This window comes from Pholcus phalangioides, unplaced genomic scaffold, assembly GCF_987345545.1.
Source record: "Pholcus phalangioides strain wild (caught in Gottingen) unplaced genomic scaffold, Ppha-v1.0 ptg000042l_1, whole genome shotgun sequence".
In the NCBI taxonomy this organism is placed as follows: Eukaryota; Metazoa; Arthropoda; class Arachnida; order Araneae; family Pholcidae; genus Pholcus; species Pholcus phalangioides.
In genome coordinates, this window is record NW_028301628.1 from 30418210 (window position 1) to 30562388 (window position 144179).

General features: G+C 35.3%; 2 protein-coding genes across 3 annotated transcripts; one reads left to right on the forward strand and one right to left on the reverse strand.

The window, feature by feature from the left end:
* The first annotated feature begins 8862 nt into the window (after positions 1-8862).
* LOC149064790 (uncharacterized) lies at positions 8863-9363 on the forward strand. The gene has a single exon (XM_089254627.1). It carries the CDS (start codon positions 8863-8865, stop codon positions 9361-9363), a length of 501 nt encoding a protein of 166 aa, XP_089110753.1.
* Positions 9364-20627: 11264 nt separating this feature from the next.
* LOC149064791 (alpha-1,3-mannosyl-glycoprotein 4-beta-N-acetylglucosaminyltransferase B-like) lies at positions 20628-97865 on the reverse strand. Of its 2 annotated transcripts, none has more exons than XM_089254756.1 (14): positions 97268-97865; positions 53968-54351; positions 52129-52262; positions 49093-49139; positions 44953-45066; positions 44481-44556; positions 42999-43119; positions 40048-40178; positions 39843-39950; positions 31688-31881; positions 27227-27476; positions 23519-23766; positions 20859-20996; positions 20628-20732 (listed from the first exon to the last, which is right to left on the reverse strand). In XM_089254756.1, exons 1-12 carry the CDS (start codon positions 97413-97415, stop codon positions 23653-23655), a joined length of 1821 nt encoding a protein of 606 aa, XP_089110882.1. In that variant the 5' UTR covers positions 97416-97865; the 3' UTR covers positions 20628-20732; positions 20859-20996; positions 23519-23652. The 2 variants fall into 2 exon arrangements, with proteins under 2 accessions (XP_089110882.1, XP_089110881.1); XM_089254755.1 differs by having other exon boundaries at positions 27218-27476.
* Positions 97866-144179: the final 46314 nt, after the last annotated feature.

Consider the following 144179-nt stretch of genomic DNA (forward strand, 5'->3'; position numbering starts at 1 on the left):
ATTTCCGGGGGCCAAATGTACTGGGGACGAAACGTGCCAAGGGCGAGATGTCGGAGGCGAAATATCGGGGGCAAAGGTTCCGTGAACCTTTTGATCTGGGTCCCTCACGCTCCAGATCACTCTTAAATACGTCAGTTTTTAGTCATTCACATGCTTGCATACTTTCTAGGTCACTCTTTTGAGCGATCAATTGCCTAGTCCATCGATCTTTACGCAGAGGCGAGAATTTATGGTTTCTGACACACTTCTCTTACTCTACTATAATTTTCTTGACTATTCATTCCTAGCATTTGCCGCCCCTCCTAACTTGATGCCCTCTTTTAGCCAAGTCCTGTAAATATGCCTCTGGCAGAAGTTAGCTGAGCGGCATTATTTGCTTTAGCAGTCAGAGGTCCACGAATTATATATTTATCCTTTTCTCCACTGATCCATGTGAGAGAGAGAAATCGGTCAACTGTTTTCACAAAAATTATTTAGTTTATCAAAATCCGTGAATGCTATAATATTATTGCTATATAATTGGCAATTTATTTTTCAATTTTATAGAGAATTTTTTTTTTTCTTCAAATAGAAGAGAGTTTAAAAAGGGAGTTTATTTTTTAGAATTTCTGATTCTGAAATGCTTTGCAAGTTATGGATATCCTATCAAAAATATATTTTTTCTGTAGAAGAAAATTACCATTCTCTTAACTAATATGCACAAAAACGGGTGCTATTTCTGTTTTTCACATAAAAATTTACTAAACTAAATTCTGCATTATTCTCATATACTTTACTCTGTTTTTAGTCAGGCCTGTATTTCGAGTTTCTTATGCTCCAGCAAACAATTTGCAAAAACTACATTGTTTGCATTCATATATTTTTGCAACACCCCACCCGCAAATTTTGCCGGGTTCTGGAGCTCTGTAAATGTTGCACATGCTAAAACACGACCACGCCCATTGTTCGTATTCCTGAATGTACAAAAGTAATCCAAACAATGTTCCGAGTACAAAAACAATCCTGAATTCATAATTTATGATAATAACCATATCCTGTAATTGCTTTTCGGAAATCGTTAAGAATTTCTCGTACATATAGAGTGTCCAGTACATTCGTAAATAGTTAAAAAATTAATAAAAATGGACGCGAAATTGCTATATTATAATGTGATTTGTGAAAAAGTTACTCTCACGAAGGGGGATTTTTTTTTTTCTGATACGAAAAAAATTGAATGAAAATTTTTATCGATAGAGGGCAATTATATCATTTTTGGTGTAATTTTGAAAACGTCGAAGAAAAATTAATAAACTTTTTGTTTCATGATCATGATTATTATAAAGAACTTTTGTAGAAGAAACCAGTCCGGGCAGAGCGATACTGGGCATGGACTTTTCTTCAATCCCTTCAGTGCCCGAAACGTTCCTAAAGTTTCAGCCGGTGATTCGGGACTGAAATAAAAAAAAAAAAACTTCACCAACACTTGTTTATCAACCAAATACGAACATCACAATGGATAGCTTCTGTATGTGACAGTAACAGGAAAATTCAGAAATACTCGTACACTGAGTTCTATAGGACTCAGCTTTTCATACTTCCAGTGAAATTCTTTCATGCACGACACCTATTGACGAAAATTTGAACCAATGTTTTTTCTGTACGAAAAAAAAAGTCCTCCTTCGCGAGAAAATTTTTTCCCCAAATCATATTCCAATATAACGAGCCCTTCAATTTTTTATGAATTTTTAAACTATTTACGAATTTATGAGACACCCAGTATATTATACGGTGCATATTGCTTATCTGAAATTTGTACATGAAGTTACGGAATGAACTAAACATGGCTTATTTCGGTCCAATATAACTGTCAGATGTTCAACCTTATTCAAACCTGTAGTGAAGGATCTCGTATAATTATATTCTCTAAAAATTATATATTATATAATAAAAACAAATCGCCGATGGTTGTTTTTAATCAACCATCTCGCCATTGACTGATCAATATGTTTACCTAAGTACAGAAACCAAGACGAAGACGACGAGAGCTCAAAGCTGGGTACTTCACACCAACCTGCAACGGAATGAAAATTAGGTTTCCAATATTATTAATTTTTCAAGGTTTTATGATGCCAAGATTATGATCGTGGAAATATTGCTATTAACTTAGACATTTTACGCATGAAATCTTTGACAAAAGTTCTTCTTTATAATGATCATGATCACGGAAGAAAAAAGTTTATTAATTTTTCTTCGACGTTTTCAAAATTACACCAAAAATGTCCTGACAAGATGACAGGAAAGAAAATGGTTTCAACCTTGGAAAAACTCAATAAATTTTCTGAAAAAAAATTGGAAAGAAAAAAATAAATAAAAGAGGACAGCTCTCAATATTAAATTTTTAGTATCCTCTGGAGAGGATAAGTCAGACGTAAATTCTTATCGTTTTAAAATTCCGTTGATAAATCTTTCGAATTCTCCAACTAATTTACTTTATCATAGCAGTCTTGGATATAAATTTTGTTACTGTTATTTCCTTACTTAATAGTTTTCTTTTATTTTCAATTATTTTAGGTGCTAATGGAATTTATAGTTTTTTTTTCCAATTTACAAGATTTTATTTTGAAATGATATAAATTTCAGTTCTTTAAAGAGTTAAGATGCTATATTTTAATATCAAATTTTATACATAAATTCTTTCCATTTCCCAAAACGAATTTACTGCATAATGATCAAGTTCTGGATATAAATTTTACTCCGGTTATTTCCTTACCTCTTAATATTTTTCCCTGAAATTTTCACTTGATTTAGACACATAAAATTTAATTTTTATAATTTTAATTTTGAACAATCTGTTTTGAATTTATGATTTCGAATTTTTAAAATATTTAAGATGCTACATTAATATTTAATTTTATACGTAATTTGTTATGAATTTTTCCAACATAATAATGTTATTGCTATTCGGAAATTTATTTTTCAATTTTATGGAGAGAAATATTTTTTTTTCGAACAAATTCGTTTTTATTTTTAGAATTTCTAATTAGAAATTTAATTTTTTATGGTTTTTCATTCAGCCAAGTTTTTTCCTTTAACGAAATCGACTTTATTCGCATTTTTTCATAAAGTGTTCAATTTTTCATCTCAATTTTGGTTTTTTTTCCATTCAAATGCACACTTTTTCATATATTTTTCGATAAAAATTAACTAGTTTTTCCTTTAATTTGTGACAGTGAATTAAAAACCCTTCTTCTATGGTCTTTTAACATTCTTTTAGCCAAAATTCTTTCAGAAAATGTTTTTTTATTGTTTTATTCGCATGATATTTAAATATTTCAATGCATATTAATCATGGAACTGGTTTCATTTTTTTATCTCCAAGTATATTATTTGAAATTGCCAATCAGTATTTGAAGAGCAATTAAACAAGAAAAAGAATAATTCTGATAGTAAATAATAAATAATAATACAATAATATATTCTGTGGAAATTTTTTTTTAAAGTTTTTACTTAAAAGTGTCGAGATTCGCGTATTGCGCAGAGTCTGCATTTTCTACCTTCCTTCCCCCCCCCCCCCAATATATTGTACACTATGTTATCGTCAACATATGTCACGATGAATCATATCATTTTACAAAGATCCTTGATTTTAGGTATATTTTCTGTGTATATTTATGCTATTTGTAATTTGAGAGAATGAATAAATTTTTTCCAACACAAAAAAAGCCACGCCCTCTGGGACAATGCACTTAAATTGCGCAAGCGACATATACTGGCCGTGTTCAGGAACTAAGTAATTAAATGTCTGCATATTCTGGTCAATGTGCGAAAATTCCTGCCAGTTCGCGGAGTAGGCAGAACTGTTTACAAAAACTTAGCCCCTTGACATTTCGTCCCTAAGACGTTTCATCCCTGACACTTCGAAAAGCACGGGGCCAAGTGAGTGGGTGAGTGAACGAGTGACAGAGCGAGTCACTGGTCGTATGAGTACCAAAGTGAGAGGGTGAGTGAGAGTATGGGCGACCGAGTGAGTTTGCGATTGAATGACAGAGTGGGTAGTCGTGATCAAGCACATTCACTTGGATTTAGCGACCAATCAACCATTTAGTGAGTGGATTAGTTATGGGGTGAGTGAGAGATTGCTTCACATCCGCTCTCGCCATAGGTGGAGATAGACTTGAAAGTCTTGGGGGGGGGGGCATGATGATGTCAATTCATATATACGCAAATACATTAGATCAGTCGGCTTTACCTCTGACTTGGTCACTCATACGGCCACTCAACCACTCACTTGGTTACTCACACGTTACTAATTTGGTCATTCATGCAGTCACTCAAGCGATCACTGATACGGTTAGTCATACGTCTATTTACCCACTCGGTCACTCACCCGATCACTTATGCTGCCACTAACGAATTCACCCAGTCACCTTGATCCCGTCCTGGGGCCAAATGTCGGGGGCTAAATGTGCTAGGGGTGAAACGTCTTGCGGACGTAATGTCAGAGGCGAAACTACTTTTATTTATTATTTTTTGAATTTCTTAACAACTTTTCAATGTCTTTAAATTTTTTTTCATTTTTATAATTCAAAATCAAATCTTATGTATATGAAATATCTTAATGAAATGTATTATGAATCTCCAAATCAAATCATTTTCAATTTTATTCTCGAAATTTAATTCGACGATTTCGAATTCGCAAAATTTTTAATTACTTTTTTGCATTCACAAAATGTTTTTATTCATTTTTTCTGGTTTTTTGAAACAATACGAATGAATACACTTCATAAATGTTATTTCCAGATGTTTCTGTTGAAAAATATCGATAAATGCATTCACAGAATATTTTTGTACGTACACACATTTGTATTTATTAATAAATATATAAGTTGACAGAATATTAAGAATATCTGTGTTTATTCAATTCTTTCACTATTCCGATAGGGTGAAAAAAAACAAATATTCTAACACTCAATTTTTTATTGTAATATTACTTCTGGGTAAATATTATGCTTGAAATATTTTTCATTTCTACTTTAAGCATTACGAGAAATAATTTTTTTATCCAGTTATGTGAATATTTTAGAATTCTCTGAGGAGAATTATTTGATTAAAATGACATCGATCAGAAGAACTGAGTTTGTAGGTTAATTTACGTTTTATGGTTTTCAGTGAAAATCATGTATAGCATTATTTATTGCATTTTGTACTTTTATATTTCAATACAAATCTTGATTTTTTTTACATATTACATTGCTAAACACTAATTTTGTTTTTTCCAGTGATTACAGGATGAATTTGGGGTGCCGAGTCCGAATCTGGAATTAGTTTTGTGAGATTGGCTTTAGTTTTTGAGATAAGTGCCCAAGGGGCGTGGTGGTAAGATGCTCGTCTACTACCGTGAAGGGTGCCGTCAGAACGCATGTTCTATACCGGGGGAAGAATATAGAGACAAAAAGATATTCTTCCCTAACGAGCTTGAGGTGACCACCGATAGATGACGCCTTCATTTCCAACCCGACTCGTTAATGGCAGAAAATTGCTCGCAGCGATATGGCCGGAGTCGGTGTGTGAAGTAGTATTGGCGCTAGTTTTTGAAGTAAAGATAAAGTAGTATTTCAATAGTAATACATAAGCAGCATACAAATCATATTGAAACTGTACGAAATGTAAATCAATGGTAAGCATAATATCAATAAATAAAGACACCTGGGAGATGTCTGATCATGATAATATATTGAACAAAATAGGAAAATAACAAAAAATTGAAAGCAAAAATTTGGCGCAAAAAAATTAGTGGCTGCAGACTATATTCAAATACAAATATGAGGCCACAACTGGCAAAATGCCAACGAGGTGGCTGAAAATGTTGGGAGATGCATTATATCTCAAAAACTATTGTACCAATTCGGTAAAACCTATACCGGTTTCAAAACCAGCAGCCTCAATACACCTTAAACCCTTTAAAATTTCCTTGGGAACAAGAATTATTATAAACATATATAATAATGAAAAGAATTAAATTTCATACTTTTTGAAATTAAAAATGTAAAATTTTTCAATAATTTAAAAAAAAAGATGAGTATGTGTTTAATTATAAAATTGAAAACTTGGAATAGCAAAAAATAAAAGTAGGAATTTTGAGAATTCAAATTTTAAAATGAAACAAAATTCAAAATATTGAAAATGTAAAGAATTCCAAAATATTGAAAATGACAAGTTAAAGTAGTTGTAATAAAGATTTTGAAATTGCAAAACTGGAATTGAAAGAGGAAATATTAAAATTAAAAAAATGGAATTGAATAAATATTGAAATTTAAAAAAAAGTAAGTCAAAGTAAAAAAAGTAATTCAAATTAAAATAAATTTGATTGAAATTAAAATAAAGTTGATTAAAAAAAACTGAATTGAAATTGAAATAAATTTAATTAAAAAAACTGAATTGAAATTGAAATAAATTTAATTAAAAAAACTGAATTGAAATTAAAAATTTTAATCGAAAATGAAAAAATAATTGGAATTAGAAATAAAAAGAATTGGAATCGAAAGTAAAAAAATTGTAACTATAAAATATGAAAAAATTGAAAATAAGAAAATTAGAAAGTAGAGGTGTTCAAAATGAAAAAAAAAAATGTATATATTGAATTTTTTAATAAGGTACAAATATTTCCTTTTTCCTCCTTTTATTTGATCACTATAATGAACTTTGACTTTCGTTCTGTTCAAAAGTTAAAAATTTACCTGTGCTGACATTTCAGTAAAAATGATAAGATATGCAAAACCTAAAAACTTGCTGCAATTTTACGTCACTATTGAAAATTGTCGAATACTAAAAAGAAAAAAAAAACGATTCGGAATTCAAACGCTTTGGCTCTCTCTAATTTGTTTTACCATAAAAAATATACACATAAAAATTGAAGTTGATATAATACTGTTTTATGTATAAGCATACAACCGACTTATTCCATAAGTCTTAGAATTTAAAAATAATTATATTTCTAAAAAAATTGATTTTTTTCCTGTAAAAAAATTTTGATTTAATTTTCTTCATCTTTAAATCTTTGTTTTTATTTTTGAATTTTTTAAATTCAATCTCTGGAATTTTCATTAGATTTTTCTAGTTTTAAACCTTTCAGTGCCACATTATGAAAAAATGAAATAGTTATCATGAAAATTTTTAGTTGGTGATTTTAGTTAAAACTAAGGTTTAAAAAAATCGAAATGCTATTTGTTACACTATGGATTAATTAACCTGGTATTTCTAAGTTTCATGATCACTATAATAATTTATAATTTATAACTATAATGAAGAAACTTCACGTGTGAACTTCAGGCGAAATATTTCTGTTGAAAGTTTGTTAATTTACAAAAATTATAGTTCCTAAATCTTCAAATTAAAAAAAAAAAACTTCAAAAAAATAATTTTTTATAACTTCATCCTTTGCTTAGTGTTTTTTCAAACTGATTTTTTTTAAGTCGTGAAAAATTTGTCAAATTTGTTCTCAAAAATGTGTGAAATATGCGTTCGTTAGATGTTCTTCGTACATATGGGGTTCAGCAATTTCCCCATAATAACTGAGAGTTACTCGTACCATTAGTTCTCCGGCTTTTATTTCACGCACATGAGTTATAATGGCCTCTTCATTTCCTCGAAAATTGAAGAAGCGCTATTTACTATAGAAGACATAATTACGGGAACTTTTCGTTTCATATTTGGAGTGCTTAATGAGGAAACTTCACGTGCAAACTTCATGCGAAATATTTGTGTGGAAAGTTAGCTAATTTACAAAAATTACGGTTTCCAAGAAATTTCTTGTTATGAGAACATGTCGGGAAATCAAATCTGTGGGATCTGAGAGAGAATTTATTTGACCTATCTCTTTCTATGAACCTCCCACAGCGAGTAGAGTATCCGGGAGTAGCTTAATTAACCGGCTAATTAAACAGCGCTTATGCTCGCGAAATTCAAACAACGATTAGTTCTATGAGGTAATGATTAGAGAGTTTTCCGCCTAATTCCGCCTTTTACAATGAAAAATCCCAGTCACCAGATTCTCATGGTAAATTTACGCCAGCCGTTATAATAATGTTCCGCTTCATTCGATTTACTTACCAAGTCCCGGATCACAACATGGTATCTAATCTTATATAATGGCTACAGTGCCCTTTATTTCTTCGGAAATTATTCGTAGAACATCGAAAAGGCCATAATTATTGTACTTATCGCTGATTATATAGATTAAAACTAAATTCCAATAAAAATATAAATATTATTTTTTAGGAAAATCTGGACGCCCTCAATGATTAAAGGTAATCACTTGAAAATTGTAAGATTATGGAATGCAAATTGTTTCAACAATTGATTAGTTATGCCAGCTAGAAGTGATTGATTGATTGTGCAGTAGAACCGCATGAACCCATAGCGTTAACGAATCTTCGTTCGTTAGTAAAAGGGTGGATCAAATGAAAACGGAACAGTTGTTATAATTAGGTTTATATTTGTATGAGGATGGCGAAACTTTGTGTGGAGGTAGAACGGATATAAGGAAGGCAATCACCTACTGCGGAATGGATTTGCTCTTGGTGGAAAAATCATGCGAAATTATGTTGGGGCGGTCGGCTGATAGTATCGTCCAACAGGCAATCGGTAGTTTTTCATCTACGTCTGCGGAAAGTTTGCGAATAAAGAAGGGTGCAGCGACCTCTACTTGAACTTTTACCGATGACGGAAAAATGAAGACGTCGCGCTTCGCAATTTTCTAGTGCGAATGATTGTTACCTCGCAAGTTGCGATAAAAATCGAATGCCGGACGTGATTTCGAACAGCACCATGATTTCGAACAGCAAGCTTCTCAAGGTAAGCGAGTAATCGTTTCATCCGTTCCAAATGGACAATCCGCCGAATGTCGATCGCGTCGCTATGAAGCCGCCTCCATTTTGGAGAAACAATCCAAACTTGTGGTTTATCCAACTACTAGAAGCACAATTCTCGATCGCAGCGATAACTGCCGATGAAACGAAGTTCAACCATACCATCGCTGGTACCGATGCCGATATTTTATCGACAGTCCAACATTTAGTTCTAGAACCTCCCCAACAGCATAAATACGACGCGCTGAAGACACGTTTGATTCAGGTTTACGCGGAGAGCGAATCATCGAAAATTCGTACGCTACTGCAAGGTTTAGAACTAGGAGATCAAAAACCATCGCATATGCTTGCCCGAATGCGTGAGCTTGCCGGACGTAACTTCAGTGATGACTTACTGAGATCGTTGTGGTTAGCACGACTCCCCGCTAACGTCCAAGCTATACTAGCTGCTTCGAGCGAAGGTTTTCAACAACTCGCTTCGATGGGAGATAAGATAAACATTTCAAATGCCAACTAGAAGGACGTCATTTTACCATTTATAGTGACCATCGTCCATTGATGTATGCCTTCAAACAAGACCCGAACAAAGCTTCGCCTCGACAACTACGGCAATTGAATTATATCGCAGAATTTACTACTGATATCAGGTATATTCCTGGACCAAACAATGTAGCTGCTGAAACTTTGTCACGCATCGCAACTATTGCTTCTCCATCACCAATCGACTACGATGCGATTGCCGACTCACAATGTGACGACGAATTACGTGAACTCCAACAAAGCTCATCATCGAGGATCGCCAAACTTCGTTTGCCGGACAGTACTATAACAAAGCACTTGTTTTGTGACATTTCCACTGGTCACATCGACTTCAACGGATCATCCAGGAGAATCTCCATCGATCGGTTGATCCCGGCTTTTTTAAGTGACCAGCAGACCCAAGTGCCTTCGACGTCACCCGTCCGTCCAAGTACAGTACCAGCAACTGTGACTCGTTCCGGTCGTCATGTCCACTTCCCCGATAGATACATGACCACGACATTTCGTTGACACTAGGGGGGTGGGGAGTGTGTAGCGACCTCTACTTGACCTTTTACCGATGACGGAAAAATGAAGACGTCGCGTTTCGCAATTTTCTAGTGCGAATGATTGTTACCTCGCAACGCAAGTTGCGATAAAAATCGAATGTTTTTCTTCGCAGTCGGCAAGCAACCATTGCTATGTGATGTCCTTCATTTTTATGCGTCCGTACCAAATTAAACATGTATTTATTTAAAAACCTTCTGATTGTTATTATCATTAATAATGGAGCTGAACAACCGGTCCTACAGATAGGCGCCTACACACCGGTGCCCTGCATCGGTTCCTACACGGGTGCCTAAAAGGGTAACGTGGTGTTATTCGTTTTTTAGTGGTAGAAAGAGTTCGAGTTCACGATATGCATCGGCGAACGATGGCAGTGTACGGAAAACATGCATTGTCATTGACTCTTAAGCAAGACTGGAAGAAGCGTTTCCTCGAGTGGGCGGGAATCTGTGAATGATGATACGTGACATGTTAAAAGTACCTCGTTACGGACACTTTGGTGAAAGAAGTCGATCAGATAATCAACCCAAACAGAAGACGTACAATAAGAGACATCAGGAAGAAGTTGGTAGTGCGTTTCAGTTCCGTTAGTGCCATCATTACAGAGGAACCCCACTACAGGATCAAAAATTATGAAAATGATCATTTTTGTCGAACCACGATCATTTTATGCGCACAAGGGCTAATTAGACCTTGACATATAGTTTATTGCCGATTCCGAACGGCAGGCTTGTTTTTTAATACTCATCGAGAGGTTCGTATAATCCTTCTTGGTGTACATGACTTGGTGTACTTACCCCACGATGGGGGACTCCCTGCGGTAGCAATTTTTCTTCGGTCATGTCGCCGTTTCTGTTGTACCCCTTTGTCAGGAAAGTATTCTGACAAGGACGAACCGGGTATCGAACCCGCGACAACTACAGGAATGTGAGTGCAGAGTGGAAAATGCTTGTGCCAGTCCTGCACACGTGTCAATGACAGCGCACGTTCTCTGGCTTCTTTTACCGATGCATTTCGAAAACTCGAAATCTTTCACACTCCGCCACTGAATTACATCACGCGTTGCTCTTCTTTACCCATAAAAATTTCGCAGATGCAGATGAAAAAAAAAAAACCAACAAAACAGGTCCATTTCCAAGTATATAAAGGCTTGCCTTTCTTATATCCTATTCCAACATCATCAACTCACGAAACTCCTATTAGAGGGAAAATGGCAAAACGTTCCATATCATAGAATTATTTTCCAACTTTGTTTATTATTTTCCAACTTAAAGTTTGACATGAAATGACTTTTTCATAGACAATGATACAGACAGAGAGGGTCCAAAATTTTTATTATTATTTTCACTATTTTGGGACACTTTATATCAAAAAATATTATTAATATTATAATTACCAGTTACATTTTAAACCATTTTTCCTATGCACCTCCGTTTGCATATAGTATATATACCTTATATATGAAATACTGTGTATATCTCAGCGTGTTACTGCTCATAATTTCGAATAAATTTAGCGACGTATTATCTTCTATATATATAAAATTGATTTTCTGTGTGTGTGTGTATGTTCTCTATACAAATCTACAATTTTAGATTGATCGTCGCCAAATTTTGCATATATACCAAATGGGACCCGACTTGAACGATAGGCAACTTTAAAATGCAGGGCAAATGCCCCAAACGGGCAAAAAACTGTCGGGCAACAATGGTTTTTGGGCCTCAACAATCACTTTCCGAACGTTTACTTTGGTTACCGTGGTTCCCTAGCAATGCGTTTCAGACGTGTGTTTTCAGTGTTTATGCATTTACAATGATTTGTCACTTCTTTAACGTTGCAAATGTATGTACTTTATAATAGTTTATGTGTTTATAATGGTTTGTCACATTTTCAATACTCTCAGTAATGAGGCTTTTTGAATAGACGTCATAATCATCAACAGCATCGCTTTGAGGGTCAGGAAAAGGGTGATCCTTATAGAAATCAGTGTTATAATTGCCGATTCTACTGTATAAATGCGGAAATTTGGTGGGGTTTTCTGTCACATCAATAATTTTAAAAATTGTATTGAATTCTCGATTTTTGAAATATTGAGTTCGCTTAGAGATATACGAAGCCCAGAAAATTAAATATGAAGTAATTAGCCGGAACTACTTTTGAGTTGGACATTCATGCAATAACATTGATTTCAACTTTTTATTTACATCTTTTCAAGCATGAAAATTAATGCCTCCGTATTGTCTTTTGATATTCAACTGCATAAATTCATGTGGGTTAGGATATTTTAAAATTAATTATATGGGCCTGTAAAAAGTACATAGAAAAAATTCCACAGCTTTAATTAAGCATTTTCGGAAGCTGAAACAGGCAGATGGATAATTTGAAGTTCAGGGAGGGGAGGGGGGGGGGATCGAAATACCTATCGCCCATCAAAAAAAAAATTGGGGGGGGGGCTATTCATTTCCACGTTTCTTTAAATTTAGATTTGTTTATTTCATGAGTCGCGCAGGAAGTCGCCATATTGGTTAACTTTAGAAACAGTTTGCATGCCCCTCAAAGAAAGAGGGAGATATCACGTGATCCATAAAGCCTCATTGAAGAAAACCCGGGCAACGCCGGGTATTATAGCTAGTATAAGTATAAAACCAAAATAAACAAAGCGAAATAATGGCAACAATGCAATTTTTTATTCCCCATTAGTTCGATAATCACCAATTTTCCGTTTTTCAGATATTGAAAGAACAACTCCTTTCGACATGATTGAATAGAGCAAATCAAGGGAGATGATACCACTAGTAGTCAATAAGTTTGCGTACCTAACAGTCTGAGTGATTATCTAGTATTGTGTCTGATTTTTCAGTGCTGTCATCTATGTTCCAGAAGTGTAATGATTGAATATTTGTACCATTTGAAGTCCCGTTGCTGCCTGTAACGAGACTTTTTTACGGGGAGATCGGCTAGTGTTCGATTCTCAAATAGTTGGGAAGTACAAAAAAACTAACTTTAGCCGACCACTACTGTTGCGGCGATGGGGGACCTCGCGATGCGAGTCCGTCACTATGACCACTCGACAACAACAGCGACAGATTCGTTCACTGAAAATTTGTGGCGCTAAGCGGCGTTGGCGCTATAACGTGTTTCGACTATACCTGGACCGAGTAAAAAACGGAAGAAGTTCATTTACTGTTCATCAATTAAGACTTGGAGGAAGAGGAAGGGGAAGAAAAATCGATTAACAATCTTGTCCTACACCTGAGCGTAAGATTACCCAATGTTTGCGACGGTCATTAAGTGCAAAAGGAATTAACCTGATTTTCCGAGAAACTTTAAAAGCAAATCTAATTTATCAACAGCTTTAAAACCTCTTAATGAGAGCTGAGCGGCCGAAGATTTTGCGCAACCCGCTGACCTCACGGAAATGACGGAGAATTCTTGACGATAATGTAAAGTGTGCTCTTTAGTGTCATGGATTAATCGATTGCTGGCAAAAAAAAGTTAACAAAGTATGTTTTTTGAGGTGTCGCTGATCGCATTGCCCTTATGAAGTTTTCCTTGTGCTATACTACTACTGCCAAACTACTCATGCATTTCGTAAATATTCCTCTGTGGAATTGCTAACGAATTGTTACATGGTGGAATGTGTAATGTATGTGTTACTGCCAAAGCCCGGAATTGGCCAGTTCGTGAATTATCCAATTTCGTTATAAATCGATCCGACCAATGTCCGAATTTTTGTCTTTGGGCAGTCAGTTCGTGAAGTGGACGGAGATCTTTGGCCAATGTCCATTAACAAAAGAGATGAATTGGTTCATCGTCAAGTTGGCTTACTTTTTCGCGGTAATTATTAAACTCATCAAATCACAGTTACGATGCAATAATCATTTCTTTTTCAAAATTTGACAGGAAAAACTACATGCCTCTCTATATTTTTTTCTCTCTCGTCACATGGAGCTAATCATCAGAGCCTTCATAAGTCTCCAAAAACTTTTTTTCTTCGTCGAAACCTTAAAATTCCACTCGTCACCTTAGACATCTCTGCTTGTAAACCTATATCACTCTTCCGGTACTCTCATATGGCTGTGAAAAACCTGGGTTCTCCCATACGCTCTACAATATACAAAAATTAGGATATATTCAAAATAAATCCGCCCGCTTCATTTTAAACTGCTGGTCATCCTCCGCCTTCCGTTTCTGAACTCAAGCACCAACTCAATATCTAACCGTTTTCCACCCGTAGACATATCTCTCGATTACCATTCGTTTTCAAAATCCTCCATGGCCTTTTTTCATATCGACACCTTCAATATTCTAACACCCCCAACCTTTCACACTTGTCTAATAGAATTAACCATTCCAAAAAATTGAAACGCATCTTTGCATCCATAGACTGTTTCAAATTTAGTTTCTTATCTCGAACAATAACCAATTGGAACAACCTCCCATCAATCGTTATTGATTTCAGAACAGTCCTATCTCCTATTTCATAGGCCAGGCAATATTGAATAAATAAAAAATAAAAATAATCCGATACAGCCACTATAAACACGGAAGAGCCAAAAAAAAAAAAAAAAACTGGTACAAGCATGCGTATGCAAATAAAGAGATATGGAACCAATCAGAGTACGGCACTGCGGTCGGCAACGCCTATATAACACAACAAGTGTCTGGCATCATTGCTAGATCGGTTACTGCTGCTACAATGGCAGGTTATCGAGATTTAAGTGAGTTTGAACGTGGTGTTATAGTCGGCGCACGAGAGATGGGACATACCATCTCCGAGGTAGCGATGAAATTTGGATTTTCACGTACGACCATTTCACGAGTGTACCGTGAATATAAGGAATCCGGTAAAAAATTAAATCTACGACATCGCTGTGGCCGGAAAAAGATCATGCAAGAACGGGACTGATGAGAATCATTAAACGTGACAGACGTGCAACCCTTCCGCAAATTGCTGCAGATTTCAATGCTGGGCCATCAACAAGTGTCAGCGTGCGAACCATTCAACGAAACATCATCGATATGGGCTTTCGGAGCCGAAGGCCCACTCGTGTACCCTTGATGACTATAACACCAAACATGGCCCCCGCTCTGTACCTTGCGGGATATAAGCGGATTACCTTGCGGCTGGGACATGCTGGAAGAACTCTCCTGACACACATCCAGGCCCGGCGAACATCCCCCGACTCGCAAGCCATCGGGTCCGTCCCGCCGGGACTCCACTCCATCCCAAGCAGCCACACTCCGAGAAGCTTCCGGAAACCTCCGATGGTCAAGAAGGAGCACAGGTGGACCACCCGCCAGTTCTCCGACCCAGCAAAAACATTCCGCCGGCTCTCGACTCCACTAGTCCACGAAAGAACACCCCCGCCCGCCACTCATCGCCCAAAGGAGCAACAGAACAGAACCAAACGTCCGTCCCCCTCCTGCAGCCCGCACCCTTGATGACTGCACGACACAAAGCTTTACGCCTCTCCTGGGCCCGACAACACCGACATTGGACTGTTGAGGACTGGAAACACGTTGCCTGGTCTGACGAGTCTCGGTTCCAATTGCTTCGAACTGATGGACGGGTATGGAGACAACCTCATGAATCCATGGACCCTACATGTCAACAGGGGACTGTTCAAGCTGGTGGAAGCTCTGTGATGGTATGGGGCGTGTGCAGTTGGCGTGATATGGGACCCCTGATACGTCTAGATACGACTTTGACAGGTGACAGGTACGTAAGCATCCTGTCTGATCACCTGCACCCATTCATGTCCATTGTGCATTCCGACGGACTTGGACAATTTCAGCAGGACAATGCGACACCCCACACGTCCAGAATTGCTACAAAGTGGCTCCAGGAACACTCTTCTGACTTTAGACACTTCCGCTGGCCACCTAAATTCCCAGACATGAACATTATTGAACATATCTGGGATGCCTTGCAACGTGCTGTTCAGAAAAGATCTCCACCCCCTCTTACTCCTACGGATTTATGGACAGCCCTGCAGGATTCATGGTGTCAATTATTGCCGCTGTTGTGGTCGAGTGGTTATAGTGACGGACTCGCGATGCGAGGATCCGGGTTCGAACCCCACAGTGGTGGTCGGCTGAAGTTGGTTTTCTGTGGTTCCCAACTTGAAGGCGCAAATGCGAGCTGATCTCCCCGTGAAAAAAGTCTCGCCACAGAGAGCAACAGTCCTACAACGATAAATCATTCAATCATAACACTTCACTCATAGTTTGAAAAACTGGTGGCAGATGGCAGCACTATACATAACAAGCATTACAGAGAAACAAAAAACTTCACGTCAGGTTTCACTACACGTACACGCACATTCCCTCATGTACGGATTCGTTGGGGGTTCCGCATGTGTGGTGTCGGCTCGGGGATCCATGATGTTCTTAAGTCAGCCACCTCGTTGGGCAATTTGCCTGTTGTGGCGTTGCATTTGTATATACAGGAAGATTCAGAAATTACCTCCAGCACTACTTCAGACATTAATCGAGTCCATGCCACGTCGTGTTACGGCACTTCTGCGGGCTCGCGGGGGCCCTACACGATATTAGGCAGGTGTACCAGTTTTTTTGTTTCTTCAGTGGCGACATTCACCGACATGGTTTAAACTATAGTCACAAATTTTTGATGAGAGATCGACACGAATGTTGGTTAAATTCAGGTTTTTAATCAATGTTGATCTGTTATCCAAAAATTGTGACTCCAGTTTAAACCATGTCGGTGAATACCGCCCATAGCCGTGAATCTCCCATTGGTGATTTAAAAAACGGATTTGGCGCCTACCGGGCCGTCTAACATCAGCACAACGAACTTTGGCCGGGCATTTCCGGCCACTTCAAGAATTGGAGGGCGAGAAACCGGAATCATTTCTGAAATTCCGGCTGTGTCCGCATTTCGGGCATTGGCAGCAACATATGCATTGTGTATGTGACGTGGAGATCGTTTCTGAGAAATGCTTTTTTTGTGTTCAAATAGTGCTGCCACATAATTTTGAATTCAGAAGTAATAACGCGGTTGGCTATTTTTCCTGTCTCATATTAAGGTAGGAATATATAGTGTAAATGCTGGTTTCCGATTCTACAAGTCGGTCGCGTTACGGATTGGTTAAAGAGAAATTCAGGGTTTTAACTAATCTATAACGGAGCCACCTCGCAGAAATGGAAACCAGCGTGCACTATGTTCGCACCCTTAAGCCTCAATTTTAAATGTTTAGAACCTGATTGCTATCTGAGGAGAGACTTTTTCAAATGGGAGAGGGATGGGCCTTAAAGTTGGAAAGCCACAAAAAACAAACTTAAACTGACTACACTCTCTCATTTAATCCGTTTATCTAAAGCTTTGGGAAGAGGCAAAAACGTCGACGTTGTCTATCGGGATTTCCAAAAAGCATTCGATTGGGTCTACAGTGGTAAACTCCTGAAGCATGAAATTAGACGCAACTTGTTGTGTGAATTAGATGGAATCATGGTTGCGAGATAGATCGAAGCGGATTATGATGAACGGAGAATTTTCGGGGCTTCACAAGTGGAGTCGCTCAAGGAAGTGTCCTTGGGCCCATACTTTTTCACTTTTTATCGATTAACTTGATCAGGGTGTCGATGGAATTGCTAGCAAATTCGCCGATTCGCCGATGACGAATGGGGGTAGGCGGGAATCGAAGCGGTAGGAGAGATGCTCCAGTTGAACTTGAATATGACCTCAGCATAGCCTAATGAATGAAGCATGACGTTTACTGTTGATAAGTGCATGGTCGCTCATTTTTGTTCGAACAGCCTTTGCTTAACTTACGAATTCAATGGTGTTACTATTCCGGATGTAACTTGGGTCACCGATTTGGAATTTCTCACTCATTGTTCAGCGGTGGTAAAAAAATCGAATAGAATGCGCAGTTTCATTTCCAAAAAGGTCTCTTTGAAGTTCTACCGAAGTCATTGTTCCACTTTCCAAGGCTTAGTTCGTCCTGGACTGGAGTATGCAGTAAAGTTTTGGAGATCATACCTACATAAAGGGACATATACACTGAAAAGCCAAAAAAACTGGTGCACCTGTCTAATATCGTGTAGGGCCCCCGCGAGCACGCAGAAGTGCCGCAACACGACGTGGCACGGACTCGACTAATGTCTGAAGTAGTGCTGGAGGTAATTGACACCTGAATCCTGCAGGGCTGTCCATGAATCTGTAGGAGTAAGAGGGGGTGGAGTTCTCTTCTGAACAACACGTTGCAAGGCATCCCAGATATGTTCAATAATGTTCATGTCTGGGGATTTTGGTGGCCAGCGGAAGTGTTTAAAGTCAGAAGAGTGTTCCTGGAGCCACTTTGTAGCAATTCTGGACGTGTGGGGTGTCGCATTGTCCTGCTGAAATTGTCCAAGTCCGTCGGAATGTACAATGGACATGAATGGGTGCAGGTGATCAGACAGGATGCTTACGTACCTGTCAGAGTCGTATCTAGACGTATCAGGGGTCCTGTATCACGCCAACTGCACACGCCCCATACCATCACAGAGCCTCCACCAGCTTGAACAGTCCCCTGTTGACATATAGGGTCCATGGATTCATGAGGTTGTCTCCATACCCGTATACGTCCATCAGCTCGAAGCAATTGGAACCGAGACTCGTCAGACCAGCCAACGTGTTTCCAGTCCCCAACAGTCCAATGTCGGTGTTGTCGGGCCCAGGCGAGGCGTAAAGCTTTGTGTCGTGCAGTCATCAAGGGTACACGAGTGGGCCTTCGGCTCCGAAAGCCCATATCGATGATGTTTCGTTGAATGGTTCGCACGCTGACACTTGTTGATGGCCCAGCATTGAAATCTGCAGCAATTTGCGGAAGGGTTGCACGTCTGTCACGTTTAATGATTCTCGTCATGATCTTTTTCCGGCCGCAGCGATGTTGTAGATTTAATTTTTTACCGGGTTCCCGATATTCACGGTACACTCGTGAAATGGTCGTACGTGAAAATTCAAATTTCATCGCTACTTCGGAGATGCTATGTCCCATCTCTCGTGCGCCGACTACGTTCAAACTCACTTAAATCTCGATAACCTGCCATTGTAGCAGCAGTAACCGATCTGACAACTATGCCAGACACTTGTTGTGTTATATAGGCGTTGCCGACCACAGCGCCGTACTCTGATTGTTTCCATATCTCTTTATTTGCATACGCAAGCCTTTACCAGTTTTTTTGGCTCTTCAGTTTACTTGGTTGAGGGGATACAGAGAAGAGCTACGCACGTGATCTTGTTGTTATGAAGAGAAACTTGATTTCGTGAATATGATTTGACCATTTTTGTCGCACCACGGTCACTTTGTGCACACAAGGGCTAATTAGATCGGGACCTACAATTTATTGACGATTCCGAACGGCAGGCTTGTTTTTTCATACTCATCGAGAGGTTGAAGCGCTAACCACTCGATGGGGGACTCCCTGCCGTAGCAATGTTTTGCTGCGGTCAAGTCGTCGGGTATCTTATCGACCGGGCTATCACTCCCCGATTTCTTGAGTATGCTTATATTTTAAGAGACATAGGTGTCCGGGGATATGATCGACGTTTTTGAAATTTTCAACGTGATGGATAGAACGGATCAGGGTGAGTAGCAAACAGGGCGTATGACATTGCATTGGCAAACCATTCATCCTATATGCATACTTCCAATTATAAAAAGTTTTTAAATAACGTGTAGTACTCAGATATGTCATTCATGTTTCAAGGGGCTGTTATTTATCAAAATAAAAAAAAAAAAATTAACTTTTTATACAGTCCCCGTGTGGCCCGAAACGCAATTAGAAAGTTGGTGCTCTGTCTCGTCTGATGCCAACTAAAGAAATTCCGCATTTCCAAGTGAAATATTCGAATTCGAAAACAAACGGAGGAAAGTTGGGAGCAAACATAGAAAAAAAACCGTTTTACACGCATTTAACGCTTTTTTCCCGAATTCGAATATCTCAGTGAATATTGTACTTAGAAATGTGGAATGTTTTTGTTTTCATCAGGAGAGACAGGGCAACAACTTTCTAATTGGGTTTTAGGGGCACACGGGAGAACTGTATAAAAAGTTAATTTTTTTAATAACTATACAACCCCTTCAAACATAAATGGCGTAAGTACTACGCGTTATTTGAAAACTTTTTCTAACTGGAAGTACCCCACTAGGATCAACGGTTCGCCAGGCAATGCCATACACCCGTTTGCTGAGCAAACTGTACAATTCAAGGTATAAAATAAACATACTTTACAAGGGCTCGTTACAAATGCGAGTTTTTAACGATTTAACAAAATTGCAGACACCCCCCCCCCCCGATCTTGCTTTCGTAAACAACATTCAAATGTACCAATTCCTTCAAATTTTATGAAATTTCAAACTGTTCAAGGATTTATGTGACATAATAATATAATTCTTAGTTTGTTTGTTAAATTTACATTTTTTTCGTTTTCGAATTTTAATTTGACATGCATATTTTTATGCATATTTTTCTTCACCTCATTGGGTAATTTGCCTGTTGTGGCCTTTGCTTTTGTATTTATACCAAGTCGCAATTCATGTTGGAAACTAATCGTTTTAATCTTTAAAATTTTTCGATCATTGTACATTTTCATAAAACATTAAATAATCATAAGATAGTAATAACTAATCTACAAATATACATAGAAAACATGTATAAAAAAATACTTTATTGAATGAAGCATAGACATGGTTATATTGGAACATCACTGGTATATATAATAAGAGTGATATCAAAAAATAACTCTTCGACAATGTTCGGAATGATTTGCTTTTTTGCACCGCACAATACCTATCAAAATAAGGGGGGGGGGGAAGAAAATTTATACAATATATAAAAATATTTAAGAAATATAATAAATATAAATTTAAAATAATTGAAAAAATGTTTTGAATAAAATTTTATATATTTTTTCACCTTCAAAAAATTTTCTTGTTTTGTTTCCTTGACAAGACAAAAAAATTTTTGGATTTTGAAGAGAAAAAAAAACAATTTCCATTTGGTTTTTTTCGTAGAGTATTTTCCTCATCGTGGTAGAAAATATTGTCTGGTCACCTGCAACGAAGTAACAATACAATAACATTGCATAATGAACATGTTTTAAAAAAATAAATAAATAAAATGCGATAATCTTTTGGGCTATATGAATATTAACAAAGATATAATATATATAAGAATATGAATATCAATAATACTCAGAGATCACTAACGAGAAAAAGTCAAATGCACGTAAAAATATAAAATTCCTAATGTATTTGGACGCACAATGGGTGTCGTCTTCAAAGGAAAAATACAAATATTTAACCACTAATCACGCTGACCGAGTATCCCACTGGGGTTGAATACCAAATGTGAACTCTTGGTTGCTCCTCGAAAAAAAAAAAATGTGTGCCTGTTCACTTTCAAATGCATTAGGAGTTTTTATTTTTCGTGTATTTGCCTTATTCGTTTGTAACTTCATGTTAAAGATGCTATACCACAGAATAAAGAATGGGTCGTTTATTGCATTAAATGTGGTGACTGTCCTCTTGATTTCATAATGTGGCGACAGCGTCCACCTCTGGATGGCATAAAGAATGAAATTTTTCAAACACTTGTTTGCGAAATGCTAGGGGAACAAATATTCGCGGGACTTTTTGCGAATGATCAGCATAGAGGTTCAGTCTGTATTCGGGGAGAAAGGTTCGCTGAATTTTTAGTGAATTTTGATTGCTTGGGCGAACTAGAGTCGAGAAGTTTGGAAAGTTCTGGATCGGTCTGTTTTGGCGTCGGCCAGAAGAGTGTAGTCGATTTCGTCGAGATGGAGTGCGTCAGCTTCTAACCAAGACAGAGCGTCTGCTGGAGTGTTGAGAATGCCAGGCAGATATCGGATGTCGGTGGTGTACTCGCTGATGTAACACAACTGTCGTTGGACAATCGGAGACGCTGACTCTAGCTTCGGGACATTGGTTTATGATCAGTCACGATGGTAAGGTGACGACCTTGCAACTGATAAACTGATGGCGAAAATATTTTACTGCTAGGAAAATAGACAGTATAGTTAGCGTTTGTAAGTACTCTTAGATTTCTGAGTACAATTGAACGAGGTACTGAAGTAAGCTAAGGGTTTCAAGCGATCGAGCAAGTCGCCGGGATCCTTATTTGGGGTAGTGTAGTTGTGGTAACGAGCTGACGAGATGAGTCTTGCCGATTGGCCACGAGCGTGGACAGCGGTCGGTCATGTGTAGAGCAGTCTGTCGAGGGCCCGAAGGATGCGTTGGCGTGGTTGTCATGAGCCGGAGGAACATCTGAGAAAAGTTCACAGAGGACTGCCCCAGCATGCGTACCACTGGCATCAGCAAGCAGGAAAAGTCGAGAGTTCGGACGCAGATGTGCAAGTAGAGTTGCGTCGGCGAGCTCTTGCTTGATGTCGGTGAAAACTTTCAGCTGGTAATAAATTTAAAATGAGTTCTAGCCGTTTAAAATTAGTCCATGAGTTCGAGCGCGCTTGTTGGCTTGTATTTACCTTTAAGGCAACATTTGAGCGGATCGATGATTTGTGAACATAGAGGGATGAATGTTTTGTAGAATGCAATCATACTAAGGAAACGTTTCAGCTGTTTTAACGTTTTAGGCGGTGGATAGTCTTTGATAACCGTGACTTTGTCGGCGAGCAGTTTGAGACCGTGAGCGTTGATGGTATACCCCAAGAAAGTCAGTTCAGGGACAGTCAGGACTGATTTGTTGGCATTGAGCACGAGACCGTAGGCAGGCATCAAGACGTCGGAAAACCTCTTCCAGGTAACGTTTGTGGTCGTCGGGTGAGGTAGTGTACACCAAGATGTCGTCGAGATAGCAAAATGTGAAGGGTAGACCACCTAGCGCCGTGTCCATAAACATCTGGTACGATGCATCGGAAGTTCAAGCGGGCAAATGCGTATTTTCCTAAGGAGCACACAATTGCAGTCTTGTGTTGTTGCGGGCCGTATATTGGGATTCGAAAATACGCCCGACTCATATCCAGTTTCGAAAAAATTGTGCAGCCTGCTATCTGGTTGTTTACGTCCTGAATGTGCGTACTGGGCCACTATCACGTCCGGGTCACCAATTGTTGTAGAGGGAATGTGGCGGATGGAAACAAACACTTCCTTCGGCAATTCGAATCGCATATATTCCACAAATTCAACAGTTTGTTCGGGAATAAACCACATCCATACGATTGCTTACGAACCTACATCAAACCGGCCTATCTCCTCAACGACCAGTACCTGGACGGGTCAGACATCGAAGTTCCATCAATACCAGAACAGCAGATGGTGGAACTGAACTTGTGTTTTGCCGCTTAAACGATATAGTCACGCGGCCAGCTAGTTCTTGTAGGCTCTGTAAATTTAATTATGTAATAAATGTTTAATATCTTTGAATTGTAGATGGAAGTGTTTGTCTCCATCCGCCACATTCCCTCTACACAATACGCACCCAAAAAGAAAAAAAACTGGTTTTGAGCAGCTTAAAACTACATAGCGTGGCCGATGCAGACTAGGCTGTATAGGTATATTAGTATATGAAATCATTATGAATAATATTATTTTACTCACGATCCAATGCGAAATTCCCTTCCAACGATTATGAGCCGTCTCGGCCAAAATAGCTCTAAGCCTCTTGACGCTCTCTTCCTCCATCTTGAATCCTCCCGACGAATACGAATCTCTCAAAAAAAGCCATCATCAAATCAACGGATGGTCACCGTTGTTTGATTATCCTTCCTCGTTTTGAATAACGTGGTCGCAGTCATGTTGAATGCAGATTCAAATAATGATTCGGCCGGAGCAGTTTCGATGACTATCTATTTGAACATGTGAAAGAAAGAATAACGACATTAATTGTTAGAATAAATCAACAACTTTATTGCAATATAATGATGATAAATATATTTACTTCCAATAATAATAATAAAAAAACTGAAAATTATTTTAATTCATGTGATATTTTTGATGTTTTCTCCCGCAAGGCGATTTGTCATCCGTCCAATTCACCGTTGTTTGTTTTCGTTTCATACCACCTAGCGCGAGAAGAATCTTGGAAATATTCCAAATTAAACCCATCGAATGTTTAACTCATTCCTCCTCTATACTTTGTCTCTCTCCTACCACTTATATATACATTCTGTAAACCAGAGAAAGGAAATTTGTTTACGGCAAACTCATTTCTGTTGAATTTCCCAAGCTCCTTCAAGGAAACCGGGGGTTAAAAAACAAATAGCAACAAACTGTAACTAATTTCCTCTCTTTTAGGAAATCCAAAGGAGAGAGAGAGAGAAAGAGACAAATTACTTATTTAACTCCAGTTCCGTGAGAAAACTAGAACATGGATCTTGAAGAAATTGTTTATTTAGTCATTTTTTTGCTTTTTTTTCCCCCGCTGTGTCGGATCTCGTCGTCTCGTTCCTTAAATTTCTGGCAGCGGTTAGTTGGACAAGTCGCTGCGTCTTACAGGAGATTCAAGCGCGTTTATTCAATTATGTATATGCGAAATACGAGGAAAGTTTAAAGTAACGGATGGAGATAAGTCAATGAATTCGTTTCACATTCAAAATAAAAGGGGAAAAAGGGGCTTAAATTGCTAGGAGAAGAATTTGTTTCCAATTGAGATGCGTTGTGTGTCTCAGCCGGAATTTTCGTCGGGAAATTTAGCATATGTTCCACTAGGTGGGTACAGTTTTAAACACTCGTGTACACCAAGAAGGATATTGTTTCCCATTTCTGTCTTTAATATACAGTGGTTGTTTTTCCTTCCCACACTCCCTTGGATAATGCGTTTTTTATATGTTGGAAAAAATTCAGTTTTTTTTCTTCTGTAAGTGATTTCATTAATTATCCATTAATTAATTTCTAAGAATTATTTAACTTATTAACGCTCTTTTCGGATATGGCTAATATTTAATTTTAGTTAAGAAAAAGGTACTATTTTTTGAGATGTGGAAGAAAAGATTCATTGAATAATTCTTCACTTATTGATTCCAGTCGCAACATTTATGAATTAATGTTTCTTTGACACTTGAATAAATTTTTTGACGTCTTTCCTGAGTCATGTGCTAAGCACAACAAGCTATTAACACGAGGTACCAATGTAAGCAAACCACTAAATAGTTCAGGTAAAAAATGGTATTTTTTCCTCAATCGAAATGAAAAACGTACGATCGCTAACACATAGACATGATTTATACAAAAATTGTCACGTTTTCAAGACAAATAAATTCAATTGGTCGGCGCGTTTTGGCTCTTCAATGGAGAGCCGTCATCAGGACCTCGTGGTCAGAATTCACACGAATGAGTCGGTACCAATGTAAGCAAACCACTAAATTTGCTTACATTGGTACCGTACGCAAGTTTTGAATTCGTGTGAATTCTGACCACGAGGTCCTGATGACGGCTCTCCATTGAAGAGCCTAAACGCGCCGACCAATTGAATTTATTTGTCTTGAAAACGTGGCAATTTTTGTATAAATTAAAACCAGGCAAAGTTTCTCATTTTTGTGATAACATAGACATAAGATAACATTAACTAAGATAGACATAAGATTCGGTTATATTATATCTATGGATCTAGCAAAAGAAACTTTTTTACAACGCAAATCTCGCGTGACATATTTCTGCGAGCGAAAGCTAAAATGAGGTGTTGAAATATTGGTGTGATTCATATTTTTTTGACAATTGAAAAACTTAATTTTTGTCACTATTTCAATTTTCCCGAATAATCAGTCAGCATGTTGTAATTTTTTCCCCCATCTGACAACCCCCCCCTCCCCAAAAAAAATGCTCTGCCGTTCACCCAGGGGGTGCGCGCACCGCTGTTAAGAACCGCTGCTAATATCTTATTCCTTTCACTTTAATTTTTTCCCTTTTTCTTTATTTGATATTATTTTGATTATACAGTCGAATCCCGTTATAACGAACTCCAAGAGACCGTAAGAATCACTTCGTTCTAACGAAATTTCATTATAAAGTAATTCCAGGTTATTTAAAATTGTCCCTATGTAAACTTATCTGGGGGATCAAAAAAGTGTTCGTTAAAATGAGATTTTCGCTATAACGGTATTCGCGTTAAAACGGGATTCGACTGTATTTATACGTGTAGTATATATTTTTATTTAGCAATATTTTCAGTGTAATGATCTTGTTTGTATACACCAGGGTGTCCTGTAAGTTCTGATGCGGCATTTATTTCATCAACCCTCCGTAATAGAGGTATGTTTTCAATTTAGAAAATGCTCAAAAACCGTTCAAAAATTACCCTGCACCAGTTTTGAGAGTGCAAATACAATGTGTCACAAAATAAAATAAATCTGAATTACGTACTATACACCCCCCCCCCCCCGTTCTCTAACTTCCAATTAGAAAGTTGGTTGTCCTATATATCCTGAGGCCTACAAAAAAATATTTCAGGTTTCTAAGTGTGCAATAATCGGTAAGATATTCGAATTCAACAATCGGAGAAAAGTTGGGAAAGGACCGTTGTCCGTTACGTTAGTTTTGGCTTTTCTTTCCCCCAACTTTTCTCCCAATTTTTTTTTGAACTGAAATAACTCAGCGAGTATAGTATTGAAAGGCTGGTCTAAGAGAACGACTTGGACCTCATCCAGCCTTCACCCCAAATCAGAGAAGCCGCCTTCCTTCACGAACTGCCAATCCGTCTAGCAACAGACTGGTTAAGGAACGAAAGCGGTCACAACGTACAGAGCGTTCTGGAAGCAAACGGAAGAATGGGCTAAGCTGGGCCAATATGTAGACAGCCTATGCCGCTGCTGATTCTTTGTATCAGTGGAAGACAAATATTGGAAGAAAACATTTGCGAATGACTAACGGGCCAGTCTTGACACAAGTGTGGTCTCGGTTCTACAAAATTAATCGATTATGAACAGCACAAAAAAAAAAAACATTCTTGTTTTCAATGCATATTAAAATACTACACCATACTTTCCGTAAACGCGGTCTACATTGGCCCTATGGTCCTCTGTCTCAAAACGATAAAATAACAAAAGGTACTCTAATTGCTGTACAAAACAATTTTCGGAACTAATTTCTGTAGTACTTGGCAGAAACTACGGAAACTAGTTATGAAAATGGTTTTCTACAGTAATTATATTTATATTATAATACGTTTTATTATTTTATCGTTTCGGGACAAGACGAATCGCCCGTTGGACAAAGTAGCCTGCGTTTACGGGGGTTCATGTATTACGGTTACGTGTTTATGCATAACGGAATAATAAAAATATGAATTCAGTTTTGTGTTACTTCGCTGACCACGAGCCAGTGGTCGCTGTCCGCATCAACGCTGATTCTCAGTACGCTGATTGGTCCGACGGTCGGTACAACCGTACCTTCAGAAACACCGGGGTCCTCGTGGAAATTTCCGACTACCAGGTATTTGTCATCGGTACTTGGGTACGGAATCAAATCTGGAAATTTTGGTGGCAAAACTGGAAGCACTTGGGTCGTCGCATTGATTAGGATATCGTCGGGGTGCTCGGAGTTGCCGGTTCTTATGTGGTATCTGATCAAAAAGCAAAACAAGAAAAATTTAATAATAAGCAGTCAATAAAAACAAGTTATAGAACCATGCTGTGCTAGAATATTACCATGTAAATTCTGTAAATATTTGTTCGCATATCAATTTTCGCTTGTTAATGATGCAAATGCTATGCCAGTGGGCCTCAATGTGTGCGCTGCGGCTTCTTGGAGCACCGTCAACTATTGCCAGAGACGCCGCTGTGCGTTGTTATTGTTAGACTATTCTGGAGAGTCGCGGATACACGTCAACAAGGGCAAGGGAACCGCGGAGGACAAAAGTTTGAGAGCCACTGCCCCACGTGAAATCGAAAAATTGTAGCATCTTGTTTTTAAACCCAAGCAAGCCAGTTCGGTGAGTTTGGTGACAAAGTTAAATATTTTGACGACGTCATGACGTAAGGAAGACGCTTGTGGAAAGTATCAAGAGGAAACACGAAACATCTGTGTGTATGTTACGGTAAACGTGATAAATCGGTAATCATGTATGATGCCCTGTTAAATTATGCATAATCCCTAATCGTTTCGGTAAGTTTCACAAATTTATCACTTTTACTGGTGATTAACCTAAATTCCATCGGTTAAATTTGATAAATGCTAAGAAAAATCTCACTCTTACCGGTGATTATACATAATACCCACAAGGTTGGTTAATTTGATAAATACTTGAAATTTATCGCTTTTACTGATTATTATGGAAAAGGATGAATAACAAAACGTACTCTAATTAATGAAGAAAATAATTTTCGGAACAAATTACTGTAGTTACTTAGCAAGTACTCTAAAAATAGTTTGATTATATATATATGCATAGCAGTATACATTACATTAAGAAATACTGAAATTAAAAATTCAAAACAAAAAATTTGAAAAGTTAAAAAACTCAGAATAAAACTTTCGACGCTAGAGTATAACGCCCAAAACAGCTGAATAAACTTAGAAAAAAGCGTGAAGCTTCGGCCTTTCGGGGCCCTTTAGAAATCGGGGTCCCGGGCGCTGTCGGTGCGCTCGCCGTGAAATCTGCCTTTGCCCTGCAGTTTCTAATTCATTAGTTGAGGGCTTTACTTTAGACTAGTGAATAGACACATGAATAATAAGTTCCTCGGCTAAGAAATAAGGCGTGTATTAGGTGTGACACACATTTATTTACTTTGCTAAACAATAAAATAAATTTATTTTAAAAGGCGTTTAGATTTTCGATAATCTTTCGCAACCTCGTTTATTTACGCCGCCTCCCGGAGGGTCCCGACCCACAGTTTGGGAACCACTGCCCTACTGTAACCCGAAATTTTATCTTTGTGCCTTTACTCCTCTCGTGGACTCAAAGTAGCATAATCCGGAAAGATATGAATTTCATATTCGTATTCTCATGAATTCTATGCAGGGGGTTTTTATTAGGGCTGGTCCGATTAATCGATCGATTGCTAATCGTAGTTAAAAAATTTTAGTTGAATTAATCGACTCGATCAATCCGATCAAAATTCGTGTAAAATGTTTTCTTAAAAGTTTATAATTTAACTTGATTTGACTGAACCGATTAAATGTAATATATATACTGTATAAATCTATATACTGCATATATATGATGCATGTTCCTATACAAACCATTTCAGATAAGTGACCATATTTAAAAATATTTTAATCAATATTTTGATCAAATTTTTCAACATGAGGAAATAGAAGCCGATTCAACAAAAACAAGTGACGATTTCTAAAATTACTGATTAAAAAAAACCCGATAAGATGCAAGTTAAGGAATTCCAGGATATGACAAACATGCTCAGCTAATCGTTCCTTTTTATACAAGAGACACGAATGTGCACATTTTCACTTTTAGGTTTATCAGCTGGTTGGATCACTCATTTCCAGAAACGCAAATGTGTATCCCCTTTTGAAACACATTTCCATGGGAACTACTTGCATAGAGTAACATGGGTAAAGTAAACATTCAACATTCAAGTCGTTTTCGAATTCTTAAAAATTTGCACATAACGGGCGCAGCCTTTATTTCTATACTTATTTACATCCATTCAGTGGATAGATGTGTGAAAAGAATGGAATATATTTTTATATAGCATCAATTAATATTATATCATCATCATCATCATCAACAACAACCATTTTCAATCCACTGCTGGATGGTCTCCTCTAATTTTTTTAGAGGGTTTTTGGCCTTAATCCTCCACGCTGGCCAGTGCGGGTTGGAGGAAGCCCATCCGCGTTCGTTCACCACGAGTTAAACATGGCTACTTACAGGCTGCACCACGCGAAGGTACGGATTGGAGCTTAAGCCTGTACTCCTTGTGGTGAAATCTGTTAAATGGTGAGGTTAACTAAAAAGATGGATTTGTCACCAGAGTGTCACCATACCTGCAAAGGGGGAAGAGGGGAAAAATGGCAAGGAATGACAAAAGTACAAAAAAACAAGAATTTTTGGCAGGAAGCTTGGTGGGGTTAACAAGACTATAAAAGTCACATTTATTAATTCATTGCATAAGGGAGATTCTCACAAGGTAAAATGCTTGCAATTGAGAAAAATCAAATTATTTTGCTCACGTTAGGATATATCATTTACGGAATTAATAGTTTGATAAAAGGAGTTTGGCTCTGCAAAAGTTAAAAATGAAAAGGGGTTTGTGCACAAATAAGTAAAAAATATAATGAGGTACCTCATAAATTATTCATGAATGTCCTTGTCACTGTAGCATGGTGGAGGGGGGTGATCCTGGTTGTTGGTTCGTGCGTCGTGATGTGATGCTCTCAAATTTTATGCTCGGAGGAGTGTCCTATTCAGATGAGCGTCGATGCAGTTGTAGATAGATTGCAGGCAGTAATCCATCAATACCGATCGTCAGATTGTCATTGTATGATGCTTCCGATCATTCTATGTCCGATTCACGTTCGTATGGGTTTTTACAGTGGAATCACATTAACTATATTTTAAGTGGCATCAAGGCAAAGGCACGATCATCAGGAGGTCCCTCCAAGACAAAGCTGCACCTCTCTGAAACTACTACATGTTGACTCTCCTCACGCTAGGAACCCCGTTTTTCTCGACGTTTTCACACCTTGGCGATGACGAGCTCGCCGCTGGTGTACGTGACTGTCCTTTTGTACAGTAGCGGTCACTGTAACCGGTGCTTTCTGGTTCTTACCGTGCCTGTACAAAGGACCTGGCGTCGAATCAGCGACGATAGTGCGCCCTGAGTTGGTAGAAGGTTGGAAACCCCTACTTGCTGCGGTGACATGCCGTCTCATGGATTGTTGAACGTTTGAGAGCGATGTATACAGTTGAATGACGTTTTGTGCCGACAAAAGGTGCCGCTAGTTCTCTGTAGCGAACACACATATATTCTTGGGGGAGGTGCATGAGCCGATTTTGCGATCGGGGTCGAGTACGAAAATAAAAATAAAAATGCAAATTCATGCCTGTGATGGCATGACACTCCTAGTCGATTCCTTCAAGTCCTCATAAAGACTCGCATAAAGAAGCAATTAAAGGGTCTTCTCCTAGTTAACAAATAAAGACTATTCAACAGCCCTAATATTATATAATAATATATATATAACTATTAATATATTAATAGCTATACCAACATTACGTTTGGTATGAAAGAATAGCATTTGAAAATATTCGATTAAAATTCGATTAATCGATTAAAATGTTTTGATTGACCAGTTGAAAATTTAAATTGATTCCCAGTCCTAGTTTTCATTAGTTTTATTGTTGTATTTCCGGGAAGAGAGTACTGGTACAATATTCAAACAATGATGGTCCAGTTATAAACCTGCCAAAAGTGAGAGCAAACTGAATTCATAACAAAAACTGCGGGTTATTATATTATTCCAGGCTGGTCGGAGGAGAGAGACACTCCTTCCACCGTAATAGATGAAACTTTATTATCCTGTATATTTTTCTTCATTAGAGAATCTTAAAGAAAACACGAGCAGCGTCAAAAGAAGAAGCAGAAAAACAGTTTGGCAAGAAAAAGAAAAAGATTATGCACCGAAAAAGTTTTCCATTAATTAAAGAGACACGACACGCGAAATACATTCAAGTACGGGTTTTTTAATTAAAACTTTTCCGAGCGACATCATCATGAAAGCAGAAAAATATCCCCAAGAATAATACGTCTTGCCTTATTTTTTGTTAGCCATACCTTAAAAAAATATGTGTATACGTATGCATATATTTACCTTTCTAAAAGAACTGGCGTAGAAAAATGAACCGTGATGTTATCACCGGTGAGAGGTCTTTTAGCCCAGAAGAAAGATTCTCCTTTGTAAGCTTTCTGCAAATTGTAGTTTTTGTATATCCTCAAGCTCGTCCTGAGCATCGCAACTGGATTGCGGTGAGGGTAATACACAGACGTCTTCCCGAATTGTTTATCCTGTCAGAGATGGAGTAAAGGTTGAGTAAAAACTAGAGGAAAAAAAAAGCACCATAAGCTTTGAAGATAATATCAATGTAGGTTTTTCAACAGCTGGTTGATGCAGAGATGAATTTAGGAAAAATAGAGAAAATTCAACTTCTCTGGTGGAGAATCGAACCCATATCTTCTCACTTGCCGGGTGAGCGCACTAGGCTACAGAGGTAACAAATTTCGAGCTTGTGTGCACTGAACGGAACCGTACACGGACGGTCGGGCCTAACTCAGGCCAAAGTTCAGAACTACAGACACTAGCCTCCAGATAGCGACTTATCAAAGGTTGATGCTACTCTTCACCATCCATACGAAGGTTTTCAACAGCTGGCTGATGGGAAGATAAAATTTAGGAAGGAGAGAAAATTCATTGCCTTTGTTGCAGTCTAGTGCGCTCACCCGTCCCCGAAAGGGCAGTCGGATTTTCTCTTTCCTAAATTTATCTTGCACAGCAGCTCTGGGCATGAGCGGTCATCAATCAATCTTTTACCATCGTGGCCCACATCTCCTGAGACGAACCAGCTTATATCCCCTTGGGGGACAGAGCGGGACCACGGTTAGTCTGGTGGTGATCAATCAATCAATCATCTTCGCATCAGACAGCTATTGAGAACCTTCGTATAGATAGTAAAGAGTGACATCATCCTTTGATCATTTGATCCTTCGATCATCAATGTGTTTCTATACAGTAAGATAACAACATGACATGTTCACATTTTCATAGCTCTTTTACACAGGGCAGGGACGCCTTTAACAGACGCGGGGATAGCCCTGATATCAAATGTTTTGTTGGGAACAGAGGAGAATCACCTTCCGAAAATTCACACATTCATACAGAATGTAAAACTATGCTGAAAAAAACATTCATCTTATTTTCACGAAGTTTCGTGAACACATTTGCCACAAATTGTATGATCTGCTGAGCATGATTCTCCGTGCAATGCCTTAATCCAGGGTTTCTCAAAGTTTTCCACTCGCGGCTCTCCTGATAAAAACTGGTAGAATACAAAAGCACACAGTTTGGGAACTCCTGCCTTAACCCTTCAAGCTGCAATGACGAGATATCTTGCCTCGATAAAAGCCTCTTATTTTAGCATTCACAAGCCCAGATATTTTGTGAAGTTGGCTTTCTCAATGGGTAACTTTTCTCTATACCCCCTTAGTTAGCACCTGCGAAAAATCGGAAGCAAACCTACTTCATTTGAAAAAATATGGCATTTTGTGATTTCTGATCGCTTAAAGGATTAAAATCAGATTGTGCCTTTGCTTCGATCTGTTTGATGTCGAGTCCACACCTTCTTGCTTCGCGATTCTGAGCTGCGAAAAACCGGTTTTGTAGTAGGAAGGGGGCGAGGTTGGGATCCGAAACCACACAGCGATAAAAGTAGCCCACACTGAGATAGTCCACCTCAAAACCAGTTTTTCCGCGGGTTGAGGCTGCGTAGTGCTGCGCGGATGGAGAGAGAGGGATCCCACTTTAAAATCCTTTTCTTGAAACAGAAAACTTTCCCTTTTATCAAAATCTTTGACGATTTCCTTTGCTGTTTGTCTAATCACGGGTTCCATTGCTTAATGCACTTTTGGTTCTTACAGCATGAAACCATTGGAATACCTCTTGGTCAACACAATCGAAATTAGGTTTTCTCTACCATTTTTTTGATCAAGTTTCCAATCTTTCGCCAAAATCTTCAATTTCATCAGAATTTTTCTTTATGCTTGACACCTCTTCCTCAGATCATGACCAGCTGCCCTGTCTCAACCAATGAAAAGATTTTAGCAGGTGGGCAAAGAAGACGTGGGTCCTGATGAAAGCTGTGCATGTATGTGTTGTGTACCTTACATGAAGTATGTTTCTGTGTAACGCTTGTTATGTGAAGTGCCGCCATCTACCGTCAATTTTTGTAAGTATGAGAAAAGTATGAGAAAAGAGTTACAAATTCGTGTAATGACTGAATTATTGTACCGTTGGTACACCGGTTGCTCTCTGTGGCTAGCTTTTGAACGGGGAGATCGGCACGCATTTGCACACCGAAGTTGGGGACTACAGGATCTACTTCAGCTGACCACCACCGTGGTCGGAACCTTTGTCCTCGCGATGTGAGTTCGTTACTTGACAATTGTTGACACCTGAGCTTTAGAAATTCCATAATTTTTGGCAATATCCTTGTTTTTTTATATTATATTCAAATCTGTTGATTTGTCGCACAAACCGAAAACCTTTCTTTTCGCGTGCATTTTTATATGCAGACACATTACATAACGCCATGGAGATTATGCAAATACTTTTAAGATTTATACTTTCATTGAAAATAAAAGAATTAGCGTCATCTATGGGTGACACAGAAAATAGAAAATTGCTGGACATAACTTGGAAATTTTCGAATTTTTATTTTTCAATTAATGACATATTTTTATAATTTTTTTAATGTTTTATACAATGAAATTATTGAGTTTATAGTTGTTAATTTATATTTACAGTTATTATACTCATCAAAAAATAATTTTACATCATGTTAACATTTTGGGGCCGCATTTTTAGATAACTTTAAAGTCTGGAATTGAGTTTGTCAGATTTGTTCTAGGTTTTGAGATTACGCGTTTGAAGAAATGAATACAGGAAATGATCTTAAGAGACAGTTTGAGGTGTAATTGGCGAATCCTCTAGTTTTTGAGATAATGCATACTCTCAATTTTTGATTTGTACATTGCTTATGTGTTACAATTGAAATTTAATTTTCACTTTATCTCAAAAACTAGAGCCAATCTGACAAAAATAATGCCAGATTCGGAGTCAGCAGCCCAATATACCCTGAAACCATTAAAATTTCCTTAAGAGCATGCATTTTTTTTTGTTGAGCAGCGTTATCAATGTACCAAAATACTAGCTCTAATGAAAGTTCAGAATGGAGGAAAGAAATATCTTTAGAATTGCTGAAAGCATTAAATAATTTTGGGGCACCCCTTCCCCCATTTTTTTTATGCTTTTTGCCATGGCTTTGTAATTTCGGATGGAAAAAGGGTAACTTTGGGGATGCCTTATTATGCATATTTTTCACCGCTATTACCGTGAGTGTGGGGCCTCCCCTAAATTAGCGAAGCCCGGTGCGACCGCAATTGTCGCACACCTAATAGAGAGATTGGATTTGATTAACGCTTGAATAGCGAAACATCAATGTTTAAGAACCGTAATTTTGGTACTAATTTCTAGTTGGTAAATCACAAAATTAGTAATAACTATTTAACGTCGTTCTAATTTTTAATTAGCAAATGACACGAAACCAGCGCCCTCCATCCCATCAACCTATCAGAATTTCATTTTGGAAAAAAACAAGAACGGTACTCTATGGGGGCCAAGTTTGATCATATGACGTCACTAATAAAAGATAGTTACAAATCGGACGTCAAAAGTGACAACAAAATATTGAACTGTAGCAAACAAAACTAATCACTAGGGCTCGGATTTCTGTCTTTGCATATTTTTAAAATTTTTTTTGCATTTTTTGCTATTTCTACAATTGATAGAGCATATTTTCAGAATTTTAAGCCATATTCTTCGTATTTCATAATTTTCGATAAAAAGTAAGTTTTTCACTGCTACTTTGCAATTTCGCTGTAGACTTTTTTTTCCACTTTCCGCTTTTGACGAAAGCTCTTTCTTCTTCCCCGCTATTCACAAAAGCCTCCAAAACGTATCTATCTATAACCATTTATTAGAGGATCAAATTCCCGTCAAACACCAAAAATATGCGCGCCAACTGATAATTTTAGCACACTTTTTGAAAACCATGCGCAAGCACGCAGTGAATGTTTAGAGTGTATCATTTAGGGCTAGGATTTTTATGCACTAAAAATAAATGACGTTGCTGATTGGTAAAAAATCATAAAGTTCAGGTTTTTCAATCAATCAGCGACGACAATGAATTTTTAGAGCATAAAAATATTAGCCCCTTTCAACGACACTGTGATGTGTGGCCGTAAATAGATTAATCATCTGAATCGGTGATGGCTACTCGTGGATAAAATTGGCTAAAATTGGTCCATGGAGGAAATTTTTTAGTGCGTGCAGGAAAGTTTTATCAAATAAAAAGAATTAACTTATTTTTTTTATTGTGTATAAAATGTTTTTCTGAAGCTAAATACTAGACTGGATGATTTTATCTATAGATGACATCACATTAACGCTGAATTTGGGGAGAAAAGGAGGATTGGTTCAGATCTTTTATAACAAATAGGAAACAGACCGTTAAAGTAGGCAATGCGATAAGTCAGGTAAGGGCAATAGATACAGGCGTACCTCAGGGATCGGTCCTGGGCCCAATACTTTTTTCAATTTACATTAATGAAATTCATAATATCAATATTTCCGGTCAACTTGTTTCATTCGCAGATGATACAGTTCTGGTTTCCTCCGATGAAACAACTGAAGAACTGTTAAAAAATTTGGAAAAAGACATCCATGCAATAAATAAAAGAATTCGAAACCTTTGACTTAGGCTAAATGCTAGCAAAACTAAATGGGTTCTTTTTAATTTAACTAACTTAAGCACACAGACAGATTTAATGAAATTTGATGAATGTAACGATTTTCTTTCAAATACTATATGTAACTGTTCATACATTGAAAGAGTACAGCATTATAAATATCTTGGAATCATTATTTCATCTAACCTAAAATGGAAAGATCATACTGATCAAGTTGTTAATAAATTACGAGCAATTACAGCAATGACGTATAAATTAAAGGCTATCATCTCACACCAAAGTTTGATAGAAGTGTTTTTTGCATGGGTGTTCCCACATATTTTATATGGACTACAAGTTTGGGGGGGGGGGGACATATAAAAATTCAATCCATACTATAGATAATCTTTATGACTGTTTGCGACGTGACATTATACAAGCTAATAGTTCTTCACAAAATAAAGTATCATTAATCCAATTTAATATACGGCAACTTTATCTGTATAAAGTTTTAGTATTCATCTATAAGAATCCTAATCGGTATCCCAGAGTGAATATACAAAGAAGCACTATAAGATCACAATATTTATATCAAATACCATTATCTAAAAAAACAATTTTCAAAAAATCAACATGTTTTCTTGCTCCAAGAATATGTAGAGAATTTGATGACATTATTAGACAACAGCAATCATTTTGTATGTTTAAAAAGGCTATAAAAAATCGTATACTGGAAATAGCAGATATGGAGCGGTTCGTTTCGTTCGATAGTTAATGAAATTGCAAATGATATAAGGAGTAAAATTTGTTTATATCTTTGTTGTGTAAGAAAATATATCTGTATTTCGACATATCAGACTATAGTTTAACATTTTAAGGTAATATATTTGGTGTGACTTGCCTGCAGCAATTGTAGTAAAATATATCTATGTATGTTGCCAGAAATTCTTTATCTAATGTATCAATACGACCCATGGAAGGTTATTTATATCCCTTTGGGTCGAAAAGTGTTTGTTTAATTTTTTTTCGTCTGTTTTGTCCATTGTGCTGTTTGTTCAATAGAAAAAAAAAGAAAAAAAAACTTACTCAAAAAAGGGATATCTTGGCTCTATGAGATTACCTCACTGCATCTGATCAAATTCGAGATCGTGTAGAGCCTCAATATTTTCCAGTTCTTCTAAAGTTACCCTTATATATAGTTACTGTAAATAATTTTTATACCGATTGTGAATATAATTCGTGTATTATTGTGAGATCGAATGTTCTCTTTCTCCCTCTCTCAAGATGCCTAAACTGAAGCAAAACATTTCACAGAAGATGAAGAAATTCGTTTCTGAATATGGTCAGAAAGTGTTCTGTACAGGTGAAAAAAATATTGTTTTGCAAACTGTGAGATGTTAAAGTTGCTGCAGAAAGGAAATTCACTGTGCTGCCGCACATCAACACCGAAAAACATAAACGAAGTCGTCAATGAGCAAAGAAAAAAAAAATGTTTCTTTTTTTCCTATTTTCACATCAAAAACTTTTTGCGAGTGTGTTTGATATATTAACTGTAAAGAAAAGAAGAAAGTTATGTTATTGATTTCTCTCTCTCTCTCCTCTGATACCCCTAGTGGTTAGTATAACGAAAATTTTTTATTCATACAATAAGTAATGGTTCAAAATAGTAGTTTCGACTAAATCAAAACTTCTCATTATCATATTATTCCACAAAAACTAATGTTATCTGAGATGAGAATGCAAAAAGATTCAGGACATATATATTCACTTTGTATGTCATAGGGTATATTTACAGTATTTTAAGGACATAAATGCATTTTTTACAGATAATTTTTTAGAAATTTTTAAAGCATAAAAATCTTGGCCCTACTAATCACACTGACATTCACGTTTCTATTCTGACCACGTTTTCCGTTCGCTGCAGAATGATTTTGCTTCTATTTGACTTTGAAAAGGAATGGAATTAACTGCACTTTAGTTTGGGTGATCTACTGCATAAAACCGATATACAGGGTGTCCTGTAAGTGCTAATGCAGTCTTTATCTCATCAACCGTTTGTCGTAGAGGTATGATTTCAACGTAAAAAATGCTCCAAATGAGTTGAAAAATCACCCTGTACCAGTTTTGAGTGAAAACACAGTACGTCACGAAATTAAAAAATCTACATTTTTATACGGCCTCCCTTATCTACTTACTTCTGATTTGGAAGCTGTTGCCTTGTCTTTTCTGAGTCAAACAAAAGCTATCCCACGTTTATAACTGCAATATTCACTGAGATATTCGAAAACAAAAATCGAAGAAAAGTTGGGAAAGGACAGCATAATTGAGGGAAAGGAACGTTGTGTCCGTTAGTTTTTGCTCTTCCTTCCCAATTTTTCTCCGATTTTTGAATTCAAATATCTTGGCGAATATTCCAGTTGGAAACATGGAATTTTTTCCGTTGGCCTCAGTAGGTACAGGAAAACTTACTAATTGGAAGTTAAAGGACGGGGGACCGTTCAAAAATTTAGATTTTTTTTGTGACACACTGTATTCCGACTCTTAAAACTGATACAGGGTGATTTTTGAACACCTTTTAAGCATTTTTTAAATTGGATTAATACCTCTACGACAGGCAGGTGATGAGACAAAGACCGTATTAGCACACAGAGGACACCCTGTATATATAGTTTGCACTTCAAAGCGGATACTTTCCACCAAGTATTCCTTTTATAGTGCAATAGTAAATCCAACGGAAATTTGTAACGATTAAATTATCGTTATTACTAATCCGTGATTAATTATCACATAACAAAGCGAAGTTGCTAATTAATCATCAATTATCCAATGATAATTATCGTTAATTAATTAACGCCTATCAGTGTAATCGTTATACATCAGTAACGTTAATTATAATTAACAACCTTACTGAATCCAACGGAATTTTTGCGACAATTAATTATGTCTATTATAGTACTACTCGTAAATCAGTTATGAAATAACACAAAAAGCTAAATCATTAATCGATCATTTGTTAATTAATTAACGATGGTTAACAATAAAACTAAATCCAACCGAATTTTGCAGCGATTAATTATTGTTCTTCTGTATGATAACATAATAAAAGCGAAAAGGCTAATTAGTAATTAGTTGACTAACGATGCCACGCGGGGGTGGTTGGATATTTTGTATCAGAAGAATAATATCAGAATCTGTGTAAATGAGAAAAAGATAATCCAGGACGGAGGGGCTGAGGCTATTTGATCCCCCCCCCTTCCAATAAATTTTGTGAGGGACTCAATAATTAATGAATATAGGATGAAACGCCCCCTTTCTATCTCCTTCATACTCGCTATAGTCCCGTATATATATGGGACGACTACTACTGCTAATATACGGGACAACTTGGAACTTTTGTCTCCCTCCCCCAAAATTTTCTTCATGTCGGCGCAAAGTAACTCATGCGATTTATGAAAATTTAGTCTTACTTTGAGTTTTTGAACTTTTCCCTTGAGTGAAGAATGAGTACCGACATGTTGGAAGAGTGATGGTCTATAGTGTAGCCAAACGGCATCCTTCTGCTTCTTGCAATCCTTCTATTGATAAATTGGAAAAGAACAGATTCGTGAGAACGTTATTCATGAAATATCAAATACATAAGTTATATTAAGGAATGAATTATGACATACTCACTCTGTCTCTGTCAAAGCGACAGACTTTGGTCTGAATCATGTGGTCTAGTAGCCAGTCAACGGGCTTGTCTTTGTGAAATATTGCAAGGAAAGCGACTAACTTCGACAACTGGATGGACTTGAACATTTTTCCTGGAAAATAAAAGGAAACGGTGAAAGCTTTCAATGTAATTGATATTGAGTTAGGAAAAAGTGCATACGTATAGTGATGAAATAAGTGGACAAGCTAAAATTAATCACCAAGCTATACCGAAAATCTGCAGTTTTTGGATTTTGACAAAAAAATCTGGTTATACATACATGATATGAACAAAATATTGTTTATATTTGGATATCATTCCGATTTCTTGAATTTTTTCTTAATTTTTGGGAAAATTGGGAAGTTTATTAAAAGCTATAGAGGGAAAAAAAGAAGATAGGGACGGTGAGGGATATGGTGAAATAAGGTAAAGAAAATTGCAAAAAGAGACAAAAAAAAAAAAAAAGGACAATTGAAAAAAATAGTTCACATCAGAAAGAATGAGATAGAAAATGAAGAAAGATAAATAAACTAAATTAAAAAAAATAGACTTGGAATAATGATGAAGAAGGAGTAAAACTATAATAACAGGAGAAATGAAGTTAGTGCAGAATAAGAGCCATAAACAAAGGAAAGAGAAAAGTAAAAATAAAACAGAAAAATATTTACATTGAGCTAGAGGAAGGGAAAGAACATACATTAGAGAAAGATACAGGTTTATAAAGATAGATAAGGAGGGAAAGATTGATAGCAAGACAAAGGAAAAATAAGAATGAGTTGAAGCCATCAAGAAATAGGGAAGGAGGATAAAGAGAGATCTGAGAAGTAAAGGAAAAGAAGGGAGGCTGACAAAAACAGAAAGATGAGAAAGAAAGCAGAAGAAATGAGCGAATGTGGTTAGGGAGAGGAAAAAAAAGAAAAACAATTGAAAAAAAAAAAGAAATGAAAAAAAAAAAAGAATTACAAAGAGAAAAAGCTAGATAAACTGAGAAAGTGAAAAGAAATGAAAGAGAGTGCTAGATATCAAATGTAAGAAATGAAATGAGCTATAGACTATCAAGTTTAAAAAGGAACAAGAACATATACATGCAGGGGAAAATGAAAAGAGAAGATAAATAAAAGAAAACAAAGAATAAAAATGAAACAAATGCGAATAGATGAAAAATGGAGCGAAGAAAGTAAGTGAAGAAGCAGGAAAAAAAGGAAATTGGCGGGGCGTGAGTAAAATAAAATTAGAGATAAATGAGAAAAGAGTGGAATATGGTTGTGAAAAAAGGAGAAAATTAAATGAAGAGTTAGAAAGTGAAAGAAGGAGGATGGGGGAAAAAATAGAGAGAGAAAAATATGATGACATTATAGATAAAGGGTACACGATAAAAAAAGCAAAAGCTTGTAAATAGAGAAAGATATAGAAGATAAAAGAGGGAAACAAAAAGTACGGAACAGAAAAACAAAGGACGGAGAGATGAAGAAAACTGCATTTAAAGATTTGTAAAAAACCTTGAAGTCAGACTTTCAAAATTTTAAATTAATTTTGTTTGATGGAGTTCTAAAGCCAAACACTAGATATTTTTTATTTTATTTAATCACTCAATCACTTTTACATTTACCATTTCAGCTGTCTTTTGTATAGTTTTCAGATTTACTGTTATTGGATAATTTAAAATTAATCGAATATTTTTTTGGAACACAGAACCATAAAAAAAAAAACAACAACAACAAAACTTTCAAGTCCATTAAAGTGTCATCCCAATGGGAAAATTATGTCGTATTCAGAATGAAAAAAGTATTAGAAAGCCATGTGGTTTGTATCAAAATCATATAATGCGAATGAAAAATCTCTTCTTTTTGAGATTAAAAATACAGTTAATGATGCGCTTCTCAAGTGCTTTCAATAACTTCGGCCTCGTTTGAATCGGAGGAAAAGGCTGACAGAATGAAAATTGCAATTGAAAACAGAAATTAAAAATTTATGATAATTAAGAACTCTGAAGAAAATTTTTGATGAATGAAAATTAAGAACTGTAAAAAAGTCTTAATAATTGGAAATCAATAACTGAAGGATATATTTAACTAATAGAAATTAAGAACTCAAGATAATTTTACATTACTGAAACTTAAGAACTGAAGAAAACTTTAAATTTATATTAAATTTATATAGAGATGGAAGACAAGAAATAGAAGCAGAAAATAAGGAACAAAGGACAGAAAGATAAATAAAACTTTTGGAATTAGTTATTTCTTAGAACTGCATTCAAAAATTAACAAAAAAGCCTTGAACACCGACATTCAAAATTATAAATTAATGCCTTTTTTGTTAGTAAGTTGGAGCCAAACACTTTCTTTATATTCAATCACTTCCCAAAGTTTAAATCGGATAATGCAATCAATGATCTAACATTTACCACTTCAACTGTCTCTTGTATTGTTTTCAAATTTACTGTTATTGGATAGTTTAAAATGAATAGAATAAATTTTTTTTCTGAAAACATTGAAACACAAAAAAAAAACTTTCAAGAAGTCCATTAAAGCGTTATCCCAATGGGGAAATTATACCGTATCGAGAATGAGAAAAAATGGGAAAGCCATGGTTTGTATCAAAATCGATCCTCACACAATACGAATGGAAAATATCTCTCTTCTTTTTTGAGATTAAAAATAGAGTTAATGTGCTTCTAGTGCTTTCAATAACCTCCGTCTCGGTTGAATAGGGTAAAAGGCTGTCATAGGCAAAGGAAAAATTGCCACCGAGAAAACAGAAAAATGGAGAATCACAAATGAACTGCCGGGTCATTCCAGTACCGAGTGGATAGCAGCAACTTAACCAAGTGTTTTCAGAGAATGACTGATTAGTAGCGTACTTTACTGCACGGGGAGGAAAGAAAAAAAACTAAACAAAACGAGTTCAGCAAATGAACAGTAATTCACTTTACCGATGAAGCCAAGCTGGCAAAAGTCCAGGACTATCCAGTCTTTGTTTTCACGAATCTGCTTGTAAGCGAATGTTTTCATTGTCCTTGCATAGTGTGGCTTCGACAAGATGTCGTCTTCCAACTGAAATGAAAGATATTAACCATCACCGATCTCATCGAACTTGACGAAATTATTTAGGAAAGTTATTATAGCAAAAGGAAATTGTGAAAGTCCGATATGACGTGGGGGAAAAATGTTGTTACAACGGACTTATTTACAAAAGCAAATAGCATTTTTGGCTCTGTCAGGTTACAGATTGTTCAAATTTGCTTTTATCTGCATTAAAACATATCAGTGATCTTCAGCCGCTGGTCCTCGGACCGGTGCTAGTCAGTGAAACATTTCGAGCAATATATATAGCCGCTGCATATGTATATAATCTTGGTTTTCTTTTAAATATTATATATCCCGTCTCTATAAATTATTGGTTTTTATTTCTGTCGTTGCTGTCAGAAGTTTGCAAATTACATTAACTGATTTTGTATTGGTCTGCAAATTATTTCTCCAATTTATTTTTATTGCCGAATCGATATTTATTTTTCCCTGCCCATAAATTCTCCGGTTCATTTATTTTTTGCCCTTGAATTTTTCCTCAAATTCTTACCGGTCCGCAGATTATTTCTCCCATTTATATATTGTCGGCCTGCAAATAATTTTTCTTACTCATTTCATTTTTTACGGTCCGGAAATTATTTTTGCCTATTTGCCAATTTATTTATCTGTCTGCAACTTATTTCTTCTGTTTATTATTTCTCCTAATTGTTTACTTTTGGACGGCCTCAAAATTATTTCTCACATTTATTCATTTTTTGCTCGTCCGCAAACTATTTCACACGTGAATTCATTTTTTGCACGTCCGTAAAATGTTTCTCACATTTATTTATTCACGCGGGGGGAAGGGGTTTACAAGTTATTTCTTCTACTAATTACTAATTTATTAATTTGCAGGTCCACTAATTATATTTCACCCATTTATTTTTTCCTTGATCCACAAATTCTTCAATTCATTTATTTATTGTCGGTACCAAAAAATAATTCCCTTTTGTTCATTGCCGGTCCCCAAATTACTTTCCTCACTCATCTATTTTTTGCCCGTACCCAAATCATTTCTATCATTTGACTTACCCTATATAGAAAAGATCCCAGTTTTCCGTATTTTTCTCAATGAAATATATCATTTGAATAATTTTTTTCGTGAATTATATTATGTTTATTGGGATTTGTGTAGCAGCCCTTTATTCCCCTCCCCCCCCCCCCCACTTCAGTGATTTTAGAAGTAATTACAAAACATGCATTTATAACGCAATAAATAGCATTTTTTGGACGAATTTAGTGATATCCCATATTTACGATCGCGATTGTCTCGCGTGCTACTCGATGAAATACTTCATACTTTCCTTGTATCATACCCCATATTTAAAATTAATAACAATAACAAATACCTGGACATAAAACGTGCCTTTAGCTTGAGCATACATCATTAAATAAGCATAATCGAGGTTCTGTTTCGTCCGCCATCTATTCAAGAGAAATGTAAGGGTGAGGTAATAAATAATTTAAACAAAATATTTTTCTGTTGAAATCTCACAATTTGAACGCAAATTTAATCAAACTGATAGAGATTCGAATTTTCTAGAATATAACGCTGTTTAAATATTCTCGAAACATGAAAAAAAATTTAATTAAATGTATTAACGTCATTAAAAACTACTCAGGTATGTGATTATTAATTTAATAATTATCTTCATTGATATTTAATAATATTTTCAGTCTTTAGAATATTTTATTTCTTAATTAATCCGCTTAAATTTTCATTTATTTGAGTATTCTAATTTAAACTTGAAATCAAATGCATAGTTCTGAAATATGATAAATGGAAATTGAAACTCAAGCTGTTTCAGCATCACCTCTGACCTGACTCTCTCAATGGGATCCCCGATGGTGTTTCTCAGAGTACCGAAATCAGGGTAATAGCTTTCTGGTGGTGATATTACTTCTAGTAGACCCGAATCTAAATGGACTTGGAATCTGCAAAAACACGACACAACTAAGACACAAATGTATGATAAAATATTCAGAGATGAATTTGGGCACCTCAATAAATTTTAATAACTGTGTGGATGCACCTTTTAAATTTTCAAAAAGTTACAGAGAATAATAATTATGTAGGGTGCCCTGTGTGTTGCAAATGCGGCCTTTAGGCCATCAACTGTTCGTCGTAAAGGTATAGTTTCAATTTAAAAAAAATGCTCAAAAGGCATTCAAAAACTACCCTGTACCAGTTTTATACAATGTGCACTGCCTTTTATTATATATTACAGTATGTATAAAATACATGCACTGGAACTTCGGTTAACGAGTGATTCGGTTAGCGAGCAATTCACATAACGAGCAAAAATTAAAAAAGAAAATTGATTTGATTAACGGGCGATGATTCGCATTACGAGCAACCATTTTGCGATTTGATTATTTATTGTCACGTTTTCACAACTAAGCTGATGATTTTTCGCTTTCGTGCACACACGTGCTGTGGAATTATAGGTAATATTCTCCCTTACAGTGTCCGATCAGCGTGTCTCACTGGAAAAATTGAATATGACTGTTATACGAAACTAGATATCGCATTGTAATCGCGCGTATGCGTGTGCTTATTTTTTATATAACTTCTGCTTGGCCAGGAGTTGCCTATAAACGAACTGATGGACCACCATTGTATGCAAAAGGAAGAACTTATATTAAAGGTATCTTTTTCTGAGGAAGAGAGAAGAGTGGGAATCCGTACACAAAATTCTGTAGAAAAGTATCAAGGAAATATAACACAGTAAAGCAAGCAATAAATCTATCCAACGACAATGCAATTTCCCATCTCGAAGAAATCCTAAAATGGAGGCAAAACGCAAGTGTCATTGGATAAGTTATTTTTAAAATCACACAAAAAAGAATAAGAATGCAAACAACAGTGACTCCATAAATCGTCCAACACGAGATAGTCCTCTTCTCTCTCGTTGTTTAGAGTAAGTCAATTGGTATACATATATATATCGCATGTTTCTTTATGGCGTTACTACATTATATATATACTGTACATACAGGGTGATCAGCGAATAAGCCCTTATTTCAAAACTAAATATCTCTACAACATAGATCAATAGAATTATGGAGTAAACGGTACGTTTATTAGCAAAACTGTAAGAATGTTGTTGAGAAATTTCGAAAATTTAGTTGTTTTTTTTTATTTTTTTAAAATTTAAAAAAAAAAAAACAAAACTGGAGATTTTGGGGTTCCGAAAATCCTCATTTGTGTGAAGAGAAGCCACTGCTTTCGCCTAAAGTTAATGCATGGGCTGCGGTATGCGTCAGATGCATTATCGGCCCCTTCTTCGTGCGAGAACGATTACTACTGAACGTTACGTTACAATTTTTGAACAATTTGTCAGCACACATGGCGCATACCGCAGCCCATGCAGTAACTTTAGGCGAATGCAGTGGTTTCTCTTCACACAAATGAGGATTTTCGGAACCCCAAAATCTCCAGTTTTGTTTTTTTTTTAAATTTTAAAAAAATTAAAAAAAAAACCACTAAATTTTCGAAATTTCTGTACAACATTCTCACAGTTTTGCTAATAAATGTACCGTTAACCGCATAATTCTATTGATCTTTGTTGTAGAGATATTTAATTTTGAAAAAAGGGCTTATTCGCTGATCACCCTGTATTTCACTTGAAAGTTCTAATTCTTCACCTCTCTTTCTGTGTGTGTGGCCCCCTTCGACACTTGTCGTGGCTCCCCTTTCCATTTGTGGTCCCCTTTCAGAGTATCCCAGTGCCACAAACGGGCCACACGGCATCAGGTTGCGAACTACTGTAGTATTATATAACATGCAAAGAAAAATCATTTCGCTAGACCTTTTGCTGTCACCTATCGAATAAAACTGTTACAATTTTCCGATTGAAGTTGCTAATCGGCTTCTGAATAAAGTGATAAAATAATAAAAATAAATTATTGTATCATATTCATCGTATTTTAAAAACAATAATATATATATAATTATTGAATTTAATCGAAAAATTTTATCAGTTATTGTTTGTATACAGTAATATAATATGAGTACATTTTTGTCAAACTCGCCGTCCTTCACTTTCGTGAGCCATTGTGAATTAAACGGTCGGCCGTTCTAAAACGCAGTAATACGGTTGTAGCCATGGACGACTCAGCTTTGCATTATTATCCATATTATAGTACTTAACAAAAAAATCAACTGTTAAAATTTTGAAGCAAATTCTATACATTCATAAATATTATTGTTTATAAAAATATTTTATCATACTATATTATATTATTTTTGCAATATAGTTCACCAATTGGAAACATTTATTAATGTCGATAGAAAAGTCATATTAGTTTTATTCGGTAGGTGGCAGCAGATATTTCAGATCAGTGATGAACATGTTAGATTGTAGTGGTTCTTAAAATGGTGCCATATGGCCCTCTAGCTTCTCTGGGATATTCTTTCTGGGGGGGGGGGGGTGGGGAAGCACAGGTGAAAAGAAACCACGACAAGTGCTGAACGGGGGCCCCTTAGAGAGAGAGGAGAGATTTCAAGTGAATTATGCGTGTGGTAGGAGAAAATGTTAACACTTTCTGAATGCAGCACAGCATGGAACCAGGACCATCTAAATCCGCGGGCCCATATGTACAGGGCCCGGGCATGCATATCCATAGGGGGGCACATTAAGAGATCTGGTACTACAATTTCTGGATGTACAGTAATTAATATGTAAGCTATTACTTCTCCTCAGCCAAGTACGGGTGAACCCAGAACACTTTGTCAGTGTCGTCTTAATACGTGGACCATTCTGGAACGGTCCAGGGGCCTCAAGTTGGAAAGGGGTGCTCACGATATTTGGTCAAACCTTTCGAGAGCTTCAACATGTGAATAGAATACTATACCGCACACCAACTCCGGTCATATATCGCCGTACGGCAATTTCCAACCAGTGGAGTTGGGTGGGAAATGAATGTTCCATCCATCCGTGGTCGCCCTAGGCTCGGTAGGTAAAGAACTATGCCCGGATTCGAACCCTTGATAGTAACCTTTAGAGTGGAAGGCGAGCTTTACCACTGCGCCACTAGGGCGGAGCATACTAGACTGGCATTTCTATCCAAGTACGGGGCCTTAGAACGACGCGAGTAATTCAAACTTGCGAGCACGGGCCAAAGAGAGCCACCACTATAAATCTTTGCTAACTTTTCCGGCACAACTCTGCCTCTTTTGAGGTAACGGAAGTAAGGTGCTTTGCATCAGTCCGGGGCTGTGAGCGGTTCTATATATCTATCTACTGTATCCGGGGGGGGGGGGCGATGGGACTCTTAAGACGACCCTGCACTTTTCCTGGGGATCCATGGTGTTGAGACCCTCCTCCCGCAAGAGGGAAGCTCACTTTGATTTCTAGCCGCGGATACGCGCGGGCCAAGGTCTATCGCTGAAAATTCATTGGCTCATCTAATATATGTATTTTATTGTATTATATATAATTATTTATTATTGCATTGTATTATTGATTAAACGCCGTTCTTATTAGTAATTTTTATGTAAATGAATAATTGTGGAACGAATTATCCTTGTTTCCATTATTTCCTATGGGGAGTTTGATTCGAATAACGAGCACGTTTAAGCGGAACGAATTAAGCTCGTTGACCAAAGTTCCATTATACTGTATTTTATACTTGGTAAAGGACAGCATAAATGAGGGAAAGGAGCGTCGTGTGTCTGTTAGTTTTTACTGTTCAGGGCAATAACTTTGTAATTGGAAGTTAGAGGAAAAGGGAACCGTGTGTACAAAAATTTTGATTTTTTTCATTTTGTTACACACTGTATCTCTAAAAACTCTCAAAAACTGGCACAGAGTAAATTTTTAACGAATTTTGAGAATTTTTTAAATTGGGACCATACCTCTACGACGGACGATTGATAAGATAAAGGCCGCATTAGCATTTACAGGACACCCTGTATGCAATACGTGTGAAACTATAAATCGAAACATTTCAACCTACTTTGATTTAATTTCATCCGCTTCCTTTTCTACGTAATTCTTATCAACCTGATTAAAGATAAATAAGAATATTATTTCAAAATAGTTTTGGCTCATCGGAAAACGCAAATAAACATGGTTTAGTATTGAATAGATAGGCGATTTTGCTATCGAAAATCGACGCAAAATATTTTCTTGAAGACCAACGTGACGACGTCAATATCCTGATGATGTCACCGCCATCATGATCATCAACTTCAGGGACAAAGAAAACGTAATTGTATTGATTTCTGGATAAAAACATTTTTGTTCCGTTATACAGTGGAACCTCGACATACCAATACTCTGCGGACAAAGGGAAAAAAAATGGTCTGTCGAGAGATTGTCATTATATCGAGAGGTAGTGGCATTATCATCAGGAGTCGCCAGATTTATGCCGTGTTTGTGTAATACATATAAAGTAGCTTCACGGAAACTTCAGCATCGCTTTCAAAGGGGTAGATAGTGCAAAATAGCGTTGCTATTAGCCATCTTTGAAAGAACAAACACTTGTGAAGAATTCAAAAATATATTAAAGTTCATTTTGAGTGAAATATATAAAAGATATCGTTTCTCTCTCTGTAGTTTCGAAATCTAAAAAATCGCTATAGACGTATTTACCGCAGTGAAGGATATCGTTGTATCGAGAGAAGTTTAACATCAGACTATAAGCAATTCCGAAAATGAGATTTGAAAAAATCTCGTTGTAGAGGGATTTAGCGTTGTATCGAGTATTGTTTCACTGCATTTGTTTTCCGTTCTTGAAAATTAGAACAATTTGCGTAAGCATTTTGTCGGAAATTACTTCTTCCTAATGGAAAATACAAAACAGTGAGAATAATTGTTTTAGTTGTCAATCCGAACTTCGCCACAAACTGCTAGGCTTCACCACAGAGAGCAACAGGCCTACAACGATACAATTATTCAATCTTTACACTTCACTCATAGTTTAGAAAACTGGTGGCAGATGGCAGCACTATAACAAGCACCACACAGAAACAAACTTCACGTCAGGTTTCACTACACCTACACACACATTCCAACATGTACCAATTTGTTAGAGGTTCCGCAGAGGAATATGGACGAGGTGCATGTGTGGTTCACTAATAGCCCAATGAGGCTGTCTGACGACTTACAAATAGCCTTTCTGAGGCGTTGTGAAGGAAAAAGACAAGTTTGTACATGCATGTGTAAAGCATGAGTGTGTGTTTGTGAAAACAAAAATCCAGTCCAACGTCATGTCGAAAGTACAAATGTAATATGCGCTCCAAAAGATCACAATAAGGGGGAAAAATTCAAATATTCAATATTTAAATCAATCGTTCATAGACAAAAACCATATAACACATATAAGATATACAGATAACGCATACGGAAACAAGAACGAGTACAATATATCAGTGGCAAACAAGATAAAGTGGGATATAATAGGATGACTTATACAAAACTAATAAAAATGCATAATAGAAATATCTATTTTTTCCAATCTATCCTTTTTTCTAACTCTTTTTTTTCATATTCCTTTTTTTCTCGAAAACATTTATATAACAAAATAATAATAGAATACATAATTTTCTTTAACAGTAGTGTCTAGCCAGTTTGCAATAATCTTTTTGGCCCATGGTATAATGTTCTATGTGTAATGGATCGTAATCTACTATCTAACCGAGATAGCCATATTCAGAGTTCTCTAGTTTGTCATAGTGGGTTGTAGATAGCATGTTGCGTATGCCTGAATGCGTGTTTTGAGTGTATGTGTGGTATGTGAATTTTTAGATTGCTATCGTATGCTTGAATTGCTTTTTGATTTTGGCGAAGTTTGATCTTGATCACCCTGTATTTATATATAATAAATTCTTTAAAAATAAAATGACATAAAGGAATTTTTGGTAAGATGTAATTATTTTTTTATATGCAGGGTGTCCCAGAAATTCGTAGATAGTTCAAAAATTCATAAAGATTAAGGAGAAATTCTATATATGAATGTAGTGTTTGTGCGAAAAAGTTATTCTTGCGAAAGGGTCTTTTTGTAGGTATAGAAAAAAAAACTTATCACTGTCGAAATATGCAAATCGGAGTGAGCTAATTTCTGAATTTTCCTGTTACCGACGCTAATTCATTGTGACGCTAATCCATTCGGTGGGCGAAGCGATGTTGTGTTTACATCCACCACGAATCACAAGCATACCAATTCGCCAGAAATTCAGCAGAGGAATGAGTACGACGAGCATGTGCGGTTTAGCAGTAGTAGTAGTAGTAACAAGCATGTAGTCTAATCCTGTATAGACTTTATCAAATATATATCGTTACGAGAATTGTGTGAATATTTCTTATTTATCATTTATTATGCCATTTTTCGCCTGTTAGTAACCATTAACGCATTTCGCTGTAAATCTCGCCAAATTGACGACAAACTTCTCTGTGTCGAGTGACCTGTCTGTAACCAAATCTCTCTGTCGTGTTCCGTCTAATCGCTGCCTGTGAATACGTGTAAATAGCTGTTCTGTAAAATAAATCTGCGTTGAAATTGCTTCGTGCTTTGCCATCTTGAGTGCTTTGAGAGACATCATCCGGCGCCTTTATCACATATAATAATAATAAGTGAAAAATTGAAATTTTCTATTACAGTGATAATTATGGGACTCAGTACTTAACTGGCAACGGCATTGATTCGTGGCAACGTAAAATAACCCGCCAAAAATGTGTCTTTCAAAAAAAAAATAATAATGGGTAAAATTTTATTCCATGCATAATTGAGTTCTCAAATTTTAATCAGAAATTAATTGAACAGACTTGAAGCTTCAGAATTGTTTGCATATCAGTAGATACAATTTCAAACCTCCGATGTAATTTTAATATTAAATAATATGCAACATATTTAACGCATTTTTATAGAATGTCGTCATTTATTTGTATTAATAACATATCTCCCCGTCGAGAAACTTTTCTATAATGATCGAAAAATCGACTAATTCAAACAGCATAATTAGTATAATTCAAGATAATGATTTGCGCTTACTTCTGCTATGAGAACGATGAGGAGCGTATCTTCTTTCTCTTGTTCGTCTAAATTATCTATCAGGTTCTGGAGCGTGGATAAAAGGTATCCAGGAACGGATCGTTTCACTGTCGGTATTCCTAGTACTAAAGACACTGGAACGACAACAAATATCTCGTGTTCGTTTCATAATGATTATACGGGGAAAAAAATAAATGCAGATCACGAGAGAAAATGTATTTGTCTTGAAGAAAGTGAATATTATTATATAATTTTCAAATTTGATTGTCTTAATGAATATTTAGAGCCGGATTACGGGTCTTTCCATGTACTGTACTCATTACTTTGGTTACTTGATTTTTGACGGGTAAACCGTTTTACCCGTATTTAAATACTGTTTTTTTCCAACTTTCCTCGGTTTTTCGAATTCCACAATGTCTCAGAGAATATTGCAACTGGGAACGTGGAATTTGTTTGCCGGGGTTAGAAGGTACAGGTCAACAACTTTCTAACTGAGTTTTGGGGCACACGGGGACTGTATAAAAATGAAATTATTGTTATTTTAATAACTATAAGATTACACCAAACATGGCCCCCCCGCTCTGTCCTTTGCGGGAAATAATAATATTTAATAACTATAGCAACCCCTTGCAGCATGAATGACATATCTGAGTGCTACACGTTAATTGGATATTTTTCCTAATTGGAAGCATGCCTTGTAGGGCTAACGGTTCGCCAGAAAAATGCCATGTGCCCTGTATATAAGGTGCATGTATATATATTGATGTAATTTTTCCTTTTCTCTTGTCATAGAAAGTTTTAGTACCAGATTAGATAATTGTTTATATATAAACCAATTGTTTGAAAAAAATAAATTTTTCAAATTTTTTTAAAGTTAAATTAGAATGGGTCTATGAAACAATTTACATGTCAAAAGCATTTACGTATCTAAGAATTTCTCTTAGCACATAATACACCAAGGAAAGATACTTTTTCTGGATATTATGCTGAGAGGAACTCGTAAAGAAAAGTTTTACTGTCTCTGTCAAGAATCAAACTGCGGTCCTCCTGTAATCCGGGCAAGTGCAATATTACATACACCACGTGAGACATGCCATTGCCTTGTTTATTATAACACTGTGTCGCGGTGCGCTGAAGCAGAGACACAGCAGCCTCACTTAACTTCAGCAAATAGCCCCAGCTGGCAACATGGGCAATATGTTATAAAGAATTTTTTTTTCTTTCAAACCGACACAACTCCGGTCCCATCGCAATGCGCAATTTACTACCGGTTGAGTTTTGCCGGATCGGGAGACATGTGTGTTCACATTTCAAGTTATATTCGTTCACGTAACCAAACGCTCCATCACATTTTTTTTGTGGACGACGGACTTCTGGCGGCGACAGAGTGTAAGGCCCCATCTGTCAGTGGTCGCCTCAGATTTAATAGGAAAAGAACTTCCCTTACTAATGACTAGTATCGAACCTAAAGAAAGCTTTGACAGTGGTAACAGAGCATTTTACCACTGCGCCACTCGCGTCCCGAGAAAAATTCTCTCTCTGTTCTGTCGGCACCCGGGGCTAATTTTTGAAATTAAAGGAGGCTTAAAGTTCTGTACTTCAGCGCGTCACGGTACAGTTCATGAAATAAGTAAAGCCAGTCGTGTCTCCAGTGGTATTATGGATAACACCCTTGTTTGGATTGCAAGAGGAACGAGGTTTGACTCCCAGCAGATACAACAAACTCTTCTTTCTGAGTTTACCTTTGTGGTCATAACATCCAGAAAAATATTTTTCCTTTATGATTGTATATAGTTTCAGTTGCACGTTACGAGTCGGCATCGCAAGAAAATAACTCACCTCCGCTCCTGGACGATGTGATTTGCAACGACGGGTGCAAGTTTTCGAAATGATTCAGATGAGGGAGGAAATCCCTGAGGGACGGAAGTTGAAGCTCTGGGATTCGATCCTCAACGGCAAGGATCTGACCAACACCACTCTGATAACTACTACTTTGTTTCTGTCCCAAAGTCTCTCGTCCTACGTAAACGCTGTTGTTCCTGTAATAGACATCACTGTTCAGCTGTTTACGTGACGCCGGTTTGGTCTGCAAAGCTCGACGTATGTCCTGACGCAAAGAGTTCAAGTCGTCCATCCTGTCGCGGTTGAAGCTCTCGACCTCGCGAAGTCTTTGGCTGAGTTGGGTCAGTTCCTGGTACAGGGTCGTTTCTTCCGTCACCTCAACTGCAACAAAAGAAATGAACAATGGAAATTATTTCCGAAATTACCAATATCTTTAATGTCAACACGTAAGTGATTTACAAGGCGAAAAGGAAATAAGATGTCTTTTTTTCAGAGACGACCAATGGCAGGATCAATATGAAATTTGTATATATAAACTAAGCGAAAAAAAAGTTGCTAAATCACCAGATAGATATAGATAGCTTTCATCTTACATGACATGACATGACATGACCTTGTTTACTCCGCTTCACACCTTTTGCAAGATATCGAAAAGTTTCCCTGAGGATGGGGTGAATCTGAGTTCCTTTATATTGAAACTGGAATTATTTGAACATTTCCTTAAAACTAATAAATAATCTAATAAATTGAGTCATAGCCGTCGATTGCAAAGCTCTTGCAAAATAAAATCCTCCAATCAGAAGAATAGGTTAGCAATTTGAAATCTGTATAGCGATCTGGATCTTCAGCTTTGTGCCGTGATTGGTATTTAAGTTCAGTCCAGTTGTTCAGTCTCTTATGCTCCGGCCTCTGTTCAAACTGCGAGTAAATCTTTCGCCTTTTATTAAATGTTGTTTCACTTCTAAGTAGGACACCATCAGTAACGTCAGTGATGTTTCTCTTGCTCAGCACATTTCGGAACATAAGTTTTCGACGTCCTCCTATCCTGGAACGCGTCCCCGGTGAAGAGGTTCCATGCCTTGAGATAACAATTTGGATTTGAATCTAGTGAACTTTGAACTCCTTGAACTTTTATCATAGAGGGAATGCAGGTTCTGTTCCAGAAAGGCTATTATGCGCTTCAGTCGATTGGTGTCAAAGTGAATGTGGGGAGTTATGATCTTCTAGGCTGTTTTGTTAGATTTGTTCATTTCCCCGAAATGAAATTCCGACGTATGGGGGGCATTTCCTAGCATAATGCATTAGCGAGCAAACTTACATTGATCATTCAGTGATTTGTTTAATCAGTGTGAATAAGTATGGAAAAAGTATGAAAGAAAGGTCATTTTATTTACACAGATTTCACTTTCAACTGCATGAGCAAAGAATAAAACAGAGCGTCACGTATCTGTTAAATATACCACTTCTAGATGTTTCAGCGAGTTATAAGATATTCCTCGATGTGTTCTGCATTACAAAATTGCGTCACGGCAATACTCAACTACTACTACTACTACCACTGCACTACTATTCTTACAAAATCACAAAGCTCACCTACTGTCTATAAGGGACAGTCCGTGATTGTGAGCTACAGATGAAGAATTTGTGCACAACGTTATTAAAGAAACAATAAATACAAAAATAAAAAATACTTTTTGGCCACATGTGACTAAAACGAGTAATTTGTTACAATTCAGTACACGACGGGTGTATTAAATTATGAAGTAATGATATGTACTATATGAAATAAAAATAATGTTTAATAATAATTTTGACATTTATATTTAAAATGAATAATAATACAAATTTTGCAGTACTGGTTAAGTACCTAAAATGGGGACTTTGGAAAATATATAAACATTCCCAGGATAATGAATCCACAGGAATGACAGCTTTCCCCCAGACTTTGAGGACATAGTTAAGAAAGAAACTATTTTACTAAGAAACTATTCAACGCCCACTTGCGCACGGAAATTAATGAATTGAGAATACATAGAATGGAAAGAAATTATCGTGGAAATTTCATGAAGGACATCCTGCAAGATGTCAAGGTTGCGACTCAGATGAAGTATTCAAAGAATGAATTCAGTGACAGAGCTGTGTGAATGAGTTCTTAGCAATGCACTAGGAGTAACTACGTGAACGAGAAGTGCTCAAAACGTTGAAAAATTACTCTATGCCAGTTTTGAGATTGAAAATACAGCGGTCACTAAATAAGAAATCTAAATTTTTATACAGTCTCCCTGTCCTCTAACAAAAAGTTGTTGCCCTGTATCTGTTAAGGTGAAAATTAAAATTTCATGTTTCTAAGTGCAACGTTCGCTACAATTTCTGAATTAAAAAAAAAAAAAAAAAAGTTATGAAAGAATAGAAAAAAAGTAACGGACCAACCCCTCCTTTCCCCTTACTTGCGCCTTTTTCTTGCCCAAATTTTTTTTCCGATTTTTTGAATTCGAATATCTTAGCCAATAAAATAGAAATTTGGAATATCTTTTGCCGGCCGAGACAGGACAATAGCCTTATAACTGGAACTTAGAGCACAGGGGGACCATAGAAAATTTAGATTTCTTTTATTTCGTGACACACTGTATTTTCACTTAAAACTGGTGCAGGGGTGATTTTTGAACTCCTTTTTGGGCACTTTTTTAAACTGAAAAACTATACCTCTACGGCGGACAGTAAGTTGATGAGTTAAGACCGCATTAACACTTATAGGTACCTTGCCTATACTATCCTACGCCAGTACTACATACCTCCATCAGTTGATGTGGTATGTATGTGGTTGTCTGTGGTATGTAAAACCACAGTTTTACATACCTCCATCGGTAAATATTTCGCAAATTTTTAAATAAATGTATTATTAGCAGCTTGAGCACACAATAAAATTGCATGACATCAATAAAATTGTATAAAAGTTGATTAAAAATGAAGTAAAGATTGATGAAAAAGATTGAGGTTTCATTGAACCAAATATTATTTGAATGTAAATTTTAAAATTAAAAAAATAGAAAGTATTTTTTATAACCCATTCATGAATGAATCTCAAATATTTCTCTTCATTTTATGAACTGAAGAGTTTCCCTTTTATGTTATAATTGTTCATGATGCGCGCAACTTGTTGATATTTAATTTCCAGCACATTAAGTATTAGAGATATGCAAAATCTTGTACTGGTATAGGATAGCATATAAAATCTAAAATATGTGTACCAAATTTGAAATGAATATAAGGTTAATTATATAAATTATTTAGTGATATTATTCTCTACTATAGAGCATATTCATCTTTAAGGATAGGACTTTTATGACTTGAAAACCAACCGAATATGCTCCACAAAGAATGGTTTGCATTTATGCTCTAAAAAATTTAAAAATTTCCTTTTATAAATTAGGCTGACCATATTTTGTGCGAGAAAAATACGCTTGATTACAGAACATCGCCAGTCGTTGTCGAAAATGATACCAAGTTTACGCAAATAAAATTGCCAATAGTTGCTGATATCGCCAAAAAATCGCTAATCATTGACAAAAATGTCGAAGGTAAGTAAAATGGCCAAAATCGCCAATATCGGGAAATAAAACTAGGGAAGAGACAGCCTGGGGGAAAAAAATTCCTTCCTCTTAATTTTTATGCTGAAACATCCAAAATAATTTTCCAAAATATGGAAATATACCTTAAATTCTAAAAATAATGCAAAATGCCCTGAAATTAGTGAAAACCATGAAAAAAAAAGCCTTAAAATGACTAAAAAACATGAAAACCTGTTCTATCGCGTTGAAAAAAGCGAAATACAACACGAAATGCATGAAAAATATGCAAAGTCATAGAAACCCTAGCCCTAGTTATCATATTAGAGAGAGAGATCATAGGTAAGAGATCTCTTAAAAATGCTTCATAACGGGCATCACATTAGTTATAACACGATCAGTTCAAAAACTGATTCTTTTGAAAAAAAACGAAGCTTCTTATAAAACTGAAACATTTGAAAAAAAAACAAAAAAAACAACAAACTTCAAACATACTGGGAAAGTAAAAAAGTAATTCCAAAAGACATTTTTCAAACATTTCCACTATTTTTTAAGGAAAAAAATATCGAATGTTTTATACGAGAAACAGGACAAGGAAAAGGAAAAAAAACTCGCATTTTATTCTACTTTTCTGTTCAAAAAAAAAAAGGGAAAAGCTTTTCTGCTTCTTTTGATTCACTTTTATTCCTTTTATTTTGTGAACTAAAATCACAACTTGAATCGGCCACAATAAAATACTCTATCAATCACGATCACGTTCATGTAACTCTACGTACAGATCAAGTCGGACATGTTTTATTCATATTTCGCGAAGGGGAAAATAAATAAAATGAAAATAGTACCTCGTGTGTGAAATGTTATTATGTCTCGGGTTTCCTCTTGAAGCGCATTATTTTCTTTTTTTCATACATTCGAAAAAAAAACTTGTATTATTTTTTGACATTGGCCATAGAAAAAGATCTCGGAGTGTCAAAGAAATAAATGGAGTTTAGTTCAAATGAAATTTATCATTTTTTTTGGGGGATTCTGGATGTTGATCATTGATCATTTTTTGTCGCAGCGCGGTCATTTTCCGCACACGAGGATAATTAGACCGGGACCTACAACTTATTGCCGAATCCGAACGGCAGCTTTTGTTCTTATACTCACGGAGAGGTTGGTGCGCTAAACCCTCGGTGTGGGACTGCCTGCGGCAGTAGTCTTTTTCTGTGGTCGTGTTGCTGTTGTAGCCCTGCGTCAGGAAAGTTTCTGGGAAGGACGAACCGAGTATCTGACTCGCGACACCTCTATCCTTTGGTACTTCAGGCGGGTATCTTATCGAGCTGAGCTACCGCGCCCCGATTCTGGATGTAATTCTTTTCTTCAGTGATACGTATGGTATACAGGGTAGTCCTGTAAGTGCTAATGCAACCTTTATCTCATCAACCGTCGGTCGTAGAGGTATAGTTTAAATTCAAAAAAGCTCAGAAGGAGTTCAAGAAATTACCCTTTACCAGCTTTGAGAGTGAAAATACAATGTGTGTCACAAAATACAGAAATAGAAATTTTGTGTGGCCGTCCCTGTCCTCGAACTTCCAATTAGGAAGTTATTTCTATGTTTCTCCCAAGACCAACGGAAAAAAAAAATCCGATGTTCCTAAGTGCAATATAAGCTGAAATATACGAATTGAAAAATCGGAGAAAAGTTGGGAGAGGACAGCAGCACCGCGTAAATGAGGTAAAGGAGCATTGTCCGTCAGTTTTTCTTTTTTTCGAACCGAGCACAATCAGCAGCTTCTATGGCAGTATAAACATGTTGCATTAAAAATACTTAAAAAACTACATATTAAACGAATTGTTATATGATTTTTTATATCGCCAATTTTTTTTGTAGGATAGCCATAACAAACTACGTGCAGAAAAACTAAGTTTTCGAATGTAGTGTTATATAAAACTGGATGCACATAAACCAAAATCAATGTTTTAATAAATAATAATTCTTTAAATATTACCGATGATATCAGTCGGAAATGTATCTTTCATAATTCCCATTCTTCAGATTATCTGGAATTTTTGTATTTCACTCTCCTCTCTCATAATTCTTTTATGATGAATCAAAAATATATATACAATGTGAATATCAAATATTTATATTAATTCTCGTATTTATCTAAAGATCAATGGAATTATTATGTATTTATACATTTTTTATTTTTAATAGTTTGAAAGGAGAGGAATTTTTTTTGTCGAATCTAACAAAACTGATTATGAAATCGTATTTCAAACAAAGAAATGAAGACTTCTAAGAAGAAAAACAAAAAAATCTCATTATTTTAGTAGTATTGGTTAAGAATCCTCAGCATATATATATAGTGTTGTTTTTTTTCCTTTTTTGATACTTAGCTTCGAAAAATTCCAAAGCATTTGCGGTTCATGAATATTTTACGAATCCGCGGATAACAATGAGACCTTTAATAAATGCCGCTCTGTAGTTGAAGATATTTATTCCCTTCCATGTTCTTTCGTGTTATTCGGCGAAAGAACGAAATGAATCTTTTATTCATACGCAGTTGCTCTTCTTGATTGACGTAAAATATACACACACGTGTCTGTGTAAATAAGCCGGATAGAGTGAAATGTGAAAACAGTAAGTTCTCTTCTTTAGTTGTATGTCTCGTAAACATACTCGAAGTGTTTCCTCGTATTCAACGCCGTTCATTTAGCGTGAAAAAAAAAAAAAAAAACGAAACGTTCGTAACAAACGGCTAAGGCAGTGTCTGGAATGAGTTGTTTGTATGCTTAAAAGATATGAAAAAAAAAAGGAAAATCAATATGTATAACACCGGATTTGTTATAAAAAGGGGCATAGTATTGATTATTTTTATGGGAATGATGCTTGAAACGAGAATAAGTTGAATTTTTGAATAGATGTGCTTGGCAGTCTAGTAGTTTAGTGCGCTAGCCTTCGGCTTTGCAGGTCTGGGATCGAATGGTCGTTTCGGGCATAAATTACTAATTTACTAATACTAACAAATTTGCAGAGAAAGATGTCTTCTCCACATGATAATACAAGGTATACTGAAAACTTGATGTTTATGTGAAGGGGGGGGGGGGAGGTAGTGATTTTTGGAAATAAAACTTCACATCTGTCTCTGCGGGGACTCAAACCCTTACCCTCTCGAATTCCGGACGAGTGCGCTTCCACTAAGCTATAGAAGCAGATAGAATATTTCTTCCCTTCAGCGTACATATGCTGAACGGCACGGCGTGATGGACGGTGATAGCAATCAGCTAATGGCTCGTCAAGGGCATCAAGGCTAGATGTGGAGGTACAAAAGCATCTGGTGGTCTTGATCTTATTTACGAGCCATTGGCTGATTGTAGTCACCTCTGTCTCTACGGGATTTCTAACCTACGCGTTCTTGCATACTGGACGAGTGTGCTATCACTACGATATAGAAGCAGATAGAAAATTTCTTCCTTGGAAAGTTTCTGAACGGCGCAGAAGTGAATTTTTCTTCCCAAAAATCAGTTCTTTCACATAAACAGCCAGTTTTCAGTATATCTTGTATAAACAAATTTCTCGGAGAGATCTCACGGATATCTTGCGAATACGTGAAGAACACGTTATCCCAACACATAGGACTTCTTGTTGCGAAAGTTATAATTAAGGGGAATAACTTGAACTAGTATTCACTGTAATTACTTTATTTTTAATCTGAGGCTGTCATCAACCCTTTCTGCCCTGGTGATTCCAATTAGAATTCCTAATGTTTTTAGAGCTTTCCCAGTCATTCATTCCCACGTGGGAAATAATAATTAGCATTGCATATTTCCGTTCCATTCTTAGCTGATGGATTGATGTGGTTTACTGTTTCATCGCGATACGCGCGCGTTTACGAGAGCTCAACATCATTCCATTTGTTGATATGAATGAATCATTCTGATTGCTGACTGATTGCGAAAGTTTCGGAAAAAATAGCAGGTATTTATTATGTATTTGAATCATATCGATAATGATTTTTATTTCTTATATGATCAGGTAATGACTGATATACACAAACACGAATTATATTTTGAATTTGAAATTACAGAAGGTGAATATGTACAGGGTGCATACCAAACAGGGGACATGCCATTTAACTGGCGAACCGTTGATCCTAGAGGCATACTTTCAATTAGTAAAAGTATCCAAATCACGTGTAGTTTTGAGATATGCCATTCATGTTTCAAGTGGTTATATAGTTATTAATATATGGAAATTAATTTTTTATACAGTCCCCGTGTGCCCCAAAACCCAATTAGAAAGTCCTTGCCCTGTTGTCTGTCGATGCCAAAAACAATTCCACGTTTCCAGGTGCAATATTCATTGAGATATTCGAATTCGAAAAACGGAGGAAAGTAACGGAAGAAAAGAAAGATGGGGGTTAATCATATGTGATTAACTCTTTAGACCGGCTGGAAGGATTTACTAAGTCCCTTGGGGGGTCACAAAGTGTTTTTATGTTTGTACATATGTGTATGTTTGTACATATGTGTATGTTTGTACATATGTGTATGTTTGTATACATGTCTGTGTTTTTGGGATTTGTTTATTAAAAACAAGTTGGAAAGAACAGCTCTAAATGGGGAAAAACCGTTTTACCCATCTCAGTGAATATTGCACTTAGAAACGTGGATTTTTTTTAGCTGGCATCAGAAGAGAGAGGGCAAAAAATTTCTAATTGGGTTTTGGGGACACGCAAACTGCATAATTTTTTTTTATTTTAATACCTATATAACCCCTTGAAACATGACTGACCTATCGGAATGCTCCTCGTTATTTGGAAACTTTTTCTAATGGGAAGTATACCTCTAGGATCAACAATTTTCGCCACAAACGGTGACTTAACAATACTTCAATATATTCTTCAGGAAAATATATGATTCATTTTCTATTGAACCTTTTTTATTGGGCCGCTGTGGTGGTCGAGTGGTTATAGTGACGGACTCGCGATGCGAGGATCCGGGTTCGAACCCCACAGTGGTGGTCGGCTGAAGTTGGTTTTCTGTGGTTCCCAACTTCAAGGCGCAAATGCGAGCCGATCGCCCCGTTAAAAAGTCTCGCCACAGAGAGCAATAGTCCTACAACGATAAATCATTCAATCATAACACTCCACTCATAGTTAGAAAAACTGGTGGCAGATGGCAGCACTACACATACCAAGCAATACACAGAAACAAACTTTACGTCAGGTTGCACTACACGTACACGCACATTCCCTGATGTACCGATTCGTTGGGGGTTCCGCGGGGGGGGGGGTTGCATGTGTGGTGTAGTAGGTAGGGCCTCCAAAAAATGGCTAGGGGATCCATGATGTTCTTAAGTCAGCCACCTCGTTGGGCAATTTGCCTGTTGTGGCGTTGTATTTGTATTTGTATAAAGACGAAATAGATTGATAGCAAATATTTTTCAACTGCCCAAAAAATGCAGGCCAAAAAGAGTAAAGAGAACAGTGAAACATTGTTATTATATTCAAACCAAACCGTTAGGTGTAAACTAAGGTGGACTGAATCGAAAAAAGTATAACAATATCGATTGGAATCAATGATGTAGCATTTTTAAGTTGAAATAAATTTTGTAGCATTTCATTGTTATATTCAAATTTTCATTGTGTTTCCCCCCCCTTTTTTTAATATAATTTTTTTTTAATTTATATTAATTTGAAACCAAATTTTTCATGCATGATCTGATATTTTTTTCCTTCACAGATAAAAAGCAATAGTATAACTTCAATTTCTGACAAATACACATAGAATGCACTTGATATTAAATGTTACTAGAAATTATGCTCAAGTTATGTGAATCATATTCATTATTGTCATAATATCATATACCAGACCGAACAGGAAACTAAAGCTGATTACAAAAATCATGAGTTATACTCCAATTAAGAAATTATTACAGAAAAATTACAGGCAGAACAATATTAACTTCTTAAAACCATGTTATAGTATGAAACATATTTTGTATTTGAATGACTAAAAAGCATCAATATTTTGAGATTTAATGACATTGGATGATGTACTAAAGAAACAGTAGGCATTGTTCAAGTAAAATACGCTTCTGTTAATAATAGCAGTATCTTTTAAAATTACTCGAAAAGAAGATTTTCTAAACATTTTTATCTTAGAGAGAAGAAAACATTTTCCTCAAAATGTCAAAACAAAATAAAAATCCTATTTTTCATCTCCCATAAAATTAATCTCGTAACAAATTTACTTTACGTATGTTTAAAGGAAAATGTTTCTCTCTGCTGGAGAAAAAGAGTAATTTGAAGTAAAATGAATGTTTTTCTATTTTAGTATAGCTTATCGTGAACAGACTTTTAAGTAGCATTAATACGTGGTTGGAATATCCACTGGAAACTTGAGATGGTCACGTGAAAGGATGATAAAATAGAGTGAAATTCTTTTACAGAGGTTGCGCTAAAAATTCAATTTTTTTAACTTTAAAAACATGACACTTTCAATTTGGTAGAAACTAACCGTAAGAAAATCATATTTCTCGAGCAAAAAAAGTGTAAAGTGAATACTTTAAATATGACAAGAAATAATATCTTAAAAGTATTTTCGTTGAATATGGACTTTATTAAGTTCAATTGCTTTCTATTTTCAGATTTCACGTAGAGAATATTCAATTCAGTATTTTATTAACCCTTTATGCGGCAATAACGAGATATCTCGTCTCCAGAAAAGTCTCTTATTTAAGCATTGGCAAGCCTAGATATATATTTAGCCTACTTATATTTTCGATTCTTTATGATATCCTTTGCTAGTACATGATTTTACATACCTAAGTTTTTACTAATTTAAAAAAAAAAGCAATATTAACAGGTTGCGCTCATTATAAATTAGCATATCAATGTAACTGAATACAAATCAATTCAAGAAAAATCAAACTCCAGTTCATAAAATGACAAAACATATAATGAGATCCATTCATAAATACTTGAGTTATAGAAAAAAAATTAATTTTTTTTGAATTTTTAAATTAAAAAATTTAAATAATATTGAATCAAATAAACCCCAATCTTTTTATTGTTATTCTATGAACTAAATAGTTGTATATATATATATATATATATAATATTTTCAATATTTATGCATCTTCCTACATTTGTTTAAGTAAACCTCAGCTATGCCATGTTGAAGAGACATCGCCGGGGTAAGTGGACTAGCAGATAATTTTACTTTTTTCATAAACTGAACATGATAAAGTATGTTGAGAAATTAATTTCAGGATGACGCATCAGAACGTTTTTCCTAACACCTCTCACAAAAATGAACTATTTTTAAAAAATGACTTGAATGAAACAATGATCTAAATAAAAATACCAAAAACGAAATTCAAACACATTTCCCTTATTTTAAATCAACTTCCATTCAATTACGTTAATGACATGCGATTTTAGTATTCGCGCAACTGTTAATAATGCTTAATCTTTTTGAAAATTTAGCGAAAAATTAAGTATGGAAAACACGTGAAATTTCGTTCTGGCATAAGACAATATAATATAATATATATATAATCAAATATATGTATACCGAACCTTAAATAAATCCGTAGTTATATATATAATATCTTCCATATTTCTACTAGACAGTAGAGTTTTAACCACGTTAAAATATAAGAGATCCTTAAAGCTACCAAAAGATAAAAGCAAAATTCTTTTCAACGGAAAAAGTACAAAAACAATCGTAATAGTAATTTACGTACTTAAGGTTTTATCCATCTTTTAGCTGGAAAACTAAAATAATAACTATGTACATTGTATTTTGGCATTCGTATAAATTTTATCTTACTCTATTTGAGAGATAGAAATATATTTTTTTTTCGTTTCAGCCATTTACAGTTTATTTTCTTTTACTTCTACCTTCTTCTTTATAAAAAATCATAACTTGATTCCCGAACAATGGAACACTCTATCAATCAGAGTCAATTCCCTTTAGTTTTTTTGAAACGTTGGGGTCAAGTTGAACAGAAAAATCTTTTATTCATAGTTCAAAAAAATAAAATAAAATATATATACTGTATAAAAAAAAAGCGGGCACCAAAAAATAGCATAAAACTACTTCGCGTGAAACTCCATTATGTTCCTTTCTATTCCCTTCCCCGTTTTTTTTATAGAATATTTTCTTTGGAAAATTCTCCGATGTTTTTATTTCCTTTTCTGTATCTGTACGTTTGGAATTTTCTCGAATATTTTGGTATTTCGGAAAAATTTCGTGATTTTGAAATCGATAGTTTTTTTTTACGATGAAATAATTTTTTGTTTAGGAAAATATTGAAATACAGTAGGCTAATTGATCTGGCATAATATAATGAATATGGTGTAGGGAAGACATCTTGTGTGACATTATTTTTCAACCTCTTTTTTTCCTAAATCAATTTTCACCGTAAAATTTCACTAAATTCATTTTTAGTATATGTATATTGTATGAAATACATCATACACTGATATGCTAAAAGTCATGGGATACCTCTTAATATTGCTGCACTTCACCGGGTAAAATGAGGTCCAACACGATATTAAGAGGTATCCCATGACTTCAGTGCTGAAGTGCCAAAAGTCATGGGATACCTCTTAATATCGCGTGGGACCTCCTTTTACCCGGCGAAGAGCAGCAATATTAATAGGTATCCCATGACTTTTCTCACTTCAGTGTATAAATTCTAAATTACTTTTCTTTCTTACTGTAATCATAAAATATGGATTTTCCGAAAGGTAAAAATGTTCCAAGGTACGACAAGGGGTCTTGTACCTTGTAGCGCGCACTGTTGTACCTTGAAACACGGGATAAAATTACAAAGACAAAGAGTGCAAATATTACTGGAGAAAATAATATAACTTTTTTATAAAATACAAATCATACATTGAAATGAAAAATATCAAAATAATGACACAAATATGATTATTAATGTACAGTGAAAGTTTTCTACAACGATACTTGATATAACGATAAATCCCTCCACAACAATATTGTTCGAACTCTTGTTTGGAATTGTCTAATGTTAAATACTTATCGGTACAACGATAATTTTTACTACAATCCTTACTTGCTTACTCCTTAATTACTTGCACTCCAAAAAATCAGCTAAAATGCGATGCCAACAAAACTATTTCAAGTGTTTCAAGGTTTACTATGGTAAAAGTACAACAGTTTGCGCTATTTAACGTAAATATAATATTACCTGTGTGTCTCTTAAATCTCCGAAAAGAGCGGTAAGACTTTCAACATGATACTTACAATGGCATGAAAATTCAAGTATTTACCATCTTCACTCCAGGATAAAGAACACATATGGTTACGAAACAAGCATAATTCTGACAACATAAATAGGTTAGGGCACCAAATAAAGCAGACACTCGCAGAGAACGTTCCTGCATGTACCGATTCGTTAGAAATTCCGCAGACGAATGTTTACATGGTGCATGTACGGTACAAAGCTTCGTAACTTGAGGGAATAAAATAAATGACGGGAATAGATGAAAGCACATATACGTCTCTGAAAATAATTTAATAATATAATTTGTATAATTTCTTTATTTTTTTACAATTTCTTTTATTTTTTCCGATAGAAATGCAATACATTACTACACACAAAAAGTGATGATATTGCGGATTTACATCACACACTAAAAAATATGTGAAGTTGGTGATTTATTAAATAAATTTTTATTTAATTTTTTATGAAATCGTAAGTGGGGAAAAAAATGTTTTCGAAATATTACACAAAAATTAGTCATTGAAATTTGGATAATTATGAAAAAATTTAACGGTTAATTTAGATATTTTCAATTTTTAAAGTTCAATAATGACTAAAAATACCAAATTTTTTGAATTCAATGATTAATTACGATAGAAATTTCAAAACTGAAGATTTAAGAAATGTTTAAAAAATTAAAAATTTAATTATTTTTTGTAAAAAATACTTTTCTTTTTTGAAAAATACAGAAAATAAAAAATAGACAAACAAAAAAATTGATACGATACTCAAAAAAATTCAAAAATCATTAAAAATTAAAAAAAATTAAATGAATAAATTCATGATTATCAAATTTCATTAATTCGAAAATTCATAATCGAAAAATGTGAAAATTCATGTAATTTTGAGAATTAAAAAAAAAGTTGATTATTTTAAAAATGGAAAATTTAAAAATATTTTGATAATTCAAAAATGAAAAATAATTTGGTAATTTAAAAAATTCAAAAATGAAAAATAATTTGACAATTAAATACAATTTTTGAAAAAATATAGTTCTATAATTTTAAATATTTAAATTCAAGAATAAGTAAAAAAATAAAATTTATATACAGTATAAGAATTAGAAAATTTCTCCCATCATTGACATACATCTGCAATTTATATAATATTTGACAGAATAAAAAAGACAATACACTAATTTATTGCAAACTTGGAATTTAAATGAAGAACTATTTTTTTCAATTTGTGAATTTCTAAGAAAATAATCCGAAAACTCTTAAAAAATTGTTTATTCTTCCAGAACTTTTTCTTAATCATCATCGCACTTTCTCTCCAACAAAAAATTACGATTTTCTTCCTCAAGTTAGATTTATCAGTTTCTTAAAATAAGAAAAAAATAGCAAAAAAATTCCCCACGTACAGGTTCATTAACGTCCAAATTGTTTTTCTTACTTTAGTTCATCTGTTGAAAATTTTTCCCGGCCATCATTTCCGGGACGGAAAAAGAGGAAAAAGAATCCCCAATTCCCAATTTTTTTTTTATATATATAACACGTTTTTTGGGTGAAAAAAGTAGTTTTTTTTTCATTTTTTTCCCCCACCTTTCCATCCTCGTTAGCCAACAAAAGCCGGCAGACAATAGCGAAATAAGGAGAAGCTAATGTAGTACAGGCCCTGGAACTATCGACTTTCGTTCAGGGATTCTTTAGACTTGGTAAAGATAAGTTAAAGAAGATCGTAAATTTAAAAAGAAAAATTTGCCTGTAATTTTTTTTTGAAGAAGAAGAACGAAACGGTGGTAGAGAGAAGAAAGTAGAATATCAATTCCTTAGATACATACTAGAAGTAATATTTTATGGAGTTGGAAGTTTGGAGGTTTTGAACTCGGTGATTTCCTTAACGACATCATCAAAGGGAGATTGTTCTTTGGACGCTTACGGGATAAATCTTCGTTGTTCACGACAGCCAACTGGGAATCGGCTTACTTACTTGGCATACAAGAGATATGTTTAGCTTTTCGATCCAAGTCCCCCGTAATCGAGCAGTTACTGATCATGATAGGCGTTCGGTACTTTTGTAATCTATGTATAAGGAATATTTTAGTAACCGCATTACAGTTAATATCCTATATCAGAACTTCCTACACTCGAAACAACCTAAACACAGGGTTATAGTGAGAAAACTACCCATGATTACCTATAAATTTAACAAATCGCACGCGGGGCACTGATTTCTCAGTCTTTGTCTGACTACTTTACCGCACACCAAATCCGGTCGTATCGCCTTCCAGCAATTTACTGCCGATTGAGTTGGATCGGAAATAAAGCCACCATCTATCGGTGACCATCTCAGATTCGGTTGGGAAAGAATTTGTTTGCTCTTTTCGAAGATCGAGACGAACCAGCAGACCTGCCGGCAGCCATGGTGGTAGACGAGCATCTTTCCCAGGGCTGGATTTAGGTTTAATGGGGCTGTTGAAGGTAATGCGGTTCCTTTATATGATCAACTGCAGCTGTTCTGTGTCAACGACAAAATGTCGTTTTCGTGGTGAATATAATACATGCTAATTTATGGATCTAATGCTTATCTAAAGTATTTTAAGCATTTCTAATGTGAGGTAAGCTCATATAATTCATCCGCCAGCCCGGCTTCAAGGACTATTCAGTTCCTGAATGTGAGATAACAAAATTCTAAATTCCCTGTTTTAATGTGTTAAAATCTGATCATCGAGCAGTTTCTCCAAAAAATATCAGTTTGCTATTTTAGACGCCCACTGCAGATCTCGAGGACCTAGGCTGCAACCTGCCTAGCCTATAGGGAAATCCGGCATTGAGCTCACTACTGCTCTTTTCTGGAATAACCCATGTCTGACTGTAGTTCACAACTCGTTCTTCAGCTGCAGAAAATTGCTGAATGTCTAATCCCCCTTGTGACACTTAGGAAATGCTGTTGGAATTAAATATTTTTTTCCTTCCCTTCCTTTTGTCTAATTCAAGTTTGAGAAAAAATATACGGGGCATATAATATAGAGATAAAGATGAAGTATTTTGCTTCTGGGTTTTACATGTACAAAATTTTTTATCGAACAAATAATACCATTCTATAACGGTAATGAGTTCCAGAGGCATTGCCATCTTTTTTTTTCTCAAATTCAGAAGCAAATAACTCAGCAGTTTATTTCGCCTCTATCACGTACCATGAGTGAACTTTGAATGTTGTAGGCTTGATTGTTCCCTGTGGAAAAATTCTTCTAAATTCACTTTTTTACAACTTACATTTGCAACAGGAGGGTGCGGTAGCCCAGGTCGACATATATAAGATGTTTGCCTAAAATATCATAGACTGCTTAGAGGTGTCGCTAGTTCGATACTCGGTTCATCCTTGTCAGAAACTTTCCTGACGCAGGGCTACAACAGAAACAGCAACATGACCACAGAATAAGATTACTACCGCAGGCAGTCTCCTATCGAGGGATTAGCGCACCAACCTCTCCGTGAGTATAAAAACAAAAGCTGCGGTTCGGAATCGGCAATAAATTGTAGGTCTCGGTCTAATTAGACCTCAAGTGCAGAAAATGACCGTGGTGCAACAAAAATGATAAATGATCTTCGAATAGGAAAACCTACAGAAAACCAACTCCAGCCGACTACGGCATCGCCATGTTGGCAATCAACACAACTGCTGCGAAAATCGTCTCAAAGCAGCTGCGGATACTGCGCCACAGGCATACACGTCAAGATGTGCTTGAGGTGTCCCTCAAGCCAAAAGCCCCAAGCTTTTTGAAAGGTGGTAACTCAAACGTTCTCGGAAATAAAATTTTTGTGCCCCCCCCTCTAAAGTTCGATCCTGGGTACGCCCCTGTAGTGCGAACGCATGCGTGATTTTAGTACAAAACGTTGATAAAAAACTTGGAGCAATCCCCTATCGACAGTGCACTTTCATGCTTGAGCATGCACGTAAGTCTTACAGCCCGGACAACCTGTATATAATTTCTGCTCTAATACCGTGGTACAAAAAGAAACAACACATCACTTAAAGCCTAATTTTGCACATCTGATGGTATCTATTATTTACCGCGAATGTTGACTGAAGCTTTCAACATTATTATTTTATTTTTCTGTTTATGAAGATTTTATCAAAGTCTCTTAATGGACATGATGTCAAAATTATTAGTGAATACTTCTTTTTCAGATTGCGATGTTAATACATATAGATGAATGGTTCAATGGTCTCTTCCACGCGAAACGAATTACATGTTTTATAAGCGAAACAAAACTTTGAGACGCGACGTATTTGCTCATTAGAGATCTCTTTCGAGTTCGCGAATGAATATTTCACGCGGTGCGACATCAGCAAACACAATCCTTCCAATGTCCATCACAAAACTATCTCTCGATTCTCGCACGCTAACGTTCGACTTTTCACGGGAAGAAGAGGGTGGGTAAAAGAGCTTATATATCCCGCTACCAAACACCGGCTTGTGCATATACTATGGAGATCTTCATGAATATTTCATGGGTTTTTCCTCCGAAAGCTAACAATGCTTTGGGCTCCTTCTAATAAACTCTATTCTTAGGACTTTCCTGGGAGGTTTGTTCTCGAAGCGAGAGGAAAACTTTCCGAAAATGGGGGGAGGGGGTGGAGAAGGAATGTTTTATTCATGAGAAAAGGTTACACTTCTTGATTGACGTTGCCGAGAGGAAGTCGAATTGTGAAAAAGTCGAGGAAATTCCTACGTCTTCCTTCGCTTTCCTTCGTTTACTTCTTTTATATGTATATATATATATTTTAGAATGCGTCTTGAACCTTCTTTATTTTCTTTACTTCCCACTGATTGACAATGTCTTGGTAATGTCAATATTGAAATCACCGATGGAAGACAGTTTCGGTTGGCATTGATGCATCGTCGGTTACAAGTCAAACAGAGCAAAGTAAATGAAATTGTCGGTTCTGGAGAACGGATTTTTTGGGATTTCTTCCATTTTCGTCGCGTGGCTATTGAATTGGAGATTTTATTTTGGATGAGCTTTTTTTCCCTCTGAATTGGCTGTGATTCATTCCAACTTCCAAATTTTGTTATTTAAATGAAGAAAAAAAAAATAACAGATCTCTTTTTATATAGTGGCTAGTCCCGAGTATTTTCATGTGCATTGGCAAACATCTACGTAGAGACTAAATAACAGAATAAAACGGTTGAGTGGATTTTTCCCCCACTATACAATACGTAATAAAAATTATATGTTTTACGCAATTCAATTCATTATTCATAGTTGATAAGGCTCTGTGTGTGTATATTGTATGTTCCGTAAAAGGATATATCTTACTTGATTAATATCTTAAAAGAAACGGAGTGAGAAAGAAGTGATTACGTCCACCATAAATTCCAAGTGTAAAGTTTCTTCGAATGCTCTTATGGGATTTAAAATACAAATACAAAGGCCACAACAGGCAAAATGACCAACGAGGTGTCTTAAAGAAGGTGCCCAAAAAAAATAGGGATGCCAAACATATCTGAACTAAATCAAAAATACAACTACTGAATACAACCAAAAAAAAGAGCAATAAAAAAACCAAACATTATGACAAAATAATGCACAGCATTAAAAAGCTTGTTTCTAGATGCGAAGTGAAAAATGTTCTGTCAAAAATCAAGAGGAGGAAGAAGAATATTACAGGGGGTTTTAAGAGTAAAAACTGAAATATTAAATTTTAAGAACATCTGGAAAACGAAGAAATGATGAACAGAAAAAAGATAAGAAATAATAATAATTTCACCTTCACAAAAGGGGAAAAAAAAATCCGGAATTTTTTTGTGGTATAAACTGCATTTTTTGTGTTTTTTTGTGGCGCCATCTATCAAACATCAATAGCATTAGATGTTATGAGATGTCATCTAAGCACTGAATGTTTGCATTGTGTGGGGAACAAACTGCTGTTTGAAGTATAGTCAGGGGCTTTCATGGCTAGCATTAAATGACTTACAAGCGGTTAATTAGACCATGGTCCGGACTATTCGACCATGGTCTAAGGCAGGGATGTCCAACAACTTTCACGCAGGCTGCATGCAGCCCGTGAGCTGATTTTGTGCTGCTCGCGACTAGGCAAAATTAGTGTATTAAATTGAGCTTCTTATCATTATTTAAGCCATCATTAAACGTGATTACTATACGATTTACATTAATTATTTCTAGTGACGATAGTAATTAGCATCGGTATTGCTCTTAAAGTTTGCTATGGGCATTTTCCCCCATTTCTTTTCATCACCTCGTTGAACAAGTTGCCTTTTTGTGTACAGTAATAGCGGAATGCATATTTGGTGTTCTGCTCACAGTGACGAAACAACTTTTTAAGTGGATGCCAAATCACAATGCGTCTATTCGACCCGTGCGGCCTAACCTGTTCCGGAATCAGGAGTAAAGACTAAAAATAATTGCAGAAAAAATGCAGAAGAAATGTTTTACCAGTAAAATTCAAACTGTGGATGTAATTGAATGGACTAATTAGCAAACGAAAATGTAATTTTAGATGCACTGCATCAACTAGCTGGGACCCAGAAAAAAAAAGAAGAAAAAAGAAATGTATCAGTTTATCAAAAAGTGGGGCTCAAGGTAAATTTTTAATGACTAAACTGCCCGTTTTTCACCATAATATTTATGGCGGACACAAATTTGCGAGTTTACTGCGTGATTTTACGGGTGCGGCTTATACACTGGCGCGTTGTCGCTGGTGCGGCCCACGACACTTCAGCTGACCATTATGCTGGCACTTGATTGGCGAGAAATTTGTCACCCTTGGTCTAAGGCATTTTCTTGCTGACGTTTCACCCACATCTGTGGCAGCAATCTTCTCAGATTAAACGAACGTAGGCCTCACCGACAAGCGTGAAAGGCTTCACTGCTGTTTAGTCCTGAGATTTTCCGACATGATCCTAAGGCGGAATGCGAACAACACGATGGAAATATCGGGGGAAAGCTAAAATGGCGTTTCAAAGTATAAAATGCTAACAGCGTTTATTGGATGGCGCAATAAAAAAAAAAATAGAACTTAGAATTTATCTGAGGATGATGTCACTCTCCGTTACCCATACAAATGTTTTTAACAGCTGTCTGATGCAAAGATATATTTTGGAAAGAGAAAATTCAACTGCCCTATGGGGAATCGAACCCACGTCCTTCCAATTTACGGGTGAACGCACTAGACTACAGAGGCAACGAATGTCTCACTCTTTCCTTGGAGCTCGTTAGCGTTTTAATTAGAATTTAGTCAATGCAATGTTTTCTAGAGTCGTAAAAAAAGGAATAAATTAAATTGAGAATATTATTATTGCAATTTACTTTGAATACTAAAACGAATTCAGATGAAAATTCCATGCATATCCGCGTAACACATTTTATTTTCATGAATTTTTGAACTTTCAATTTATATTCCACGACTTGAATATTCAAAACATTGATCCTAACAGTAAATTTTATATATAAAAAAAAAACAAGGAAAACCGCTTAACTCGCGAGAACCTCAAAACACGAACAGATGTCGAAGAAACAAATTCCAAGCACATGCACACGTATACTACAAAATAAGTTTCAATGATAATATTATATCTTAAAAGAAACAGACTGAGAGAGAGAGAGAGAGAGAGAAGTGATCACGTCCACCATAAAGTCGAAGTGAAAAGTTTCTTCGAATGCTCTTATGGGATTTAAAAAGCTTGTTTCTAGATACCGAGAGAAAAATGATCTGTCAAAAACCAAGAGGGAGAAGATTATTACAGGAAAGGGTTTTACAGAATAACAAAAAAAACTAAAATAATAAAATTTGAGAAAATATGGAAAACAAAAGAAGTAATGAACAGAGAGGAAAAAGATAAAAGGAAATAATAATAGATAAGAAATATTTAAAAAAAAAACAAGGAAAACGCTGCATGTGGTGTTTCGTGACGCCAACATATAATTCACGAGTTGCCACAAAAAGAAAGTGTATTATAGGACTTTTTGAAGAAAATTGCTTCACAAAAACCTCACTTCGTGAAATTTATAATAAAAGATGGAAACACAAGAAGGGCGTGAGATTTCTTGAAATTTTATGAAATATATTTTATATCGTGTTTTATTACCATTTTTTTTTCTCTCTCATGAAGTTCATTTTTTTTTCGTTTTCGTTTGGAATGGAAGTCGTATTGAGATAATTTATTTGAAAATAATACAGCATACACATTGTTTTTTTAAAAATACTGTTATTGACGTTGAATTATTATCATAAAGAAACGCGAATTTTGACGGAACTGTTTTTGATCCTACATATTGATGGTTTGTTGGAGAAATTATAATTTATTGATATGTTTGGGACATTGAGTATGAATTTTCATTTTGAAAAATACATTGAAATACTGTATTTGAAACGTGTTTATTTTTAATTTTTTATTAATAAAATTTATTATTTTGTTGTCATTTGAAAGAAGTACCATCTATGGGTTTTCTTATTTGATAATTTTAAATTTACGATTTTTAGCTACTTTTACCATAAAAAAACGTTAAATTACAAAATCGTCTTATTTTCACTATGTTTTATGATTTCAATTTTACATATATCGTGAGTCTCCAAAGTCTTTACATTAAAAAAAATTGAATTTTTTTATGTAAATCAAGTATAAAATATTTGATTATTGATCTAGTTAGCGCTTGCTTATTGATTTAATTAGATTGGTTAGTCATTTATTTAATGATTATTTATGTATGTATCTCATCTGCTGCAGATGAATTGTGGATGAATTGAAGAGTTAATCATTCTGGGTTTCAGAATATTTCCTTTGAATATATAATTTTATATTAGATTTAATTATTGAATAGGAATATTAAATTTCTTATCCTTAATAACGTATTCACGTATTAATATTGAATAATGAAAGTTATCATTGTTTTTCTGAACAATTAAAATAATAAAATTTTAGAAGATATGGAAAACAACAGAAGTAATGAACAGAGAAAAAGATAAAAGGAAATAATATAATGGATAAGAAATGTTTAAAATGCACTGGTTGTTCTGTTAATGGACCGACAAACTCAAAGGGTTGTTAGTAGGCATCAAGAGAGGAACAAAAATGGCAATGGAGCATGGCGTCGTAAATCACGTTGAGAGGGTACTTGAAAAACTATAACCTATTGATATGTTTGGCACATTGCGTATTTGTTTCGATTTTGAAAAAAAAACTCTGAATATCCTACTATTTGAAAAGTTTATTTTTTTTAAGTAATACTATTTATAATTTTTTTTTGTCATTTTGAAGAAGCTATCGCTTTTGAAATGCAGGAATTTGAAAATTTTAAATTTTCGACTATTAGCTATGTAAGAAGTTAAATCACCAATGCCTTGTTTCTACTAAGTTTCTAATTTTAAATCCGTCCATGAGTTTCTAAGGATTTCTTTAACTTGATTATTAATTTAGCTAGCTTGTTTTTTGTTTATCTAACTTATCAACGTCTTGTTTTCACTATGTTTCAAGTTTTAAATATATCATGAGCTTCTGAGCATAAATTTAGCTTGATTACTTGTGGTGTATTTAAGTGCGTTATTGATTCACTATTTATTAATAGACCTTATACGCTGCATTTATCACGATGCATTGAAGAGTTTATTTCATTTTCCTGTTATCAGACTATTTCTCGTGTGAAAGTCTACATTTATATTATATAATTAATTATTGATAACTTTGATTAGCAATATCAAATTATTGTGTAATAATAATGCGTTCATATTCTTAATAATGTATTCTGTATTAAATAATGAAAATCATTATTCACAAAAAGTACAGGGTGTCCCATAATTTGGTAAATGTAGTTTAAAAAATCATAAAAACTGAAGCAATTGGTATATTTGATTTTGGTTTGAGCAAAAACGTCATTCTCACGAAGTTGAGATTCCTTTTTGGTACATAAAAAAATTGAGTTCAAATTTTTGTCGATAGAAAGTGCTGCACGAAAACAAATCACTGAATATATGCAAATCAGAGTCCTATATAATTAATGCAGGGTGTAGGATTAACAGCTGATTTCTGAATTTTGATGTTACTGGTTTTTACATGTATGATGTTCACATCGGTGAATTAAGAGCTATTGGTGAAGTTGTTTTACCTCAGCAATGAACCACCGGCTGAAGCTTTACTAGCATTTCGTACACAGAAGAAATTGGTTTTCTATGGAATTCTGCGAGTTGCATTCGTGCAGCGTCCTCTACCGACAAAAGTTTAATATATTTTTTGTCTCTTTTGCAAGAATAATTTTTTCGCAAACCACATTCAGATGTACCAATTCCTTCAACGTTTATAAATTTTTTAACTATTTGCAAATTATGAAACACACCTCAGCTGAATTCGAGATAAATGATTTCTTGTAAAAGTAATTTACTAAATTAAATATTTAATTAAGTGGTATTTGTTAAATTTCTGACTCCGATTCTTGACCAAATTGTGCAAGATTCAACGCAGACACCCCTTATTAAGATCACGAATGATATTATCGATTACGTATCATTTTCACTAGAGCTAGGATTTTTGAGCTAAAACCTTCTACAAAATGCATTTATGCCCCTAAAAATTAAATATGACTTATAAAACGAAAAATACGTCCTAAAAACTTGTTCGTTCATATCTCAGACAACATTAGTTTAGGCAAAATAATACTGTAATATATGATAACTATAAATTAAGTATTTTGATATAAACTATTTTGAACCATTACTTATTTTTATGAACAAAAATTCTTCGTTATACCATAATTTGAGCTATACTAACCGAGAAAAGAATTTCTTCAGTTTCTGTTAAGTTGAAAATTCGATTCTACAATAATACACGAATCATTCACAATCGATACAAAACTTACTTATAGTTACTATAATGGTAACTTTCGAAAATAACGAGACCCTACGGTTTTTATCTGAACCTACTTGGACTTGACCAGATGCAGTGATGGTAATCTGATCGAGGAGAAATCTCCCTTTTGAGCATGTTTTTTTCCACAAATTCAGAATTAATGTGCTGCCATCTATACGTAAGAATATCCAGGCAAGTATTTAGCTTTAGAAAGGCATTGCACAAGATTAAAAAGAGAAATATTAAATAATCAGTTTTATATTTGGATAAAAACTCTCAAAAATTTTCCCATAAACGCTGAAAATTTCCCACATGGATCAGTTTTATCGAATTTTTCCCAAGATTTTCTTCACCTATTCAGATGATTAATCTTTTTACAGCAACACACAAGTGTTGTTAAAGGACTGGTTAGTATAATTATGCTTTAAAAATTCAATGTCGTTGCTGATTGGCTGAAAAATCTGAATTGCAGGATTTTTTGCCAGTCAGCAATGACGTTTCATTTTCAGTGTATAAAATTCCTAGCCGTAAAAATATACACTCTAAACATTCCCTTTTTTTCTTTCGAATCGAGCATAGCTCAGGGCTATCGCCTGGGCAATTTACTAACTAGTGAGTCGTGCCGGAAGTGTAAGTGCGTGTGTACCTAACTGTCTGATTACGTATTTAGTATTGTGTCTGTTTTACAGTGCTGTCATCTATATGCCAGAAGTGAAGCGAGTGAAGTGTAATGATTGAATATTTGCAGGCTTGTTGGTCTCTGTGGCGAGCCTTTTCGATGGGGAGCCCGCCTCGCATTCGAGACTAGAAGTTGGGAGCAAGAAAAACTCCAGCCGACCACCATTGTGGTGCAAGCGGAGTTCGAACGAGTCACCTCGCGATGTGAGTCTGTCACTGGTTAACTTACTGCTCAAAAAATTAAATTAATTTTATTCAAATAATTATAGTACAGTCGGCCCCCCGTATTCGCGGTTTCCATAATCGCGGTTTCCGTATTCGCGGTTTGTTTTTCATTTATTGGAATTTTTTTTCATTTTTTGCAATACTCAAAAATCGTCATTCAGGTGTTTTTTTTTACAAAATTTTTGTGCATGTTTAGGCTCATTTATCATCATTATGGCTCATTTTTGGATATGGTTTGCTACATTACTATCATCACTAGAGCCGTGGCAGCTCCCAAGACAGAAACAGTCACCTCGGGTTGGATTAACCTTTGGCTAGAATGTGCGCTAAAGGGCACAACCATTTCTACAGCGCCAACTGAAAAGACTATAAAGGACATTGTCACGTTAGCGAAACAGGTGGGTGGAGAAGGGTTCAATAATATGGATATATAGAAGTCGAAAAACTAATTAATAGCAGTTCAAAGGTTATTGGCTGAGGAGGAAATAATGCAGTTGACTGATCCTGAAACTGAAGCGGTACCAGATGAAGAAGATCGAGATAAAGAAATAAAAGACAAGTTTTGACCATGAGTAACAGCGGAAGGGCTTCGCACGTTCAAATCAGCAATAGATTGTTTTCATGGCATAGATCCCTCTATGGTACGCTCTTCACATGTAGAAAAATTGGTAGAGGAAGCCTTGTCAACATATTCCAACGTACTTGATGACATGAAGAAGAAACGGCAAACAGAAATGACACAAAGTTCTTTCAGAAAAAATCACTACACCCACTTTTAAATTCCCTTATACCTCTGCGTTACAATGCTCTTCTCATGCTGTTCAATAAACAAGATATACAAAAAAACCTTAGTTTCAGTTATTCGCGGATTTCCGTATTCGCGGTCACCCTTGGAACGTAACCCCCGCGAATACGGGGGGCCGACTGTACTTAGGATTTCGGAAATCTTCATGTATTATGTCACAAAAAAAAAAAAAAAAAAAAAATTATTTCTTTTAATTTTTTAAGAAAAGATTTCTGTTCATGGTCATGAAAAACAAATTCCAGGTTAAGACTCAAGATAAAATTTCTGGACATTTCTAAGTGCAGTATTCGCAGAGATATTCTAATTCAAAAAAAAGAGTTGGGAAAAAACGGTTTACCCGCATTTTAGAGCTGTTTTTTCCACAAACTTTCCTCCGTTTTTCGAATTCGAATATCTCAGTGAATATTACACTTGGAAAGTGGGATTTTTTTTTTGGTAGGCATGAGGAGAGACAGTGCAACAGCTTTCTAATTGGGTTCTTGAGCACAAGGTGACTGTATAAAAAGTTAATTTTTTTAATTTTATTTACTATACAATCCCTTGCAACATGAATGACATATCTGAGTACTAAACGTTATTTGGATATATTTTTAAAAAAAATTGGAAGTACCCGTCTAGGATAAACGGTTAACCAGTGAAATACCATACTCCCTGTTACCTATGAGTGTGCACCCTGTGTATAAGTTATAAACATACATTATCATTAATTTTTCATTAAATAATAGAAGAAATAATAAATATTGCTAATATATTAATATAATTTAAACATCAAGTATTCAGTATATTCTTACATAAACGGCAAAAAAATATATATTTTGCTAGAGAACTGGATACTTCCAATTCGTTACAAAACCACACAGTTTTTGTTTGATCAATTCAATTCAATTTCAATTTTATTAATATGTTAGATGAATGATAACACTACGTTAATGATAATTGAAATTAACATCAATTGAGTAACATATTTGACAGAAGTTTTAAAAATTTGAACATTGGACACACATTTAGAGCACGTTCTTAATTGTAATTAATATAAATTTCAAATTAACTAACCGTTTTTGACTGATATAAATTAACTGACTTAATTTAATTAAAATAATTTGTAATTGGAATTTCGGAAAAGCTCATGTATCATGGGATGAAAAATGTTTTTAAACTTGAAAAAAAATTAAAACATTTTAATTAAATGTTTAACTACTTTCCACTAACTAAACTATTTCTTTTAAATTTGTAAAATAAATGTTTTTTCATGGTCATGAAAAAGAAATTCCTGACCAATAATCAGGGCAATTTGTCTGGAAACTTCATTCTTAAAAAGCCATAAAAGAATCGAATTTGTTTGTAAATAAATTAAAAAAAATTAATTTTTTCATTAAATAAAATTTAAGAAAAACTAAATAAAATCAATATATAGATATAATATAAATAAATATCAAGTATGTATTCAGTGTATTCTTACACAAACGACAACAAAAGAAATTCTTTTGCTAGAAAATTGGGTACTTGTGAAGATAACAAGCATCACAATGTAAAGAAACCGTTTTCCCAATTTTCATATAGAATCCCGTCATACAAAATGCATAACAAATACTGGAAAGAAAAAAAACAAATTATCGGTCCTCACGACCTCTTTTCCCTAAAACAAAAAATATTTGCACTTTTTTTTTTGGCGGAAATTCAAGTTTTAGGACCGAAGAAATCGAACGCATTGTTTTCAGAGCGGCATCAAAAGAAAGAAGTTTAATTCGTTTTCTTTCTCCTAAGATAAGAAAGAAGAAGCTCTCTGAATATAAATTGCCTTATAAATTTATAAGCAGGAAATGTCATTGAAAATAATCTCCAGAAAACTGGAAAGTGATGAGGAAAGAGCAAACACAGACAAGCAGCTGCTGATAAACTTTAACGCTTTCTGTGAATAGCGTTTCTACGTATCCAATAATCTTTACATACGATTTAGTAAGATGTTTGCCCACCTTCATAAAAGAAAATACAATGTTGTCATTTATTAAACTCTTAACGACAGCGAATATACGTCTCTAATGTGACGTGTTCGGAAAATAAACGAGAATATTATTGGGATGGACCCTAAAAACCAACAGAATATGCTCCATAAAAATTCATTTATGCCCTAAAAAAATTAAAATATGCCTTTAGGCTGACCATATATTTCCTTGAAGAACACCACGATAAAAACATGCTTCAATGTATCACAGTGTTTTGTGCGATTCCTCAGTTTCACATCTATTTGGGATGATGCCAGACGGCCCACAATCGGCCATCTGGGCTGGGCATGGGGGTAAAGTCTGATGCTGTTCTGGTCTGGTACAGATTCTTGTTTAAAGTATTTGTGTTTAAATGCCATTGATGAATTTTCTTGATTAATATCAATAAGTTTACAGTAATATGAAAATGAACTGCTCATTTCTGACCTCTTTTGATTCGTCACCAAATTCCGCAAGTTTTTATGCAGTATAGACACCTCTTATTAGAATCAATCACTATACTGACGTTCACATAAGGTTTTCATTGTGATGTTGGCCGCTGTGGTGGTTGAGTGGTTATAGTGACGGACTCGCGATGCGAGGATCCGGGTTCGAACCCCACAGTGGTGGTCGGCTGAAGTTGGTTTTCTGTGGTTCCCAACTTCAAGGCGCAAATGCGAGCCGATCTCCCCGTTAAAAAGTCTCGCCACAGAGAGCAACAGTCCTACAACGAAAAATCATTCAATCATAACACTTCACTCATAGTTTGAAAAACTGGTGGCAGATGGCAGCACTACACATAACAAGCATTACAGAGAAACAAAAAAAAAATTCACGTCAGGTTTCACTACACGTACACGCACATTCAAGCATGTAGCGATTCGTTGGGGTTCCGCGGGGGTTTGTGGGCGGGGTGCATGTGTGGTGTAGCAGTAGTAGGTAGGGTAAAAAAGGGGCTCGGGGATCCATGATGTTCTTAAGTCAGCCACCTCGTTGGGCAATTTGCCTGTTGTGGTGTTGTATTTGTATGTTGACGTTGGTGGAAAAGTACTATTAGCGATATTGTTTCCCCACAGCCATGAATCGCCGGCTGAAGCTTTTCCTGCGTTTCGGACCCAGAAATGGAAGTTGTTTTCCATGGAATTTTGTGATTTCCTTTTGTGTGGCGTCCTGTATCGAACCCTTCTTTGAACATAACTTTTTCGTAAACCGTATTCACAAATATACCAATTTCTTCAAATTTTTTTTGAATTTTCAAATTATTTACGAATTTATGGGACACTCTGTATAAAAAGATTCCAATAGTGGTTTGAAATCATTTCATCGAATACTACAAATTGAAATAAATTTTTAAATTTCACCGAATTCCTTATTTTTTTTTAGAACTGAAGATTCTTGATTTATTTTTTTTTTGGAAACGCTTGTTTTTTTACGTTGGATTTCATGGTATTAATATATCATGATTTATTTGAACTGAACATTTTACTCACCAGTGGTTTTTTACTTGAGTTCATTGATTATAATTCCATTTTTTCGTTTAAGTACGTTTAATTTGCAATTCTTGTTTTTTACACCTTTTATTGTGATTTCTTGATTGTTTAGCAGTTTTTTTGTGATTTCGTGATTTTATTATTACTAACCATGGATTAAAATTTCTTGGTCTTTATAGCCAACATTTTTTTTAATATTTCAGTTTTTTATTCTTTTTTCATTTTAATTAAATACATTTTTGTGTAATACACAGAAAATGTAGCCTCATGGCAAATTTATTTACACTTTCTAAGGATAGATATTGAAAATATCGATGTTATTATTAGCAATACTCGAAAAAACAAACACTGGTGAGTAATTTAAAAATATGTTGAACGTGATTTTGAGTGAAATATAAAAATATCGTCATAGAAGAGTATTACATGTCATTTTGAAAGCCCGAAATATATTATATATTACATATTATATTATATATTGGCGGCCTACATGTCGAAAATTCGGGCTTTTGCCGATCCCTATACATATCGATCCCCTATGATTCGAGGTAATTGTCACGTTGGTGTATTTTTTGTGACAATTATGGTCATTTATAATTAGCCATAGCTAATTATAGCTAATTGCCACCCTAATGATCAAAAGAATGTGAATATGGATATCTTATGCCTCTCATGAGGTAACATTGATAATAAGGTACATTGCATCTGTCCGGGGTCGTGAGCGGTTCTATCTATCTATCTATCAATATCTTAGTGATACATATATAGGTCGACATATAGGGGCGAGCCCAGCGAAAGTCCGAAATACGGACATTGGCCGGGTCAACCGGGGCGACCAGTTCATGAAGTGACAAACTTCTGGCTTTGGCAGTAACATAATATATATACGTATAAGAATATTATATCGTAGAAGAGGATATCGCGTTATATTTTCTCGCAATAAATTTAAAGTTCTTGATTTTCTTGCAATAAATTTCAGTTTTCATATAATTTAAATTTTTTTTTGAATTTTCATACAATATAATCTTTTAAAATTTCTTGAATTTAACAGTTTATTTGACTATTATTATTGTTGTTATCATTATTGACGATCTAGCAATATATCATGAAGAACAACTGTATAATTTTATTGTCAGAGGGTACATTTATTATTATAAAACTATGCGGTTTTTTGTGAATTCAAGCCTATCGATTTTCCATTCCACCTACAGCTGGTAGCTCCAGTACACGGTGATTGACGGCATCTTTTCTTCGCGATTAAACGCCAGTTTTAGAGCTCCAGAATTTCAATAATATCTTCAACCGTAAACTTCGTTGAAAAAAAAATGCTGAATAACCGAAGTTATATATATAATAAGTTTGGTGCATAAAACCTTTCAGCCTCTAACGATTTTTAATGCTCTCTCATTTAGAAATTCACGCTTATATGAATCCAATTCTCCTAGAGACATTCAAAAACCAGTGTTCGGCCAGAGAGGTTTCTGGGATCTCTTTCCCAAACAAACAAATACCGCCCATACGTTTGCCATCAAACCGAAAAATTCCATTGGCATCGCTCTCTCTCTCTCTCTCTCTCTTTACTTCAAAGTGTGTTGTAATTCGTGGTTTACAGTGATGAAAGAAGTATTCGAATTCGAACATTAATCTTTAGACCCCCTCTGCTCCCCTCTTTTTGCCTTGCAGGAAAGTTTGAAATTCAGTAGAAAACGGTTGAAGAGTGGAGAAGATGTACGATTCGGGAACAAGTCCAGATCGTTCTCATTATCCCTCGTATTTAGGAGGCGGAGAGGGAACATCTCTGAGGGAAAAGCAATAACTCATCGGTTGAATTTTCGGGAGAATTTCAAGCTTTAGTAAAGTTCGAAAGGATGGTTCGGATCGTTCCTGGAATAAGCATTATTCTTTCTAACAGCAATAAATATTTCTCCATTTTTCAAAGAACTAATCGTGCTTAATATCGCATGAGCAATGAGAGAACATTCTGCCAAGCTGTGCATTCGCTCTTGATGAATGTTCGACTTTGAATTTTGGCAAGAGTTAGTTAAGGATGAAAAGAAATTACAGTTTGATTTGTGATGGCGGTGCGTTAGAGAGACCTACCCTGCATGTGGAAAATTTAATGAGTTCACTCATATGTAAAAGATTTGCAAAGAGTATTAAACTTTTGAATATAAGGAATGGAAGTTTGTTGTGTATGTCTATTCGTTACCGTCTTGCATCATAGTACAGTGATACCTCGGTTAAGGAAGGTGATTCGTTCCAGAATCATGTTCGTTAGCCAAAATCACCGTTCCCCGAAACGTGGTTTTACACAGTATTATATGGAAACTCGTTCGATTTGTTCCACGTTCTGCCCTAACTTAAAATTAGGGCTGGGAACAGATTAAAATTTTTAACTAGTTAATCAAAATTTTTCATCGATTAATAGAATTTTAATCCAATATTTTTCGTAACTATGTATTAATTTATTTAACACTCGTATGTTGAACATATATTTTGTTAAAATCTAGAATTTCTTCATTTGGATCTATTGGTTTTTCTTTTTAATCGGTTATTTTAGGTTAGTCACTAATTTCGAAACTACTTTTGTTACGAAACTACATACTGTTACTTGTTTTCCTTCAAATTCTTCTCAAATGGTGTTTGTAAGGAGAGGAACTGAACTTTCAAGTATATGAACAACTACTTTTCACATAGTGAAAGGCAATTAATATTTCCGTTTTACCTTCTAAAAAAAGCTCCCTTCAAACTCAATTTAAAACTGAAATGATCACAATTTTTCGTTGAATTTCCCAATGCCGGAAATATTTGATCAAAATATTGATTCAAATGTTTTATATATGATCACTTATCGAAAATGTTATATATTGGTACAACAATTTAAGACATTTAATCGTTTTCGCTAAATAAATCAAGCCAAATTACTTACTTTTTACTCAAACTTTAATTGAATTGATCGAGTAGATTAACTGAACTGAACTTTTCAACTGCGAATAACAATTGATCGATTAACCGACCCAATTAATCGGACCCCAGCCCTACTTAAATTATGTTTTCTAAAACACCTGTTATATAGCGAAACCCTATAAACAAAACAAAAGCCGATTGAAGGCTAAAATGAACTGCTTTGAGAACAGGAAGAGGAGAGAGATACTGAAGATCTTTTTATTTTACACTAATGAACACAACCAACACCAGCTTTAGTCTATCAAAGCTGGTGTCAGGCCCGTGATTTAAGGGAGGCCGTTGCCCCCCCCCCCGGCTTTTGAAAATACACTAATACACAATGTATATATATATACATACATTGAGTACATGTGCTTTGCTCCCCCCCCCCCCCCGGAAAAAGTAGAAATGACGGTCCTGGCTGGTGTTGACACAACCCAGTCGAGTTCATAGGTGTCCTCCAACCATTTGTGGTTTGGCCAGCTCATTTCTGTCTGATATATGCAGATGAAAATAATACGTTTCCAGATAGTGATTCTGATGATAAATTGCTTAAATGACCCGTGGCACGATTCAGAGTATTTAAGTGGCCCGTGGGGCACATTTTTAGATCACTGAAGCAGACCCGTGGCACCTTCAAAGGTCACTTAAGTAACCCGCGAAACAGCTCCAGAACGCAAACTCTCGGTGGCACATATAGAGATTCCTTGAGTGACGTGGCACAATCTTAGAGCCCTTAAGCAACCCCCCCCCCTCCCGCGTTAAATGCGTTTCTAAATAACTCAAGTTGCCCGCGGAACATTTAAAGACGTGATCCGTGGCATAATTACGGATCATTTAAGTGATGCGTTGTACATTTCCCGAGCACTTAAGCAGCCCGGACGCATTTCCTGAGCACTTGAAGGACCCGTGAAACATTTAGAGATCGATCATACTGTGTAAGGGATTTATTATTAGGGAGAATGTTAGCTCAGGTGCCCACAAACAGCGAAAGATTTTTCTCGTTTTTGGCGCATCGAGTAAGATGCCATTAAGAATATTTCATATTTTCATAAAGGGTGGTTGATGACGTAAGCATCATCCAAACCCCACTTCCCATCAAAAATCAGCAATTCGGAAACCCCTCCCCATCGATGGTGACGTAATACTTGAACGACCCCTTGTGGATTAGGAACGCAAGTTGTTACAACCGTCTTTCGCATATTTCCACCGAAGTCGCTCGCACTAGCGCTATCTATCGGCCGTTTTTTGAGCGATTTTTTCCTCTCACAATTAATTCCCGTGACCTAACGATGCCAACAATGCAAACCGTTTTTTATTTCGGTTATTTTTCCAGATTTTATGAATTTTTAAAGTTTCTACGGACTTTTTGCCTACCCTATAGTGTTATGTGTAATGATATCAGGCTCTCCGAGACCGTTCATCCCTTTGGGAAAGAGCGCAAACTATTCCAAGATGGTTTCTCTGGGCGATTAGCGGTGATATCTGTCTGTCTGTTATGTCTAATATATTATGTATTTTTGCGGCACTTTGTTCACAACAAATCTCCCAAGGCTCTAAGGCATAGCTGCCAACTTTTGAAAATGAAAATTCGGGAGATTTTCGCGCAAACCCGTATTTTATGCTAAAACCACTCCCTAATAAATACAATAGGGATTTTTTCCAAATAAAATAGGGATTTTCCATACATAAAAGTTAAAGCGTAGGGAATAAAATCCCTACTGAAGTCAAATTAAAATAGGGATTTTACACACATGGAAGTTAAACCCTTGGGAACAAAATTCCTACGCAAAAAACAAGTGAAATTGGAGGCCAAAACTTCAATGATGTAAATATAAATATTGTGTTCAATCGAAAACGCTGTGAACACAATCAGAATCTGCGCGAATGACCACAAAATCATCGGAAGATGAAGGAAAACACCGTCAATTTTTGAAGAACACTGACTTTTTGTGACACTTGCTCGATGCTTTTTTTTAAATTTCACATGAGTGATGATGGCAGTCTTTCCATGCCCGATGTTTATGTCCGTAACACAACTTGTACAAAAAGGAAAAGTAGGCCCTCTTCTGGAACGTTTGATGAAAAGAAATTCATCGGAATAAGTATCTTTAAAATTGATTAAATATGTTTTTGCTTATCATTATTCATGCTTTGTTATATCGCACGTACGTAACTTCAACAAAAGAAATTTTGACCATATACGCGTCACTATAATCTTCAATTATTATCCAGGACTATTGGCTGCTAAGCCATTTCCCTGCACGATAAGACAAACAACTTTCTTGTTACCATCAGAGGGTTTGTAAAACTTCCTTAAAAAGGGAATTTCCCCATTTACGACGTGTGACGTCATTTCGAAAGGGGAAAAAAAAGAGGCTTCATGCCCCACAACAAATTCCTTAGGGATTGTTTTCATAAGCGGGGATTTTTTTTAATGAAGTAGAGAATTTTTAGGGACAATTAGGGATTTTTGTGATTTTCGTAAAAGTTCGGGAGATTTAAGAACTTTTCGGGAGGTCGAGCGATGAAGCTAAAATTCGGGAGATTCCCGAAAAATTCGGGAGACTTGGCAGCTATGCTCTAAGGGGTTAGCCGTCGGATAAGGGGAGGGACCCTGCGCACCTTTTCTTTGAATGTAACTCAAGAAATATCACATGTACAACTGTAACTCTTGAATCGCACATGCACCTCATAAACATTCCTCTACATAACTTCTAGCGAACTGACACATGCCAAACAGCAGGGCCGTAACTAGGCAGGTGCAACAGATGAAACCAGCATAGGGCCCACTTGGAAGGGGGCCCAGAATGGGCCTAAATTCAAATTCTTGCACAGGAATAGCTAGCTACGGCCCTGCTAAACAGTATTGCATCCGTTTCCTCTCACGTACGAAAGAGAGCAGTTATAGTCTATATACCAATAGTATGACTGAGGTAGTATGTGACATGCGTTGAAAACACTGTCACGTTTGCCATCCGAATTGGAAATGACAGTTGCAAATGCGAGAATATTTGTGATTGCACTTTTGTGTTTGCCAGTTTTCTGCGGAGAAAATTGTTTAAAAAGCAAGCTGTGGCTCACATTCACTTCCTAAAAGAAAATTTCAGGTGACAAACAACTGTATGACTATAAGATAATAATCACACGACTCTACTGACCACCGGTAGATGAAACTCCCACATTATACCTTCGTCAAGTCACCTTTATACACAGAAAAGAAAAAAAAAACCACCATGGTACAACATGGGCACGTGTTCCGCCATCCGAACTGATAGGGAAAACATATTTCCATACTAGAGTTCTATAATCTAGAGCAGCGGTTCCCAAATATGGTTGGCTGGACGGAAAAGGGGTCCATGACCAGGGGGGGGGGGCGTTGCCCAGTCATAAAATCTGCTTGAGAATCGCGGGCGATAGAAGTGAAACTTCTAAGGTGTTTAAGTGTGATTTGACTAGTGACTAGGTTGACCTCGCATCTATCGCTTTACTGGTTACAAAATATCGAACCACGGGTACACACACACTGACCAAATTTTTCTTCCAAAGTGTGTGCATCGCCCATTCCACGAACCCAACAGCGGCATGCGGGGGTAGATAAAGGTACTTATCCGATGCAAACCGAAAAATGGTTCGAGCAACTGTTTTTATGGATAAAAGAAGCTCACATATATTATATTAAAAGAAATATATTATATAAAAAAATTGTTTAAAAATAAAGTATCAATCAAATTAAAATGCAGAATCCACACTATAACGTTGATAGACAATATTTGTAACATTTTTATGATTTTTAATACAAAATTTTATTTCAGATGGAATCTGTAGATAAGAATATGAAACATTGTTTCAACTCTTTTGGTTCTTTTGCAGTTCAATAGATGGCACTGCTATCGCATCATATTGCATTACTTCACCAATCACCAACTCTGGCCATATCGCTATATTACAATTTGCTGACATTAATGAGAGGGGTTGGAAATGAAGGCGTTGTCTATTGGTGGTCGCCTCATGCTCGTTAGGGGAAAATATCTTATTTATCACTATCCTCCCTCGAGTTCGAACCCAGGAGCGTGACAGCACAAATATTACTCGCACTGGATAAAACGGCATCCATTGTTCGAAAACATTCTTGCTTCAGATTGTTGCAGTTTCGGTTTCCATAAATGGAGGTCCATGACAGAGGGTGTAAAGCTCCTAGGAGATCCGTAAAAAAAACTGGGGTTCGACACAAAATTTCCGGGGGCACGACTAAGCGTATTTGGGAACAGTTTATCCATAGTTATCTTCTATGATGAGAAATAATTTCGACCCGATTCAATGGGTAGTAAATTGCCCTATGGCAATATGACTGGGGTTGGTGTCCGGTGAAAAAGCCTCCGACAAATGACTGAAAGTGTGACTAACATCCAAAGCATTTTACAGCTTGTTTGCAATTAATTACAAATTTAAAATAACAATATTTTTCCAGCGTTTTATCTGAAAGTTTTAAGTAAATTGTCTGAGTGGTTGCGGGATATAACGATCCGTGACACAGACACTACTTACGTAAAGTCAGCAATTAGTCTAATTGGTTTGTCAGCACTTCAAGAGATTATGTAACCTTAGACGTTGAGGATATAGTGTCTATCTCTTGGCGTCTATATTGCGCTGTCTAGGAATCACTGATTAGATGAGAGTTTTCAAAGAGATCATTAGATTGCACGATGCAGTTTTGTGGTCTCGTCGACTTCTAGGGGTAAATAACTCCCCGAAGGAATGCCTAATGACTATTTTCGAGAGGAAGGACTGTTTTCTGTAGGAACAAAACTTTTGAATAAATTGTGGAAAGAAAACATTCGTTAGTTATGTGCGTATGTAGATTTCTCTCTGTTCTCTCTCCATTTTCGCCCCCAAGCTACCGTATTCATGAGGAAAAATGACGGCTGATGGTGAAATGGAGTATGAAATGCCAAATGATGCTTCTAGAAATTCCCGAAACTTCACTCACGAGCTTATTGAGGAAAGCAGAGAAAAAAAAAATAAAATTTCTTCGAGGGTCCATAATTCACTTTTCAGTATTTCTTATGGATTATTCAAAGGAATGGATGTAAAATTAGGTTGAAAATTTTATTTATACGAAGAATATTTTTCCAGATTAAAACATTCATTAGCCTAGTTTCGTATTAGATTACTAAAAATTAATTATTGATGCAACAACAAGTTTGAAATAAATGTGGAAATTTAGATACAGAGAAAGATACAAACTACAAACATGAGTTATACTTAAAAAATAAAATTTGTTTCCTTTTTTTTTTGTCGATGTTCTTAATTTTCACTAAACTTGTGCTTTAAACATGAAAACAGGTTGAAAAATATACTAGGTTTAAATACAGCGTGGGCCATACATTCGTAATGGTTTAAAAATTCTTGAAAATTGAAGAAATTGGTGTATCTGAATGCGTCTTGCGAAAAAGTTGTTCCCAGAAAGATTTTTTATTTTGGTGCAAAAAGAAAAAATTATAAAGTTATTTAAAATTTTTGTCGGTAGAGGGCCAGGGAAACCGGTGCAGCAGAGTGATTGGATCTGAACCTTTCTTCACTTTCTTTGCGTCCGAAACGTTCGCAAAGCTTCAGCTGGCGATTAGTTGGCTGAGGTAAAACAACTTCGCCAATAGCGCTTTATCAACCGATGTCAACACCGAAATGAAAACCTTATATGAACGCCAGCACACGGTAATTCAAAAATGAGTACACCATGTATTTTATAGGACCATGATTTTTGAATATTTCCAGTGATTTCAGGTAGTGTCGTCTATCGTCAAAAGTTTGACCTTAACTTTTTGTTTGTACCACAAAAAATATATATCCCCGTTTGTGAGAATAAATTTTTCGCAAACTGTTCAAATATAGGAATTCCTTTCAATTTTTATGAATTTCTGAACTATTTACAAATACATGGGAGACCCTGCATATATACCTCGGTGAAGTGTATATTCTGTGTAAGATACAAAAAGACGGGTAACAGGTTAAATGTACAAGAATGACGTCACTCCCCGCTACCATACGTTACTGATCGGTCCTCTCCCCGTTACTTTTCCTAATTTATATCAATGACCTTCCTCAATCCCTCAACTGCACCACTAGACTTTTTGCTGATGACTGTGTAATTTACCGTATCATTCTCCATCAATCTGATCAAGAACTTCTCCAACATAACCTGGCTTCCATCGCCGACTGGTGTTCCGTATGGCAAATGCCAATGAATATCTCAAAAACGGTTCACATGAAAGTTACCCGTAAACTTCTTCCTCTTGAATACTCCTACTCCATCAATCATTTACCGTTATCCCAAGTTTCACATATCAAATACCTTGGTGTCATTATTTCAGCCGACCTACGTTGGAACAAACACATCGACTACATTTACCAGAAGTGTCTTAACAAACTTTTCTTCCTCCGCCGCAATCTTAAACACTCTACTCGGGATATCAGACTTCTCTGTTACCAAACTTATATATCCCCCGTCCTCTCCTACGCCGCTGAAATCTGGGACCCTTACACCTCCAGTAATATAGACAAACTTGAATCTATTCAAAATAAATCCGCCCGATTTGTTCACGACTGCTGGTCATCTTTCATTTCTGTGTCCGAACTTAAAAATGAACTTCATCTCCTCCCTCTCTCTACTCTTCGTTTCATCTCTCGATTAACATTGCTTTATAAAATTTTCCATGGTCAGTTCAACATGGATACTTCTGGTATCTTAGCCAAACCATCCTACATCTCTAGAAGACTCGACCATTCCCTTAAAATAAAACCTATTTTTGCTTCCACTGACTGCTTTAAATACAGCTTCTTTCCTCATACCATTGGTGAATGGAACAAACTCCCAAGCTCTATTGTTGAATCTCCCTCTATCACTAGTTTTTTATCCAACATCAAACAATATCTTTGTCATTCTCAATCGCATCCTCTTGTATAAGCCCAAGGGCCAACAATATTGTATAAATAAATAAATAAATACGAAAGTTTTTAACAACTGGCTGTTGCGAAGATATATTTTGGAAAGAGAGAAAATTCAACTGCCCCTACGGGGAATCGAACCCACGTCCTTTCATTTTCTGTGTGAAATCTTCGCAACAGCCAGTTGTTAAAACATTCGTATGATAGCGGAGAGTGACGTCATCCTTGTATAAGTCGCCATCTGGTGGCAGCGTCAGCAGTTGTGAGCTTGCCTGAGTCTGGTCCGGCCGTCCATGTACGGTCCCTTTCAGCTCCAAGGAAAGACTGAGAGATTCGGTGCCTCTGTAGTCTAGGGCGTTCACTTTGGTGGCTCACGTGGGTTCGATTCCCCGCAGGGGCAGTTGAATTTTCTCTCTTTCCAAAATATATCTTCGCAGCAGCCAGTTGTTAAAAGCCTTCGTAGGTTAAATGTATACATCAAAAATAGAAATGCTGTCCATAATTCATCACATCAAAATATGAAGGGAGATGATAGCACCAGAAGAACAAATAACACATGCATAACTCGCTCAACATGAATGCATTTATGACCACATACACTTAGAACATACGAGCTGAGGAATGTTTACCAGGTACATGCCCGGTTGAGTAGTTGTCTTTTATTTACTTTCCTCTGTTAGAGCTGTCTGGAAGCATAACATCGGAAAGTTCTGAAATTTTGGGACCGAATGAATAAAAGAGTGGAAAGAAATCAAAAGCATAAAAGTAGTTTTGACATTCACACTTAGGAGGGTTTCTTATGCAATAAAAGTATGATGGCGTAGAGTTCATAAGAACGAGCTTTGCTAGGGAACCTCTTTTACAAAGATTTTGCTTACGTACCATTAAATGCTTAGGAGAAACTTCGGTTTTGTCTCATCCTTAAGACATTCTCAAAGTTTTATAGCTTAATGATAAATAACTATGGCTGTAGACAGCTCAGTGCAGGGAAACGTAGATCATTATTTACAGGTGGCATTAAACAAATATGAGTGTGCGAATAGCGTATAATCTAGCGTATAATCGTAACTAATTTAAAGTCACGAAATATTTGCATATTTTGAACGGGCATGGTATGAAGAAACTGTTTATTTTGAGAAACATTCTAAGTCTAGAAGTCATTTGGATATTAGTTATCGCATTTTACTGAAATCTCAACTAATTACCATAATTTTATTACATAATTATATAATGGTTTTGCTTTAGATATAATTCAAAGATGTGTCTAAATATCTTGAGATAACATGCGCAAACGAAGAGGAGCTTTGATATCCAAAATGTAAGTAGCACGTGTGTGTGTGTGTGTGTGTACTATGCTGAATCACATATAACTATATCATATCGTTTTAAATAAAAAATATCAACCAAATCTTTATAATATGAATTCTAACCACGATGCGTAATCGCCATCTTTGTGTGTTAATTTTTTTTTCTATCTATTTCCAATATATATGTAAGTTTCTTCATTACACTACATTCAATAATAACTTTAAAGTGATTGTCAAATTTATATATTTTGATTATCCGAAAAACAAAAATAACAATTAAAACTTTAGAACAATTTTGCTACAGAATTACTTAAGAATACATTCATGTGAGCCTGAATTTATGTGAAGCGAAATGTCTCTTTCGATAAGAACGTGAATTGTGTAATTTTTAGAATAATACAGGCTGACCCTGAACTGTTTCATCAGTTATATGGATATTTTTGCGATCGTTGACTTTCGAACTACAAATTCATGACATGCGGTTGATGCCATATGTTTTAAGGATTATACGAATAAAATAATTTTAAAAAAATTCACACAGTTCTGTTGTTCTGAAGCTTTCAAATACTGAATTGTAGAGCTTGCTCCGACAAGGAATTTGCAAAAAAAAATTCCATACTTTCAAAAGCAATATTTACTTTGAATTTTTAGCATTCATCACGAATTTAAAGAAAAAAAAAACGTAAATTAAATTCAACGTGTAAAAGTTCTGTAATAAATGCCATTTTAATTGTGACTAATAAAATAAGTTTAATAATGAAGCTGTGGTGGTAAAATTGTTTCACAACAAATTAAACCATCTTTTCTTATGAGTTTCTCATAAGACAGTAGTTTCAAGTTGGAACCACCAACATTTCCAATATTTGATTATATCTGCCAAAGATACATTTACGACGCGTTTTGCGTTGTTTTTTATATTTTATTTCTTGGATTTATCTGAAAAGATTGAATTATTACTTTTCTGTAATTTATAACCGTTTTTCCCAATGAAATATAATCAGAATCAGTATCAATCACATACAGCGATGAGAATTGTCAATCTCTCTTATAAATACTTAATAAAATAATCTAAATACAGTACCCAATAGTCGAGGTCATCCCATTTGTACAGTTTCTAATAATAGAGATTTTCAAGCCGAAACAAACATTCCAACACAGCGATAAGTTGTCCAAACATAATAATTTTACATATTTTAATATCTTGATAAATATAGCATTCAAAAGTATGATTTTTTTTCCCCGTGGATAACTTGTGTGCACACGAGGACAGAAAAAAGTTATTTTTAAAATTTGTTTTTATGTATACATACGACCCATTGAAAAAGTTGTGTAATTTTACGAAACCGTATGCCATTTAAAAACTTTTTGTAGTTGGAAGTGTGTGTTTCTAAAGTTAAAATTTACAGAGGTATCCGCTGGTCGAACGATTTGCGACAACCTGTACATACAAACTTGTACAGAGTAAATAAATAAAATTTGGTAATGAAAATTATATATATATATATATTTTTTTTAAAACATTCGCTACTAAATCATCTGGTATCTTATTAATGAATTCTGTAGAATAAAAATGTATATACTTATGGGGGGGAGGGTATGAAATATTTATCACACAGTGTTTGTGATCGATTTAGACTGCAGGGTTTCTTCTTAAACCTCCAAGTGGTCTTGATAGATATCTCGAGTTTCTCAAAAGTTTCTTGTTTTAGCATTGACTAGCCCAGATATTTTGTTAGTTCATTTTTTTTCTCAATGGAACATTTTTTCTCATTCCCTCTTAGTTTTCACCTCCTGGAAATCCGTAGAAAGTCTACTTGATTAGAAGAGTTATGTCATTTTTACCTTCGAATACGTAACTTTGTATACGTGCAAAGGGTTCTCCAAAAGTTCATTACTGCAGATAGTTCAAAGATAAAAATTCAGAATTACCTTCGCGCACATAAGGTGAGATTTTCGGATTTGAATTTTAAATTTGCTGGTAGATATGCCAATTAACTACTACAATTGTTTGTTTGTTATAGAGCATGTGTGGTTGTGATTTCACTAGTTTGTTAAAATGTTTTGTTTGCATTGTTTTTTTTACCCTGAGTTTTCACACAATCCGCATTTTTTCCTACCACAGTTTGAATCACAAAAAAAGTTATATATTTTAGGAAAGTATTATATTACTACAAAACATTTATTTTATGTGCGGTTTATTGGAGGCTTCGCACGTCTTTGAAAAGGCCACGTATAAATAGCACAATTCAAAATGGAATTTATTAAATGTCTTTTCTGGCTTTCAGTACGTGGCATTAACTGTGCAAAAAAAATTATCAGCTCGAAAAAATTGGAGCATTTAAGGGTTAATGGACAACGGCTCCACAGCCCACAACTATCTCCTATAATCCCGCCGTCACTGACCGTGAAATCTTCCAATTTCCCAAAAGAGAATTAAGAATTAATGACATTTATTTTACTATTATCGCATTTAAATTCACAGCAATCTTATTAAACGCTTTTGATTCCATCTAAATCTCGAAAAAAAAATTCAAACTTTGAAATAAGTGCTGGAGGAAAACTTTAAAATATTTAAACTACCCATTAATTATACAATATATTGAAAAAGGTAAAGCTGTTTTTGTAATATCGATGTTAAATGAAAGTACTCTATCATCGATTATATATCTATAATATATATAATCGATTAACTAATTAGTTAAGCAGAGTAACTGATAAGCCAGGCAATACATCTCGATATAATTATGTTCCGGATTAGATTTTACACATGGAGTGTAATCGTATCGAAGAGGATTTATAAAAAACTCGAATATGATTAATTAATTGGATTTCAATTGAGAGGAATTTAACATCGTGGGCCACACTGTATTTTCTTACTGGACCTGTGTGGCCACCGGTGGGTCACTTATTGGGGATCATTGCGTTGCTTCTAAAAGTCTCTGTCTATATCTGAGACTTTAAATATTCTATATTTACGGCTACACGAGTAGTGCATCCATGTACTAGCAGTGTGGTTTGTTGGTCAGATTATGCAGCTAAGAATCAACAAAGCACAAATTCAGATATAGTAGATGTGCAGACGCAATAATTGAAAGAAAAAAAATTGCATCCTTCTGAGTGACACAGTAGATTTGTTATCATCGCGAAACGTGTTAATCTCTACCTTATATTACTATATAGAGAGATAGAATTTCTAATAATTAATTAAACATATTATATGCATCGAAATTATATACTTATGCATCACATAGGAATGAGCTTACCTTTATCTTTGGTAATAAGCAGCAAGAATACGAAAGGCAGAATCCCCATGGATGCAATCATCAAGACGCTTATCAAACGCAGTCTTCTATTCGGTCTTGACCTCCGGTATAACACTGCAAGTTTGTCTTTCGGACGTAAGGCACACATGATTACAGCCGAGCAGTGACCACCAAATCGAACGAGAGAGTGTATATAAATAACAGTCTTTTGTTTTCAAATTCTTATAAACAATGAATGGTTACGACGCATCGTAACGTTTACAAGGAATGTCAGACTCATAAATTGTTTCACAAGTGCTATTTCTCAGTCCAAAGTCTAATATTATAATAACGAAAAAGTCACGATCACATATTTTGCCTTGGAGGGTCTTTCTCCTATAAATATTTCATCGTATGTCTTCGAATTTGAATATAAAGATGAGAAAAAAAAAATACGTATTAAATATCAATTTTTATCTCTGATTGTCTTTAATTTCAATTCAACCCTTTCCGATTCGATATCAGTCTAAGATTTGACTGCTTTTGGGACACATAACGTTTGTCCGGCATCTCTCTGTGTTCCGCTGGTAAAGGAGGAGGATTTCAGCTCTTGCTCCGAAGCCAGTCTCTTGGACAACTGAAAGTCTGGAGGATGGTGATTCTTGAGATCGTTACCTTGGCGGCGCTGGCGGTGGTGATGGTGCATCCAATGTCTGTAAGGGTGCGTGGAATCAGTGGGAAACCTTTTTTTTTTTGCAACAGACCACACGTTCCAGTTCGAAGCGAGACGCTCACACGTAAGGGAATTTATAAATCATTTCGACTTTCGCGATTTAACGAAGTAATAAAAGGACTTCTATTTTTTTCCCCCCTCCAGCGCCACTTGGGACATTTGTTACTTTTTCCTAGACGTTTTCCTCTTCTTATTCGAGATATTACTCACATATGAATGGAGATTTTTGTATTTTTGCACGGTTGTTGGATTTTTAGGGTTTTCTAGACCTCTAAGGCTTCAAAAATTCGACTCTTCGAAAATGAATATAAAAATATTCCTCTTGAGCCTATGGGTCCTGTATATTTGAATATACTGCACATGGCAAATACATAGTCGGGGGAAAAAAAACTCATGGTACAAATTTATTTTCTCTTTTTTTTTTGGTGTTTTATGAGTACATCTTAGTGTCACTACAGTAGAATTCAGTACAAATACGGCTATATAAGTACATCTCTTTCTAATCCAGAAAGAGTTTATTCTATGTCGGTGCCATTTTTTGAGGGCTCTGAAATTTATATGTCCAGAGATTCATAAAATTGCACAAAATTGAGGAATGCGGAAATAAAATTCAAGGTAACAATTATTCAACTCTTGAGCAAGATTTTATCTGTGACATTAAAATCAAGACGAATTATATATTTTACCCTTAATCAACCATTTTAGTGAATTAAAAAACCCATTCTCATCAATTAAATTGCTTTATATTGCTTTATATTAAATTGCTAAATATTTTTTCAATAGGAAGCATGTGATAATAGCACCCATTTACATAAGTTTTTGTTTAAAAAATTTAAATGCGAAGAAGTTCTTGTCAATCGGTTAGTGTGTCTTTGGAAATAAAATAAAGAAATATGTAAGAGACTAACTTTTTTCGAACTTTTGTTTTTCTCAGAATAAATTACTGCAAGTATTTCAAGTTAAAGTTTTTGCAACTCATCCATAAGATAAAAAAAAACAACTACATCCAAAAAGAATATAATTTTCAGAAATGTTTGTTCGACATTTTTCAGCAAAATAAATCTCCGCTTTAGTAATTTACAAATGGGAAGATTTTTTTAAATGTTAAATTAAGATCTTATAAATTTATCTTTTTCATCAGTTTCTAAAATACTGGAAAAATTCGGTGATAAATAATTTAAAAAAACAACAAATCTCAACAAATAGTCAGATATCCACATTTGAGGTTGAACTTACTGACATACACATATCGTATGAATATTAATACAAATTTTCTACAAATATAATATAGGTTTAGTGCAGTTTTTCTTTAATATTATGGAAGTTATACACTCGCACGATGAGAATTCATAAACCATTTTAACTTTCGCAATTTTTCAGCGCCATTTGTGACATTTGTAATTTTTTCTAGACGCTCTTCTTATTCGGGCTACCACTTACATATAAATGGAAATTTTTGTACATTTATACAAATGTAGGACATTTAAGGGGATTTCATAAAAACTGAGCCTTCGAAAATTTAGTTTTTCGAAAATAAATGAAAAAGCACGAGTACTTTTCGTATTTCTCTGATTACGGGATTTTGGAAAAAAAATGCCGATTTTTATTTTTATTTTTTTATAATTTTTTATGAAAGTACCATTTTTTGTCATAATAAAACGGATCTTTTTTGTTTATATGATGCTTAGAACCAAAGTTACGTCCACTCTATTTTTAGCATTTTATTGAGCTTGAAACACGATAGAAATCTATTCGTTGTATCATTACGAAATTATATGAATATGAATACACAAACATTCATATTCATGTAATATGATATTCTATTCTGCTTTATATTGCTAAGGTTATGAACAAAAACCTAAGGTCTATCGCACACTAATTACACTGTTTTTATACATGATATGTAGAATGAAATTTCAAAAAATTCACACGTACATTACCGAATTTGAGTGTAAGGCCAAGATTACACTATAAAAGTTTTAGAAAATTTCTATTTTGAAAAACTTGATAAATTCAACCAATAAGCTTAGCCGTTACATTCAAGCGAATGTAATGCACTTATTGGTTGTTTTTTCAAGTTTTGTAACAGATCTTTTACGAACTTCTATACTATAATCCAGGCCTAACTCATGAGCTATCCTTTAAATTTTGGTTCATTACCTGCATCATTACTGGTTAAAATAACAAACAATTAAATTCATAGAATATTTTGCAATGGGGTTTCAATTATCGCATGAATTTTGCTGCAAATTTGACATAAAATGACTTTTTCACAGAAAATGACATAGGTAGTCCAAAATTCATCATTGTTTTCACCATTTTGGAACAAAATGTTCAAAAAACTGTTGTTAAAGCTCACTGCATCACTACAGCACTGGTTCATAGAAAAAAGTAACAAGAAAGGTAATTAGATACCTTTACCCATTTTTGACTGATGTTGCGATTGCGCAACGCCTTTCGTCTGAATGTATTTTTTTTTCTTCTAAATACTTTTCATACCAACTTTTGTATCAAATGAACATTTTTGGAAATTAAAAGGTCTGATGAGAACACGAGGGAGAGAAAGAACCACACAATATATATATTTTTAATTTGTTTGCAAAGAAATTTGCTTTTCTTTATGACTTTTCAAAAATTAAATTTTGGAAATTTTATCCTGATTTCCAATCTGGAAATTGTTTTCCGATGACCATGAACAGAAATAAATTTTTAAAAAATAGAAAAAAAAATAGTTTTTCTTAATATTTTTTCACATAATTAATAATTATTTTAATTAGCTCAAGTTGAGTAATTTATAGTTATTAAAAGTTAATTAATTGGAAATTTACATTAATTACAAAGAGAAAGATGCTGAATTGAAGTCTGTTCTTCTTAAACTACTTAAGTAATGTTATTTAAGTATCATATACAAAAGAATTGCGCAATTCGGTCTCGAATCAGAAGAGCTGAATGAGTGAGAGATCGTATGAATGACCAAATGAGTGGGTGAGGGACCATATGAATGACCGAGTAAGTGAGTTACCATATGAGTGAGTAAGTGAGTTACCATATGAGTGAGTAAGTGAGTTACCATATGAGTGAGTAAGTGAGTTACCATATGAGTGAGTAAGTGAGTTACCATATGAGTGAGTAAGTGAGTTACCATATGAGTGAGTAAGTGAGTTACCATATGAGTGAGTAAGTGAGTTACCATATGAGTGAGTAAGTGAGTTACCATATGAGTGAGTAAGTGAGTTACCATATGAGTGAGTAAGTGAGTTACCATATGAGTGAGTAAGTGAGTTACCATATGAGTGAGTAAGTGAGTTACCATATGAGTGAGTAAGTGAGTTACCATATGAGTGAGTAAGTGAGTTACCATATGAGTGAGTAAGTGAGTTACCATATGAGTGAGTAAGTGAGTTACCATATGAGTGAGTTACCGACTTGGTAAGCGATTGACTGAGTACCAGTATGAGAGATTCACTTGCTCACCAACTCACTCAAACACTCATTTTGCCAATCACACATTCACTTGGTCACTCATACGTTCACTCAAGTGATAACTGCTGCGGTCAATCACCCACTCATTTGGCCTCGTCTGGGGTGAAATGTCGTTTTCGAAACGTACAAGGACGAAATATGTTAGGGTCGACACGTCCCCGGGACGGAATGTCGGAAGCGAATTTTCTTGATCCCGGACAGTACTGCGTCCACTGTACAAGCTTTCAAAACATTGGAAACAGTCCAAAAAAACTCTATCCATCTGATACCATATGTTTTGGCTTGATTATTGTTCATAATCTCGTCAGAATTTCGTTAATCGTCCGATATCAACGAGAAAACCCAACAACGACAAGGTACGTAATCATTCGGTGTAGCAAAAAAAGTATTTCGATTAAGTGCACGCATATCCTGTTTTGCATGTTGCGCTGCGCGAACGTTATCGAATATTCGGCTGGAGTGCAGCCAAAGTTTAATCGACTCAACAAGTAATTACTTAATGGTAGTGAGAGAGAGAGAGAGGCTTCGATATATATACAGATTTCCCCCCAAAAGTACATCGTTTTAGTGTTGGGCGTTAGCAACAGCGCTGATAATTTTGACTTGGTGCCTTTGCAGTAATTAGGGAGAATGGAGCATTAATCATGATGTGCATCGCGGCTACCATAGCACGTGCATGTACGAGGCATGTATGTACGGTACTTTGTGTGTGTGTGTGCTGCACTTTAACATTGAACTAATTCATGCATGTATTCCTTGGAGAGATAGAGAAAACGTTGATTGATCGACGTGCAAGTTCTTGAAAGCTTCTCCGTGTTCTCACTTTACTCTCTCTTCTTCATTGTAGAAGCACACACACACACACGATAAATTGATTCCCACAACCGCACGATAAACTTTAAAAGTTATCTGTTAAATACACGGTGTATAGTATTTTACGATCTCTTTAGAGATAAATTGATCGATTTGCGAATGAGATTATCTTCCATCAATTTTCGCATTCGACTTTCGTGGATAAGGTTTCATTGTGTATATTCAAAGGAGAGGAAAATAAAATAGCGGAACGATTAAATGCATTCCTTGTTATTTATAATAACCTATAGAGGTGGAGGGGAGAGGCAACCTTCGCCCCGCCGAGGGGCTCCATCTGGCCCGTGACATGTGCTCTGGCACAAATAAGCAATACTAAAAGGCTGATCACGAAGCGATCTGGGAAGTCACCTCCAAATTTCGCCTCGGCACGTTTCGACTGTGGAATTTAGTCCCCGATGTTTCACGGCCCCCGATGATTTGACCCCGACCGATTAAGTGAATGACTGTATGAGTGAAGAAATGACCGTATGAATGACCAAGAGTGAGTGGGTGAGTTACTATATGAGTGATCAAGTGAGTGGGTAAGTGACCGTATCAGTAGTCAAGTGAGAAGGTGAGTGACAGTATGAGTGACCAATTGAGTAAGTGTGTGAGAGACCAATTGAGTAAGTGTGTGAGAGACCAATTGAGTAAGTGTGTGAGAGACCAATTGAGTAAGTGTGTGAGAGACCAATTGAGTAAGTGTGTGAGAGACCAATTGAGTAAGTGTGTGAGAGACCAATTGAGTAAGTGTGTGAGAGACCAATTGAGTAAGTGTGTGAGAGACCAATATGTGAAAGTATGAGTCACCAAGTGAGTGGTTAACCGACGGTATGAAGTGAGTGAATAACTTCATGAGTGGCCGAGTGAGTGAATAAATTCATGAGTGGCTAAGTGAGTGAATAACGTCATGAGTGGCCGAGTGAGTGAATAACGTCATGAGTGGCCGAGTGAGTGAATAACTTCATGAGTGGCCAAGTGAGTGAATAACGTCATGAGTGGCCGAGTGAGTGAATAACTTCATGAGTGGCCAAGTGAGTGAATAACGTCATGAGTGGATGAGTGAGTGAATAACGCCATCAGTGGCCCAGTGAGTAACCACATAAGTGACAAAGTGAGTGGTTGAGTTATCTTATGATTGAACAAGTAAACAGATGAGTCACCAAGTGAGTGAGTTAGTAACCTTATGAGTGGCCAAGTGAACAGATGAGTCACCAAGTGAGTGAGTTAGTAACCTTATGAGTGACCAAGCGAATTGGTGAGTGACGGTATGAGGAACCAGTCAATTGATGAATGTGACAAGCGAGGCAGCGACGACCGAATTGAGTCATCACCAATTATCGCAATTAAATTATAGCTAGAAAGGAATTGTCAAAAGGGAACTAATGTCGCCAACTATCTTCTAAAACTGCTGAAAAATCGCCATTGGCGAGAAAAAGAGGGATACTGCAAGTCGCAATGGATTAAAACAGCGGTTCTCAACCGGTGCTCCGCGGAGCCCTTAGGGCTCCTTGTGCACTCTACAGGGGCTCCGGGGTCGCTCGAGGAAAAAAAATTAAATTAAAAAAAAATATTACAAATATTTTTAAATAGTAAAAATAAATCGGTAACTTTGATGAATAATTAAAAAATTGGTCTACGGGGCTCCGAAATAGAATTTTTTTACTATAAAGGGCTCCGCGAATCAAAAAACGTTGAGAATCGCTGGATTAAAATGTAATTCACTGGAAAAAGTATACGTTTGACAAATATATGAGATAAAAATATTTACACATGATTATGACTAATTATAGTAAAATTTTAGTCATAATTATCATAATATAATATAATTTATAAATTCCGAAAATGATCTTAATCCTTGATTCAGTAAAAATAAGAAACCGAAAATTTTCTTGAAGTAGCGATTATTCTACGACGCACAGATAGTGTATAATTCGCACAGGAAATAACGGTTCCAATAATTCAAAAACCATACTATTGTCAATGTATCATAAATATCGGGTTTGTTGCAAGAAACCAATGTAAACATTATAATATGTGATTAATGATTTTAGATGAACGAAAGAATCGGAGAGAGTTTTGTACTCGAAAGGTATCGGGTTATTCGTCTTCATAAGACCTACTATCCGTGGGTACTCTATTGAGCTATACCTGCACTATATACTTTTCTGATATTTAAAGCGTGTAAACCTTACTTTCGTTATTGCCTGATACACAGCTGGCCTGATTCCAAAACTATATTCACACATGAATGAGGTTCTGCTCAATTCGTCTTAAAAATACCTACCTATCTATAGAAGCCTATTACAATTACCAGCACCGGGCACTTTCTTATATACAGGGTCTTCTGTAAGTCCTAATTCGGCTTTCATCTCATCAACCATTCGTTCTACATGTATGGTTCCAATTTAAAAAAAAATGCTCGAAATGTGCTCAGAAATCCCCCCGTACTAGTAATGAAAGTTAAAACATTAAAAAATCTAAATTTTCGTTCTGTTCTCCTGCGCTCTGACTTTCAATTAGGAAGTTGTTGTCCTGCCTCTCCTGCGGTAAACCAAAAAACTCACGTTTCTAAGCGCAACATTCGCTAAGATATTTGAATTCAAGAATCGGAGGAAAGTTGAGAAAGAAGAGCAAAAACTAACGGGCACACAACACTCTTTTTCCCTCATTTATGCTTTTTCCAACTTAATCTCTGATACTTGGAATTCGAATATCTCAGCGAAATTGCACTTAGAAACTTGAAATTTTTTTGTTGGCCTCAGGAAAGATAGAGCTACAACTTTCTGATCAGAAGTTAATGGACAGGGGGAGGACCGTATAAAAATTTAGATTTTTTTTATTTTTCAACACACTGTATCGTCACTCGTAAAACTGGTACAGAGTATGTATTTCGCGCATTTTGAGCTTTTTTTTTACACATTTTGAACATTTTTAAATTAGAACGATAACTCTACGATGAACGGTTGATGAGATATAGACAAAATTAGGGCTTACAGAACACCCTGTATACAGCTTTTAATCTGTAACATGATTTGGTTACGATGTGGTACCAGCAGTCTGGTACTCAAACTCTAGGACATTTTGTTATTGAAGGTTAGAAGACAGAAGGGCCGTATAAAAAATAAATTATGTATCTCAGTATACATACTACCCCCTATAGAAATGAATACATTAACCTTACTTCTAAAATAGGCTTTATTTGGATATATTTTATAATTTAAATTATATTTCTATCAATCACCATGGGTTCGAAAGATAAATGGTGTATAAGAATGACACTTTACGCTCTGTATAAGCGTTTTAAAGCGTCAACAGCTTTATGCATCTTTGAGTTTTGAAGCTTGGACTCGGGTGAGGTGAGGAATTTTAGAGGGGTTGGTGCACGATCTTCGCTCCCCATGCTCTCCCATGGGAAAAATCTCCTTCATTTAAGGACGATTTAAAAATGTTATACTCTATTTAGGCACTCTACTTTTTTTTCTCAAATACTATGGATATTTTTATACAATTTAACAAGAGCATTTAGGTTTTTAGTTGTTGGTTATTTTTTAAAAATCACTGAAATATACCCCTAATTTTTGTCATCAAATTTCTTTGAATCGTTATAATAAGCAATATTCTCGTTAAAGTATGTAGCATCTTAGTGTTGACGGACACATAAGGTTTGGGGACATTTGAACAAGTGGTGTTCAAAAAAATGTTCCTTGCCTGACAAAAACTGTTTCAAGAAAAGAGCATCTGAATGGAAAACATTGCCATATATAATGCCTACCAATAGTTGATATTAAAATATGTTAAAAATACTTCTAGTGTAGATAGAACAAAAACTCCAATAAAGACGCAGAAAATTTTATAGTATTTGAAAACTGAAAAATTCGGAAAAGTGTGTTTTAGAAGATTTCGTGCACCAATCCCCCCCTCCTCTTAAAAACGAAATTCTATCAGAGTATTTTGTAAGTACAAATATTTTAATATTACAAAGTCATCGAATCTCTTGCTACAAAAGCATTATCTACGTGCAGAACTAATTATGTAATTTTGACCGATTTAAAATGATAATTCGGTATTTATCGAAAATTTGATACAAATGAAAAGCTGATTGTTAGAATCAGGAATCAGGAGGTAAAATAATTGAAAATTGAAAACTAATGAGAGAAATAGTTCCACTATTAATGAAAATTTAGAATTTATGAAACACATAATTTCAGAATTTGTGATGATTTTCAATACTTTCGGGGCTCTCTTGTTTGATTCAGGGCCTTGGGACAGGCACAGGAATCCCGACTTTCAGAGCTGGAGACGCGGTGGAAGCACCCGCTGTATTGTGTAACACCATTGCAAGCACCACCTATAACACCTATAATTTATTGAGAAATCCCACTATACAATATTACCCCGACCAGTCTTCGCCAATGCGCATCTAGATGAGTGATTCACGCACGAAAAAAATAAATAAATTTTACTCCTTCAAATTTCATTGAGGAGTGAGAATATTCCATAAAATTTTAGGTAATTTTTTCAATAGAGCTATTTTTCTTTGTTTTCCATAAAAAAATTACTCCTTAGAACTTTTGGGAGAAGTGAAATTAATGTCCAACATTATTTTACTTTGGATGATACTGACCCCGACTTACGTCACCTTGCAGTTGCGTCGTCTCGCCCTAAAAATGTAATGCTATTATCCGCGAATAAACGAAATTTACTTTATTTATTTATATACTAGTTTACTTAATTTTGCTTGCTAGAGTCATTCCTCGTCCTACATTTGAGATCGTATTTTATGCGAGTAAATGCGATACATTTTGTATACAACAAGAAAAAGTAATTCCTATCATGTACCGAATAGTTTCGGAAACAAAGTGATTAATATCTATCCCACGATATACTCACTATAACTCGCATGAAAATCCACGAGCTCAATCTGGAGCTTCTAATAAAGAAATACGTGTCGACCGACTGGACAGTTTCGTATCGTTAGCCGCTGGTCATTAATGTAATAAAGAACTGATCTGGCAGCAGCTTTGTTGCTGAATGGATGCCAGGGAACTCACTAGGCCCACGGACATGAAAGGAAAAACATACGCAGGAACCCCCGACAGGAAAAATAACAAAACAAAAAAAAAGAGGCAAAAAAAGAAAGGGGCAGAGGGAAAAGTTTTCTGGCCGCAATCCCAGGGAAAAACCACATGAAAGCATTTTGCTCTGATGGAATTCCTGAGTGGTGGACGTGATTGAGCAGACAATGACGGAGGCCGCATCTCGCAGTTGTTATCAGAGAAGTCCGGGGTACAGAGTAAGAAAGAAAGAAAGACCGAAATGAACGGAAGGAGTAGAATAAAGAATAAGAGGGAACAGAGAGTGTAAGGTGGATTGTGGACGATGGAATGAGAAATCCTCGAACCGGAGCAATCTCACGACACGCCAAGAAATGAAAGTCCATATTGCTTCTTCTCAGTCACACAACCGACCAACCAACCCTCACCGCGAGCATATAAACTGCAAACTGCATATAAGATCTTTGTGTGTGTGTGTGGCTGTTCTTACTCCCCCCCCCCCCACACCGTGTGTTAAAGTCTGCGAGCAACAATTCAACCGAGAGTAATAATATACACAGATTCCTCGCAGCCATTTCTCACTTTTATTGTCCGCATGGTCGGTAATATGGACATTTTTATTTGCGGGAAGAAACTGAGGTGAAATCCCCGCTGCGAGGGAGAAATAAATGGTTGCAGTTGGAAAAGTCATTTCATTCGAATAAGGATCTCCATAAAATATTTGCTAGTAAAAAACACCGAGTAAATGTAATCATTCTTGGTAGTTATAAATACCTAAGAACAATTTTTTTTTTTCTGGGACGTTATGAATTATGATGAAGATATTTATGGTGTTGTCAAGGAAAATTGATAGTATTTCTGTTACCTGGGCTGTGATTATCCTTTCTTCGACTGGTGATAAAAATTGCAACTGCAATATTTTAACGTCAAACATTAATCCAAGTTTGACTGACGTTGCATTTGCTTGACGGTGTTGGCTTAAATTTTTTTCAATTAATTTTCATTAATTTTTTTAAAGTAATCCGTGAATAAAAATTTTAAAAACCGCGTTTTTACATTTCTCTATAGAGAGAGATGAGGTTTATTCCGTGCAAACAAGCTTTAGTCCAATGTAATTTGATTTCCCAGACATTTTGTTCACACATTTACGTCTTCTCTGGGTAGCTGTAAAGATAACAGTGACTGTCCACCACTGAAGACGCGTCTCGCAGATGTGAACTAAACATCTGGGGAAAGTCAAATCGTAAGAGATACTAAACCCCGGCCCAGCAAACATAGTTCACCGTGCGGGGTTCCCCGAAGGGAGCATTTATTTGCTCCACAAAAAAAAAAAAATATCAACTTAACATCTTACCCCAGGTAGCAACCATTAACAACTTGCGAGCAGCAATTTAGTGTCTATGAGGTTTATAATACTTCACTTAAGTATTACATTTTACATTGTAATTATCACACTGTAGATATACATTCGCATATCATCATATGAGTCCGACAATCATTTGATCTTTCAACAAAATCAACAACAAAAAAAAAAAACCTATAAATATCGGGTCAGCTGAAATATACAAAAGCAAATCAGTCCGTCAATCACATCCTACAAGTCAAATCCTACAGCCGTCAAAAATCCCATACAAAGTCAAATCCTAAAGCCGATTCCACACCCGCAGTGCTATGTAATTCGCAGTAGACAAAAACTGTATTTTGACCAGCTTTCACCTAATATCCACCTCAAAACCGGTTTATAAGCGGCTTGGAGTCGCGTAGCGCTGCCGGTGTGCATTCGGACTGTAAAAGCTTTCATTTTCTCAGGAGAGAATTAAGAATTCTAATAATATTCATTTTATTTTAGTATCACAATTTTAAACTTACACCCCTTTATTTATCACATTTAATCCCATCTAAATTGAAATTGATATTCAAATTTTAGGATAAATATTTGAGGAAAATTTTAAAAATATTGAACGACACACTAATTAATTATACTGTATATTTTGAAAAAAGTAAGGCTTTTTTTGATACCAATGTTAAATGAAAGTACACTATAATCTTTCATTAATTAATTAGTTGAGTGTAGTATATTTCGATACTTTTTGTTTCGTATCAAATTTTTCTCATGGAGTATAATTATTACGAAGAGTAATAATAAAAACTCGAGTGAAATTAATTAATTGAATTTTAATTAAGAGAAATTTAATCTCTAGCTTATATCAATATATAGATAGTTTCTAATAATTTTACACATTATATATGCATCGAAAGTATACATATATACTCTCCCGTTTCGACAATCGATTTTACAAATTTTTATGATTATTTCTAAAACGCGATCAATTCAACCCAATCTTACATGACTAAAAACGGAATTTTTGTACTGTTTTGAATGACTTATTCTTTCAATTTTTAGTGATACATTTGTAAAATCAATTATGTCAGCTTCCTTAGTTCTGAAATTTTATCGGCTTTCAATTATTTTCGTGTCAATTAATTTGGATAAGTTTAATTTTTCAAATTTAAAAATATTGTTTTTAAATCGGTGATTTGGAAGAAACGAATTGAAAAGTAATATACTAAAAAATATTAGGATTAATAAAATAAATTAACGTTAACTTGACTTTTCAATTTTTTTTTTATAATTTCCTGTACACTACTGACATTACTATCCATACCAGACATGTACAGAGTGTCCCATAAATTCGCAAATAGTTTGAAAGTTCACAGCAATTGAAGAAACTGGTATATTTTAATGCGGATGTATGTTATTCTGCCGAAGGAGATTTTTTTTTTTGCTACAAAAAAATAATTTAGTTTTTGACAAAAGAGGGCACTACACAGAAGTTCAATAGGAATGAAGAACCGGAAACTTTCTTCAATCTCTCCTGTGTCCGAAACATTCGTGAAGTTTCAGCAGTTTAGTTTGAAAAGTCTCGATAGTTAAAAATTCAGGAAATTGGTATATTTTAATGTGGCTTGCGAAAAAGTTATTCTCACGAAGGGGGACATATGCACTGTGTATAACCCATTATTGAATGAAATTTTGATTGCGCAATAATTAGTTAAATTAATTTCCTTACAAATTTGTGCATGAAACGAACTTTTTTTGAAATAAAAAACGCTACGGCAACGGCAAAAAAAAAAAAAAATAAATAAATAAATGTTTCTCTCAACATAAATACGAGCTTAATTTAGTTCCGAATTCCTAAATTACGATTATTAAATTTTTCAGTGGATTATTTCAGAACTTAATATAAAAAACATCTCACACGATATTTTTCGTACAGAAACGAAACAAATAAGTTCTTTTTAAAGTCACTCAATACTATTGCTTCCGAGTTTTTATAGTTACCCTTATGAAACTTCTTACTTCTTGAACCATTTTCTTAAAGAAGAACCGTACTTTAATGTATATTAAATCTATGTTTGATGTTTAATGATCCAAAAAATAAAGTTCGGTCAAAGTTTTTATTTATAATGTTTCCCAATATAAGAGATAAAGAACGGAATATAAAAGAAAAAGTCCGACAAGCTTTTAAGGATTTATTTAATTAAACTCTCTCGATGTATCATACGAACGATTTACTCTGAGAATTAATTGATTTATTTTGATTTTTTTTCCTTCATGGATTTTTTTTTTAAAGTTGGAAACACTTCATTTTTTTCAAATTTTATACATTTGTCTTCTTTGTATCGATCCATTTTTTTTCTTTGAATTTTTTTTCTCAGTGTTATGTCTATGATAATTAATGCTCCTCGAATTTTAATGTTGGATATGTGAAAAAAACATATTATTTTTCAGTGTTAGTGTACTTCAATTTTGGAAATTATGAAAGAATGGCATGTTTAAAATTTTTGTAAAATGAAAAAGAAAAGTTATGATGGAAAATTAATTTAATTTTGTGAATATTTTAATGCTATATTGTCATTTATAGATAGCATTCACAAATATGCAGAAAATGAAATATTTTGAAATTCATTTTTTGTTTCATTTTAGTAAATTTTAGTATTATTATCTCAGCCCAAAAGATGATTATCACGAATGAACATTGTTTACATATAATATATATATATACGTAAATTATATACGTGTGTTATTGCAGAAAAAAAATAAAGTTCAAATTTCTGTCGATAGAAAATGATGCACGGAAGCGAATCACTGGAAATAAGGAAATCAAAGTTTTATAAAATTGAGAGTGTGCGAATAACCTTCTCAGTGGCAATCCCGTGATATCTCGTCAGACTTGATCTGCTTTATTTTCGTTACCCCCGAAATAATTCGTCAAACCTGTACTGCTTTATTTCAGCCAACCCGAAATATTTCGTCTTCTAAAAATGCGTTGAAGGTGTTTTTCCCGTAAAATACGTTTTTCATCCCATCTTCTAACCAGTCAACTGCAAGTGGGCGGATTCAACTCCTGTTCAAGATGAGATAAGAGGAAAAGTTAGATAAAGAAATTACGCGTGTTTTTTACCTTTCTTTCAGCACAGTAAAGAAACGTATTCTCTCTCTCTGTATAAACAATACAAAAATATGTTTTCGCCAGAAAACTATTGATCTCCCTATACAAAGCCACACACGTCATGGGAGGTGTTTTTGTATCATAGTAAAGGAAATAAAAGCGATGGACGGAGTAAATTTTCTGGTGGGGGGAAGCAGTTATTAGCTCACAATCAAAAGAAAATAACAATTCTTCTTGAAAATAGGTGACAATTTGAGAAAGTTTCGCAATTTCAAATGTGGCAGTTATAATGCGGGTCAGGAAAATTTTAAAAACCGCTAGCTTAAAATAGCTTTAACATCTATTTTACAGTTATTGCCGCTTATACACAAGCTTTTCGTTAAGATGTTGATGGGCAAATCGCTATTCGTGAAGTTGTTTTTCCCCAGCCATAGCTTTACGAACGTTTCGGACACAGAAGAGATTGAAGTAAGGTTCATTCCCAGCCTCTTGTGCAGCGCCATCTATCGACACTAATTCGAACTAAATTTTTATATCTACAAAAAAAATCCCGTGAGAATAACTTTTCCACAAATTGTATTCCAATATACCATTTCCTTGAATTTTTATGAATCTTCAAACTATTTACGAATTTATAGGACACCCTGCATGTCTGTGAATTTATGTAAACGCTGCAATTTTTGAGAATTGGTTATCGGCATAAAATTTTAATTCATGAGAATGAAAACAAAGACCTTTATCAAATTTTATTACAAGAAAAGAACATCAGAATTGATTTTTTTTTTTCAAATTTCTTAACTTGTAGCGCATCGTAATGAAAATTATGTAGACCGAAAAATCAAGGGGAAATCAAAGTGCATCAATAATGAACAATTATTGAAAAGTGTATAAAATCATACGTTGTAAAAGGTGCTTTAGAAACGGATGAACTAAGGGCTGTAAACCAGTGTATGACAAAAAGGGCGTAGACCCAATTCTGCTCAACTCTTAAATATTTTTTTTTTAATTTCCTCATCCGCATCATTATAAATACCACATTGTAATCATGGCCTCCCCAGCGTCAAAGGTGGAGTCGACTGATCTAATGTATACGTGCATATATGAATTGACATCATCATCATCATCATCACCGTGCATTTCCCCCCCCCCCCCAGACATTCAAGTCTATCTCCACCTATGATTGGAATTAAAAGCGTACGCTTTCACTGCGGAATGTTATATCAAGGCTCTATCCCTACCACTAGCATTTTGCAGTCCCATGAAAATGCATTGAACTTAACGCCACGTTGGGCTGGAACAAAACACATGGTGTCACAAGCAGAGAAAGTGAAAGTTAAGAACTCGGGATATTTCGGGGTGACAGAAATGAAGCAGATCAAGTTTGACCAGATATCTCGAGATTGCTGCTGCTGTAAGTTTTAAGGCGACTGGAAAAGACTTACCGGACCGCGTGGACTCGTCGCATCTCCATCTTAGAAACTAGTTTACTTTTGACGTCTAATCAGTGATGTATTTACAGGGGCACTTAGCGGGCTGTAGCCCAGAGCGAAGTCCGGGGGGGGGTCTCAAATTTTAGGAATGTGGGTGGCCAATAAAATTAGTACATAATAGGAGAAGGGTGGCAAAATTTTTATAAGTGTGCCCAGAGAACGAAAGCCCAAGTCAGTGAATGACCTGGAGAGTTTGTAAGCACATGAGTGAGCAAAAGAGTGTGCAAGCAGGTGAGTGAGCAAAAGAGTGACCTAGAGCGTACGCAAGCATGTGAATGACCAAAACAGTGTGCAAGCATGTGGGTGGCTGAAACAGTGTGAATATAGGAGTGACCAAGAGGGAGTGTGAACATGGGAGTGATCAAAAGAGTAAGCAAGCATGTGAGTGACCAAAAGAGTATGCAAGCATGGGAGTGACGAATAGAGTACGCAAGCATTTGAATGACCAAGAGAGTACGCAAGGATGCGAGTGATCAAAAGAATATGCAAGCATGCCAGTGATAAAGGGAGTACGCTAGCATGCGAGTGACAAAAAGAGTACGCAATCCGGCGAGTGACAAAAAGAGTACGCAATCCGGCGAGTGACCAAGAGAGTACGCAATCCGGCGAGTGACCAAGAGAGTACGCAATCCGGCGAGTGACCAAGAGAGTACGCAATCACGTGAATGACCAATAGAGTATGCAATCATGTGAGCAAGACTTACGGACACAGGCATATTTGAAGTCCGGGGGGAGGGAACAAAGCGGGTTATAGCACAGGGAGGCGAATTCGAGAAGAAAATTAAACTAGAACGAGAGAACGCGGTGGCAAAATTCGTGTAGCCCATAGGCGGAAAAAATATATCCTCTGCATCTAATCGTTGAAAAGAAAACGGCATAGGGCACATCTATTAGCTGTAGCGATAACTTTGACGTCACACTTTTCACAAAGACTGTGGATAAGTCAGCTTTGAATGCGCAAGAGCCATAGCTCTGATGATAATGATGTAACGCCACCTGATCGGATAACAAAAGAATCACTTGCCAAAGAATTTCTTCACGCTAATACGGTTTTGCTATTTCATAGCAGCTCCTGTAATCCCAGCGGAAAACACAATTATAGAGCTCATAAAAAAAAAAAAAAATGTATCAGGAAATGTAATTTTTCACAAAGAAAAGCCATTTTGAGTTTCGAAATTTTCTTGAAAAAGATCACGAATATTTCTTTTCCATGAATGTAAAAAAAAAAAATGAAAATAATAAGCCATTTCCCTCGCTTTTGCTTTCCTCGGGAAGAAAAACAGAAAACATTAAAATAAATAAATGTAATAAATTTTCTTTTTTCTTGAGAACTGAAAAATATTTCTGTTCTGAAAATGGAAGAAAAAATATTTAGAAAACTCTTTTCTTGGGGAAAAAAATAACATTTCAGCAAACGTAATGAACGAAACCAATAATAACGCGCGCGTGTGTTTGTAGATAAAAACGATAATGATTTCTCAACTCCTCGTTCAAAGAAGTCATCAGAGAGGAAAGTTTGATATTTTCGCTAGAACGAGATTAAATTTTCTCGCTCGAAATCGTTTTCGTTATACGACATCTTTACGAACCGATTCCTTTTGTAAACTCTACGTTTTTTTTTTTTTGCTTTAAATGTCTTTATAAACGAATATAAAGTTTTTATAAATGAAAAGTTTCATATTTTTGTAGATGTATGAAAATGTGGCATTGCGCTGAAGAGCCTTCGTGGAGTTTCAGTGTTTGTTCGATGTTTCTTCATTAAGACAAGGGGTACACACAAGTTTGTTTCAGTCCAGTCCGCGGGCCAGAATTTTGCACACACACGCGCGCGACCCGTATTTTACGGGACATTCCAGTCATTTTGATCGTCCCAACTGTTTTATGAAATATCCCGTTTTTTCCCTTCCTTTCAAGATTTATTTGAATTTTCAAAATCAACAATTTTAAGGTTATTTTCATGACTTCAAAACGATGTTATGATAATTATGACTGTTATAATCAAAACACACACACTCAATAGTCATATAAATACATCCATCTCACATAATTGTCAAACAATAATCACATAACTTTTGAAAAATTCTCTTACACTTGAATTAAACAAATCGGGTTTGAGAGGGGCATTGATTATTCAAATTATACATTTCAAAAAATAGGGGACCGTTGCAAAATTTTTGTTCGAGGTTTAAGCAGGCGAAAAGTTCACCGAACAGCCACACCTACGCTAGTGAAATAAATTAAGAGAATTTGCATATTTTATCGAACTTCATGAAAAGAACTGAACTGAATGTAAAACCACTGCTTCTAGACAAAAATGCAAATCTTGTACGTCAAATACGTAAGCGTACACGTGTGTGTAGGCGGAGCCAGTAGAGAAACAGGCTTTATAAGCGCGCGTAAGTTAAGACGCATTTCGTTCGCTAGCACACCTCGGCGAATTTCTTGGTGTTATTTTGCAGCAATCGGTTAATTTCAAATTGTAACAGTAAAAATGAGTAACCACCAACGTTTAGATGATGGAATGAGGTGGCGAATTGTGGGGAGGCTAGAAGCAAGCCAATCTCAAGTCCAGATTTGTAGAGAGTTCAATTTAACGCCCAGCGTCGTGTGTAACTTATGGAAACAGTTCCAGGATACCGGATCCATCGAGAGAAAGCCTGGGCAAGGTCGCCCAAGAGCCACGAAGGCCAGAGAAGATCGCCATTTGTCGATTATAGCGAGGCGTAACAGGAGTGCTACAGCTTCTCAGCTCTCTCGTGACTTGTATGCAGCCACAGGAACCCGTGTATCAAGGGTGACTGTTTCCAAAAGACTTCATGAGAGAGGGTTGTTTGCAAGAAGACCTGCTGTTTACGTCCTGCTCACTTCTACGGACAGGAGAATCCGTTTATCACGGTGCAGAGAGCATAGAGATTGGAGTATGGATCTATGGCGACCGTTGTCTTCACTGATGAGTCCCGGTTCAGCCTAAGTACCGATTCTCGCTGTTCGTTCATATGGAGAGAACCAGGGACCCGCTACCTACCCTCCAATGTCCGTGAAATCGACCATTATGGCGAAGGAGGTTTAATGGTCTGGACAGGCATCATGTTGGATGGCCGCACACCTCTCCATGTCTTTGAAAGAGGCACTGTGACTGGTGTGAGGTATAGGGATGAGGTATTGAAGCCCTATGTTCGCCTTTTCAGGGGTGCTGTTGGCCCTGAGTTCATTTTAATGGACGATAACGCGAGGCCTCATAGAGCTCTTCTGCTCGACGATTTTCTAGAGAGTGAGGATATTCGCCGGATGGATTGGCCAGCCACATCTCCAGACCTTAACCCTATAGAGCATGTCTGGGACGCTCTGGGGAGGGCAACTCTCAACCCCCCTCCTGGAACCATCCAGGGAATGAAAACAGCGTTGCTGAACGAGTGGGAACAATTGCCACAGGAAATGATAAACTGCCTTATTTCAAGTATGAAATCACGCTGCGAGACCTGTATATCTGTAAGAGGGGACCATACCCCCTATTAACCCATCTATTAACCCATTTTTTTTGTTTATTCTGTCTACAACCTCTGTTTCATACCTTCCGACTCCAACGAGTGTTACGCACGATCATGCGTGTGTATTACAATTATTGAATGGTTATTTGTTTTGTATTGTATCAATGTATGCACATATCAAATTTCATTAAAATCAGTACAGTAGTTCTAGAGATAATCGACCAAGTCTGCAAATTCTCTTAATTTCTTACACCGGTGTATTTCGAACTCGCACAGAAAACTCCACAAGATGAAGATCGCAATCACCAATTGCATTATTTATAATTTTATACAAAAAAGCAAAGGTATCGCAGTTCACAGTGATACTGTATTCAGTAGTGTTCAGTAATGATGATCAGAAATTATATAATAAGCATTGAATGCAAATTTATCTTCACGCAGGAATTGATTAATGTGACCATGCGTAAGTATGATCTCTTTTCTTTAAGGTGGGAGGGAAGGGCACATTTCAACAAACGTAATGATAATAATAACGCACGCGTTGTGTTTTTAGATCAAAAACGATAATGATTTCTCAACTCGTTCAAAGAAGTCATCAGAGAAGAAAGTTTGATATTTTTGCTAGAACGAGATAGAATTTTCTCACTCGAAATCGTTTTCGTTATACGACATCTTTACGAACCGATTCCTCTTGAAAGATACTTTCTTTTCGCTTTCAACATTTCTGTAAACGAATATAAAGTTTTTATAAAGGAAAAGTTTCATATTTTTGTAGATTTCTGAAAATATGAGTTCACGCTGGAGAGCAATCTTACGGTTTTTGCTCGATGTTTCTCAGACTCTAGGAGATATTTAAATGGGAGTGTACCTACTTTATCGCACAAGCTAATTCCGGCCATATATAAATCATTATTGATTTCAATATGCGATTTAGGATTTTATATTCGAATTAACATTTTAGATGCGATTTAGGATTATATGTTTGATTTCCGATTGTATAAAAAGATTGCGATCTTGCATCTTATTTTATATTTAGATTATGACTTCATACTTGTTACGATTATAATATATTTTGTAAAATATTTGTTTTTATAAATAAATTGCCAGAGGTATCCAGTACGTGGATAATAATCCTCAAGGACGAGTCGATATTACTTGGGTTTCTTTCGGTTTGACGGTCACATATCGTCACGCGGCAATTTCCGAGTTGGGGAAAATGAAGGCGCCATCCGTCGGTGGTCGTTCCAGGATCGGTGATTAAAGAAGTTCTCTGTCCGGATTCGAACTCAGACTGTAACCTTCACAGTGGAAGGCGAGCATCTTACTACTGCGCCACTCGGGTCAGATTTGGGAGTGTACCTTGTTATCATTATTGGAATATGATAATTAGGGCTCGGATTTTTATGACAAAAAAACTTGAAAATATGCAAGCATTTATGACGTGAAAACTTAAAAAAAATATGACCTTATAATTTTCCCAATATTTCATCACTTTTTCAGTTATTGTTTATCTTAATAAGTTGGAAAATTGATAAAAAATTAGTCAATATTTTTATACTTCTTCAATTAAATAAAATTCTCCCCAAATTCAAATGAAAACTACGCCTACCGTTTGTATAACTGTTATATAACTTATGTACTTGGAAATATTACAGCTGTTCTTTTTTGTATGCTCTAGAATCACTCAATTTTATCAGCTGCGGTTTCAAATTTGAAAAGAAAAAACCTATCATTGTTAAGTTTCTTTTAAAAAAATATTTGAAGAATAAGAATTAATTTTTTTCTGATAAATGACCGGAAAAATAATCAATTGTTTGCAAAATCCTAAAATATGACTGATCTCTCAAAAATACTTGAAATATCACCAATAGCCCGAAAATGCTCAAAATATGACTTGAAATAAAAATTTGAGCCCTAATGATTATGGATCTTGGGAAACATCATTGCCATCAAAGAAAGAAAAAATATTATGTCAAATTATTAAAAAGATCAAAATTAAATTAATTATAAATTTTAAATTATTTTGGAGGAAAATTTTCCTAAAAAATGATAGTGTTGAGATATACAGTATGTTCATAGCTAGAACCACAATTTACTGGTGAACTAGAGCGGCATACTTTCAATTAGAAAAACTATCCAAATAACGTGTAGACCTCAGATACGGGATTCATGTTGCAAGAGGTTGTATATTTATTAAAATAAAAAAAATCTAAATTTTTATACGGTCCCCTCCCATCTTCTAACTTCCAATTAAAAAGTTGCTGCCTTGTCTCTCCTGATGTCCACACATACAGTCGAATCCCATTGTAACGAACTCCAAGAGACCGGATGAATCACTTCGTTATAACGAAATTTCGTTATAAAGGAATTCTAGGTTTTTGCATTGTTCCTATGTTAACTTATCTAAGGGATTAGAAAAGTGTTCGTTAAAACAAGATTTTCGCTATAATGACATTCGTTAAAATGGGATTCGACTGTACTAGATATTGCAGTAGGAAATATATGACATTTTGTTTTGTTGGCATCAGGAAAGACAGGGCAGCAACTTTTTAATTGGAAGTTAGAAGAGGGGAGGGGACCGTATAAACATGATGATTTTTATTTTGTTATACACTGTATATTTTCACTCTTAAAACTGGTAGAGGTAGTTTTTGAACGTCTGTTGAGCATTTTTCAAATTGAATCACACCTCTACACCGGACGGTTGATGAGATAAACGCCGTGCTAGTACTTACAGAACACCCTGTATATCCGAGGTCTACACGGTATTTGAATACTTTTTTCTAATTGGAAGTATGTCTCTATGATCAACGGTTCACCAGTGAAATGCGGCAAGGGGAATTATGGAATCCCCCCACCCCGTATCACTAAAAAGTTTAATTGTCATTCGCGATGGCTGATGACAATCCCCCACAGAAATTATTTTACATTCTATTGACTTTTGTTTTGCAACAAATTTTAATTGTGTATTCGAACAATTGTGTTTCGCGGAACACTTGAAATATCTTCAGGTAGCAACAGTGTTCTGAGAACTAAGGAATCGAGAACTATGGAGCTAAGGCGCTATGCACATTTATCATTGTTCCACCTGTTCTCCATTTATTTCCCGTGCTGGCTGCAGAAGCCTTCCTATTTTAGCATGTATATGTTACGCAAATATGATAAATCCGATCATTATGCATAACCGCCGAGCATTTTGGTTAGCAAATTTTCCAAAATGTATCACTTTTACCAGAAATTATGGTTCGTAATCCAATTCGTTCCAAGCGTCGCGTCTTTCGTAAACATGATATATCGTACTATATGATATATACATGGTAATTCGTACTATATGCGTACTATATATCGTATATCGTATGTATATATCGTACTATATGCTATATACATGGTAATTCTTACATGTATTGTATCATTATATCGAGGTAGGATCGCAAAATATGTCAGCATTATATCAAGGGCCGACCATATTCATCACACATAGTAGACTCTTCTGGAACTTTTATCATATACATCAAATTCACCAACCACACTAGGGTATTATGCATAATCACAGATAAACGCAGTAAAAATTCTAAGTATTTATCAAATTTATCAACGACGCTTGGGTATTATGCATGTTTGCTGGTATAAAAGTGATAGATTTATTAAACTTCCCAGGACGACTGATAAGTATACATAATAACCGGTTTCAAACGGAGAGGGAACCAGGTTGACTGTGATGCTATGGGACTTTAGGACTTCTCTTTTTTCACGTCTCACACATTTGCTTTCCGATATTGTTATTACTCAATATATTACATACACACACATTTGACGTTCAAATAACACAACTACATTTTTACTGTATTTACGACACGCACACAACGAAATAGCATTGGAAGTCAACGAAATTATAATCAAGATGAAAAAAAAAAAAATCCTTATTTCTTTAATTAGTTAAAAAAAATCATAATGAACGTGTACACATTAATTTTAATTATTTTACTAAATGATCCAAAGCACGCTTCAGTACCTTTACATCAAAGGCTATCTTTTATTCACTATTTTTTAAAATAATATACAAAGTTCATTGTATTTTTTGTTGTTTAGAAATTATGATTGATATTCTTGGATTGTGTCAAAAATAATAGAACGTTCAATGAATCAAGCTCAAGTAATTAGTTTCTCAAAGAATGTTTGGCATTTTTTATTTTTATTTTTTGCTCGATATTTAGAGCATTTTATTTCTTTTACAGGACACAGACCAGCCCTTTAATGATAAGTATATTGTTTGGTGATAAAACTTGTGTGTGTTCATGTAATAAAGTCGGACAAGGAAAAATTTCTCGCAGAATAATTTGAAAAATAATGAGATAGACTAGAAAGAGATTTTTTTGTTTATCGTTTCGTATATTTTTCTCTACTTTAGGATATGAAAGGAGCTGCGATCTCATTTGCATAGAGGTAAGAAAGAAAAATATGGCATTTGATGTAGACAGGAAAAACATTTTTGTTAGTTTTTTTTAAATAAAACGTTGTTCTTTGTAAGGAAAAAAAAATAGTGAAGAAATTTTAGTTGTTTTCATTGAAGATATTGCATGGGAGAGCCACGGTTGATGAATTTTAGCAATGTTCTTTAGTTTTGTATTTGTGAAGGTAATTCGGCCATACTAATCTTTGATTTTTCCTTGAAGTCGACATTGTACAAAAAACCTGTAATTGCAATACAGTGCGAGACATAAATATAAGACACGGCGGATATATTCACAAAAAAACTGGAAAGAATATTTGCACAATAATGAAACTTAACCCTTTAAGAAGTACAACAGAAATCACTAAATCCCTTTTCAAAATGACATATCTGTTTTAATGAATCGGGCTTTCTCCCGATTTTCAGAAGGTGAAAACTGAGGTATGGGGAAAATTTTTTCTCACTGTAGAATGTCCGGGCTTGTCAATGCCAGAATGGGGTGGGGGCGGGGGCTTTTATAACAAGGCGAGATATCTCGTCAATGCCGCTTGAAGGGTTAGTGTATCGGTCATGTTGTTTACAAATGTGAGTGAAATTATAGAGACGTCCAAGAAACAGTTTTTAGATATTTCAATATTTTTGTGAATTCCATGACTATGACCACTATGGTACGAAAACACTTGCCGTGACGTGTGTGACTGTCTAAGAGGAGAAATACCCTTTTAATTTGCGAAAAAATATTTTTTGTTTTACAGTAAAAAAACCTCTCTTTTGCGGAGACCGGTGAGACCAAAAAATCCGTCAGTAAAACTAGGGTGACCGTTAATGACCAGCTTGAAATACATACTTTTATTATACATGGGACAATTATTATTTGGCCGTAAAAGAGAGGCGACCGTATCTCAGGGGGTGTCAGTTAAGAGGAGTTTTAAACTGTATTTATGCTGAGCGCATATGTCTTTGCAGTGCTGAAAGAAGGGAGGAGGGAACACACACACAGTGTTTTTTTTTTCTCGCTCCTTCTCTTACCGAGCCTTGAACAAGAGACTCCGCTAACTGGATGTTGAGTGATTGGGGGTGGGGGAATGGGGAAAACAACTTCAATGCGTTTTTAGAACCCGAGATATTTCGGGGTGACTGAAATAAAGCAGATAAAGTTTAACGAGATACCTCGGGATCGCTGCTGAAAGGCTTAAGTGACAATGCGAGTTTTTTTTTACGATACTTTAGCATGGTGTAACGATTGGTGCGAAATCGCGCATTTTATTCAAAAGAAATTAATTACGTGACGTCTTCAAGAGTATAGTATATATGTATAGCCGCACAGAATCTATCGTACTTTCCTTTGCAGCGTCCACACCGGCTTATAATCCACGTAAATGTAAATTCCACAGTTATCAGGAGTGAAATCTCAATGGTGTTTTTGTCAGGCTCTTACAGGAAAATTTTCCAGTTTCCTACGCGAACCTTATACGCCATCTGTGAGTGTAAATATTTATATAATTTTTTTTCGCAAGCATATATTTCTACGTTGCCGTTGCTAGTTGATGCGAAGTACAGAGCACCGAGCTCTCGTCTTCGTCTTGGTTTCTCTGCTAAGGTACAGATATTTATTAGTCAATGGCAAAATGATTGCTTAAAAACAACCATCGGGTCATATATTTCTATTGCAATCTTTCAGAAAAGTATACATGTTTACTGTAATGCTAGTTCACATCAAATGCAGGTTGTTTCATAAATTCGTAAATAGTTAAAAAAATTCAACATTTAATGAGTTAGGAATACGGTTAACATGAAAAAAAAGACTGTATTTGATATAGGAAGAAAATAGTTGACATATTTTTTCCATAGATGGCCTACACAAAAGAAAATCATTGAAAAATCATATGCAAATCGGACTGCTATAATAATGAGGGAGGAAACTGCCTAAAATTATTTTTAAGGGTATATATACGTTTAACAGCATTGCAATTTTTTCTGTTACTGGCGCATTCATAAGGTTTTCCTTCAATTTTTCTGAATTTTTAAACCATTTACGAATTTACCCTGTGCACTGTTTGACAGAATTTCCATGCATTCAGAAAATTCACAAATCCATCTAAGACAACTTACTTCACAGTGAGTGTACGCACGACAAACTATAAAGTTGCGTTTCTTTACAGTATAACGAGTACTCGTATAGTTGCAGATACATTCCAAGAAATAATGTAATAATCGTGAAAACAGTTCGGTTTGCAACCATTTTACATTCACATTATCAATTTACTGTTTACATTATGTATATATGAAGCAGATTTCAATAGGTGTCTCCGCTGAATGCCGAGACCAAAATGTACCCGTGCTGTGAGCAAACATGTTGTAATCTGTAATTCTAACGGGACCGATGCGTCTTTGTCAACTCGCCACAATTCGTTGCCAGCTTTTGTGTTATGTAAATCCCGGTACTGGATTGTGTGCGCGCGTATATTGTCTCATTGTATCTTGTACCAGAGGTTGACACTGATCCCTGTTCATTCGGAAATGTGACAGCTTGAATTAGCAGCCCCTAAACAGAAGAGTCTATTCATATACGCGCGTTAAGTACATTTCCTTGAATCCTTGAAAATAAGCCGTGTAATTGTACGTATTGATCGGCTGAATGAATTGAGTGTGAATTATAACAGTTCCAGTGTGCTGTGACACTACATGGGAGGGCGCGGGTCTAGAAAACGTATAACACTTCAATAACAATACCCAAATATAATATAATTATAATCTAGAGCAATAATGAACAATTGCTCATAATCCATCACTATCCCGATACATTCAAGCTTAGACCACCTTTTTCACAAATATAATTAAAGTTATTATATTTCTGTTGAAGCTACAATAATTCATAATCTGAGGCTGGGATGACGCTATAAAAGATTAATGAATGTTCTTTTATAAAACCTAAAAAATGCAACCAATAACGTTATCGGTTACATTGAAGCAAATGCAACAGACAATTTATTAGTTGTATTTGTAAAGTTTTGTAAAATAACTTTTGCAAAACTTCTATAATGTAATCCTGGCCTAAAGCCGAGATTACACTGTAAAAGTTTCAGAAATTTGTTTTTGTAAAACTTGAAAAAAGCAATCAATAAACGTATTTGTTACATTGAAGCGAATGCAACCAATAGGCTCATCGGTTGCTATTTTTTGAAGTTTTGAAAAAGAACTTTTATCAAAATTTTATAGCGTAATCCTGGTTTTATGATGTAATTATAGAGAGTATATATCACTAATATTTTCCACAGAAAGGTTAATAACTTGTAAGGCCGGTATTAAACTATAAAAGTTTCAGAAAAGTTATTTTATAAAATTTGAAAAATGCAACTAATAAACGTATCGGTTACAATGTAATCAATCGGCTTATTGGCTGTTTTTTCATGTTTTATATATAAAAAACCTTTTCTAAAGTTTTTATAGTGTAATATCGGCTTAATTCAAAATTTGAACACAAATTAGTCGAAAATTTACCGAACATTCATTCAAAATTTAAGAAAAAAGGTTCAAAATGTATGTTAAAATGACCAAAAATATATATATTTCTAAATTTGATAAATTTAAATTTAAAAATCATTAAAATCTTTCTCAAAAATTCAATGAAACTCCGGTAAAAGGTTGTCAAAAATTATTTAATAATTTATGAAAATTTTGCAAAAAAATGGAATGATGATAACCAAAAATTTGTTGAAATTAAAGTAAAACTGAATCCAAAATTTTAGAAAAGGAAAAGTTTACTTATGGCTTGCCAAAAAAGAACATCTTAAAGAAATCCAATCAAAAGGAAGAGGATTCAAAAATGCATGAAAAAATTTCCAATAATGCAATGAAAATCTGGTGGAAATTGGCAAAAAAATGTTTAAACATTTTCAAAACAATCAAAATCCAAAAAAAGTTTCAAAAATTACCTAAACTATATCCAAAAAATTCGCCAAAAAATCATCTAAAAATTCGCCAAAAAATCATCTAAAAATTTCCAAAAAAATAAAATCATAATTTACCTGAAACTTGACAAAAATTTCTAAAAGAATGAAATGTAAAAGTCCTTGAGTTTTTTCCCCCTCACAACAGTTTCAAAAATATTTAAAAAATTAACTGATTATCAATGAAAATGATAATCAATAAATACATTAATAACAATCATCGAGAACCTAAATATCAAAACAATTCTCGTCTCGCATTTTTACATCACGTATTTCCAAAAACCACGATAAAATTGGGGAAAAATAAAATTGCTTTTTTTTGTTTTGCGTTCGTCCATTTTTATCCTGATTATGAAAGTGTTATTCGGTGCGTGAGGAACTCAGTTCCAGGAGAAATGGGATTAAAAAATAAATAAATAAAAATAATAAAAACCGGAGGGAGAAAAGCATCAATATAAAAGGGAATTCACGGTTTGGTGGATGTTGATAACGTTACAGTGATTCGAGTGTTGTTTCTCACGGAACCATTCGAGTGAAAACCACATTCGGTCGCTTCTTCGGTGGCTTCTGCATCTTCGAGATATTTTCGGTTGTTTACGTGAAACATTTCTTTTCAGGTAAAAAAAAAAAAAAAATAATACGAAACACGTAGTACTTAATCCCATGAGGACTTTGTGGGGGGGGGGGAAGGTACTAGTTACACACTGCAATCTACTATACGCCACTGAATCCAATGCAGTCTTTCCTTCCGCTTTCATAAGCTGTGTGTGGGTATACGAAATGTACTTAAGTTTGAGGGAAAAGGAGAAAGTGCGTAACTTATTTTCTAAATGTTTCGATATTTACACGAGAACAAACAATTTAGTTCCGAAATACCTTTTAGGAGAAAAGTATCGATGTCGTAAGTCGATGAGGTATTTCTCTCAAGTCCTACATGGTTTTAAAATATAAAACAAATTTCTGTGTTTATATACGTTCACTTTTGCATTTCCTAGATACGACAGAACCTCTCGATACCGGACACCCATGGTACCAAAAATTTTTTCCGCTAATGAGGCGGTACAGGGGAAGTTCCTTTTTACGATTTTCACATTTAGACTATGTTTGGCTCCGGTCGCAAATGGTCCACATGCATTATTATATTCTAAAATACATTATTAATGCTAAAATGTATATATTTCTGTGCAAAAGTGGAACACCGGTGGTGCCATGCATAATTGTCAATCGTCTAGATAAAAGAAGTTTGATTAAATTTCACTACATTCATTACCTTTACCTGTGATTATGCATAATTCCCGAATAAAGTTGGAAAGTCTGATATAATATATGGAAAAATGTATATATATAGAGCCTTTATTATCTTAATTAAATCAATTAATTATATTTACCCGTACATGATACGTGCACTATACATATTTTGCAATAAAAATTAAATTAAAATAAGTGTTAAGAATAAAAACATTTCTAATAACATTATCAAACATCTAATGCTATCTTTCTTCTTAGCAACAAACAAAACCAAAATTACCATTCTAATCCACCATCCTGGACCATGGTTAATCAATTAATTAATTGAAATCAAGTAAAGTAACAATCAATTAAGTAAACCAAGTAATTAATTGATGATTTATCGTATTTGCCAACACGAGCTTAGGATTGACACAAAATTTATTTAAATACGTGGTATATAGTTTATGACCAAAACTTAATTAGAGTCTGGAAAAAGAAAACTAGAGTTTTCCTGATTTTACTGTACCCCGTGTTTTCACGGGGAGGGAAATATATTAAAGCTCTATTCTCCACAGCACCGGGATCAGAAAAGCGTCCGTTAACGGGAACTGTCCGTTGGGAGAGGTTCTACTCTATGAATATAACTAATTACATTCCTCATATTGTGTATCTTATATGATCCCGCATTTTCATTGAAAAGTTGCAAATTCATTATTTATTTAGAGCAGTGTCTTCAATCTTTTAGGCATTGCGGGTAAAAAAAAATTTCCATGAAGCCCAAAGGCTAACAAAGCCATTATATTGTGGTATCTAGATTCTCTAACAGTGACGTCTTAACGTGAGGACTCGGCGAGGCCCTATATTATGTAGGAATTCTTTCTATTCTGAGATTTTTTTTTCGTTGAATGTGAATTTCGATGTATACCGAAATTATTTCGCATCAGATATGAAGTTTCATTAATTTTGAAACATTTCGTTTGTTAAATGTGAATTTCCACAAATTCTGAAACAATTTTCTCATTAAATATGTGTCTTCATTAATTCTCTATTAATTCTAACTCTGGAAATATTATGAAATTTTATGTAATTATGAGATTTTTCTTTCAATAATGATGAAATTATTTCCTTCAGCAACGGAGAAATTATTTCCTTCAGCAACGGAGAAATTATTTCTCAGTAATTATAAAATGATTTAATAAAATTTTAAATTATTAATGGATATTGAAATATAATTAACCAATTCTAATAATTTGATAAAATTAAATTGCCAATACATATTTCGTGGTTCACGGCATCGAAATTCAATTTTATATCTGCAATGTTGTTGAGGAGTGAAAATACTCCTTCAAGTTTTCTGTAATTTTTTTAATAAACAGTTATTTTTATGTTTTTCAGAAGGAAAAAACCCCTTTTGCACAAAATTACTCATTAAAATTTCGGCGAGGAGTGAAATTACTTAAAAAAAAAAAAAGATTTATGTGGATAGCATTGATTTTAAGTCTAAATATTCCACATACGTTACATATACAGACTCCTAATTTTGCAATTTCATTCACCATGAAAAAAATGGTAACTTACTCACTTTTATTCAAAACCAACAGGTAAAAACAAAAAAATTCGGTACAGTACAGTATGCAATGCGAAACATCATTAAACTAGAACCCTTCATGCGACCTATCAAATATAAAACATCACTATTACAACTATGCAGAGATTTTGCTTGTTTTATATTGTTGCGGATAATTTTCCACAAGACTTCGAGATTGCAAAACAAGCAGCGGTTTGACGGACAAACACAGATTTATTTACAGAACAGCAATTTACACGTATTTACAAGATAATCAGAGAGCTAACAACTTTCTCGTAAAGTTTAAACACAACTGACTGAATCTCCTTGTGCCTCTCTCAGCCTTTTCTGGCCTCTCTCAGTCTGCCATCTTGTGAGCGCCACGGTTTTTATAACCAGGATAGAAACTTTGAGAAAAAGAACATTCCACAACATTCTATTTCACAGTTTCCCAGTCGGCGGCGCTACCGTATGGAGGGGCGGGACTTTCTAGATTTTTCTCTACACGCCCCGCCAGTTCTCCGCCAATCGCATGTCGCTGCGCTTAGACCGAAACCGGTATCGACTGATTTCGACATTTTGAGAGCCATCGAACGAATCGCGCCATCTATCGTCGAAAGTTCGTAACAATATAAATAGATAATACTGACCGAATTTCATATTTATAGCTTCCAGCGATTTGGTGTCAACGATGATTGCCCCGTATAACTTTTGAACCCTCCCCCCCAATAGTATGAATTTTGAAAAATCCATCGTAAGTGAATTTTAACATTACAAAATAAAACTACTGTCCAAATTTGATATTTAAATCTTCGGTGATTCCGGCTCAGCAATTATTGGTCCATATAACCTTTGAGGCCCAACTCATGACCACGAATTTCGAGAAACCCACTCTTGGTGAGTCTTTACGTCCAAATTTAATACATATTAAGATCCAGCGGTTTCGACTCGGCATGATTTCTCTACGTAACCTTTGGACCCCCCATGACCCCCTTAGGGGTCGAATTTCGAAAAACCCTTTCTTAATGGGTCTTCACTACATGAAATAAAACTAGTGACCAAATTTCATGAATAAAGGCTAAGCAATTTCAGCTTGCCGTGATTTCTCCATGTTACCTTTGAACTTCCTTTCGACCCACCCAGGGGACGGATTTCTAAAACCCCTTCTTTGTTTGTCTTTACGCCATGAAGTAAATCTTCTCAACAAATTTTATGACTATAGCTTCAGCGGTTTTGTTCGGCATGTTATACATGTTACCTTCGAGCCCCCTTTTAACCCCCCCGCCCCAAAGGTTGAATTGCGAAAAACCCCTTCTTTCCGTTTTTTACGTCATGAAATAACACTTCTGAACAAATTTCATGATTATAGCTCCAGCGGTTTTGGCTCAGCATGATTTCTCTGCATAACCTTTGAACCCCTTTATGACCCCCTTAGTGTTCGAATTTCGAAACACCCCTTCTTAGCGAGTCTTTACGTCATGAAACAAAACTTTTGATCCAATTCCATGAATAGCTCCCGTGGTTTTTTGGTGACGTGATTTCTCTGTATAACCTTTGAGCCCCCCCCCCCCCAGGGTTTGAATTCTGGAAAAAAAAACCTCTGCTTAGTGAGTCTTTACGTCCTCAAATAAAACTACTGACCAAATCTCATGATTATATCTTCAGTGGTATCAGCTCGGGATTTCAATATGTTACCTTTGAACATTCTTTTAACCCCCTTAGCGGTCGAATTTAAAAAAACCCCTTCTTAGTGAGCCTTTACGTCATGAAACAGAACTATTTACCAAATTTGATATTTATAGCTGCAGTGGTTTCTGCTCGGTGATGATGAGTCAGTCAGTCAAGACATGTTATTATATATGTATAGAAAATAGTGATTAGAATGTTAAATTTGCAGCGAAATTTTAACAGTTAATTTTTGTGCGTAGTAAAATGACGTTAGTAAACTTAGCAAAACATATCCATGGGGCCTTACCTAATTTAAGTTGTTCGTCGCTTCCTGGCCCTCATGGGCAATCGGATGACTTACCAATTGCCGCGACGGGCGTGTGAAAAAAAACAGCATGTAAGTCAGTAACGTAGTGAATGCTAGAGAGAAATTGCCCAGTCGGGAAAGAAGTTCTAGAAGGAAATTTTCTGTAAAACATCGCCGATTTCAAGAATTAGTCAAAGCTGGGCAAATGTCATTTAACCCATTAACGACGACTGTGATTTTTTTAAAAACAAAAAATAATGAGTGGAACCACTTCCACCATTTATTGGCAAAGAAAAAACTTAAAATTTAGAATGGCAAATTTTCTTATCAACCGGCGTTAATGGGTTGAAAAAGATTTTACTTGCTTTTTTTGCTTTCCGCTGCCTAGCCGAACTATGACGTCACAACAAGAAAAACTCCATTGGCTGGTATCGGAACTTCTTTCCTGTTGGTCGAGAGAGTCTTCATCAAATTTTTAAAGTTCAGATGTTGATTAGAATTACTTGGTCCAAAGTAACTGCCTGCAGAGAAATAAGGGGGGGGGGGGAAAGACCAGCCCGTGAGGGCTGTAACCCAAATTTCTTTTGAGTTGATGGCCCTAATTCACTCCATCTTCATCATTCTCCACAGCTTGATCCAGTTCACGCGCGCTGTGATGCTTTCTATCGGCTTCTCAGCAATATTTTTGGGATCTTGATCGCTTTTCGAGAATATATCGTTGAGAGAATTTCTGATTAATCAAAAAATTCATGACAGAAAAATATTTCTGTATGTTTCCTGGACTTGCTTATGTCCATAGAAACAACATTAACATTAAAAACAAAAGAAATAAATTTTATTCTTTCTTGAGAATAGGTAATTGAAAAAAAAAATTGGAAGCATATGCTTTGAATGTAAATCGAGTTTGGAATCTCAGACGTTCATGGGAAAAAAAAAATCTAGTGATTTCATGTGTGTGTGTGAAGAAGAAATATTTTTTTTCCTGATTAATAACAGCTGATGTAATAAAAGCTTTGAGTGCAAGTTAATAATAAATGAATATAATCGTTCAAAAAATTGAAGATGTAAGGTCAAACAGGGGAAAAAGTTATGAGAACGAGCAGGATTTGATCGGTGAACCTTTCGGTTGAGCGTCGTCAACGTACCAACTACTCCACAATTGATGCTAGTCGTTCGTAATTCAATATATCAATTCTCGAACATCTATTTTTCCCTAATGCGCTCTCGGAATGAAAACCTATAGAAATCGCGAGCGATAGACGCCAGTTTCTCTCAGGTAACCTTTTATGAGCATGGGGGGAAATGGTAGAACCCCAGGATTTTCCACTCTTCATGCACAGCAGAAGCAGAAATGAGAGTGGAATGAAAGTAGCAACATTTAAGCAATATGCTAGTCATGCTTGATCGTTAACGTAATCGTTCACGTCATTTACATGTTATGATTTTATGAATGTACCAAAATATTTTGCAAGTTTTATTTAAACTATTTTACACTACGCAAAGATACCAACTTTTAAAAACTTGCAGCAAACTCAACATTTTAATTAATATTATTATTTATAAAATATTTATCAACACATTTTACAGCATTGTTTTTTCTATGTGGCACATTAATCAAAACCAATCACCATTTCGAATACTAATAGTTGTGTTTTTTAATTGATAGGTGGCAGAAAGAGTTCTAGTTTAATGATGTTTCTTAATGTAATACATACTGTACTGTGTAGGCTTTTTCAACATTCCAGACACTACGGGTCGAATTGAAATTGTCCAACACGTCCGCGGCACACCAATTCGAACTGAGGTATTTATAATTCTAAGAATTGTAAGAATCCACACACAGATTTACAAAGGATTACTCGTGGAATTTAGTAATAACTTAATGGGGGGGGGGGGGCTATTGGGTCCCGAGTTGTACCATAATCGCAAAAATAATTGAATACTTATTTATTCTGAAATTATTTTGTCATAAATTATCAATTTTGATTATTTTTAAAATTACTTCTTTCGCCAATTCTGGGAAAAGTTTCCGATCAATTACTAATTAAATTGATTATGATTAGTTTTAATCCAGGATCAATTTGAATGTTTCTTTAAATATTTATTTCTGAAATTATTTCCTCCTCAATATGTCTTGAAATCATTTTTCTTCAATAATTATGCAATTATCCATTTGTGAAATAATTCCTCTCGCAAATTACGAAGTTATTTCTCTCATTGATTTTGTAAGTTATTTTTTTTACAAATTCTGAAATTATTTCTTTCATTAATCTTACAGTATAATCAATCATCTTTCAATGCTTTCACCACATTTTCTAAAAATGGTCGGCGGGCCACTACAAACAGCTCCGAGGGCCAAATGTTGCCCGCGGGCCATGCGTTGAGGACTTCAGCTGTACTGTGTAGTTATTTTCTCCAGGAAGCATGTTATATACGACTGATAAAAATTTATTTTTTACCCGTTTGTTGGTTATGGACAAAAATGACTAAGAAAGGTACCATTTGTTTCATGGAGAATAATATTACAAAATATGGACGTTTAGACTTCGATAATGACAGAGAATGCTTCCATGTTTCTAGACTACTTTTGCGTAGCAGAAAACCATTCCCTGTGTTGTATAAAGATAGCATGTCTGCACAGATATCGAAATTCTGCGCGCAGAGGAAACAGGACAGCGCAGTTGAAATAAAAGACGTGTCCCCATTCTGGAAGAAAACAATGTTATAGGGCGCATTTCACACACATGTAGGAATTAAAATTTTCCTTTCCCATCAGAAGCGGTGCTCATCATGCCCCCACCCCCCATCCTGGAGCCTAGCCTCCCCTACACTGACATTTTTGTTGGGGGGGGGCTTCTCTGTATTGAGTTTATAGTGTAAATAATAATAAGAAGAATGCAATTTGTCATGGGCCTTTGTAGGGGTCATGGTGAGCACCTCCTAGAGATAAAGTTTTTCTGCACGATGCTTGTGACGTCGGTAAGTAGTCCATTTTCCCTCAGAATATTCAGGGAAAAAAATTCCCTGCTCGTGCCAGTATCATCATTGTGCGGAAAAGATAGGGTTCAGAATTGGCGATTTCTATACCCCACATCCAATCACTATGTGACATTTGTGAGCTAATCAGGAAGATTCTACGCCAAATTAAGAAGAAACGAAATAGTATGCTGTGTTTCAAAATGTGGCGAACTTGCTAGGTAGTCTGAATGACGTTTAAGGTAACCCGTGTGGAGGTCTTCTATTTCTAGTAGGTGCTGTCACGGTGCTCGCTTAAACCATTGAGGATAGATACTTGATTTCGTATTCAGGGGATATTCATTTATGATTCAATGATTAGCCTCATGATTATTTCAGTGAAAGCCTATGTCAGAGTTCTCGCACGGGCAGTGCCGTCTTAACGCATGGGCCCACCCGGGCACGGCCCGGGGGCCTCAAGAGAAGAGGGGCCTCAGAATAACGAGAAGTAGTTGAATGTTTCGAGAAGTTATCAGCTAGGGCCTCAGAAAAATCACTTGGCCGGAGGCCCATGATGCTCTTAAGAATGGCACTGCGCACGGGAGCTCTCATTCTGTTGATGACTATAATCAATGCTTTCGATTCGTGAGTATGCCTCCCGATAGGACGACAAGACTCCAACCTCGTGAGTACCAATCATGAGTTCAATCGGGTACGGCACGGAGACCCATGGTCCCCATATCTGCACTAGACTGACATGTTTGGTGCTCCCTTCCCCGAAGCAAGTCTTCACGGCCCCCCTTTATAGAGTGGGGAAAAAAATGATGATAGTCATCTCAGGCAGCTCGCATTGGAGCCTTCTCAGCGTTACCCCCCTTGTGGGGGGGGGGGATAGTTGCTGTAGAGGGATGTGGAGGAAGTCCGTGCCTCCCAAAACCTACCGACCAAGAATTAAGCCAAGTTCAACATTACGTGGGGGGGGGGGGAATTGAAATATATGAAAATAAATTTTATTTTATGTGCTATTTCAACCAATTTCTGCTAATTTTTATGCATTTTGAAGGGTGGTAAGTCGAAATTTCTCAGAAAGACAATTTTTTGTGACCCCCCCCCACCAAGGATTTTATACCCCCTCCAAAGGTCTATCCTGTGTCCTCCCCTGATTAAGATCTGGTGACTAAGTTACCTCTTTTATTTTGTCTTGAGTTTATGATGCGGTTGAGACGGCAGTAGGGTTACACTGTTTTTTTGAAGAAATATTCAAAAATTTGTTTGAGTTCCGTAGAACAGCCTCATTATCATCGAGGGTTCAGCGGAACAGCCATATTACCATCAAGGATTCCGCGAGAAACTCCTCGTTGGAAACCCCTGCTGTATGGTAACAGGTATCCAAATTTAATTCTCATAACTTATACCCTCTCTAGGACTGTATATTCACAATAGTTATGAATATATTATGAAGTGCCATATCGAAAGACATAGCATGTGTACGAACCATTGACAGCATGCGAATTGAAATCTTCATTGGATTACAACGATAAAGGATTTAATTGGGCCAATTTCCAAATGAGAGAATGGTGGGAGATTCGAAGAACACACGCAAGAAAGTCTTTCAGGAACGCATTCATGCATTATTTTTCATTAATTATAAAAGTATTCAATAAAATATTGAATTACTCATAATTATTGAAATATAATTTATTAAGTTTAATAATTTAGTAAAATTGAATACTTTCTGGAAATATTTCTATCTGGAAATTCTGGAAATATTCTTCAAAAATTCTCGAAATATTTTTCATTACTTAAAAATTTTCGCGAGTTGGGAAATAGTTTTCCCCGCAATTCTGAAATTATTCTTTACAATTTGAATTGAATTCACTCTTTTCTTCCATCAATTTAATAAAATTTTCTCTCACAAAGTTTAAAAATTCTCCTTTCAATAATTAAAAAATCAATTTTTCTCATTAATTATAAAATCAGTTTCTCTCATTAATTCTAAAAATATTTCTTTCAATAATTGGGAAATTGTTTCTCATTGATTCTGAAATGATTTCTCTCATTATTTCCCAGACGCTTCTAAAAGGGAATTTTAAATTATATCTTCCATAAATTTTTTTTAGTTTATTTTTATTGTTTTTTTCAGCATTTTTATGAATTCGGTGACTCTATACAAGCCTTTCCGTCGGTGGACCACTACAAGAAGCTACGAGAGCCATGCGTTGAAACTATGGTAATGACTATGCTCTATGGTAATAGGTATCCAGATTTAATTCTCATAACTAATTCCCTTTCTAGGATTGTATGTTCACAATAGTTATGAATATCATGAAGTGATATCGATATACATAGTGCGTGTATGAAACACTCTACCTGACAGCATGCGAATTGGAATCTTCAGTGGATTACAACGGTCCAGGATTTAATTGGGCCACTTTGCAAATGAGGGAATGGTGGAAAGTTCGAAGAATACTCAGGAAAGGCTGATCAATATTATATATCAACACTGATTCCAATACTTGCTTATTAGCTTTGCTGTCGCACGCTGTGATCGATTTTCTCGGTTGTGCCTCCTTTCTTTTTCATTTCTCCGCTGTTTTGTGGAGTACAGAGTGTACTCGGTACGATAAATCGATCAGATCCTGATGCCAGGTGTCGTTTCGAAGAGAAAACGCCGTGGAACCGTGCCAGATCATTAGGGGATTATACTTTTGTACCTTATAGAGACACTATAGCGTTGGGCTGCTGTGGCGCCTGCCTTATTCCGCTCGGAATTATTGGTTTCATGGGAAAAATGATAATTTAAATGAGGTGAACGATATATTTCGCCATCCTTGGACATAAAGAAGTGTGTTATTATTAACCATATCCGATCGAATAATTTCCGAATCCCGATTAAAGTTTTCTCGGTGTCGATGAAATTTGCGGAGTTCCAATATCAATATAATTGCAATATTCCAATATCGGAAACATTTTGCTCTTCTAATTATGGTATTTATTAATGGAAATGATATTTATTTCACTTCAATATTCTAGATCAGGGGTCTTCAACCCATGACGCGTTTGATAAATGTGGCCCTCCAAGCACTTTGTTGTGGCCCGCCGACCAATTTTTAGAAAACACCTATTTTAAATTCAAAAAAAAAAAAAAAATTAGAAGAGCTCTGGCCTTTGAAATCTGTACTGCTGTATTCAGAGCTGTGAGATACTTTCCAAATTGGATAGTAATGCTGTGCATTTGATACATTACAAGGACCGTCGCCAAAAAGTGGACCCTGAGCCAAAAAGATTTTTGATGCTTTTGATTTCATATAGGCTACATATTTCGGGAGGCCAAAAAATTTGGCATTCAAACTGTACACATAATCATAATTTACAGAAATGCTAAAAGAACATCTTGATAAAAGAAATAATTTCAGAATTATTGAAAAAAAAACATTTCATAAGTGATGAAAATTCATAATTTATAAAAAATTGTTATTGAATTAGTGAAAGAAATAATTACAGAATTACTGAAAGAAATAATTACAGAATTACTGAAAGAAATAATTTGAGATTTATAAGGAATAATTTTAAAATTGTCAGGAATAATTTTAAAATTGTCAAGAATAATTTTAGAATTTTTTAAAGCTTTGAATAACTAATTGTTATTAATAAATAATTGAAATAACTGTTAAAAAGTTAAAATTAATGGAAAAATATTTTCAGATTTATTGGGACAAATTTCAGATTGAATAAGAGAAATAATTTGTTAAAAAGAATTGAGTTATTAATTAATTAATGCAAGCATGTTATTTGAAAATAAATAAAAATTCAAATTGAGAATGAAAGAAATATATATTCAGAACATGCGCGTGGATACGGGGGAGGGGCATGGAGGGGGGAGTACCCCACCTTCCCAATATCAAAGTTAAAGCCGACTGATCTAATGTATTTTCGTATGTATATGAGTTGACATCATCATCATCATCATCATGCCCCCCCCCCCCCAACAATCACCGTGTCCCTCCAGACCTTGAAGTATATCTCTGCCTATGATTCAGAGTAAGTAAAACTGTTCAATAATTTGGAGAACCCTGTTCAATAACCGAGAGTGCCGGGGTCTGACTTGGTGGCCCCGCGGGCTTCGTGAAAAGTTCAATTTAGGCCAAAATGTCTGAAAAGTTCAAAACCCACGTTCTAGATCAATGGTTTTCAGCATATTTTATCCAACTGCACATTTGAAATAATTTCCGAAGTTCTCTACGGCTCAAAAACCAGTACTTTTTACTGGATTGCTATTTTTCGCAGTCGTCATTTTTATTTTTTCTGGAGCAATTTATCCTCGACTCCTTGTTCGTATTACCAAGGAGTTTATACTTCAAAGTATAAAATAGACTGAAAACTGCAATTTCAGTCTATTTTTTGTCGATGAATGTAAGAAGTTTTCCTGTAGAGAAACGAAGTTATTTTATATAAAGTAACTACAGTGTTTTTGTTCGTGGACAGAGCGCAGTTCCTTTCTGTCGGCAAACAGGGTAATTTATTACCATTTCGTTCCCCCGAAAAAAAGAAGCATGTCGCATCGTAATATATTTATGAATCAGTGGTTCTTCACTTTCCCGCTGCAGGTCACGGAAAACAACTTTAGAAATGCGAGATGGAAAGTTTTCCAAGATTCTATTCGGAAAACTCGAGAAAATGAATTGGGTATCATTGGAAAGAGAAACAAATGCAAATTTCACCAAGGGACGAGAATTCAAATTTAATTTGGGTGTGAGGATGTAAATTTAATTAAGATGGTGAGAATGCTAATTTCATTGGGGTGAGACAATGTAAATTTAATTGAGAAGCACGGGTATGTAAGTTTCATTACGTGCGAGAAGAAAAACTTAAGGCACGAGAATGTAAATTTCTTAAAAATGTAAGAATATAAATTCCATAAAAATGCGAGAATGCATATTTCATTAGATGTGACAATATAAATTTCGCTAAGTGCGAGAATGTAAATTTCATCAAGTGCGAAAAGTAAAATTTAATTAAGGCACGAGAATGTAAATTTCTTAAAAATGTAAGAATATGAATTTCATAAAGGTGCAAGAATGTAAATTTCATTAGGCGCGAGAATACAAATTTAATTTAGATGCAAAAATGTAAACTTCATTGGGGAAATTTCATTCAGGTGCAAGAAAATAAATTTCATTCTTATGGAATAAGTTGAATTAAATTAGGATGCAAAAATGTAGAATTAATTAAAATTCGAGAATTTAAATTCATTAAGGAGCGATATGTACATTTAATTTAGGTGCGATAACGTAAATTTCAACAAGGTGCAGGAATGCAAATTTAATAAAGGTGTGAGAATGTGAATCTGCTTTAGGTGCGAGAATATGCATTTTATTATAGTTCGAGAATGACAAATGATGTTGACATCCGGGTTATAAGAATAAATAATGGTGTCCGTTTTAGGTGCGCCAGACTTTGGAAGTGAATTTGCCCACATGTTGATGTTGATGCATCAACATGTGGTGCTTGCTATCCACATTTGATGACGAACACATGTGCCTAATACTGAAATGAATGTACTGTATTTATAGAATATTGTGAGGCCTGTGCCGTTAGGTGTGTGGACCATTCACGAAACCTACATGATACATGGCTTAAAAATTGGAAAATAAAAAAAAATCACATGTGCAGAAGGTAAATGGCCAAATTATATCATATGAAAAAGAAAGTAGTTTATTCACAGTTAAAAATACCTAAAGTGCAGTTACTCCTTAAACTGGTTATTACATGTTCACAGTGGAGATTCTAATTAGTCGCATCAACTTATTCGACACGAAACAAATGAGAAAGTACGGGAGTAAAAATAAAATTCAACGCACAAGTCATGCCGTATAAAATTACGGACGTGTAAAATCCGTGACACTTCACATAAAACGCCACTGGAAATAAATTGAACTCGATCATATACCCTTGGAATAGATAAAATAAAAATTCCATACTTTCTATTCCAAACGCCATATCGTCGGGAGACAAATTTAAAACGCCCAAATTGCCTTTTACACACATCCTCCTCCTTTGTAATACAATGACAAGAGAGAGGTTTTTTTTAATTTTTTTGGATTTTTCATTTTCGCAGAAGCTGCTCTTTTATAAACGTGAATATCACGAAGTCTTAATTTATTTGACAGGTGAAATGCATCTCCATTACGCATATTTTGAATTGAAAAAACGTACGGAAATAGAGAGAGAGGATTTTTGCAGATGGCACACACTCACCAATTACGTCTCTCTCTCCCGGAAAATATGCTAATACTCTACTATTTTGTAGCAAAAGTGGCTTTTTAAAGCTTTTATGACATTTGACGTTAATTTCAGTTGCCGTGATTCAGTTTCCTCTGTACGTATGGTTAGAAATTATGATCATTTTCCACGTTTTTTTAAAGCTTTTCTGAATTATTTAAATAACACATTGTGCTATTTGGAATGTTTTTTTTTTTCTCTATGCATGAATATGTTATTTAACATGTATCTGACAACTTATAAGCAAAAAATGAAGAACGGGTAATAATGAAGTAAATTTTTCTTATATAATGGATCGAATATTATTTAACACATAGCCAGAAATTTTCAAAATCTCTGATCTAGTAGAAATTTCAAATTATAGTGCAAGAATTTAAACTTGTTTAAGGAGCGAGGATGTGAACTTCATTATGATTCAGGAATGCAAATTTCATTACCATGCGAGAATGTTAATTTCATTAAGGTGAGAGTATGCAAATTTCATTAAGGTGAGAGTATGCAAATTTCATTAACATGCGAGTATGCAAATTTCACTGAGGTGCGACAATGCAAATTTCATCAAGGTGAGAGAATGCAAATAATTCATCAAGGTGCGACAATGAAATTTTCACTGAGATGCGACAATGTAAATTTCACTGAGGTGCTAGAATATAAGTTTAATAAGGTGTTAGAATGTGTCAATTTCGCAAAAGCGTGGCAACGTAAGTTTCATAAAAGCGTGGTAATGTGAATTTCATAAATGTTTGGTAATGTAAATTTCATAAATGTTCGGTAATGTAAATTTCATAAATGTTCGGTAATGTAAATTTCATAAATGTTCGGTAATGTAAATTTTATAAAAGTGCAGTAACGTACATTTCAGTGAGATGCGAGAATGTAAATTTAAAGTAAATGGAAGTTTAGTAAGGGTTTTTGTATGAGAGGGTTTAACTTCGGCGAAATTCATCTCGATTACTCATACTTTTAATTGAATAAACGTACGGAGAGGATTTTTGCAGATGACACTCGTCTTAATTACGTCTCTCGTCCCGGAAAACATGCAAATACTCCATATTTTGTAGCAGAAATGGTTTTTTAAAGCTTTTATGACATTTGACGTTAATTTCAGTTGCCGTGATTCAGTTTCCTCTGCTCGTGTATGGTTACAAATTTTAAATATTTTTCACTCTTTTCTGAGTTACTTAAATAACAGATTATGTAGTATTTTTTGAATGTTTTTCTACTGTATCTGCCTATGTTACTTGATACGTATCTGAAACTTCAGGCAAAAAATAATGAATGGATAATAATGGAGTAGGGTTTTCTCTTATAGTGTCTCGTATTTTTTAACATTGTCAAAAAGCTCCGGAATTCTTAGTACTGGAATGTAAATTTCACTAAGGTGCAAGAATGTAGATTTGATAAGATGCAATAATTTAAATTCTTATGTGCACGAATATAGTAACCAAGGAGCGAGAATGTAGATTTCATTCAGGTATGAGAATTAAAATTTTTATTAAGGTTCGAAAATAAATTCCATCAAGGTGCAAGAATGTAAATTTCATTAAGGTGCGAGGATGTAAATTTAATTAAGGTTCATGAATGTAAACTTAATTTAGGTGCATGAATGTAAATTATTTTAAGATGAGGGGATATAAAAATTTCATTGAAAACATATTATAAAGAACATTAGTACGTATCAATATATCGTATTATATATCATTTATAATAATATTAAACATTGACTTCATTCAGAGTTGATCCACATATGTTTATTATTATTATTTTCACATTTAAAAACATTAGAAACTTTGAACATTATTAAATAATACATCAACACGTGGCGTGCATTATGAAATAGCATGGCTTCAATATACTTGAATGAAATTGATTGAAAATAAAGTTGATTGCTTATTTCATCGAATGATGTAAATGATTGAAATTTAATTTTTTATATCAAAATTAAAGTTGAAATTTAAAAAAAAAATTCAACAGAATATGTTTTTATGAATTAAATATTTATGAATTGATTTTGAATCTTGCACCTGATTTTAGTTAAGCCATATCGATTAATGACTTTTTTTGATCAGCATGGAAATTATGTCAAAAAAATAGCTAATGTATATAATACATACTAAACCTATGGCCCGCGTGCCACATGTTGTCTTCGGAGTTATCTCTGATGTGGCCCGCGAACTGAATCCTAGTTTTGTAAAATCACTTTATTGGGTTTTTTTCACATCTCTTTATTGGCCCGTAATATATTTGGGTGGTTGAGAATTGAAGTGGATTCAGTCACTTTGAAAACTTTTTTCAAGACAAAGAAATATGCACTTGAAATTACTAGTAATTGTCGTGTCAGTAAAATTATATTGTTGCCATCTGTAAGCTATTTTATCAGCTTGAATTTGCATAACTTAATTTCTAAGTGAGCATCAAATTTCTTAGTTATTTTATGTACTTTATGTGACCAAGTACATAAACCAAATCTGGACTTACAACCACTTGATTTCTCAACCCTCCATTACCAGATCACTTAAGGGACTCGCAGCATATTCAAAGATCACCTGAAGGACTCGCAGCATATTCATAGAGCACCTGAGTGACCCGTGACACCGTTCCAGATCACTTAAGGAACCAGCAGAACATTTACAAAGCACTAAACTGACTGGCAGTGCTGCTCCACATCACTTCAGTGGGCCACAGCACATTCCCAGGTCCCTTAAGTGATCTGCGGCAAATCTACAGATCACTTAAGCGTCCTGCGGCGCTCTTCCAGACCTCTCAAGAGCGGCACATTTCCAAATCACTAAAGTGATCCGTCACACTTAGAGATAACTTAAGTGGCCCGCGACACGTGTTCAAACCAATGAAGTGGCCCGCACTCTCCTCCTTTTAACACCCTTAATGCATATTGTACACAATAAATTTTTTTCGAACAGCTCTCGTTCTACACACGTACTATATAAAACCTAAATTTTAGAAAAAATAAATAATTCATTGTTATTTCGATATTATGATAGAGGAACCAACTTATGTAAGTATTAAACAGGATATATAATAATTTTCTTATTCATTATTAATTAATTAATTTTTCCTCATGAAAGGAAAAATAATTTTTCGTTCCTCGTTCTCTTCACTCGAAAAAAAAAACTTATAGAAAATAAAAAACATTTTTTTTAAAAAAATAATTTAGTCTTTCTCTTCCAGAAACTTCTCGCACAGAAATTTGATGGAATTTCCCCCCTCCAGCACAAGAAAAAATTCTAAATTAAATTATAATCTTCCATCCATAAATAATTCATTTTTTACCTTGCGGGTGAAAGAAAAATGGAGAAATTTATAATTAACTTTACGGGAATAGGATTGATCCCGTTAATATTAGAGTGTGTCATTGTCGGAAATAAAATAGGGATGTGTAAGTTCAGTTTTTTAATTGAAACTATCAATTAAGTACTTTCTTCTATTATTGAATATAACAACGCGGCATTTTTTCAAATAATTATTTTATATAGTGTTCTTTAACCTTTCTTACACCTACGGACCGGCGGAAATGTCAGAAATGGTTTGAGGACTGATAAAAATATATAAATGGGGAAAAATAATGTGAGAACCGACAAAAGAAATAAATAAATAGGGGAAATAATTTAGTTTATTTACGGGCTTTGGCACAAATATATGAATTTGAGAAGTAATTTGCGGACCGGCAAAAAAATGAATAAACAAGAGCAGTAAATTTGCGGACCGACAAAAAATGAATAAACAAGAGCAGTAAATTTGCGGACCGGCAAAAAATGAATAAACAAGAGCAGTAAATTTGCGGACCGGCAAAAAATGAATAAACAAGAGCAGTAAATTTGCGGACCGGCAAAAAAATGAATAAACAAGAGCAGTAAATTTGCGGACCGGCAAAAAATGAATAAACAAGAGCAGTAAATTTGCGGACCGGCAAAAAATGAATAAACAAGAGCAGTAAATTTGCGGACCGGCAAAAAATGAATAAACAAGAGCAGTAAATTTGCGGACCGGCAAAAAATGAATAAACAAGAGCAGTAAATTTGCGGACCGGCAAAAAATGAATAAACAAGAGTAGTAAATTTGCGGACTGGCAAAAAATGAATAAACAAGAGCAGTAAATTTGCGGACCGGCAAAAAATGAATAAACAAGAGCAGTAAATTTGCGGACCGGCAAAAAATGAATAAACAAGAGCAGTAAATTTGCGGACCGGCAAAAAATGAATAAACAAGAGCAGTAAATTTGCGGACCGGCAAAAAATGAATAAACAAGAGCAGTAAATTTGCAGACCGGCAAAAAAATGAATAAATAAGAGAAATAATTTGCAAATTTTTAATATGCAAATATTGTAAGTAAACGAGAGAAATAATTGGCAGAGCGGCAAAAATGAAATAATATGATGAATGAAATAATTTCTGGATCGGCAAAATATGAGAAATGGTGTGCGGATCGACAATAAATAAATAGGAAAAATAATTTGCGGATCGACAACCAATAAACTAGAGAAATAATTTGCGGATCGACAACCAATAAACTAGAGAAATAATCTAGAGATATATAAAAAGTGAATAGGAAAAATAATTTTTTGATGCGCAAAAAATAATTAATTTGGAGAAATAGTTTGTAGGCCGGCAGAGTAAATGAATGAATGAGAGGAATAATTCGTGTATAGACAGAAAAAATATACATAATTCGCATCCCTGCTGACAGATATAGAAACAATTATAGATACGGTATTATATTTAATAACTTGAGGTTTATTTGCGAACCAGCAATGGTCCGTGGACCACCTGTTGAAAAACACTGATATAACATACAGTATATGGTATATTTATACAGGGTGGATACTATCAACTACCCAGTAATTACACACATGATTTCTTTTGAATAACTAAATTTCACAAAATCTCTTTTCACTATCACCTGCGATTATGCATAATTCCCAAATAAAAATGGAAGTTAACTAATCAAA

What these genes read in the sequence shown, in the direction of transcription:
- LOC149064790 (XM_089254627.1), top strand. Translation starts at nt 8,863, where the DNA reads ATGGACAATCCGCCGAATGTCGATCGCGTCGCTATGAAGCCGCCTCCA.
- LOC149064791 (XM_089254755.1), bottom strand. Translation starts at nt 97,415, where the DNA reads ATGTGTGCCTTACGTCCGAAAGACAAACTTGCAGTGTTATACCGGAGG. An exon ending in AAGGCACGTTTTATGTCCAG is followed by an intron (nt 43,120 to 44,480) that starts GTATTTGTTATT and finishes CTTTCATTTCAG; the next exon opens with TTGGAAGACGACATCTTGTC. An exon ending in ACGCCAGTTCTTTTAGAAAG is followed by an intron (nt 27,477 to 31,687) that starts GTAAATATATGC and finishes CTTTTTGATCAG; the next exon opens with ATACCACATAAGAACCGGCA.